This window comes from Somniosus microcephalus, chromosome 2 (assembly GCF_052327205.1).
Source record: "Somniosus microcephalus isolate GS21.2 chromosome 2, FLI_Smic_1.0, whole genome shotgun sequence".
NCBI lineage: Eukaryota > Metazoa > Chordata > Chondrichthyes > Squaliformes > Somniosidae > Somniosus > Somniosus microcephalus.
The window spans coordinates 5,708,687-5,852,865 of record NC_140988.1 but is presented as its reverse complement, the minus strand read 5'-3'; the positions used below and the strand labels follow the sequence as shown (position 1 = coordinate 5,852,865).

The following is a 144,179-nucleotide window of genomic DNA, read 5'->3' as shown; positions in this document are numbered from 1 at the left end:
GGAGTGAGCGCACCGGAGTGCGCGGGGGAGAGGAGTGAGCGCACCGGAGTGCGCGCACCGGAGTGCGCGGGGGAGAGGAGTGAGCGCACCGGAGTGCGCGGGGGAGAGGAGTGAGCGCACCGGAGTGCGCGGGGGGGAGGAGTGAGCGCACCGGAGTGCGCGGGGGGGAGGAGTGAGCGCACCGGAGTGCGCGGGGGGGAGGAGTGAGCGCACCGGAGTGCGCGGGGGGGAGGAGTGCGCGCACTGGAGTGTGCGATGGGGAGGAGTGTGCGCACCAGAGTGTGCGAGGGGGAGGTGTGCAGAGAGCGGAAGAGAAAAAGCGAGAGAAAGAGATAAGATAGCGAGAAAGAAAAAGAAACAAAAGAGGACAGGAGCAGAGACAATCACAAAGAGATATTTGTCGGAGCTATTTCACAGGCGATTAATGAGAATACATTGTGTGTTACATTATATAAAAGACTCCTGTAGTTATAAAATAGCATAAGCTCTGACTCACAATGAAAACATACAAGACATTCATATGGTGTCCTGGGCCAATATTCATCCTTTAGACTGAAACAGATTAACTGGTCATTATCACATTGCTGTTTGTGAGATCTTGCTGTGTGCAAATTGGCTGCCTCGTTTCCTACATTACAACAGTGACTACACTTCAAAAAAAAGTACTTCATTGGCTGTGAAGTGCTTTGGGACGTCCAGAGGTGGCAAAAGGCACCAGATTAAGTGCAAGTTCTTTCATGCATCAACTTGGCTCAGTCGGTAGTACGCTCACCAATGTTCACTCTAAGCTGCGCACGTGTGTGTGTGGCCGCGCAGTACTTGGCAAGGTCCCGCGTAGGCCTCTCACAAGCTCTTCCACTGGAAAAACCGCACGCGCAACAACAACGTGTATTTATATAGCGCCTTTAACGTAGTAAACATCCCAAGGCGCTGCACAGGAGTATTTTAAAGACAAAAAATTTGACACCGATCCACATAAGGATAAATTAGGGCAGGTGACCAAAAGCTTGGTCAAAGAGGTCGGTTTTAAAGGAGTTTCTTAAAGGAGGAAAGAGAGGTAGTGAGGCGGAGGGGTTTAGGGAGGGAATTCCAGAGCTCAGGGCCCAGGCAGCTGAAGGCACGGCCGCCAAATTTAAAGAAACGCAGAGAAACTTAAAGGGACCGCGCACTGAAATAAACAAGCCGCGCGGAACAAAGCGCAGCTTAGGAGGGAACAGTGACTCTCACCTCCAAGTTAGAAGGTTCTGGGTTGACAAGTCACTCCAGGAAGCGAGCCCGCTGTCGGAGGTGCCGTCTTTCAGGACGAGGAGTTAAGCCGAGGCCCCCCCCCAGGTCTGGCCCTCTCTCGGATGGTCTCGTGAGCAGAGGTGGCTCCCAGTCAACGTCTCCTCCCTCAACTGCCAAACAAAACAAGATCAACTGCTCGATTTGCTCACTCGCTGTCTGTGGGATCTTGCTGTGCGCAAATGAGCTTCCGCATTCCCTTCCATAACAGTAACTACTCAAAGTTAGACGTATTTACTTTTTGGTCAGACAAAAATTGTTCGGACAGTATACAAAAAACCTTCAAAAATCCGCTCATTAGCGGTTGACCAATCCTACCGCTCATTAGCGTTGAGTGACGTGATGGTTGACCAATCCTACAGTTCAGTGACCTGATGGTTGACCAATCGGTGCATCACGGGCGGGACCTAATCCTGCAGCCTCCCGAAACTTCGCCGCCATTTTTCCCCCTGCTTTTCCTCAACAGCGAGCGGGGCAGCTGCGTCGGCCCGCCGGAGCGGGAGGTGAGTTGGGGTCACTCCGGCCGGGCCTCACAACCGCTCGGCCCGAGACACAGAGCGGGGGAGCGGCAGCGGCCGGCCGTCCGTCCGTCAACCACGCGGCCCTCTAAAACTGCCCTGGCAACGCCGGGCCCCCCCTGCTAGTTAATCTATAATTGCACGTTATAAAATATTTCAGTAGTGCCTTTAACGTAGCGAGACGTCAAAAATCAGTTCACAGATTTACTTCCTGTAACACAGATTTGTTTCCTGCAACAACTGAAACCCATCATACCCTGTTGATTAAGTAGAACAGAACTGAATGCTGTCATTGTATAAAATCAGTGGCCAACATACCAGCGCCAGTTACTGACACGACATCCCTTTGTGTTATAAGGGATACAAATAATCCAACACACCCTGAGTAATATCGCAGGAAATCTGCCGGTATATGAACATACGGAAATGGCGGGCAGGAGAAGTGAGCTGGTCCAAGAAGCCTGCCCCAAAGCCCACAGCTCGTGATAGCTAGAGCATCACGACCAGACAATTCCTCTCTTCCCTGCCTGCCCCCGCCTATCACATCCCCCCGCCCCCCCCCGCTCCTACCCACTCCCCAACCCCCGCCATCCCATGGCAACACCACCACCTCCAAGTTCCACCTCCAAGTCATACACCATCCTGACTCTTTCATTATTTGAAGGGTCCGCTCCTCGATTTTTGGCTGCACTTCAGTCCCACGCTCCTGATCTTTGGTCAGCCGGTGCGGGGGAGAGCGGGCAGATCGGGGGACCTCCTCGTAGGACTGCTCCTGGGACTGGCCAAAAAAGCCATTAACTGGTCCAGGCAGCGGGCGGTCGAGGTGGTCATCCGGCCAGATTTCCTGCCTCTCTTCTGCGGCCATGTTCGCGCCCGGGTGGCCCTGGAGATGGAGCACGCGGTGTCCGCCGGCACGCTTGAGGCCTTCCGCGACCAGTGGGTGCCGCGGGGACTGGAGTGCATCATCAAGCCGGCCAATCAAATTTGAATTTAATTTGTTACGGTTCTTTTAAAGTTTTATTAATTTACAGACAATTTGTTTAAATCACCCCACTAAGAAGAGTACACCATCCTGACTTGGAAATATATCGGCTGTCCCTTCATCGTCGCTGGGTCAAAATCCTGGAACTCCCTCCCTAACAGCACTGTGGGAGCACCTTCACCACACGGACTGCAGCGGTTCAAGAAGGTGGCTCACCACCACCTTCTCAAGGGCAACTAGGGATGGGCAATAAATGCCAGCCTTGCCAACGATGCCCACATCCCAAGAATGATTTTAAAAAAGGACTTGGGGACAGATCTCAGATTATAATGAGCGTGGACCTTCTGTCAAGCTAACTGAGTACATCAGCTCTATCACAGCAACTCTACTGGAAGAGCGAAGCCCAAAGTTCAAGCTAATTCAGGGAACCTGAGATTTTCTATAGATTTTATTCAAAATGTATTTGTTTTCCTGCGTGGTGATGAAGAGGGCAGATCCAGTATTATACAGTGACAGTACAAGTCGTCAGCCGTGGTTCAGCTGCCTCGGAGTCAGAAGGTCGTGGGTTCAAGTCCCACTCGAGACTTGAGCACAAAATTCTAGGCCGACGCTCCAGCACAGTACCGAGGGAGCGCTGCACTGTCGGAGGTGCCTTCTGTCGGATGAGACCCCGTCTGCCCAGTCAGGTGGGTGTAAAAGGTCCCATGGCCATTACTGGAAGAGGAGCAGGGGAGTTCTCGCCGGTGTCCTGGGGCCAATATTGATCCCTCAACCAAACACTAAAACAGGTTATCTGGTTGCAGGCCGCAGCTAGAGTACTGCGTGCAGGTCTGGTCACCCCATTACAGGAAGGATGTGATTGCACTAGAGAGGGTGCAGAGGAGATTTACAAGGATGTTGCCAGGACTGGGGAATTTTAGCTATGAGGAAAGATTGGAGAGGCTGGGGTTGTTTTCTTTGGAACAGAGGAGGCCGAGGGGAGATTTAATTGAGATGCATAAAATTATGAGGGGCCTAGATAGAGTGGATAGGAAGGACCTATTTCCCTTAGCAGAGCAGTCAATAACCAGGGGGCAGAGATTTAAAGTAATTGGTGGAAGGATTAGAGGGGAGTTGAGGAGAACATTTTTCACCCAGAGGGTGGTGGGGGGTCTGGAACTCACTGCCTGAAAGGGTGGGAGAGGCAGAAACCCTCATCACATTTAAAAAGTATTGGATATGCCCTTGAAGTGCCGTAACCTACAGGGCTAGTGGTTAGCACTGTTGCCTCACAGCGCCAGGGACCCGGGTTCGAATCCGGCCTCGGGCGACTGTCTGTGTGAAGTTTGCACATTCTCCCTGTGTCTGCGTGGGTTTCCTCCGGGTGCTCCGGTTTCCTTCCACAGTCCAAAGATGTGCGGGTTAGGTTGATTTGGCTATGATAAATTGACCCTTAGTGTTAGGGGGATTAAATACGTGGGGTTACGGGGATAGGGTGGGATATGTGTCGGTGCAGGCTCGATGGGCCGAAATGGCCTCTATCTGCACTGTGGGGATTCTGTGAAGTGGGATTAGGCTGGAGAGCTTTGTTGGCCGGCACGGACACAATGGGCCGAATGTCCTCGCTCTGTGACTACATTTCAAAAAAGTACTTTATGGCTGTGAAGCGCTTGGGGACGTCCTGGTGGTTGTGAAAGGCACTATAGAAATGCAAGTCTTTCTTTTGTATGAATCGCCACCTTCGCCTGTTTGAGGGGGCAGGGCAGATACAGCGAAGTCCTACCGACCAGGATAAGGAGTTGCAGCACTCGCCTTCCCTTGCACAAAAACACCAGTTGAAGCTCAACCCAAACCCAACAGACATTAGGACCCAGAGAGACCCTCAGGTGGTGTCAAGGAGAGGGGGATGCACAGCAGTTTTAATTGCAAATCGATTGCAACCTCTTAATTAAACTACCTCTACCCCTTACACACACACTTGTGGTTAAAACTCCAGCCACAGGTTTCTAACAGTCTGCAAAGCGCGCGCACACACACATACACACTTGCAAGAACCCGCTGCAGCGCCAGTGAGTGTGTGTGTGTGTTTTATTTGCACACACACAACTCTTCCCTTCCCTTCCCCAAGAAAATGCAAAAGAAGAAAAAAAAACCAAGTTGCAGGCGAACCGCCTCCTTGCACTTACTTCTCCCGGGCCTGGCGCCGGGCAGCTGCGTCGGGGAGGAAGCGGGAGGAGGAGACGAGGATCCCGGGTGCGGCGGGCAGCCCGCATTCTTGACGAAGTAAATGACCGGGTCCCGCTCGGTTGGGGCCGGGGCCCGGGTGCACGCCTCCCCGTTGACGGTGGTGGCGGCGGCTGTTGTTTGCAAAACTTGCTGCAAACCCGCAGGTGCTGCAAACTGTTCCGCCATGATCGGTGCAACCAGCCAGCCAGCGACAGCAAGACCTGCTCCTGGAGCGCGTGACTGGTGCGGCCCGGGGCCGGACCCGGGAAATGGAACGTTGCCCGGGGGATATAGAACGCTGGCCCGGGGAATGGAACGTTGCCCGGAGCTCGCTCTCTCTCACTCACTCACTCCCCGCCGCTGCAACAAGCTGCTTGTAGCAATCTCCCTTTAAGTGGCACACTTCATCTCATCTCATCATCATATATATAAAAAGAGCGTTTTCCTGTTGGTTGGTGTTGTGATTTTTGTTTTGCATATTTGATGAGTTGCTGTTGTAGTCGTATATTGTCCAATGACGTCAGTTTATTAACGTTAACTCCCACTTCCTGATGTGTTTATATATTTTATATATAAATAAAAAAGTGTGGCATTGACATCTGTGGTGAATATGTAGGGTGCACCTGAGATCAGACGTATATGGAAATACTGTGATATTGAAGCGTTATTTATGAGAATTGCATTTTACATGTACTCTTATTTTTCATGGAGATGTTTTTTTGGTCTTGCAGCATTATCTGTGAGAATAATTGCGATTCTCACAATTGCATCTTATTTTTCATTCATGGAGATATTTTGGTATCGAAGCATTATTTGTGACAGTTGCATTTAATGCAGGGTGGGGGGGAGAGATAAGGTGAGTAAAATAAGGTTCTCTCAACAGTTTGCAAGGCTAACGGATGGGCACGTGTTTATTTTTTCTCATCAATAACATTAAGTGTTTGAGGAAGGTTGGGATTGGGACATCTAGACCTGCCAAATGTCCCATGTTTAAATTTGAGCATGCAACTTAAATTTGGTCCATTGGGGGGGGAAAAACATAAACACAGATCCATATTGCTTTAATTGGATTGCAATCTTGTATCACTCCTACTGATCATAAATCGTGCTCCTACCAATTCCCCCAACTTTGACAGCTCAGTGCATCGTTCTCTGTATCCTCCCGCGGGGGGAGGCGGCTAACACCTGCTGGATTGGTCAAAAAAGGTACATTAACTTAGCAGGAGCACATACTCACCTTGCTGTATTTCCTACCCCCACCCCACTCTTATCCCACACGTTTAATAAATTGACCTGCAAAACGGAATGGCAGCATAGTTTGAGGAGTAAGTGGAATGAAGGGCTTTTTATTTACCATATTCCGAATGCTTTAACTGTTTCATTGCCTCAGCCTTGGTGATGTCAGCTGTGGCTCAGTGGGTAGCACTCTCTCTCTCTCTCTCTCTCCTCTGAGTCAGAAGGTTGTGGGTTCAAGTCCCACTCCAGAGACCTGAGCACACAAATCCAGGCTGACACTCCAGTGCAATACTGAGGGTGCGCCGCACTGTCGGAGGTGCTGTCTTTCGGATGAGACGATAAACCGGGGCCCCGTCTGAACCAACATCACTGAAAACAGATGATCTGGTCATTATCACATTGCTGTTTGTGGGAGCTTGCTGTGTGCCACATTTCCTACATTACAGCAGCGACTACACTTCAAAAATACTTCATTGGCTGTAAAGCGCTTGACATCTGGTGTTCGTGAAAGGCGCTATAGAAATGCACGCCTTTCTTTGTTTAACTGTTTCATTGCCTGAGCCTTAGTGTCCTGCGCCGTTATATGAAATGTGCTCTTGCCAGTATCTGCTCGGTAAGGTTATGACAGACCAAAAGATAGACTTAACAGTAAGAAATGGGAAATACTGATTTATTTTATGTAAATGCATTTAATTTCTGGCTTTTGCTGGCTGGAAAGACTAAGAAGCTGGGAATGTTCTCCTTGGAGCAGAGAAGGTTAAGGGGAGATTTGATAGAGGTGTTCAAAATCATGAAGGATTGAGATAGAAGGAAAGACATAACATAAGACGTAGGAGCAGGAGTCGGTCATTTGGCCCCTCGATCTCCACTTCCCTGCCCGCTCCCCCATAACCGTGACTCCCTAATCGTTCAAAAATCTTGGAGAGGAAAGGGAGGTTGGAGATGGGGCGGCAGTTTGCAAGGGCGGAGGGGTCAAGGGTTGGTTTTTTGAGGAGAGGAGCGATGACGGCAGATTTGAGGGAGAGGGGGACAGTGCCTGAGGAGAGAGAACCATTAACAATATCAGTTAACATGAGAGCCACAAAAGGAAGTTGGGTGGTCAGCAGTTTGGTGGGAATAGGGTCGAGGGAGCAGGAAGTGGATCGCATGGACAAGATGAGTGGGAGAGGTCGAGAGTGGAGATCGGATAGAAACTGGAGAAAGATCTGAGTTCAGGGCTACGGCAGGGGTACAGATTCAATAATAGCCTTCAAAAGGAAATTGGATAAATACTTGAAAGAAAAATAATTGCAGGGATATGGGGAGGGAGTGGGACTAACTGGATTACTCTTCGAAAGAGCCGGCGCAGACTGGATGGGCCGAATGGCCTCCTTCTGGGCTGTGCTGTTCTAGGGTTCTATCTCTGCGCTTCTCCAATCTCATTCCAACCAATTTCATCGCTCCACCATTGGCGGCCGTGCCTTCAGCTGCCTGGGTCCCTAATCTCTGGAAATCCCTCCCTAAACCTCTCCGCCCCTCTTTCCTCCATTAAGAAGCTCCTTAAAACCTGCTTCTTTGACCAAGATTCCTGTCCTGATATCTCCTTGTGAGGCTCGGCGTCAAATTTTGTCGGATTAACACTCCTGTGATGTGCCTGGGGACGTTTTATGACGTTAAAGGTGCGGTATAAATGCAAGTTATTGTTGTTTGTCAGTCCCGCTAAACCCCAGGACCTCCTCCCTTGGTGCGAACGAGATCCACACTCCAACCCGCACTGCTGACCAATCCTAGAGTTTCCCCAGCCACATTACTGCCAAAGTTCCCAACCCTCTCTGTGTTGCAAGATTATAGTCAATTTACTTATTAATTTGTCGATTAACACTTATTTTCTTTATACATCTATATATGCAGGCAGTCACTAATGTGTTTATTAACACTTATTATACTCACACACAGATGCATATAATTGGAATTGGGTTACAAGGCAAGGTAACCAGCTTAGCGAAAAGATTGATGGGAAAAAAGCACTGATCAGCTTGACATTTTTATTATAGTAGACTATAGCTGAACAAAACACCGGGAAAAGTCACAGACCTTGAAAAGACAGGAGTTTAATAACTTGGGAAAAACAAGATGCAGCTGGGGCTGGAATCTATGCAACCACAGGAACCAGACTGACTGGACGGATGAGAAGGGGCCCGCGTGCCACAATAACATCTCTTGAAATAGGTGCATTCCACGGAAGGGGAGGGACGGCGTGAGATCTGAGGAGAAGAGAGAGACCCTATCAGGGGTAGTCGAGTGATAGATCCGTAGATTTGAATTGAAAGATATGGTATGAGAAAGGGACACCAGTTAAGTGTAGAAGTTAACAGAGGAGGATTCAAGTAATTCTCGGGACAGCCAGGAGGCACGGCGAGAGGGGTGCAGATAACGCTGACCGTGACTGTAACTCAAGGCATAAAGGGGGCTGTATGACTCTTAATTGTTCCTTGTAAACTGCTGCTTAGGATACAGTCATTGTGTTGGTTCTTGCTGGTGCTGAATAACATTTTAATCATTGCCACCAATATCCAAACATAGGGAATCAAAGATCTCACCAAGAGATTCTTGCAATGTTTCCCAACCTGAAGTCCCTCCTCCTAGTTCTTCCAGACCGAACGATCTGCTCCTCGCTCCTGCCAAACGCCAATCACCTGCTCACAAGGACCCTTGCACAGCCCTATCAAACTCCAGAAACCTCCCCCCAACCCCTCCAGTCCCGCTAAACCCCAGACCACTCCACCCACCCCACCCCCGCCGAGTGGTGGTGAACTTCGGAACCACCCACACTGTTCGGCAACATTCCCCAGTGCTTCCAAAACACTTTGATCCCATTCTCCAGTACTTCCAAACTGCAGGACTCCCCATTCCCGGAGCTACAAAACTTCTGAGGCCAATCGCCCCCCCACACCCCCCGCAATGCTCCCAGACATTAAACCACACTAGAGTAGGAAACACTTCTTCACGGAAAGGATGGTAGAAGTGTGAAACTCTCTCCCACATAAAAGCAGTCGATGCTCACTCAATTAGTAATTTTAAATCTGAGATCGATAAGATTTTTTTGCTGGCCAAGGGTATTAAGGGATATGTAGCCAAGGCTGGTGGATGGAGTTAGGATACAGATCAGCCGTGATCTCATTGAATGGCGGATCCGTACTTACAGACCTCACACACCAGCCTCCTCTGTCCCACCGGTTGAATAATGCCCCATCCACACAAGACCCAGCCTCACTGAGTAAGAAAATAAGACTTGCATTTCTCCAGCGCCTTTCACAACCTCAGGACGTCCCAAAGCGCTTTACAGTCACTGAAGTACTTTTTGAAGTGTAGTCACTGTTGTAATGTAGGAAACGCGGCAGCCAATTTGTGCACAGCAAGCTCCCTCAAACAGCAATGTGATAATGACCGGATAATTTTTTTTTAGCTGTTGGTTGAGATTTAAATTTTTGCCAGAACACTGGGGAGAACTCCCCTGCTCTTCTTCGAAATAGTGGCCGTGGGATCTTTTACGTCCATCTGAGAGAGCAGACGGGGCCTCGGTTTAACGTCACATCTGAAAGACGGCCCCTCCGACAGTGCGGCACTCCCTCAGTACTGCACTGGGAGTGTCAGCCTGGATTTTTGTGCTCAAGTCTCTGGAGTGGGGACGATGAACCCACAACCTTCTGACTCAGAGGCGAGAGTGCTGCCCACTGAGCCACTGGGTGACACCCGAGCCTCAGATGCCCCCATCCCCATGAGTGCACCTCGATCACAACCGTCCCTAACGCCCTCCTAGCCTGTGGGGTTTCTGCCCCTATCTGCCTCCTGCACACAAACCCCCCCAGGCTCAACACCAACCAGTTTCTCCTTGCCCACCTGCTCTCCGTCCCAGCCATTTACGTTCTCGCTTGCATGCGTTCCACCACCGCCCAGGCAGTCTCTCCCTGTCCGGTCCCAGTACCTACCTCCAACCTGGTGCATGCTGTCTTGTGATCTCGCTGTATGCTCTGGGCTTTGAGGGAGATAAGGGTTAAAACTGAGGAGGTAAGTAAAGGAACGTAACTGAGAGACGAGCCATCAATAATTGACGCAAAGTCTCCTTGAGTGAACAGCAAAGTGCCAACAGAAGAAAAAAGTGTCGAGATGGCTGAATGTGCACACTCTTTTATATTGCTGTGTCCTTTCTGTGACCTCTGGGATACCGTGACCTAGCAGTCCCACTTAAAGGGGACTTTCAAAGCCTTTCACACGAAAGTGACAGGAAACTAGGCAGGACAGTCACGCCCCTAAATTAATATAAAAAATTAGCACCCGCCTCAGTATTGCCGCTGGTCCCAACCTTCGGAAAACACACGTCCCTGGCGGGACGAAGCTCCCACCTGTTTTCCGATGCCAGGAAACATTTGTGTTAACGTCAAGGAAAGTTCCGGTTTTGCACCCAAGTTTTGCATGCTCCCTGTTGATGCATTACAACAACATCTTGCATTTATATACAGCGCCTTTAACGTAGTAAAACGTCCCCAGGAGCATAAATCAGCCACAATTTAACACCGAGCCACATAAGGTGATATTAGGGCAGGCGACCAAAAGCTTGGTCAAAGAGGTCGGTTTTAAGAAGCATCTTAAAGAAGGAGAGAGAGGCGGAGAGGTTTAGGGAGGGAATCCCAGAGCTCGGGGCCCAGGCGGCTGAAGGCACGGCCGCCAATGGTGGAGCGATTCAAATCGGGGATGCTCAAGAGGGCAGAATTGGAGGAGCACAGAGATCTCGGAGGGTTGTAGGGCTGGAGGAGGTTACAGTGCCAGGGAAAGGGGCGAGGGCCATGGAGGGATTTGCAAACAAGGATGAGAATTTTGAGAACACCAATTGTCGCACAGCGGGGTGGCTTGTGGGCTTATTAAAGGGGGGATTCAAACCAGGGACGGCGGTAGGAGAGTAGGAAGGCAAAAGAGCAGCAATGGATAGGGGCTGGAGGGGGGAAAAGTTTGTAAAGTACCCAAATGGGGTGAAATAAAAGGTGGAGTGACTGGGTGACGGGAAGGGAAGGTGAAAAGGATCTGAGAGGAGGCAAGAGAGGAAATAAAGGTGCGATAGATTAAAGGTGATTGGCAAAAGAACCAGCGGTGACATGAGGAAAACTTTTTTACACAGCGAGTGTTTAGGATTTGGAATGCGCTGCCTGATAGGGCAGTGGATACAGATTCAACAGTAACCTTCAAAAGGGAGTTGGATAAATACTTGAAAGAGAAATAATTGCAGGGATCTGGGGAAAGAGCGGGGGAGTGGGATTAACGGGATTGCTCTTCGAAAGAGCCGGCGCAGACTCGATGGGCCGAATGGCCTCCTGCTGTGCTGTGCTGTTCTACGATTCTATAAGTTAGGGCTTGGGAGCATGAGAATGCACACGGTATTCGAGTTACATAAGCACGGCAGAGATTAGCAGAGACAGATCCTGATCATAATAAGGAGGATCTTCTTCCAGGTGCATTGTATTAATTGACCCAGAAATTGTCACACTCGGAACACTCGGTACCTTAATGTTGGAATAAAATGTTACAGTGTCTAATTAACCATCTGCCTGCCCACAGGTGCTGAGACTTCACTGGATCAACATTTCACCAAACACTGAGACACTCCACCAAACACGGCTCACACATTCAACTAAAACTCTTCAATAAAAACAGAAAATGCTGGAAACACTCAGCAGGTCAGGCAGCATCTGTGGAGAGAGAAGCTAGAGTTAACGTTTCAGGTCGATGACCTTTCGTCAGAACTGGAAGAAGTTGGAGATGTGACAGGTTTTAAGCAAATGCAGAGGAAGGAAAAGGGGGGGGGGAAGGAAAGAACAAAAAGTGGAGTGTATGTGCTTTAAGGCAGAACTAATTTTTACAGCTCCTGTATACTGTAGTACCGGCAGTAACCACACCGGTATATAAGCTGTGCGCATGCCTCTGTACCCCAGTCTAGAGATTGCCCTCCTCCAGTAAAGACCTGTTATTTGTTTGTGTACAGCATCCGTGTAATTATTTATCCACTGAACCACGGATCTAACAGTGGCGACGAGTGTTGATGCGAATCTACCTGCAACATTAAACAAAAAAACAAAAAAATAGTCGAGTCCAGGAACACGGGCGTCGACCGCGAGCAACCGCCCAGCAGTCAGGCAGAGATCCAACTTCACTGGGGAGGCTGTGGAGAGCCGGGCTTGGTTCCCCAGCCACAACGAGCAGTAAGAGACCGACGACAGGTCCAGAGCAGACCCTTCCCGAGCAGCGGCGGCTGGAGCCGACCGACGGCAGAGAGAGAGAGCCGGGCAGCATCGACGGGGTAAGAAAAAGGGTGAAGAGAGCAGGGCGCAGCCGGGGGTTGATCACCAAGCGGCGTCGAGGAAAAATACTGCAAACCGGAGAGAGAGAGGGTAAGAAACAGCCGGGTTCTAGACTGAGCGGCGTCGACAAATATCAAGAGAAGAACGCGCAGAGCACAGCCAGGGATCACGGGCTGATCAGGGTCCGCGGGGCGAAGCAAGGGGAGACGCCATTGAGCCGCGGAGAAGCATGGAGAGCGCGGGAGGCGCCATTGAGCCGCGGAGAAGAAGGAAGAGCGCGGGAGACGCCATTTTGCGAAGCCGCAGCGGAGAAGACAGGCGAGCGCGGGAAGGAAGGAAAGCGCGGGAGACGCCATTTTGTGCCAGCGGAGAAGAAGGGGAAGCGCGGGAGGCGCCATTGGTGATAGTTAACGCACAACCAAGGATTCCGAAGAGTGGCAGTATCTCTACGTTCGACAATGAAGTCGAAGATTGGGCGACATATGTGGAACATATTGAGGTGTACTGCAGGGCGAATGAAGTGCCAGATGCTAATAAAGCACTGGTTCTGTTAAATTCCATGGGTGCAAAAACTTATGGGTTGCTGCAAAATCTAATAACCCCAGAGATGCCGGTAAACAAGAATTTTGAAAGCATAGTAGAAATCCTACAGGACCACTTAAACCCCACACCGCTGCTGATAGCAGAACGATTTAAAATTTATGAGAAGGAATGGGGTAAGGCATTACACATCCGCCCCGTATCATCCAGCCACAAATGGATTGGCTGAGAGGTTCGTACAAACCTTTAAAAAGGCGATAAAGGCCATGTGCGATGATGAAATTCCACTACAGCATAAGTTGGACAATTTCCTGTTAGTCTACAGAAATGCGACACATGCAGTTACCAACCAGACCCCGGCCATGATGTTCTTTAACCGAAGGTTGAGATCTCGTCTGGATTTGCTCAGACCAAATGTGCGAAGAAATGTTGAGGATAAGCAATTCCAGCACATCAATGAGAAGCCGACAAGGAGCTTCAATGTAGGACAACCAGTCTTGGCCCGCGACTATCGAACAGAGAAGTGGCAACCCGGAACAATATGTACAAGGCAGGGGCCATTAATGTACACAGTGGATGCCGGGGAGAACATTGTGAGATGCCACGTCGATCAGATCTTAGCATCACAGGAATGCGTCAACCCCATGTCTCGAGTACCTGGGGATCACAGAATCACAGAAACCCCACAATGCAGATAGAGGCCATTTCGGCCCATCGAGCCTGCACCGACACATATCCCACCCGATCCCCGTAACCCCTACACCAACACATATCCCACCCTATCCCCGTAACCCCACGTATTTAATCCCCCTAACACTAAGGGTCAATTTATCACAGCCAATCAACCTAACCCGCACATCTTTGGACTGTGGGAGGAAACCGGAGCACCCGGAGGAAACCCACGCAAACACAGGGAGAATGTGCAAACTCCACACAGACAGTCGCCCGAGGCTGGATTCGAACCCGGGTCCCTGGCGCTGTGAGGCAACAGTGCTAACCACTATGCCACCGTGCTATGAACCCAACGTACCGGTAGTATCTACTTCAGACCCAGTAGCAGTGGAACCCGATGAACTACCCGATGAAAGGGGGTCAGAATCGCCTCTGCACCAAGAACAAGAACCTCCGGAAAGGCGCTATCCCAAAAGGGTCAGGAAGCCGCCCCAAAGACTGAATCTATAAATGGACTTTTGTTATTGAATGTACATGTAAAAATGTAAATGTTATTTGAATATTAAGGGGGTATTATTAATCTAAAAAGGGAGGAATTGTAGTTTATGTGCTTTAAGTCAGAACTACTTTTTACAGCTCCTGTATACTGTAGTACCGGCAGTAACCACACCGGTATATAAGCTGTGCGCATGCCTCTGTACTCCAGTCTAGAGATTGCCCTCCTCCAGTAAAGACCTGTTATTTGTTTATGTACAGCATCTGTGTAATTATTTATCCACTGAACCACAGATCTAACAAAAGGGACGGTCTGTGATCGGGTAGAGGACAGGAGAGATTAAATGACGAGGGATGATGGTACAAAGCAAAAGGAGATGGTAATGGGGGACAGGTAAAGAAACAAAAGATGGGTCTAGAGGAGGTGTAAATGGGAATAGCAGTGTGGTAAACCACTGTCATACCTGTCTGTGTCTGTATGTGTATTCCACTAGGTACAGGTCTGGACATGCCTCGGCTGACTCCTCCCACTATTCCAGGTATATAAGTGACTACCTCCCAGTCCCTTAGTATTCTGGACGGGTCGACCACTCGAGACTAGACCTTCATTCTTTAGTTAATAAAAGCCTGATTGTTACTCGCTCAACCTCAGTCTTTTGAGTAATTGATGGCGCATCAAGCAGAATCATTACCAACAGCTGCTGTACAAGAAGGATAGGGGCAGAGGTTATGGTCTGAAATTGTTGAACTCGATGTTGAGTCCAGAAGGCTCTAAAGTGCCTAATCGAAAGATGAGGTGCTGTTCCTCGAGCTTACGCTGAGCTTCATTGGAACAGTGCAAGAGGCCGAGGTCAAAGTGGGAGTGGAGCGGAGAATTAAAATGAGTTCTGACAAAAGGCCATTGACCTGAAACGTTAACTCTGTTTCTCCCTCCACAGATGCTGCCTGACCAACCGAGTGTTTCCAGCATTTTCTGTTTTTATTTCAGAACTGTAGTGTATGTACCTTTAAGAGAGAACTACTTTTACAGCTCCTGTATGCTGTAGTACCGGCAGTGACCACACCTGTATATAAGCCTTGAGCATGCCTCTGTACTGTTAGTCTTTAGACTACCCTCCTCCAGTAAACACCTGTTGATTGTTAACTTACAGCCTCCGTCTAGTTATTGGAAAACATTATACTTTAAGAATCACGGATTCAACAGTGGCGATGAGGTCGATTCGAATCTACCTGCAACTCTGCATTTCCCTTTCAAGGATTCGCTCCGGGAGGACGGCGGAAGAAAGTTGAGGCCAGAAGCACGGCCGTCGACCACGAGCAACCGCCCAGTCGTCCGGCAGAGAGTGAACATCGCAGGGGAGGCTGTTGAGAGCTGGGCTTAGTTCTCCAGCCACAACGATCCAGCAACAGGCTGGCAACAGGTACAGCGCAGACCCTTCCCGGACAGCGGCGGCTGGAGCCAACCAACAGCACAGAAAAGGCCGAGCAGCGTCGACGGGGTAAGAGAGAGGGTGAAGCGCACAGGGCGCAGCCGGGGGTTGAAAACCGAGCGGCGTCGAGGAAAAACAAAAAAAAAAGAGAGAGAGGGTAAAGCAGCAGCCAGGTTCAGGACCGAGCGGCAGCAACGGGAGAGGCGCACAGGAGAACGCGCAGAGCACAGCCAGGGCTCAAGGGCTGAACAGCATCCGCGGGGGAAAGAAAGGAAGCGCGGGAGACGCCATTGAGCCGCGGAGAAGAAGGGAGTGCGCGGGAGACGCCATTTTAGAAGCCGCAGCGGAGAAGAAGGGCGAGCGCGGGAAGAAAGAAAAGCGCGGGAGACGCCATTTTGTGCCAGCGGAGAAGAAGGGAGAGCGCGGGAGACGCCATTTTAGACAGTTTAGTCACACCCAGGGATGCCGAAGAGTGGCAGTATCACTGCGTTCGACAATGAAGTCGAAGATTGGGCGACATATGTGCAACGTATTGAGGTGTACTGCAGGGCGAATGAAGTGCCAGATGCTAGGAAAGCACTGGTTTTGTTGAATTCCATGGGTGCAAAAACTTATGGCTTACTGCGAAACCTAATAACCCCAGAGAAGCCCGTGGATAAGAATTTCGAAAGCATAGTGGAAATCCTACAGGACCACTTAAACCCCACACCGCTGCTGATAGCAGAAAGATTTAAGTTCCACAAAAGGAATCAGCATAAAGACGAAAGTAATGCTGAGTACTTAACGGAACTGCGCAAGCTATCGAAACACTGCCAGTTTGGATTGGGACTAGCAGATACATTAAGGGACAAGTTTGTGTGTGGGCTTCAAAGTGAAGGAACCCAGAAACGGCTTCTATCAGAAAAGGATCTTACGCTGGACAAGGCTTTCAGCATGGCAGTATCACACGAAGCAGCCGCACGGGGCGCTGCAGAGATACAACGGAGACCGCAAGAATATGGCACCAATGAAATGTCATATGGAGCAGGGAAGTGTTATCGCTGCGGCAGAACAACACACGACCAGAAGGATTGTTGGTTCAAGGACCAAGTGTGCAGACAGTGTGGAAAAGCAGGACACATAGCAAGAGTCTGCAGGTCAGGGAAGAAAACCAGCAGTAAGAAATCTCCACAGGAGAAGTACAAAAAGGTACATAAGGTGATGGACAGTAGTTCAGACGAACAGAAAAGTGATACAGACTCCGGAAGCAAGAAGCTGGGTTGTCTGAAACTACATAAGGTAATCAAAATGGAGGATCACCAGACTATCTGGGTCACACTCAAGATAGACGGGGTCCAAGTGAAAATGGAATTGGACACAGGATCAGCCCTAACAGTCATAAACCAAAGGGACTACAAGCGGCTATTTTCACATATACCCGTGAAAGCTACAGAGATTGTCTTGAAGACATACACGGGGCAAAAAGTCTACCCCAAAGGAAAAATAAGGGTGAAAGTGATATACAAAGGCCAGGAAATACCTAAAATGGACCTATATGTATTGCCAGATGGAGGACCACCACTACTAGGACGTGAATGGATCCGGAAGATACAGTTAGATTGGCATTCCATACAGGCACTGAAGGTTGAGACCAAAAAGGATGACGACGTCAAACCTGGACGACTGTCAAAAATGCTAACTGACGCACAAGAAGTGTTCCAGGAGGGACTCGGAACACTAAAAGGCATAACAGCAACGATTAAAATAGAGGAAAATGCAAGCCCAAAGTTTTTTAAGGCCAGACCGGTGCCTTATGCGATCCAACCAGCCGTCGAAGCAGAGCTGGAAGGGTTGGAACGTTCAGGAGTACTGTCCAAAGTAGACTGGAGCGAGTGGGCTACACCCATCGTTCCTGTAATGAAGAGGTCGTTGAGTAATACACCTGGGGAACTAAAGAAGGTCTGCATCTGTGGGGATTTTAAGGTGACAGTGAACCCAGTCCTTCACACGGTACAATATCCACTTCCACGGATTGAGGATATTTTCGCCTCGCTATCTGGAGGTAAACGCTTTACCAAAGTTGATCTGGCCCAGGTGTACTTGCAAATGGAGGTAGAAGAAGCCTCGAAACAATACCTCACGATCAACACTCATAAAGGTCTCTACCAATACAACCGGCTGGTCTTCGGGGTAGCATCGGCTCCGGCTATTTGGCAAAGGGCAATGGATCAAGTCCTGCAAGGGATACCAGGGACCCAGTGTTATTTGGACGACATCCTGGTCACGGGCGAAAATGACAGTGATCACCTCGCCAACCTGGAGAAGGTGCTCACTAGATTAAAGGAATATGGGCTACGAGCTAATCGCCACAAGTGCGAGTTTTTCCAGAAGCAGATCTCGTATTGTGGCCACGTTATTGATGAAGAGGGGTTACACAAGTCCCCTGAAAAGATTGAGGCAGTAGTCAAGGCTCCAGCACCGGAAAATGTGTCACAACTGGGGTCGTTCCTCGGGCTGGTGAACTACTACCATAAGTTCTTACCAAATTTGTCTACAGTATTACACCCACTGAACACCCTACTGCAAACGGGGGTACCATGGAACTGGAATGACGAATGTAAATGAGCTTTCCAGAAGTGCAAAGAATTGATCACATCAAAAGAGGTGTTGGCCCATTTCAACCCAGCACTACCAATTTGGTTGGCATGTGATGCATCACCCTATGGTACTGGAGCGGTGCTGTCGCACAAATTCCCAGACGGGTTGGAGAGGCCAGTAGCCTTTGCGTCTCGGTCACTAACCTCAGCCGAGCGCAACTACGCCCAGATTGACAGGGAGGCCCTCAGCCTAGTATGGGGAGTAAAAAAATTCAACCACTATCTGCATGGGCAGAAGTTCACCTTGCTGACTGACCACCAACCACTTGTCTCCATCTTTAATCCAAAGAAGGGCGTTCCGGTGATGACTGCACAACGGCTACAAAGATGGTCCCTTTTTCTAGGGACGAACCAATATGGAATAGAGTATAAAGGCAAGAAACAGCATGGAAACGCTGATGGGCTATCACGCCTGCCACTGTCTACTGTGGAGGAAGCACCAGCAGTGGACCCTATCGAAATATTTTATTCGTCGATAATTGAACAATTGCCAGTAACTAACGCGGATATAGAGAAGGAGACCCGCAATGATCCGACACTGTCTCGGGTATATGAATTGACGGTGAGGGGATGGCCAACACATGGCGACTCACTGTTGCCAGCATTCTCATCCAGAAGAGAACAGCTGTCAGTATGCCAGGGGACAGTGATGTGTGGATCCCGAGTGATAATTCCACCCAAGCTAAGGGAGAGAGTGCTCAATGAGCTTCACTAAGGTCATCTGGGAGGGGTGAAAATGAAAAGCCTTGCTAGGGCTTATGTGTGGTGGCCGGGGATCGATCAACAAATCGAGGACCTAACAAAGAGCTGCTCAGGATGCCAGAAGGTCCAAAATGCACCACCACATGCCTCTCTACACCCATGGGAGTGGCCCTCCTCTCCATGGCAACGGGTGCATATTGATTTTGGTGGTCCATTCATGGACTCAATGTTCTTAATAGCAGTGGATGCGCACTCAAAATGGCCTGAGGTGATCAAAATGTCCTCAACCACCACAGAGAAAACAATTGCAGTCCTACGGACCATATTTGCCAGGAACGGCTTGCCAGAGCAGATTTGCTCTGATAATGGACCACAGTTTGTGTCCGAAGAGTTTCGGAAATTTATGAGAAGGAATGGGGTAAGGCATTACACATCCGCTCCGTATCATCCAGCCACAAATGGATTGGCTGAGAGGTTCGTACAAACCTTTAAAAAGGCGATAAAGGCCATGTGCGATGATGAAATTCCACTACAGCATAAGTTGGACAGTTTCCTGTTAGTCTACAGAAATGCGACACATGCAGTTACCAACCAGACCCCGGCCATGATGTTCTTTAAGCGAAGGTTGAGATCTCGTCTGGATTTGCTCAGACCAAATGTGCGAAGAAATGTTGAGGATAAGCAATTCCAGCACATCAATGAGAAGCCGACAAGGAGCCTCAATGTAGGACAACCAGTCTTGGCCCGCGACTACCGAACAGAGAAATGGCAACCCGGAACGATATGCACACGGCAGGGGCCATTAATGTAGAGAGTGGATGTCGGGGAGAACATTGTGAGACGCCACGTCGATCAGATCCTAGCGTCACAGGAATGAGTCAACCCCATGTCTCGCGTACTTGGGAATGAACCCGACATACCGGTAGCATCTACCTCAGAAACAGTAGCAGCGGAAACTGATGAACTAACCGACGAAAGGGGGCCAGAATCGCCTCCGCACCAAGAACAAGAACCTCAGGAAAGGCGCTATCCAGAAAGGATCAGGAAGCCGCCCCAAAGACTGAATCTATAAATGGACTATTTCAGTTTAATGTGCATGTTAAAATGTTAACTGTTATTTGAATGTTATGGGTACTGTTAATCTAAAAGGGGAGGAATTGTAGTGTATGTACCTTTAAGAGAGAACTACTTTTACAGCTCCTGTATACTGTAGTACCGGCAGTGACCACACCTGTATATAAGCCTTGAGCATGCCTCTGTACTGTTAGTCTTTAGACTACCCTCCTCCAGTAAACACCTGTTGATTGTTAACTTACAGCCTCCGTCTAGTTATTGGAAAACATTATACTTTAAGAATCACGGATTCAACAAGAACAACCACCAACCCCCCCCCACCCCACCCCCACCATCCAATTTTCCACCTCTGTCCAGCCCAGATCCCCCAGGTCTGCCTGAAATCATGCAGGCAGGGAGTGATCAAAAGGTTGGCCAGAACGCAGTCAACAGAAGCCATTTTTAATTGTTGCAACACTCGGCATACCTACAAAGTAAATGGAAAGACACACTATAGACTTTCTTATCAATTGAAATTAGATGGACCCTAGACCTGTCACCGACGTGTACTTGTCCCCGAGTCATTGAATCTTGCAGCACAGAGGGAGGCCATTCGGCCCATCGTGCCTGTGCCGGCTCTTTGAAAGAGCTCTCAAATTAGTCCCACTGCCCCCTGCTCGTTACAAAAAAGGATATAGAGGCACTGGCAAAGGTGCAAAAAATATTTACTAGGATGATACCAGAACTGAGAGGTTATAACTATCAGGAAAGGCGGAACAGGCTGGGGCTCTTTTCTCTAGAAAAGGGAAGGCTGAGGGGTGACCTGATCGAGGTCTTTAAAATTATGAAAGGGTTCGATAGGGTAGCTGTAGAGAAGATGTTTCCACTTGTGGGGGAGACCAGAACTAGGGGCCATCAATATAAGATAGTCAGTAATAAATCCAATAGGGAATTCAGGAGAAACTTCTTTACCCAAAGAGTGGTGAGAATGTGGAACTCGCTACCACAGGGAGTGGTTGAGACGAATAGCGTAGATGCATTTAAGGGGAAGCTGGATAAACACACGAGAGAGAAAGGAACAGAAGGATTTGCTGATAGAGTGAGATGGAGAGGGGTGGGAGGAGGCTCATGTGGAGCATAAACACCGGCACGGACCAGTTGGGCCGAATGGCCTGTTTCTGTGCTGTAAATTCTATTTAATACTATGTAATAACTTCCTCGCTAAACTGTTTCGGTGTCAACAAAACTGTGACTTCTATTCCATCGTTAAATGTGCCAAGTGTGAATGTGTAAGAGTCGTGCTCAATCACCCTTAAGTAAAATGATTATGGATGATGGTATTATATGAATCCCTGGCAGTTGTGTGGTCTTGTTCCTACACACAGCCTTGGTTGTCTGTCTTCACCAGCTGTCTGCCGATATTGTTCTGTGCGGGATGCAACATGGCAACAAAATATTTACAGATCTTCCTAGGTTTTTCCCTGCTGTGAAATTCTCAGGAGCGGATTCTCCTGCCTCAAGCTACCTTTGGCTGGTTACCTTTGTGGTTGTGTTTGCCCATCATTCGGACACAACACGCAACACGCCCGCGTCATTAACTATAGTTTTAGTTTGTCGCCTGGCAGAGATCGGATCACGTTAATTGAAAAGAACACACACGCCCTAGAATCATAGAGTCATAGGGGGAGAAATTCGGTATCACCCCGTTTGGGGCGCAATTATCGGCCGGGTGCAAAGTTTAGCGCCTGGCGCTAATTATCGCCTCCGACTGCAAACTTGGCTTCTATCGCCCCTGGAGGTGATTGGAGCGCTAAATCAGGCGCTACACACCTCTCTTAAGGCGCTAACACCGAGGAGCGAGGCGCTACCTCAGAGCACTGGCGAAGCTCATGTGATGTCGGTCAGCAATGGAACACAGACACACTGGCGCCGGACGGTTCTTAAAGGGGAGGGTCGATCTTGCTCTCCATCCACACCCTGCTCATTGCAGCCTTGAATCTCAGCCTGGAGAGACCTGTACATCAAATCTGCTGGAAAGAACAATGGAGAGGCCCAGGGAAAGAGCTCAGAGTGCAGCCCCCACAGTCTCTTCTAAATCAATGCAAGGAAGATCAAATCAAAATGAACCTGCAAAGCGCTGCTCAGTACCCAAAACTCCTTCACACAGCGTTGAATCTCTCCAGAAGTCTCTCTCTCTCTCTCTCTCTCAGAATGCGTGGTGCAAAAATGTCGCCGACAAAAAAATGCAGAAGCGGTCGCCTTTAAATAGCGCTCCCCCAGTCCCTTCCTGACTGCAAAACGCTCCCCTCAACCTGTCGTTGCTAGCGACAGGCGGTAAGGCAGGGGGTGCCACTCAATATCCGGTCCGGGGCGCTACCGGGGCGTTGCGCACTCGACTGACGTCACGATCTGCGGGCGCAGGAGATCGTGGCGGTAGTGTTTAGCGCCGCCGCAAAATGTCTAGTCAATTTCACAGACGGCGCAAACATCGCCGCGCCCAGGCGCTAGTTGCTTTGCGCCCCATTAGCGTCCTCTTAAGGCACTAACGGGAGGCGCAAACCAACCGAATTTTTCCCCCATAGAAACTTACAGCACAGGAGGAGGCCATTCGGCCCGTCGTGCCCGTGCTGGCTCTTTGAAAGATCCATCGTGCTCAGTCCCACCCCCCCGCTTTGTGTCATAACCCTGTCAGTTCCTCGTCCTCCAGAACCCGTCCCACTCCCTTTTAAAATTATTGGTGGAATCAGCTTCCACCAGCGTTCCAGATCCCCACGACTCTCTGAGTGAAAAACATTCTCCTCATCCCTCCTCGAGATCTTTTTCCAATGATTGTGAATCAATGACCTCTGGTTATTGACCCACTTGCCAGAGGGAATAGTTTTTCTCTCAAAACCCCGCATCATCTTGAAGACCTCTATCAGGTCACCTCTTAACCTTCTCTGGTCCAAGGAGAACAGTCCGAACTTTTCCAACTGCTCCTCATAACTGAAGTCCCTCATCCTGGTAAACCTCCTCTCTACCCTTTCTAAGGCCTTCACATCTTTCCTGAAGTGTGGGGCCCAGAATTGTTCACAATACTCCAGCTGAGGCCTAACCAGTGATTTATAAAGTTCGAGCCTGATCTCTTTGCTTTTATATTGTATTCCTCTATTTATAAACCCCAGTAACCCATGGCTCTCAGATGATGATCTGTAGTTTACATCTTATCTGCCAGTGAGTCCAGCAGTCAATTCTCCTATAACACCCCCCCCCGCCCCCCCAAGCTTGTCACGAATTTGCAAGGATAATTGAGTCATGGGCGCTGCCCGGGAATCTGATATGTTTATTTGTGATTATATCTTTCGGACGAGACGTTAAACCGAGGCCCCGTCTGCCCACTCAGGTGGACGTCAAAGATCCCACGGCACTATTTTGAAGAAGAGCAGGGGGAGTTCTTCCCGGTGTCCTAGGCCAATATTTATCCTTCAAACAACATCACTAAAAACAGATTATCTGGTCATCATCACATTGCTGTTTGTGGGAGCTTGCTGTGCGCAAATTGGCTGCTGCGTTTCCTACATTACAACAGTGACCACACTTCAAAAAGTACTTCATTGGCTGTGAAGCGCTTTGGGACATCCTGAGGTGGTGAAAGGTGCTGGAGAAATGTAAGTCCTTCTTTCTTTTTCTGTGTTTGTCAGGCAGTTGAATTAATTGGGATTAGTTGAAAAACGCTCTCTGAATGTACAAGTTCATCGAAAGGACTTTTCGAGGTGGACATTAGAACTAATGTAACTGCACTACTTCTGAAATTTATTGCAGTCTGGAAATGATTGTTTTGTAACAGGTTCAGTGGGTTAAGTAACAGTTTTTAATCAAAAGAAATTTTCTGTGTTGAATTTTGTTATGGTGAAGCTTTTTTTATTTATTTATTCCTGGAATGTGGGTGTCGCTGGCAAAGTCAGCATTTATTGCCCATCCCCAGTTGCCCTTGAGAAGGTGGTGGTGAGCCGCCTTCTTGAACCGCTGCAGTCCGTGTGGTGAAGGTGCTCCCACAGTGCTGTTAGGGAGGGAGTTCCAGGATTTTGACCCAGAAACGATGAAGGATCGGTCGATATATTTCCAAGTCAGGATGGTGTGTGACTTGGAGGGGAACTTGGAGGTGGTGGTGTTCCCATGCGCCTGCTGCCCTTGTCCTTCTAGGTGGAAGAGGTCGCGGGTTTGGGAGGTGCTGCCGAAGAAGCCTTGGCGAGTTGCTGCCGTGCATCTTGTAGATGGTACACACTGCAGCCACGGTACGCCGATGGTGGAGGGAGTGGATGTTTAAGGAGGTGAATGGGGTGCCAATCAAGCAGGCTGCTTTGTCCTGGATGGTGTTGAGCTTCTTGAGTGTTGTTGGAGCTGCACTCATCCAGGCAAGTGGAGAGTATTCCATCACACTCCTGACTTGTGCCTTGTAGATGGTGGAAAGGCTTTGGGGAGTCAGGAGGTGAGACACTCGCTGCAGAATACCCAGCCTCTGACCTGCTCTTGTAGCTACTTTTGATAAACCCCTTTATAGAATTAATCTGATTCCTAGATTACAGCCGTAGTCACGTGGTCTGATAAAGTGATTATTCTTCCATTATCTAGGCCAGGAGAAAAGGACTCGTGACATTTACAGTGAGCAAATCAAGTTAACAAGGTTGTTCTGTTCGACCCTTGGGCAACACTACATTGCCAGACATTGTGTGTGTATAAGGTCACACTTTAGTTCATAATAAGCGAGGGTTTACTAACGGGAGTGGCTCTTAGTGCTGAGCATTAACGAAAGAAAGAAAAACTTGCCTTTATATAGCACCTTTCACGACCTTAGGATGTCCCAAAGCGCTTTACAGTCACTGAAGTACTGTTTAAAGTGTAGTCACTGTTGTAATGTAGAAAACGCGGCAGCTAATTTGCACACAGCAAGCTCCCACAAACAGCAATGTGATAACGTCCAGATAATCTGTTTTTCGTGATGCTGGTTGAGAGATAAATGTTGGCCCCAGGACACTAAGGATAACTCCCCTGCTCTTCTTTGATGTACTGCCATGGGATCTATTACCACCTGAGAGAGCAGACGGGGCCTTGTTTAATGTTTCATCTGAAAGACGGCACCTCTCAGTTCTGTCTCTCCGAAAGTTCGGCGCACACTCAGTACCGCCCCTCCGACAGTGCAGCACTCCCTCAGTACTGCCCCTCCGACAGTGCAGCGCTCCCTCAGTACTGCCCCTCCAACAGTGCAGCACTCCCTCAGTACTGCCCCTCCGACAGTGCAGCACTCCCTCAGTACTAACCCTCTGACAGTGCTGCGCTCCCTCAGTACTGCCCCTCCGACAGTGCGGCGCTCCCTCAGTACTGCCCCTCCGACAGTGCTGCGCACCCTCAGTACTGCCCCTCCGACAGTGCTGCGCTCCCTCAGTACTGCCCCTCCAACAGCGCAGCACTCCCTCAGTACTGCCCCTCCGAAAGTGCGGCGCTCCCTCAGTACTGCCCCTCCGACAGTGCGGCGCTCCCTCAGTACTGCCCCTCCGACAGTGCAGCGCTCCCTCAGTACTGCCCCTCCGACAGTGCAGCGCTCCCTCAGTACTGGCCCTCCGGCAGTGCTGCGCTCCCTCAGTACTGCCCCTCCGACAGTGCGGCGCTCCCTCAGTACTGCCCCTCCGACAGTGCAGCGCTCCCTCAGTACTGCCCCTCCGACAGTGCTGCGCTCCCTCAGTACTGCCCCTCCGACAGTGCAGCGCTCCCTCAGTACTGGCCCTCCGACAGTGCTGCGCTCCCTCAGTACTGGCCCTCCGACAGTGCTGCGCTCCCTCAGTACTGCCCCTCCGACAGTGCTGCGCTCCCTCAGTACTGCCCCTCCGACAGTGCGGCGCTCCCTCAGTACTGCCGCTCCGACAGTGCTGCGCTCCCTCAGTACTGGACCCCCGACAGTGCGGCGCTCCCTCAGTACTGCCCCTCCGACAGTGCGGCGCTCCCTCAGTACTGCCCCTCCGACAGTGCGGCGCTCCCTCAGTACTGACCCGCTGACAGTGAGGCGCTCCCTCAGTACTGCCCGTGCGACAGTGAAGCGCTCCCTCAGTACTGCCCCTCCGACAGTGCGGCGCTCCCTCAGTACTGCCCCTCCGACAGTGCGGCGCTCCTCAGTACTGCCCCTCCGACAGTGCGGCGCTCCCTCAGTACTGCCCCTCCGACAGTGCGGCGCTCCCTCAATACTGCCCCTCCGACAGTGCTGCGCTCCCTCAGTACTGCCCCTCCGACAGTGCGGCGCTCCCTCAGTACTGACCCGCTGACGTGCGGCGCTCTCTCAGTACTGCCCCTCCAACAGTGCTGCGCTCCCTCAGTACTGCCCCTCCGACAGTGCTGTGCTCCCTCAGTAGTGCCCCTCCGACAGTGCAGTCCCTTTGAGCATCTGCACTCCCCAATCTTTCACCATTTAGGAAATACTCTGCCTTTCTGTTTTTTCTATCAAAGTGGATAACTTCACATTTATCCACTATATATTGCATCTGCCATGTTCTCGCCCACTCATTGAGCCTGTCGAGATCCCCTTGAAGCCTCTTCACATCCTCTTCCTGACACTGCCACCTAGCTTTGTATCATCAGCAAATTTGGAAATGTTACATTTAGTCCCCTCATCCAAATCATTGATATAGATTGTGAAAAGCTGGGGCTCAAGCACCGACCCTTGCGGTGCCCCACTAGTCACAGCCTGCCATCCTGAAAAAGACCCGTTTATCCCTACTCTTTGTTTTCTGTCTGTTAACCAATTCTCAATCCATGCTGGTATATTACCCCCAATTCCATTTTAAAATTCTCATCCTTGTTTTCAAATCCCTCCGTGGCCTCACCCCCTCCCTATCTCTGTAACCTCCTCCAGCCCCACAACCCTCCGAGATCTCTGCGCTCTTTCAATTCTGGCCTCTTGAGCATCCCCGATTATAATCGCTCCACCATTGGCGGCCGTGCCTTCAGCTGCCTGGGCCCTGAGCTCTGGAATTCCCTCCCTAAACCTCTCCGCCTCTCCCCCTTTAAGACGCTCCTTAAAACCTCCCTCTTTGACCAAGCTTTTGGTCACCTGTCCTAATTTCTCCTTATGTGGCTCAGTGTTAAATTTTGTTTGATAATCGCTCCTGTGAAGCGCCTTGGGACGTTTTACTCCGTTAAAGGCGCTATATAAATGCAGGTTGTCGTTGTCAAGGGTGAACGAAGGATTGCGTTTTGATGACCACAACAGGAAGTTCCTGGGAGTGAACAATCTTTAGTTTGTCTTGTCCCCTCTGTTGTGATTTACGGTCAAAGTGGATAGAAATCTTCGTGAATAACCTGAAGACCTGATTCTGATGGCAGGGGTGGTCCCATTACAGGAATTAGCGAGCAAGCAAAATAAACAGTTTTTGCAGCTAGACTTGTTTTTCACAAGCTGTTAAGAAGTTGTTCATTAAGCGCTTGCCAATCTGAGGTATTGACATCCAATAAGGGAATCCCATTAATCACAGAAACTGGCTGAAATGGGATCAAAGGAACTGGCTATGTGAATCAGGAGGTGATAAAGGTGATGTTTTCGTCACAAAAGTCAGTTGAGTTGAAGCAGGAAAAGATCATGAAGAGAGACTGAGAGAGAGAAATTACCTACCTCCCTCTTTGGCCAAGCTTTTGGTCACCTCTCCTAATATCTCTTTATGTGGCTCGGTGACAAATGTTGTTTGATAATCGCTCCTGTGAAGCACCTTGGGACATTTTACTACGTTAAAGGCGCCGTATAAATACAAGTTTTTGTGTTGTTGTTACAGAAGCACAGATAACTTTAGGGACTCCATTAGACAGAGACAGATAAAATTAAGTTGCTGAGAATGGAAGCAAGGTTCGTTATACTGAGAGAATAGACATGGGGGTGGGGGGAAGAAAGTCTACAACAACAGACTGAGATTTCTCATGTCAACATTTCAGAAACAAGTCCAAGCATTCTGGGGGAGGGCGGGGGTGGCATACAGCGAGACAACCAATGGCTGTGGGATCTTGCTTTGCATAAATTGGCTGCTGCGTTTGCCTACATAACTACAGTGACTGCACTTCAAAACTGGAACTCATGAGCTGTGCTGAGGATGTGAAAGGTGCTATCAAGTCAAGTCTATATATCTTTACTGACGGTACAAAAATCCAGGGTCCATTCATTATATTGTAAATTGTAATGAATACTTTATTCAGTGGGTAGCACTCTCTCACCTCTGAGTCAGAAGGCTGACACTCCAGTGCAGTACTGAGGGAGTGCAGCACTGTCGGAGGTGCCGTCTTTCAGATGAGACGTTAAACCAAGGCCCTGTCTGCTCTCTCAGGTGGACGTAAAAGATCCCATGGCACTATTTCATAGAATCATAGAAAGTTACCGCACAGAAGGAGGCCATTTCGGCCCATTGTGTCCGCACCGGACAACAAAGAGCTACCCAGCCTAATCCCACTTCCCAGCTCTCGGTCCGTAGCCCTGCAGGTTACAGCATCCCAAGTACACATCCAAGTACTTTTTAAATGTGGTTAGGGTTCCTGCCTCTACCACCCTTTCAGGCAGTGAGTTCCAGACCCCCACAACCCTCTGGGTGAAGAAATTTCCCCTCAAATCCCCTCTAAACCTTCCACCAATTACATTAAATCTGTGCCCCCTGGTTTTTGACCCCTCTGCTAAGGGAAATATCTCCTTTCTATCCACTTTATCCAGGCCCCTCATAATTTTATACACCTCAATAAGGTCTCCCCTCAGCCTCCTTTGTTCCAACGAAAACAGACCCAGCCTATCCAGTCTTTCCTCATAGCCAAGATTCTCTACTTCCAGCAACATCCTTGTAAATCTCCTCTGCACCCTCTCTAGTGCAATCACATCCTTCCTGTAATGTGGTGACCAGAACTGCACGCAGTATTCTAGCTGAGGCCTAACTCGTGTTTTATACAGTTGAAGCATAACCCCCCTGCTCTTATATTCTATGCCTCGGATAATAAAGGCAAGCATTCCGTATGCCTTCTTAACCCCTTATCTACCTAGCCTGCTACCTTCAGGGATCTGTGGACATGCACTCCAAGGTCCCTTTGTTCCTCTACACTACTCAGTGTCCTACCATTTAATGTGTATTCCCTTGCCTTGTTAGCACTCCCCAAATGCATTACCTCACACTTCTCCGGATTGAATTCCATTTGCCACTGTTCTGCCCACCTGACCAATTTATTGATACCTTCCTGCAGTCTACAGCTTCCTTCTTCAGTATCAACCACACAGCCGATTTTAGTATCATCTGCAAACTTCTTAATCATACCCCCTATATTCAAGTCTAGATCATTGATATATACCACGAAAAGCAAGGGACCTAGTACTGAGCCCTGCGGAACCCCACTGGAAACATCCTTCCAGTCACAAAAACATCCATCAACCATTACCCTCTGCTTCCTGTCTCCGAGCCAGTTTTGAAACCAACTTGACACTTTGCCCTGGATCCCATAGGCTTTTAACTTCGTGACCAGTCTGCCATGTGGAACCTTATCAAAAGCCTTACTAAAGTCCATATACACTACATCCAACGCACTACCCTCATCCACCCTCCTTGTTACCGCCTCAAAAAATTCAATCAAGTTTGTCAGACATGACCTTCCCTTAACAAATCCATGCTGGCTATCCTTGGTTAATCTGTGTCTTTCTAAATGAAGATTTATCCTGTCCTTCAGAATTATTTCCAATAATTTTCCCACCACCGAGGTTAGGCTGACTGGCCTGTAATTACTCGGTCTATCCTTTTCTCCCTTTTTAAACAAGGGTACCACATTAGCAGTCCTCCAGTCCTCCGGCACGACACCTGAAGACAGAGAGGATTGAAAAATGATGGTCAGGGCCTCTGCTATTTCCTCTTTTGCTTCGCTTAACAGCCTGGGATGCATTTCATCCGGGCCTGGGGATTTATCCACTTTTAAAGCTGTTAAACCCCTTAATACTTCCTCTCTCACTATGTTTATTTCATCTAATATTTCACACTCCTCCTCCCTGATAGCAATGTCTGCTTCGCCCCTCTCCTTTGTGAAAACAGACGCAAAGTATTCATTAAGAACCCTACCGACGTCTCCCGCCTCCACACACAGATTACCCTCATGATCTCTAATAGGCCCTACCCTTTCTTTAGTTATCCTCTTACTCTTATATTTATAAAACATCTTTGGGTTTTTCTTGATTTTACTTGCCAAGAATTTTTCATGCTCTCTCATTGCTTTCCTAATATCCTTTTTAATTGCACCCCTGCACTTTCTGTACTCCTCTAAAGATTCTGGAGTATTTAGCCCTCGGTATCTGTCATAGAATAGCAGGGAGTTCTCCCCTGTGTCCTGGGGCCAATATTTATCCCTCAATCAACATCACTAAAAAACACAGATTATCTGGTCATTATCACATTGCTGTTTGTGGGAGCTTGCTGTGCGCAAATTGGCTGCCACTTTTCCTACATTACAACAGTGACTACACTTCAAGAAGTAGTTCATTGGCTGTAAACTGCTTTGGGATGTCCAGTGGTCGTGAAAGGCGCTATAGAAATGCAAGTCTTTCTTTGAGTTTTAGTGTTGGCATGCATGCAGCAATACAGTAGCATTAAAGAAAGAAAGACTTGCATTTCTATAGCGCCTTTCACAACCTCATGGATGTCCCAAAGCGCTTTACAGCCAATGAAGTACTTTTGAAGTGTAGTCGCTGTTGTAATGTGGGAAACGCTGCAGCCAATTTGCGCACAGCAAGCTCCCACAAACAGCAATGTGATAATGACCAGATCATCTGTTGTAATGATCAATATTGACCAGGACACCAGGAGAGAACCCCTGCTCTTCTTCGAAAAAATGTCGTGGGATCTTTTACGTCCACCTGAGAGAACATAAGAACATAAGAAATAGGAGCAGGAGTAGGCCATACGGCCCCTCGGGCCTGCTCCGCCATTCAATAGGATCATGGCTGATCTGAATCTAGACTCACGTCCACTTCCCTGCCCTCTCCCCATAACCACTAATTCCCTTATCTGCTAGGAAAATGTCTATCTCCATTTTAAATTTATTTAATGTTGCAGCTTCCACAGCTCTCTGGGGTAGCAAATTCCATAGATTTACTACCCTCTGAGTGAAGAAGTTTCTCCTCATCTCAGTTTTGAAAGGGCAGCCCCTTATTCTAAGATTATGCCCCCTAGTTCTAGTCTCACCCATCAGTGGAAACATCCTCACCGCATCCACCCGATCAAGCCCCCTCACAATCTTATATGTTTCGATAAGATCGCCTCTCATTCTTCTGAATTCCAATGAGTAGAGTCCCAACCTACTCAACCTTTCCTCATACGTCAACCCCCTCATCTCTGGAATCAACCGAGTGAACCTTCTCTGAACCGCCTCGAGAGCAAGTATATCTTTTCTTAAATATGGAAACCAAAACTGCACGCAATATTCCAGGTGTGGCCTCACCAATACCCTGTATAACTGCAGCAAGACTTCCCTGCTTTTATACTCCAACCCCCTTGCAATAAAAGCCAAGATTCCATTGGCCTTCCTGATCACCTGCTGTACCTGCATACTAACTTTTTGTGTTTCATGCACCAGGACCCCCAGATCCCTTTGTACTGTAGCACTTTGCAGTTTCTCGCCATTTAGATAATAACTTGCTCTTTGATTTTTTCTGCCAAAGTGCATAACCTCACACTTTCCAACATTATATTGCATCTGCCAAATCTCTGCCCACTCACTTAGCCTGTCTATGTCCTTTTGCAGGTTTTTTATGTCCTCCTCACTCACTGCTTTCCCTCCCATCTTTGTATCGTCGGCAAACTTGGATATGTTGCACTTGGTCCCTTCCTCCAAATCGTTAATATAGATTGTAAAGAGTTGGGGTCCCAGCACTGACCCCTGCGGAACACCACTAGTTACTGATTGCCAGCCCGAGAACGAACCATTTATCTCAACTCTTTGTTTTCTGTTAGATAGCCAATCTTCCACCCATGCCAGTATATTACCCCCAATCCCGTGATTTTTTATCTTGATCAGTAATCTTTTGTGTGGAACCTTGTCAAATGCCTTTTGGAAGTCCAAATACACTACATCCACTGGTTCCCCTTTATCCACCCTGTATGTTACATCCTCAAAGAATTCGAGCAAATTTGTCAAACATGACTTCCCCTTCGTAAAACCATGCTGACTCTGTCCTATTAAATTATGTTTATCCAAATGCTCTGTTACTGTTTCCTTAATAATGGACTCCAACATTTTGCCAACCACAGATGTTAGGCTAACTGGTCTATAGTTTCCAGCTTTTTGTCTACTTCCCTTCTTAAATAAGGGTGTTACATTAGCAGTTTTCCAATCTGCCGGGACCTTTCCTGAGTCCAGGGAGTTCTGGAAAATGATCACCAATGCATGCACAATCCCTACCGCCACTCCTCTCAAGACCCTAGGATGTAGGCCATCAGGTCCGGGGGATTTATCCGCCTTAAGTCCCATTATTTTACTGAGTACCATCTCCTTAGAGATTTTAATCGTCTTTAGCTCCTCCCCCCCCATTGCCCCCTGTTTGTCCAGTGTTGGGATATTTTTAGTGTCCTCTACTGTAAAGACTGATACAAAATATTTGTTCAGCGTCTTTGCCATCTCCATGTTCCCCACCACTAGTTTCCCGGTCCCATCCTCTAAGGGACCAACGTTCACTTTAGCCACCCTTTTTCTTTTTATATAGCTGTAGAAACTCTTGCTATCTGTTTTTATATTTTGTAGTAACCTGGGAGGTTATGAGTAACCTGATCCACCAGGTGGTGCTGTGGCAATTGCTCTCCTGAGTTAAGTCTGATCTGTACTGGTTGTACTCTTTGTTTTGGCTGCCTCATGGCAGAAGCTTTTATGTGCAAGTGTTGATTAAACCATGTTAAGGAGTTAACCGGTGTCCGTCTCCATCTATGGCCACCTCAAGATACCACATATGGCGACGAGAATAAAGGACGGAAGAGTTTTGGAGTATTCGGAAGAGGTGCTTGGGTTGGTTAGCAAACTAGTCGGAAAAGCACGAGGCTAGGCCGTGGGAGTTGAAATGGAGTTTGATTTTTTGGCTGAAGTGACCGGACTCCAAGGATGGCAGGAATGGTAGGCTCCGTGGCACCTTTTGACAGCAAGTCGCAGTCTTGGGAGGAGTATATTGAAATACTGAGCCATTTCTTTATGGCAAACGAGGTGGACAGTGCTGAAAAGAAAAGGGCCATTTTACTGAGTTGTGTGGGAGCGCAAACCTATACACGGATGAGGAATCTGCTGAGCCCGGAGCGGCCAGGAGAAAAATCTTTTGACGAGTTGGTGAGTCTACTAAAGAATCATTTCAATCCGAAACCTAGTGAAATAGTACAGAGATGGAAATTCAATTCGAAGATTAGGAGGCCGGAAGAAAGCGTTACTGAGTATGTGGAGGAGCTTCGGAAGCTCGCACAGGACTGTAATTTTGGAAATGCGCTCACAGTCATGTTAAGGGACAGACTAGTATGTGGAGTTAACGATGACAGTATACAGCAAAGGTTGCTGTCAGAAGAAGGATTAACGTTTGAGACGGCACTTAAAAAAGCACAAGCCATGGAGACGGCTAACAAGGACATTAAGGACTTAAACAGTATGAGCAAGGAGAAATGGAGTAAACCAGTGGGAGGAGCTGTTTTCAAGATGGAAGCTGGCGCGAAAAGTCCACCAGTCGGGGTTGGGGATTGCTACCGATGTGGCGGGACGAGCCATTATGCAAAGGACTGCAGGTTTGCAAAGACAAAGTGCCACAATTGTGGAAAAATAGGGCACTTAAAGAAAGTCTGTAAAAGGGCAGTGAGTGAGAGAAGCAATGCTAAAGGGGCAAAGCATGCAAAAGGGGGGAGGGAGAAGTACACAAAGCGGGCAAATTACATACAAGAGGAGGAAGAGTCTAGTGAGTCTAGTGAGGAGGTTTTCACTGTATACAGTATAGACACTTCAAGGCCCAACGTACCCCCTCTCACTCAGTATTTGATAGTGAACGGAGGTCAAGTAAAGTTTGAGATTGACACCGGATGTAGTGTAACCATAATGTCGCAGACTGAGTACACCAAGCTATGGGGGGAAGCAACAGTACCAGAGCTAGGTACATGCCCCATTAGTCTCAAAACCTACACAGGACAGAAGGTGGACATTTTGGGGGCGGCCGAAGTACAAGTGGAACACAAAGGAGTCACCAAAGAGCTTACGGTGGTAGTGGTAGCAGGGTCAGGGCCAAACCTGTTAGGGCGAGGGTGGATCAGGGAGTTGAGTGTGTACTGGCAGGCAATGAATAAAATGGAGGACAGTACAGAGGCACTGCAAGAAGTGCTGATGAAGCATGAGTTAGTGTTCAAGGACGAACTGGGCACCTTAAGGGGAGCCACAGCCAAGATTCATGTAGCCAGTGATGCCACGCCTCGTTTCTTTAAACCAAGGTCGGTACCTTTTGCAATGAAAACCAAGGTTGAGGCGGAACTAGATCGCCTGCTAAGGGACAAAGTAATAGAACCAGTGACATTTTCAGACTGGGCGGCACCAATAGTCCCGGTATTGAAGCCCGACGGTAACGTAAGGGTGTGTGGTGACTATAAGTTAACAGTGAACAGAGTATCATCACTGGAACAGTACCCCATTCCAAGAATGGAGGACATGTTAACATTGCTCGCTGGGGGAGAAAGATTCAGCAAACTGGACATGAGTCATGCGTATCAGCAGATATTGCTAGATGAAGAATCAAAAAAGTTTGTCACGGTGAACACGCACAAGGGGCTGTTCACATATGCCAGGTTACCATTTGGTGTCAGTTCTAGCCCAGCAATATTCCAACGGACTATGGAGGGCATTCTGCAGGGCATTCCAAAGGTGGCCGTGTACTTAGATGATATTCTGCTAACAGGAAGTGACGATCAGGATCACTTAAAAACACTGGACAAAGTGCTACAGCGGCTGGAAGAGGCGGGGCTACGCCTGAAACGGAGTAAGTGTAGTTTCATGGAGAAGGAAGTTACATTCCTGCGACATCGGGTGGATGCCACAGGCCTCCATCCATTACCAGGGAAAGTGCGGGCAGTGCAGGATGCACCGGCACCCACCTCAGTGACTGAACTGAAAGCCTATCTAGGGCTCCTGAATTATTATAACCGGTTTCTTCCAAACTTATCGATGCTGCTGGCACCCCTGCACAAACTGCTGAGAAAGGAGGAGCCATGGCGTTGGGGGCCAGAGCAAGCGAAAGCGTTTCAGCAGTCAAAGGAGCTACTTCAGTTCAGCAGGGTGTTAGTGCATTATGACGAGAAGAAGGAGCTGATAATGTCCTGCGACGCATCACCTTATGGAGTGGGGGCAGTGTTGGCCCACCGCACGCCAGATGGAGCGGAAAGGCCCATCGGGTTTGTTTCACGCACGCTCACAGCTGCGGAAAAGAACTATTCACAGCTTGATAAAGAGGGGTTGGCCATTATATTTGGAGTAAAGAAATTCCATAAGTACATATATGGGAGGAAGTTTGTAATCAGTACTGACCACAAGCCTCTTATTAGCTTACTGAATGAGATGAAAGCAGTGCCTCAAATGGCATCACAGAGAATAATGAGATGGGCAGTAATACTAAGAGCCTATGAATACGTGATCACGTACAGAGCCGGCAAGGAAAACGGGAACGCGGATGCTCTCAGCTGCCTGCCCCTCTCAAAATCTCCTCGCAGTACTTCCCCTGAGGAGCACGTCCTGATGCTGGATCAGGAGATCAGTCCCCTGATGACTTCAGCGCAAATCCAGGGCTGGACAGCCAAGGACCCCGTTCTGTCAAGGGTCCATGAGTATGTGTTGAAAGGCTGGCCAGATCACCATGAGGGACCGGAGTTCGCGCCGTACAGACAGAGACAGCACGAGCTCAGTGTCCAAGATAGATGTGTGCTATGGGGAGCACGCATCATAGTCCCAGAGCGGGGACGCTCTACTTTGATGGAACAGTTGCATCAATCGCACCCAGGAATGACTAGAATGAAAGGATTGGCTAGGAGCTACCTGTGGTGGCCTAACTTGGATGCTGAAATTGAGTCAAAGGTAAAGTCATGCACTATATGTCAGGAACAGAGGAAGGCACCTGCCGGGGCACCACTCCATCCCTGGGAGTGGCCCAGCAAACCCTGGAGGAGAATTCACATAGACTATGCGGGACCTTTTATGGGCAAAATGTTTTTGCTGCTGGTTGACGCTCACTCAAAGTGGATCGACGTTTATCCAGTGAGCTCTGCAACGACTGATGCCACACTGAATTGTCTCAGGAACAGCTTCAGCACGCATGGTATTCCAGAAATGATTGTATCCGACAATGCACAGTGTTTTGTTAGTGAAGGGAGCAAAGAATTCATGGTAAGGAATGGAATCACACATGTCACCTCGGCTCCATATCACCCAGCCTCAAATGGGTTAGCCGAGCGAGCCGTGCAGACTTTTAAGGAGCTCATGAGGAAGAGCTCAGGTGACACCCTGGAGACCAAGCTCAATAGAGCCTTGTTTAGTTATCGTATAACACCCCAAGCTACCACGGGGCTTTCTCCGGCTGAGTTGATGATGGGGAGAAAGTTGCGGTGCACGTTAGACCTGATACACCCAGATCTCAAAAGCAAGGTTGAGACAAAACAAACAAACCAAAAAGTGTACCATGACAAACATACTAAAGCTCGCCATTTCGCCATAGGGGACTCTGTGTACACCCGGAACTTCGGTTCTGGACCGAAATGGATACCAGGACTAATCCAGGACATTACAGGACCTGTGTCGTACTCCGTGTTACTAGGGGATGGTCGAGTGGTTTGTCAGCATGTGGATCAGCTTTTCAGCCGGCAGCAGGGGGAACTGCCTCAGATGGAACAAAGGGCAGTAGAGGGGGCTGTTCCAGGACCCAGCACGGCTTATAAGGTGCCAGTGGACACTGGTACTGCCAGGCCACAGCGGGACAGAGTAAAACCAACATCAGAGACTACTCCAATCTCAAGTGCGAATGAATCTGAGAACCCACCACAAGTGGAATTAAGATGTTCACAAAGGATTCGCAAGCAACCAGAAAGACTTATACAAACCTGTTAAATTAGTCAGGGGTTAACCATGGTTAGAGCATACTGGTTAATTAAAACGTAGTACCTAGTAAGGGTTATTGTTTAAGAATTGCATACGGCAATCTTAAGGGGGGAGGAGTGTAGTAACCTGGGAGGTTATGAGTAACCTGATCCACCAGGTGGTGCTGTGGCAATTGCTCTCCTGAGTTAAGTCTGATCTGTACTGGTTGTACTCTTTGTTTTGGCTGCCTCATGGCAGAAGCTTTTATGTGCAAGTGTTGATTAAACCATGTTAAGGAGTTAACTGGTGTCCGTCTCCATCTATGGCCACCTCAAGATACCACATATTTTTTGCTAGTTTACTTTCATAATCTATCTTCCCTTTCTTAATTAATCTTTTAGTTATTCTTTGCTGGCTTTTAAATGCTTCCCAATCTTCTATCCTCCCACTAGATTTGGCTACTTTATATGCCCTTGTTTTCAGTCGAATACTATCCTTTATTACTTTACTAACATATTATGGTCACTCATTGCAAGGGATCCTTTACTAGGACATTTTTTATTAATCCTGTCTCATTACACAGGACCAGATCTACGATTGCCTGCCCCCTGGTTGGTTCAGTTACATACTGCTCAAGGAACCCGTCCCTAATACACTCTATGAACTCTTCCTCAATGCAGTGGGGCCTCGGTTTGACGTCTCATCCGACAGACGGCACCTCCGACAGTGCTGCGCTCCCTCGGTACTGCGCCGGGAGTGCTAAGCCTGAGTCACCTTCTCCAACTGTCCTGTCATCGACCTGAAACGTTGACTCTGTGGATGCTGCCTGACCTGCCGAGTGTTTCCAGCCATTTACTGTTGTTATTTCAGATTTCCAGCATCCGCAGTATTTTGCTACTAAATAAATATCATCCGGTTAATCTGAGGAGTCCGAAAACTCCTATCTTCTGCTCTGCACTATTTGGTCATTGAAAATCTGGCCATCTGGTGCTCCAAATGTGCAACCAAAAAAAAGAGAGCTGGAGACACCTCTGCAGACAACTGTGCTGCGTCCAATCCACATGGTTGCAGGCCTTGTCTCTGCTCCTCCCCGTCCCTCTCTCCTTTTTTCTCTCTAGCATTGCTAGTTTTTTTTTTGTTGCATTGCACACACACACACATCATGGCTTCTCTCTGCATCCTCTTGCACCCTCTCCGAGCATCGGTGCTGAAGCTGGCGTCCCGGGGACGCGGCGTGTCGCTGCTGGGCAGGCGGCTGCACACCAGCGGCTGCAGGTAAATGATCTGAATTTATGAATGAGTTTATGAATGAGTGGCTGTGCCCAGGTGAGCTGTCTCCCGGGCCAACGTTCCAAAGCCCCCGGAGCGCGCGCGCCCACCCTCCCGCCCCGGGATTTATGAATGCGGACAAATCCTGCAGAGAAAAAACACACACACAACTGCGGCAATAGCAGCTAAATCCTTTACTTTTGCAAAAAAATAATAATCCCTGTTTGATTAGTTCAGCGGTTGCATTCCAGGCAACAACAACAACCACCACCGCCAACAAAAAAAAGTGACTCCTTTTTTGTTGTTGCAATTTCTTGTCATGCTGGCTGCAAACATCTCTCTGGATTAGATGAGTTTGCAGGTGATTTGGCGGGGTGTCTCCAATGTCGTGCAAAAAGCCTACTTGGGATGGGAGAGCCCGACATCTGGCGGCGAGTTTGCACACAGTGGACTTTGGAGAGTTCTGGCGTCTCCTGGGAATCTCAGTAACTCTGGGGCAATGGCTTTTTTATTTTAAAAAGTGATGAAACAAGCTCTAATGTTACAAAAACTCTCTCAAAAGTCAGTTTCAGGTTAGTAACCAAGGGGGGCATAGATTAAAATAATTGGTCGGAGGTTTAGAGGGGAGTTGAGGAGAACTGTTTTCACCCAGAGGGTGGTGGGGGTCTGGAACTCACTGCCTGAAAGGGTGGGAGAGGCAGAGACCCTCATCACATTTAAAAAGTACTTGGATACGCGCTTGAAGTGCCGTAACCTGCAGGGCTACGGACCCAGAGCTGGAAAGTAAGAAATAAAATCAGAAAATGCTGGAAAGACTCAGCAGGTCAGGCAGCATCTGTGGAGAGAGAAACAGAGTTAACGTTTCAGGTCGATGACCCTTTGGAAAGTGGGATTAGGCCGGATAGCCCTTTTTCGGCCGGCACAGACAAGATGGGCCGTATGGCCTCCTTCTGTGCCGTAAATGTCTATGATTCTAAGTCAGGGACAGCTTCAACCACAGAATACTAACCCGCAGTCTCAAGAAATGCTTTGGAATTCAAAATTCTGAAGGGTTTTGATCAGATAAATGGGGGGTGGGGGCGATGTGGGGAAGAGAGGGAAACTATTTTGCACTAGTTGGTACCTAGAAGGCATCAATTTAAGATCATTACCAAAAGAGAGAGGCAGGGAGATTTTTTATTTTAAGCAGAGGGTTTTAGGACTTGATATGTCCCAACTATAAATAGGAGAGTCCAGAACAGCTTCTAAAAGGGAAGGGGGTAAATATTTGACAAAGAAGCATTTTAAAAGCTACAAGGCAGGAGTGGGGGAGTGGGACTAATCGGAGAGCTCTTTCAAAGAGGTACGACGGGCCGAATGGCCTCCTTCCCTGCTGTGAGATTCTCTGAGTGAGTGCTTGTTTGTTACGGGGTCACTCATACCAAGATGGGAAATAGACAGGCAGGAATAGACCAGCTGGTCCATCAAGCCCGCCCCACACACCACGATGGCTGGAGCATCGTGATTAGACACTTCCATACCCATCCCCCCACCCCCTTCCCCGCCCTGCACCCCCACCCTCGTAACCGTATAATCTCCTGGGAGAAGCGAAAAAACCCAGGGCCAATTAAGGGCAAAAATACACTGGAGAATTTCTCTCTGACCCCCTCAGGAGATTGAATTGTGGAGCCAAGCCCATAGCCTGTGTTACAGTGTGGGGACACACTGCCATCCTAATGTGCTGCACCACTCGTCTGATAGTGAGCTGGTCTGATAGTGAGCAGGCCTGACAGTGAGCTGGTCTGACAGTGAGCTGGTCTGACAGTGAGCAGGTCTGATGGTGAGCAGGTCTGACGGTGAGCAGGTCTGACGGTGAGCAGGTCTGACGGTGAGCAGGTCTGACGGTGAGCAGGTCTGACGGTGAGCAGGTCTGACGGTGAGCAGGTCTGATGGTGAGCTGGTCTGATAGTGAGCTGGTCTGACAGCAGGTCTGACAGTGAGCAGGTCTGATAGTGAGCAGGTCTGACTGAGCAGGTCTGATGGTGAGCAGGTCTGATGGTGAGCAAGTCTGATAGTGAGCTGGTCTGATAGTGAGCTGGTCTGATAGTGAGCAGGTCTGACAGTGAGCAGGTCTGATAGTGAGCAGGTCTGACAGTGAGCAGGCCTGACAGTGAGCACGTCTGACAGTGAGCAGGTCTGATAGTGAGCTGGTCTGATAGTGAGCAGGTCTGATAGTGAGCAGGTCTGATGGTGAGCTGGTCTGACGGTGAGCAGGTCTGACAGTGAGCAGGTCTGATAGTGAGCAGGTCTGATAGTGAGCAGGTCTGATAGTGAGCGGGTCTGATAGTGAGCGGGTCTGATAGTGAGCGGGTCTGATGGTGAGCAAGTCTGATAGTGAGTAGGTCTGATAGTGAGCAGGTCTGATAGTGAGCAAGTCTGATAGTGAGCAGGTCTGATAGCGAGCTGGTCTGATAGTGAGCAGCTCTGATAGTGAGCAGGTCTGATAGTGAGCAGGTCTGATAGTGAGCAGGTCTGATAGTGAGCAGGTCCGACAGTGAGCAGGTGTGACAGTGAGCAAGTCTGACAGTGAGCTGGTCTGACAGTGAGCAGGTCTGACAGTGAGCAGGTCTGACAGTGAGCAGGTCTGACAGTGAGCTGGTCTGAATCTTCTCACGATGCTTGTGACAGATTTCTTGCTCTCACTGTTCTCAGGCAGGAGGCTGTGGTCATCTCGGGGACAGAACTGGCCAAGCAGATTCACAATGAGGTGCGGAGAGACGTAGAGGAATGGGTGGCCCTCGGCAACATGCGACCTCAACTCAGCGTTGTCCTGGTGGGCAGTGACCCCGGCAGCCGCTCGTACGTCAAGAATAAGGCCAAAGCCGCTGCGTCAGTAGGTGAGGACAGTTACCACACTGTACACCCTGACCCTTGGGGAACCAGTGACCGCACTGTACACCCTGACCCCCCGAGAACCAGTGACCACACTGTACACCCTGACCCCCCGAGAACCAGTGACCACACTGTACACCCTGACCCTCCGAGAACCAGTGACCACACTGTACACCCTGACCCTCTGAGAACCAGTGACCACACTGTACACCCTGACCCTCCGAGAACCAGTGACCACACTGTACACCCTGACCCCCCGAGAACCAGTGACCACACTGTACACCCTGACCCTCCGAGAACCAGTGACCACACTGTACACCCTGACCCCCCGAGAACCAGTGACCACACTGTACACCCTGACCCCCCGAGAACCAGTGACCACACTGTACACCCTGACACCCCGAGAACCAGTGACCACACTGTACACCCTGACCCTTGGGGAACCAGTGACCACACTGTACACCCTGACCCTTGGGGAACCAGTGACCACACTGTACACCCTGACCCTTGGGGAACCAGTGACCACACTGTAAACCCTGACCCTTGGGGAACCAGTGACCACACTGTACACCCTGACCCTTGGGGAACCAGTGACCACACTGTACACCCTGACCCTCGGAGAACCAGTGACCACACTGTACACCCTGACCCCCCGAGAACCAGTGACCACACTGTACACCCTGACCCTCTGAGAACCAGTGACCACACTGTACACCCTGACCCTCCGAGAACCAGTGACCACACTGTACACCCTGACCCCCCGAGAACCAGTGACCACACTGTACACCCTGACCCTCCGAGAACCAGTGACCACACTGTACACCCTGACCCCCCGAGAACCAGTGACCACACTGTACACCCTGACCCCCCGAGAACCAGTGACCACACTGTACACCCTGACACCCCGAGAACCAGTGACCACACTGTACACCCTGACCCTTGGGGAACCAGTGACCACACTGTACACCCTGACCCTTGGGGAACCAGTGACCACACTGTACACCCTGACCCTTGGGGAACCAGTGACCACACTGTACACCCTGACCCTCGGAGAACCAGTGACCACACTGTACACCCTGACCCCCCGAGAACCAGTGACCACACTGTACACCCTGATCCTTGGGGAACCAGTGACCACACTGTACACCCTGAGCCCCCGAGAACCAGTGACCACACTGTACACCCTGACCCCCCGAGAACCAGTGACCACACTGTACACCCTGAGCCCCCGAGAACCAGTTGATGTCTCCCCCACTCAGAATATCTCACATCTGGCGGGTACATTGTGACTTTGTGTAATTGTGTCTCAGTGGGTGCTGTGGGAGCGCTGCACTGTCGGAGGGTCAGTACTGAGGGAGCGCTGCACTGTCGGAGGGGCAGTACTGAGGGAGCGCTGCACTGTCGGAGCGGCAGTACTGAGGGAGCGCCGCACTGTCGGAGGGGCAGTACTGAGGGAGCGCCGCACTGTCGGAGGGGCAGTACTGAGGGAGCGCCGCACTGTCGGAGGGGCAGTACTGAGGGAGCGCCGCACTGTCGGAGGGGCAGTACTGAGGGAGCGCCGCACTGTCAGAGGGTCAGTACTGAGGGAGCGCCAAACTGTCAGAGGGGCAGTACTGAGGGAGCGCTGCACTGTCGGAGGGGCAGTACTGAGGGAGCGCCGCACTGTCTGAGGGGCAGTACTGAGGGAGCGCCGCACTGTCGGAGGTGCCGTCTTTTGGATGAGATGTTAAACCGAGGCCCCGTCTGCTCCCTCAGGTGGACGTAAAAGATCCCATGGCACTATTTCGAAGAAGAGCAGGGGAGTTCTCCCCAGTGTCCTGGGGCCAATATTTATCCCTCAATCAACATCACTAAAACAGATTATCTGGACATTATCACATTGCTGTTTGTGGGAGCTTGCTGTGCACAAATTACATAGGAGTACATAGGATATACGGCACAGAAACAGGACATTCGGCCCAACCAGTCCATGCCGGTGTTTATGCTCCTCCCGTCTATCCTCATCTAAATCTATTCCCTTTTCCCTCATATGCATCTTAAATTGGCTGCCGCGTTTCCTACACTACAACAGTGACTGCACTTCAAAATAGTACTTCATTGGCTGTAAAATGATTTGGACGTCCTGAGGCCGTGAAAGGCGCTATAGAAATGCAAGTTCTTTCTTTTCAAAGTCAGTGGAAATAAAAATGGGGAGGGATGTAAAACGAGTTGCTGATTGGCTATCGCACCGTCACACAAAATCAAAATGACCCTCCTGGAATGAATAGTGTTGACCAATGTTCCCTTTAATTTTTTTAGGGTGCGCGGCCCCTTTAAGGGGCTGTGCAGCCCATTCAAAATATTGCACATGTGCGGTTTTTCCTGTTTAAAAGCCTGTGAGCCGGCTGTGCCGGAGTTGAAGAGCGCAGCTTAAAGGGGACATTGGTTGTTGTGTCCGTGTGTTCATAGAGACACTGAAGGCAGGAGTTGGTTTCACAGGTGTTTACTGAACAAAGTCTGGAGGTGAACTAACTGATATAACACAATATACAGGCTTATATAGCCCGAGTGGCCATTACCGGCATTACAGTACACAGGGGGCTCTTAAAGGCACATACACTACAATTCCTCCCCTTTTAGCCAACCAGTACATAATATTTTAAGTAATCATTAATTACATGTTACAAGAACAATAATCTACACATTGCTGCAGTTAATCAATTATAAGTCAGTCTCTCTGGAGGCTTCCTGACTCGGTCCGGATAACGCCTCGGTGGTGTAGTAGTTTCTGGTGGTGTAGTGGGTTCTTTTGGCAAGGCTGATTCGGCTTGAATGCCAGTGTCGGGTTCATCGGGTTCCAGTATCACCGGATCGGAGGTAGATATGGGTATCTCTACTTCATCGTTAGGCGTATAGAGTTGTGGTGTAGGTTGTCCCTTTTCGGATGACTCTATGATTTGGTCAGCATGGCGCCTTATTATGCTTTCTCCAATGTCCACGGTATACATCAGCGTTCCTAGTCGTGTGCAGATAGTTCCAGGCTGCCATTTCTCGGTACGGTAGTCCCGGGCCAAAACTTGTTGACCTATCTGGAAGGTTCTAGTTGGCCTTTCATTCGTGCCTTGAAATTGCCGATTCTCCACGTCCCTTCTGATGTTTGGCTTGATCAAATCCAGCCGGCATCTTAGGCTTCTATTGAAGAACATCATGGCGGGAGTTTGATTTGTAACCATATGTGTTGCATTCCTGTATGCAAACAAGAAGTTATCCACCTTATGCTGAAGTTTTATGTCTTCATTACCCATGGCCTTTATGGCCTTCTTGAAGGTCTGGACAAACCTTTCAGCCAATCCATTGGTGGCGGGATGGTATGGGGTGGACGTGTAGTGCTTAACCCCATTGTTTTTTAAGAACTTCCTGAATTCTTCGGACACAAATTGCGGTCCATTATCAGAACAGATCTGTTCAGGCAGCCCATTCCTGGCAAATATGGTCCTTAATACTGTGATGGTTTTTTCCGTGGTGGTGGAGGACATCTTTATTACCTCCGGCCACTTGGAGTGTGCATCAACTGCGATTAAGAACATTGGCCCCGATTTTCGGCTTGTGTGGGAAATGGTCGGATTTCCCCGAATGTGGGGTTTCTGACACACATAAAAAAGTGTCAGCCAGCCCCATGCAATTTTCCCTCAATTGGCCAATTAATTCCCAGCATGTGGGAAGCCTTGCTAATTGTCTAAATCGAGTCAGAAATCCCCACAGTATGATGTCATCATTCGTGGTGCTTTCAAGGTCCATGGCAAGCACTGCATCCTCTGAAGGCTTCCAAATGAACCATACAGGATGGCATAAGGAGCCTGCAGCAGCTGTGGCCAGTGCCATACCCCGAGCTGCCTTCAAATTCGACGAGGCTTCACTGCAGGCATTATTGGATGGGGTTAGGGCCCACAGGGAGGTCCTCTTCCCTAGGTCAGGGAGGAAGAGGCCTCCCACTGAGACCAATGCTGCATGGATGCAGGTGTCAGCAGATGCCAACTCGCTGGGAGTCACCAGAGGAACCTTGGCATTACATCTCTAACTCCTTCCTTTACTCCCCCACAGTACCATCCAGAGCCCCCGTCCTCACTGTGGAGGAGGAAGAGGCTGTGCAGCCAGACTCCTCAGAGGAAGCTCCAGCCTCTGAGGGCACAGCGTCAGCAGAAGTAAGCGCACCCAGCACCAGCGCAGACACTCACACCTCGGGGGGACCTTCGGGACACAGTAGTGTTGTCACCTGGTGTTTCACAGCTCACAAGTGAGCCTCAGCAGATTCTGGAGACAGGGACAGCAGTGGAGAGTCCTCGTCGGAGGGCGCAGGGCTCTGCCAGCTCAGCTCAGCTGCGCTGCATCTCGACCCTCTGCCTCTGGGTCCATCCGCAAGAGAAGAGGTGATGGATCTCCATGCACAGATGCAGGAGTCTCTGGCAGGTTTTGTCTCCAGGGTCGCTGCGAGTGTGGAGCGAATGGAGGAGTCCATAGCGACCATGAGCAGAGCCTTTGTGGAGTCATTGGTGCATGAACGCAGCACCATGGAAAGGTTGGCAACCTCCATGGAGGAGATAACTCGCCAGCATACGGAAAACATGGTGAGTGCTCATAAGAGAATGACATCTCTTGAGGAGCGTTGGCCATCTGTTGAACAGAGAAACCAGATCTTCATGGAAGTCCTTCTGAGTAGGACTGCCAGTGCAGAAACAGGTCCCACTGGCCCCCTAAAGCGCAGCAAGGTGCTCTCAAGCCACTTCCAAGCGCTGGCCCCTTCTGGCTTGTGCAGCTTCAGGTGAGTGAGCAGCAGCCTGGTGTTCCTGGTAATCATCCTGCTGTTCCTGGTTCTGCTGCTGCCACCTCTGCTGTTGGAGATCCTCTAATGCCAGGAAGGGAAGGTGCCAAAGGTCTCCCATGCTTCTAGCAGATGCCTCGGTTGAGGAGGTCCTGAGTTAGGGTGGTGAGAGGGGCTTCCCAGGAGCTCACACTGAAGAAGTGTGTGAGGCTCCAACTTTCTACAGCTGCTCCTAAGGCTTCAAATAGTTCCCCCAAGCCTTGATCAACAAGGTCCTGCAGCCTGCAAATGCTGCCTCTTTAATCTCTTCAGCCCTCAGCGACCTGCTGCTGCAAGCAAGCAAGCCAGCTGTTTTCACGCCAGCTCTCATCGGCGGGGTTCTCCGCAGGCGGGTTTCAGGTGGGGAAAGCCCCAAAGTCGCAACGGCATGGGAAAATCCACTTCAACAAGCAGATAATTGCTTGTTAGTGCTCCGACGACCAGTCCCGCCAGCGGCGGGCGGGACTGAAGCGGGGCGCGTGAAAACGGCAGTCCGAAAGTCGGACGGGGCGGGGAATCAGGCGGGGGGTCCCGACCCGCCTTTTCCGCGATTTTCGGACCACGGCCGCATGAAAAGCCGCCCGACAGCTGCCCGAAAATCGGGGCCCTTGAATCCATAAATGGACCAGCAAAGTCGATGTGTACCCTTTGCCATGGAGATGAGGGCCACTCCCATGGATGTAGAGGGGCTTGTGGTGGAGCGTTTTGGACCTTCTGGCATCCTAGGCAGCTCTTGGTCATTTCTTCGATGTCTCCATCGATACCTGGCCACCATACAAACGCCCTGGCTAGGTTCTTCATTTTCACTCCACCCAGATGCCCCTCGTGAAGCTCCTTTAGAACTTTATCCTGGAGTTTGGGTGGAATCACCACTCTGGATCCACACATCAAGGTTCCTCGGCACACTGACAGCTGTTCTCTTCTTTGCGAGAATGCTGGCAACAGTGGTTCGCCATGTGCTGGCCATCCCTTCACTGTTAAATCGTAGACTCGTGAGAGAGTCGGGTCATTTCTTGTTTCCCTTTCAATGGCAGAATTTGTTACTGGTAGACATTCGACTATGGTAGAGTGGAACATCTCCACTGGGTCTACTGTAGGTGCCTCTTCTACCGTTGGCAACGGTAGGCGCGATAAACCGTCAGCATTCCCATGCTGTTTTGATCCTTTGTATTCTATGTTATATTGGTGTGCCCCTAGAAAAAGGGACCACCTCTGTAGCCTTTGCGCTGTCATAATGGGAACGCCCTTTTTAGGGTTGAATATGGAGATGAGGGGTTGATGGTCAGTCAACAAGGTAAATTTTTGTCCGTGTAGGTAATGGTTGAATTTCTTCACTCCCCATACCAGGCTGAGTGCTTCCCTGTCGATTTGGGCATAGTTATGCTCAGCTGAGTTCAATGAGCGTGACGCAAAAGCTATCGGCTGTTCCGAGCCATCAGGGAATCTATGCGATAATACCGCTCCTACGCCGTAAGGGGATGCATCGCATGCCAGTCTGATTGGCAGTGATGGGTTGTAATGAGCCAAAACTTCCTTGGACGTGATTAAGTCTTTGCATTTATGGAAGGCACGTTTACAGTCTTCGCTCCATTTCCAAATTACTCCTGTTTGTAGCAGTTCATTAAGAGGGTGCAGAAGAGTTGATAAGTTCGGTAAAAATTTATGATAGTAATTTGTTAATCCCAGGAACTACCTTAATTGTGAAACATTTTCAGGTGCTGGGGCTTTTATGACCGCTTCAATTTTTTCAGGTGACTTATGCAACCCTTCCTTATTAATTATGTGGCCACAATATGATATTTGATTCTGGAAAAATTCGCACTTGGGGCGATTTGCTCGTAGGCCCCGTTTTCTCAGCCTAGTGAGCACCTGCTCCAAATTGGCAAGGTGCTCGTTGTCGTTTTCTCCTGTTACAAGAATGTCGTCTAGGTAGCATTGAGTCCCCGGAAACCCTTGGGAGGACTTGCTCCATAGCTCTTTGCCAGATAGCTGGAGCGGATGCTACTCCGAAAACCAGTCGATTGTACTGGTACAGGCCTTTGTGTGTATTTATCGTGAGATACTTTTTAGAGGCCTCTTCAACCTCCATCTGTAGATATGCCTGTGCCAAGTCAATTTTGGTGAAACGTTTCCCACCGGATAGTGAGGCGAAAATATCTTCTATCCTCGGAAGAGGATACTGTACCGTGTGAAGGACCGGGTTTACAGTCACCTTGAAGTCTCCACAGATGCGAATTTTTCTCTGTTCTTCAGATTTATCATTATTCAACGTTTTCTTCATGACCGGGACGATGGGTGTTGCCCACTCGCTCCAATCTATCTTGGATAATACGCCTGCCTTTTCCAAATTCTCCAGCTCTGCCTCGACTGCTGGACGAATTGCGTATGGCACCGGCCTTGCCTTAAAAACCTTGGGAATTGCCGCATCTTCCACTTTTATTGAGGCGGTGATGCCTTTCAAGGTTCCTAGTTTCTCTTGAAACACTTCCTTGGCGTTGGCCAAGATGTCTTTTAATCGTTCAGGTATGACGTCATCATCATTTTTTTCTTTACTGGTCACCGTCAGTGCCTGAATGGAGTGCCAGTCTAAACGTATCTTCCTGATCCATTCACGTCCCAACAGCGGTGGACCACCATCTTGTAGAACGTATAAATACAACTTCTGTATTTCCTTGCCATTGTATACAACAGGCACCCTTATTTTTCCTTTGGGGTATACTTTCTGCCCCGTATATGTTTTCAAGATAATGGACGTGTCTTTTAAAGGTATATGCGGAAATAGCCGCTCGTAATCCCGTCGATTTATGACGGTCAGAGCTGATCCTGTATCTAGTTCCATTTTAACTGGGGACCCTGCTATCGTGAGGGTAATCCAAATGGTCTGGTAATCTTCCTTGGCAATTACATTATGTAATTTGAGACAGCTTAGTCTTTTGTTTTCGGAGTCGCTATCGCTCTTCTGGTCTTCGGAGCTACTGTCCGTCATCATTTGTACCTTTCTGTACTTTTCTTTATTGATTTTTTTTTTCCTGTCCGTGGATTTTTTTTGTCCAGATCGGCATACCCGTGCAATGTGTCCAATCTTTCCGCATTGCCTGCATGCTTTGTCCTTGAACCAGCAGTCCCTCTGGTCATGGGTGGATCTGCTGCAGCGATAACATCTCTCGAAACCCTGTGTCATTTCATGGGTGCCGAAGTCCTGTGTCTTTTGCTGTATCTCTGCAGCTCCTCTTGCGGCTGCTTCGTATGATACAGCCATACTGAAAGCCTTGTCCAGTGTCAAATCTTTCTCAGAAAGCAGCCTTTTCTGTGTTCCTTCACTTAGGAGACCGCAGACGAATTTGTCTCGAAGATAATCTGCCAGTCCTGCCCCAAATTGGCAGTGCTTTGATAGCTTTCTTAATTCGCTGAGGTAATCAGCGTTACTTTCATCCTTGTGTTGATTCCTCTTGAAGAATTTGAATCGTTCCGCTATCAGCAGCGGTGTTGGGTTTAAGTGCTCCTGTAGGGTATCAACAATTTCCTTAAAATTCTTGTCCTTTGGTTTGGCTGGAGTGATTAAGTTTCGTAACAGCCCGTATGTCTTTGCGCCCATTAGATTTAGAAGTACTGACGCCTTTTTATCATTTTCTATTCCATTTGCGGTGCAATATACCTCCACTCTTTCCACATATGTGGTCCAATCCTCTATATCGTTATCAAAAGCATCAATATTGCCAGACTTAGGCATCCTGGAAAAAAATGGCGCTTCCCGCGCTTTTCTTCCTTTGCTGCAGAAAAGATATGGCGCTTCCCGCGCTTTCCCGCCGCTGCTGCCGATGACAACGCTGTTTTCCGCGTTTAAAATTTTTTTATTTACAGGTGGAGACTCGTTCCCGCCGGACTCTCTCTGCTAGGTCCGAACGCCGACCTGCTTGCAGCGCCGGCTGTCTCCCGAGTGCTCCCCCTGTCTGTTTCTGATTGCCGCCGCCTTCGCTGCTTGGCCTGGCTGCAGAGCCAGCCGATGGAGCCCCAGCCTGCCACCCAGGAAGGATTATTGCAGTACCTGCCACCAGCTCGGCTAGCTGGTGAAACCACAGCTTTTTTTTTTCTTGCTTTTCTTCGACTTTGGACGTCTGAGGAATCGATGTCCTTGAGGTGCTGCCGAATTGCATGTAAGTCCGTTTCCAATTCGTCGCCACTGTTGTGTCCGTGCGTTAATAGAGACACTGAAGGCAGGAGTTGGTTTCACAGGTGTTTACTGAACAAAGTCTGGAGGTGAACTAACTGATACAACACAATATACAGGCTTATATAGCCCGAGTGGCCATTACCGGCATTACAGTACACAGGGGGCTCTTAAAGGCACATACACTACATTGGTGTTGACACATAATCCTGTCATGATTGGAAACCAATTATATGGGAGACTGAGGTGCAGGAAAAATTCTAAAAATATTTTTTGTAATCCCAGAACTGTATAATTTTTTGCTGCAGCAAATCGCTCACACCTGGGGAGACCAAACGCAGGTCAGGCGACCGCTTTGTGGAACACCTCCGTTCAGTCCGCAAGCGTGACCCCGAGCTTCCGGTCGCCTGTCGCTTTAATTCTCCGCTCCACTCCCACTTTGATCCCTCCGTCCTCGGCCTCTTGCATTGTTCCAATGAAGCTCAGCGGAAGCTCGAGGAACAGCATCTCATCTTTCGATTTGGCACTTTACAGCCTTCTGGACTCAACATTGAGTTCAACAATTTCAGACCAGAACCTCGGCCCCCATTTTTTCCACATGGCAGCTGTTGATGTTTCTGCCATCCCCATTTACACTTCCTGGAGACCCTATCACAGACCGTCCCTTTTGTTCTTTCGTCCCCTCCCCCCTTTCCCTGCCCTGCACTTGCTCAAAATCTGTTACATCTCCAACTTTTTCCAGTTCTGAAGAAGGGTCATCGACCTGAAACATTGGGCTGGATTTTGTCAATGGGGACGTGAAGGAGGCGGGACTCCCACTTTTTAGGTTGTAGTCCCGCCTCCATCAACCCACGCTATTTTCCCTTGATTGACCTTGTTAAGCCCGCCCAGCGGGCTCAGCAGGCCAATTAAGGAACACCCGGTTACAGGTGACGTCAGTGATTGACATTTCATCTGTCAAGAGCTTATGACAGATGAAAAATCAGCGTTTGACAGCTCTGTGAAGCTGTCAATCACTGACAATCTGTCTTCTAACTTGAGTCCTTCTACTCAGACTCACTTAGAGATCTCTCCAGACCAGAAAGCAGAGGCTGCAGCTTTTGACATTTCAGCGGCCATTCTGCTTTCTGTGCCGGTGAACTGAGGAACTCCCGAGAACTGAAGGAAGGAAGCCTGCAGGAGAAAGTAAAGGTAAGTAAAACTTATTAAAACACTTTACACTTAACTCACACACTTACCTCTGCACACATGCACCCATCACTCACCTGCACAACGGACATCTCGACCCCTCCAACCCCTGCAGACCGACGGTCCGCCTCGCTAACTTGGCGTGGTTCAGAGCCGTCGAGAAGCCCACACTCCAGGGCTAAAAATAGGGATAAGGGAAAAATTGGCACTAATCCCCTTCCCGCCTTGGGGAGGCGGCTCCCAGCATGGGTCGGGTACCCGCCTCCTGGGACATTGGCACGGAGGCGGGTTGGGGGGCTGGATGGGTTCCTGCCCCCCGATTCTGCAATTTTCCCACCACTCCCGCCTCCAAACCCGCCTCCACGGGGGCTTGGAAATTCGAGCCCGTTAACTCCGCAGATGCTGCCTGACCTGCTGAGTTTCCAGCATTTTCTGTTTTTATTTCAGATTTCCAGCAGCCGCAGTATTTTCCTTTTTGTAATAGCTCGCACTTTCTGTGCTGTAAACTTCTCTAACCCACTATTTGTATACGCCTATCTGTGTACATGAAACCTGTAAAGTAGGGACACCTAAGCAACTGGTATCATCTGTCCTTTTTCCGCAGCTGTCCTTATTTCCTAAATGGGCAGTGTACGTACTGCAAAGGCTGTCAGTAGAATGGCGAGTTCTTCACCCAGCATCCATAGCGGCAGAGAAACCGCTCTATCCCTGGGACAGAGCTGTGCGAGCATTCAATCCCACAGATATAGAGTAGTTTCTCAGATGCTAAGAATGCTCTGTAAAGAGCTCGCCATTCCACAAAAAACGTTTAAGAACATAAGAATTAGGAGCAGGAGTCGGCCATTCGGCCCCTCGAGCCTGCTCCGCCATTCAATAAGATCATGGCTGATCTTCGACCTCAACTCCACTTTCCCGCCCGATCCCCATATCGCTTGATTCCCCGAGAGTCCAAAAATCTATCGATCTCAGTCTTGAATATACTCAATGACTGAGCCTCCACAGCCCTCTGGGGTAGAGAATTCCAAAGATTCACCACCCTCCGAGTGAAGGAATTTCTCCTCATCTCAGTTTTAAATGGCCGACCCCTTATCCTGAGACTGTGACCCCTAGTTCTAGACTCTCCAGCCAGGGGAAACAGCCTCTCAACATCTACCCTGTCAACCACTCCCTGTGGGAGCGAGTTCCACGTTTCTCCTGAATTCCCCACTGGATTTATTAGTGTTTATCTTATATTGATGGTCTCTGGTTCTGGTCTCCCCCCTACACAAGTGGAAACATCTTCTCTATGTCTAAAATCTGATTAATAACATCACTTTTGTCTTCAGGCATCACCAGTGAGACTATTTTGCGACCAGATAGCATATCTCAGGAAGAACTCATGGAACTAATTGATAAACTGAACAGGGATCCAATGGTCACTGGTTTGCTGGTACAATTACCTCTTCCAGGTAAGATTTCAGAAAAGTGGGAATTGGAAGGTGAATCTTTCCATGGAGTGGTTACACCTACCCTGTTTTGCCCAATGTAATTTCTTACATGTCCTTTTTTAAAATTCATTCATGGGGTGTGGACATCGCTGGCAAGGCCAGCATTTATTGCCCATCCCTAATTGCCCTTGAGAAGGTGGTGGTGAGCCGCCTTCTTGAGCCGCTGCAGTCCGTGTGGTGAAGGTGCTCCCACAGTGCTGTTAGGGAGGGAGTTCCAGGATTTTGACCCAGCGACGATGAAGGATCGGCTGATATATTTCCAAGCCACGATGGTGTGTGACTTGGAGGGGAACTTGGAGGTGGTGGTGTTCCCATGCGCCGGCTGCCCTTGTCCTTCTAGGTGGTAGAGGTCGCGGGTTTGGGAGATGCTGCCGAAGAATATATCCTCGAATCGTGAAATAAAAACAGCACCAAAAAAAATGCTGGACATACTCAGCAGGTCAGGCAGCATCTATGGAGCGAGAAACAGAGTTAACGTTTCAGGTCAATGGCCTTTCATCAGAACCGGAAGATGTTAAGAGATGTAACAGGTTTTAAGAAGGTACAGAGGCAGGGAAAAGTGAGTGAGGGGAAGAACAATAGGGAAGGTGTGTGATGTGGAGGGCAGGAGCGATTAAATGACAATAGGGATAATGGTGCGAGGCAAAAGGGGGTGGTAATGGGACAAGTAAAGAAACATTGAACTCAATGTTGAGTCCGGAAGGTTGTAAAGTGCCTAATCAAAAGATGTGGTGCTGTTCCTCACGCTTCCATTAAGCAGCTTTCGATTTGGCACTTCACATCCTTCTGGCTTCCACACTGAGTTCAACAATTTCAGATCATAACCACCGTCCCCATTTTCTCGGATAGCAGAGTAGAATCCTAGAATAATACAGCACAGAAGGAGGCCATTCGGCCCATCGAGCCTGCGCCGGCTCTTTCGAGGAGGAATCCAGTTAGTCCCACTCCCTCCCCGCTCTTTCCCCATATCCCTGCAATTTTTTCTCCTTCAAGTATTTATCCAATTCCCTTTTGAAGGCTACTATTGAATCTGTATCCACCGCCCTATCAGGCAGCGCATTCCAAATCCTCACCACTCAGTTCAATTCAATTCAATTCAATTCAATTCAATTTTATTTGTCATATATGCAGCAGACGTGTGTACTGCACAATGAAATGTTGATTTTTACGAGTCCTCCCAACATTGGAATAAATATGGCATAACAATGATAAAATACTAATAGAAATACAGTAATAATAAATAAAACAACAGTAATAAATAATAATAAATTATACGTTGATGAGTCTTATGGCCTGGGGGTAGAAGCTGTTTCGAAACCTGCTGGTACGAGACCGTATGCTTCGGTATCTCTTACCGGACGGGAGCAGGGCGAAGAGGTTGTGGCTGGGGTGGCTCGCGTCTTTAATGATTCTCAGGGCCTTCCCCCGGCACCTCTCTGGGTAGATATCCTGCACAGCAGGTAGTTTAATTCCTATAGTATGTTGTGCAGCTTTCACCACCATCTGTAGAGCCTTGCGGTCTGTGGCGGTGCAGTTGCCATACCAGGTAGTGATGCAGCCGGACAGGATACTCTCGATGGTGCACCGGTAGAAGTTGCTAAGAATCTGGGGGGCCATTCCAAATTTCTTCAGTCTCCTGAGGAAGAACAGGCGTTGGCATGCCTTCTTGGTTACAACGTCGATGTGATGGGACCACGTTAAGTCCTCCGTAATGAATACACCCAGGAATTTGAAGCTGCTGACCCTCTCCACCTCAGCCCCTTCGATGTAGATTGGGGTGTGTCCCTCCCCCTGCCGCTTCCTGTAGTCCACGATTATCTCCTTTGTTTTGCTGATGTTGAGGGAGAGGTTGTTGTACTTGCACCATTCTCCTAGGGCTCTTATCTCCTTCCTGTAGCCTGTCTCGTCGCCATCTGTGATCAGGCCTACAACGGTAGTGTCATCAGCAAACTTGATAATAGAGTTGGAGTTGTGCATGGCCACGCAATCGTGAGTAAACAGGGAGTTCAGAAGGGGGCTGAGCACACAACCCTGGGGAGCTCCCGTGTTCAGGATCAGTGTTGAGGAGGTGTTACTGCCTATTTTCACCACCTGGGGTCTGCCCGTCAGGAAGTCCAGGATCCAGTTGCATAGGGAGGTGTTAAGTCCTAGCTCACTGAGCTTGTTGACAAACTTGGAGGGGATAATGGTATTGAATGCTGAACTATAATCAATGAACAACATTCTCACATAGGTGTTCCTCTTATCCAGGTGTGATAAGGCAGTGTGCAGTACAGTGGCGATGGCATCATCCCTAGATCTGTTTGGGCGGTAAGCAAATTGGAGTGGGTCCAGTGTGTCAGTTAGTAAGGAGTTGATGTGGGTTTTGACCAGCCTCTCAAAGCACTTCATGATGACAGAAGTGAGTGGCGGTAGTCGTTTAAACAGGTTACTTTTGTTTTTTTGGGGACTGGAATAACCGACGTCATCTTGAAGCGGGTGGGGACTACAGACTGGTACAGTGAACGGTTGAATATATCCGTAAACACGGCTGCCAGTTAGTCAGCGCATGCTCTAAGGACACGCCCAGGGATTCCATCTGGACCGGGTGCTTTGTGGGTGTTCATTCTCTTAAAGGTCTTGCTCACGTCAGCCACGGAGATTGAGAAGACCCGGTCGTCCTGAGCCGCGGGCGCCCTTGTAACAGGCCAGTTGTTGTTGGCCTCAAACCGGGCGTAAAAAGTGTTAAGCTCATCTGGGAGAGAGGCATTGCTGGGCATGACACAGCTGGGTTTCCCTTTGTAGTCCGTAATAGATTGTAGTCCACTCCACATCCTTTGCGAATTTTTCCTCATGTCGTCTCTGGTTCACCAATCACCTTAAATCCATGCCCTCCCGTTATCGACCCTTCAGCCATTGGAAACAGTTTCTCTTTATTTACTCTCTCTAAACCCTTCATGATTTTAAACACCTCGATCAAATCTCCTCTTAACCTTCTCTGCTCCAAGGAGAACAACCCCAGCTTCTCCAGTCTATCCACGTGACTCTAATCCCTCATCCCTGGAACCATTCTAGTAAATCTCTTCTATACCCTCTCCAAAGCCGAGCCAGTGATTTATAAAGGTTCAGCACAACTTCCTGGCTTTTGTGCTCTCTGCCTCTATTTATAATGCCCAGGATCCCATGTGCTTTATTAACTGCTTTGTTAACCTGTCCTGCCACCTTCAGAGATTTGCACAATCACCCACAGGTCTCTCTGTTCTTGAACCCCCTTAAAATTGAACCAGGGGTGAGGGATTGCAATCCCCCAGTCCTTTGGCACCACCCCTGTATCTAAGGAGGACTGGAAGATTGTGGTCAGCATCTCCGCAATTTCTACCCTTACTTCTCTCAGCAACCCAGGATGCTTCCGATCCGGACTGGGTGACTTATCAATTTTAAGTACTGCCAGCCTTTCTGGTACTGAGGGAGTGCTGCACTGTTGGAGGGGCAGTACTGAGGGAGTGCTGCACTGTCGGAGGGGCAGTACTGAGGGAGTGCTGCACTGTCGGAGGGGCAGCACTGAGGGAGTGCCGCACTGTCGGAGGGGCAGTACTGAGGGAGTGCTGCACTGTCGGAGGGGCAGTACTGAGGGAGTGCTGCACTGTTGGAGGGGCAGCACTGAGGGAGTGCTGCACTGTCGGAGGGGCAGCACTGAGGGAGTGCCGCACTGTCGGAGGGGCAGCACTGAGGGAGTGCCGCACTGTCGGAGGGGGAGCACTGAGGGAGTGCCGCACTAGGAGGGGCAGTACTGAGGGAGTGCTGCACTGTCGGAGGGGCAGTACTGAGGGAGTGCTGCACTGTCGGAGGGGCAGTACTGAGGGAGTGCTGCACTGTCGGAGGGGCAGCACTGAGGGAGTGCCGCACTGTCGGAGGGGCAGCACTGAGGGAGTGCCGCACTAGGAGGGGCAGTACTGAGGGAGTGCCGCACTGTCGGAGGGGCAGTACTGAGGGAGTGCTGCACTGTCGGGGGGCAGTACTGAGGGAGGGCTGCACTGTCGGAGGGGCAGTACTGAGGGAGTGCTGCACTGTCGGGGGGCAGTACTGAGGGAGGGCTGCACTGTCGGAGGGGCAGTACTGAGGGAGTGCTGCACTGTCGGAGGGGCAGTACTGAGGGAGTGCCGCACTGTCGGAGGGGCAGTACTGAGGGAGTGCTGCACTGTCGGAGGGGCAGCACTGAGGGAGTGCCGCACTGTCGGAGGGGCAGTACTGAGGGAGTGCTGCACTGTCGGGGGGCAGTACTGAGGGAGGGCTGCACTGTCGGAGGGGCAGTACTGAGGGAGTGCTGCACTGTCGGGGGGCAGTACTGAGGGAGGGCTGCACTGTCGGAGGGGCAGTACTGAGGGAGTGCTGCACTGTTGGAGGGGCAGCACTGAGGGAGTGCCGCACTAGGAGGGGCAGTACTGAGGGAGTGCTGCACTGTCGGGGGGCAGTACTGAGGGAGCGCCGCACTGTCGGAGGGGCAGTACTGAGGGAGTGCTGCACTGTCGGAGGGGCAGCACTGAGGGAGTGCTGCACTGTCGGAGGGGCAGTACTGAGGGAGTGCCGCACTGTAGGAGGGGCAGTACTGAGGGAGTGCTGCACTGTCGGGGGGGCAGTATTTAGGGAGCTCTGCACTGTCAGAGGGACAGTACTGAGGGAGCGCTGCACTGTCAGAGGGGCAGTACTGAGGGAGTGCCGCACTGTAGGAGGGGCAGTACTGAGGGAGTGCTGCACTGTCGGGGGGCAGTACTGAGGGAGCGCTGCACTGTCGGAGGGGCAGTACTGAGGGAGTGCCGCACTGTTGGAGGGGCAGTACTGAGGGAACGCTGCACTGTTGGAGGGGCAGTACTGAGGGAGCTCTGCCCTGTCGGAGGGGCAGTACTGAGGGAGCGCCGCACTGTCGCAGGGGCAGTACTGAGGGAGCGCCGCACTGTCGGAGGGGCAGTACTGAGGGAGCGCCGCACTGTCGGAGGGGCAGTACTGAGGGAGCGCCGCACTGTCGGAGGGGCAGTACTGAGGGAGTGCCGCACTGTTGGAGGGGCAGTACTGAGGGAGTGCTGCACTGTTGGAGGGGCAGTACTGAGGGAGTGCTGCACTGTTGGAGGGGCAGTACTGAGGGAGTGCTGCACTGTTGGAGGGGCAGCACTGAAGGAGCGCTGCACTATTGGAAGGTGCAGTACTGATTGAGCGCTGCCCTGTCAGAGGGGCAGTATTTAGGGAGCTCTGCACTGTCGGAGGGACAGTACTGAGGGAGCTCTGCACTGTCGGAGGGGCAGTACTGAGGGAGCGCCGCACTGTCGGAGGGGCAGTACTGAGGGAGTGCTGCACTGTCGGAGGGGCAGTACTGAGGGAGCGCCGCACTGTCAGAGGGGCAGTACTGAAGGAGCGCCGCACTGTCATAATGCAGTCAAGCAGAGTCAGCTTGGTTTTAGGAAAGGGAAATCATGTTCAACAAATTTGCTGGAGTTCTTTGAGGATGTAACAAGTAGGGTGGACAAAGGTGAGCCAGTGGATGTGGTGTATTTGGATTTCCAGAAGGCATTCGATAAGGTGCCACTTAAAAGGTTACTGCATAAGATAAGAGCTCACAGAGTTGGGGGTAATATATTAGCATGGATAGAGAATTGGTTAACTAACAGAAAGCAGAGCCGGGGTAAATGGGTCATTTTCCAGTTGGCAAACGGTAACTAGTGGGGTGCCACAGGGACCGGTGCTCGGGCCTCAACTATTTACAATCTATATTAATGACTTGGATGAAGGGACTGAGTGTAATGTAGCCAAGTTTGCGGATGATACAAAGATGGGTGGGAAAGCAAGTTGTGCAGAGGACTCAAAGAACCTGCAAAGGGATATAGACAGGCTAAGTGAGTGGGCAAACATTTGGCAGATGGAGTATAATGTGGGAAAGTGCGAGGTTATCCACTTTAGCAGGAAAAATAAAAAAGCAAATTATTATTTAAATGGAGAGAGATTACAAAATGCTACAGTTCAGAGGGACCTGGGGGTCCTTGTACATGAAACACAAAAAGTTAGCATGCAGGTACAGCAAGTAATCAAAAAGGCAAATGGAATGTTGGCCTTTATTTCAAAGGGGTTGGAGTATAAAAGCAGGGAAGTCCTGCTACAACTGTACAGGGTGTTGGTGAGACCACACCTGGAGTACTGTGTACAGTTTTGGTCTCCTTATTTAAGGAAGGATATACTTGCATTGGAGGCAGCTCAGAGAAGGGTCACGAGGTTAATTCCAGAGATGAGGGGGTTGAATTATGAGGAAAGGTTGAGCAGGCTGGGCCTATACTCATTGGAATTTAGAAGAATGAGAGGTGATCTTATTGAAACATATAAGATACTGAGGGGGCTCGAAAAGGTAGATGCAGAGAGGATGTTTCCCCTCGTGGGGAAATCTAGAACGAGGGGCCACAGTTTCAGAATAAAGGGTCACCGTTTTAGAACTGAGATGAGGAGGAATTTCTTCTCTCAGAGGGTCGTAAATCTGTGGAATTCTCTGCCCCAGAGAGCCGTGGAGGCTGGGTCATTAAATACATTTAAGGTGGAGATAGACAGATTTTTGCAAGATAAGGGAGTGAAGGGTTATGGGGAGCGGGCGGGGAAGTGGCTTTGAGCCCAAGATCAGCCATGATCTTATTGAATGGCGGAGCAGGCTCGAGGGGCCAAGTGGCCTATTCCTGCTCCTATTTCTTATGTTCTTATGTCGGAGGGGCAGTACTGAGGGATCGCTGCATTGTCGGAGGGTTTGTACCGAGGGATTTTTCTAAATCTGCTGTAGTTCTCTAAGAAGAATGAATGAATGGGTAGTAATATTAACATAGCTGCTGCTATAGAGTTCCTGGGTGTGGATCGGGCCTGTTGCATGACCAAGACAAGTGCATTCTTGGTTGTTTGATAAGCGGATCACACTCTGAATGATTCATTTTGCGGGGCGTGGGGGGCGGGCGGTGTTGATAGAGCAACAACACCTCAGCAGCTAAGCAAACAGTCCCTCTTCCCTCTGAACATGTTATAAAGGGAGGGGTCACCAGCCATTCGGACAGAAGATGCAACTAATGGAAAATGTGAGTCTTGTTCACCTATAGATCACAGGACCTGTCCCAGCAACGGTGCCAGATGTGCAGTAAAGCGGAATGTGTCCCAGATCTCTTCCTTGAGAGCGTGAGAGCCCTTGGAATTTTGGGTGGCATTGGTGGGAGGTGAGGGTAGCAGGGAGACTTGACAGCTGTGATACCTTGGCCTGTGATAGGCGGAAAGTGGAGAGAGAGAGAGAGAGAGAGAGAAAGCTCATTTTTTAATGGGAATTGGAAGAAAAAAGTGTGGTAAACCACTGTTATTGTTATTCACTTGTTGTTGTTGTTGTTGCTGCACACTGTTGTACCTATGCATGCCTCAACATGTCTCGGCTGGCTCCACCCACAGGCCCAGGTATAAAGGTGATTGACCTGCAGCCCCCTGCCTTCTTGGAACCCAGTCAACCACGAGAGGCATGCTCTGTTCTTTGCTAATAAAAGCCTTTAGTTACTCTCCTAACTCTCCGTCTTTTATGAGTAATTGATAGCGCATCAATTTTATTAGCAAAAACAAAATGTCGACAAACGCTGAACAGCAGGCTGCTGCACCAAACGCTGAGCAGCAGGAGCTGCTGCGAGCCCTCAGACCAACATGCCTGGACCTAGACCCCCAAGAAGCGGGTTCGGCTACCAAATTCGCGCATTGGCTGCGTTGCTTCGAGGCCTACCTGCAAGCCTCAACTGTGACCCTGGACGAAAACAAGTTGGAAATCCTGGCCTCAAAGGTGAGCCACCAAGTTTATACAATAATCCAGGACGCGACGACCTACGCGGCGGCTATCGATCTGCTAAAAGGGCAATACGCACGCCCGGTAAATACGGTCTATGCCCGGCACCTCTTAAGATCCCGCAGACAGCAGCCCGGGGAATCGGTGGAGGCCTTCCTACGGGCACTACGGATACTCGGCCGAGACTGCGATTGCAAAGAAGTATCAGCCGCAGCACACACGGAGGGACTGATCCGAGATGCTTTCGTTGCGGGTCTAAGGTCCGACTACTGCCGGCAGAGACTGTTGGAAAAGGGAGAAATGGACCTGAGAAAGGCAGTGTCCCTCGCGCTCTCGCTGGACGCGGCCCACAGGAATATGGACGCCTTCTCCCCTAACCTCTCCGCAACGTGGACGCCACAACCTTGGGTCATGGGACCGCCACCTTCAACTGCTGCTGCGATGTCCAAGGCACAGAAATGTTATTTTTGTGGCCAGGCAAAACACCCCAGAGCACGCTGCCCGGCGAGAAACGCTACCTGCTCCGGCTGCGGGAAGAAAGGACACTATGTCAGCGCCTGCAAAGGTAAAACCGCTAACGCCAGCAACGCCGCGTGCGAACCGTGGGGGCAGCCATCTTGTCCGCCATCTTGGGCTCCCCCAGCCGCGTGGGGATCGGGACCATGGGCGCCGCTATTTTGTCCGCCATCTCGGATGTCTCCAACTTCAACCACGGGGGACCCGGACTCAACCACCGCCTCATCTGACGACCACATCGACTCCCGTTTCCCGTTTGCCATCCCTTGCTCAGACATGACCAGTACCACGGTCATTAAATGTCTGAATGACCTCTTCGCCTTGTTCGGTTTCCCTAGCTATATTCATAGCGACAGGGGCTCATCCTTTATGAGCGACGAACTCCGGCAGTACCTGCTCTCGAGAGGTATCGCTACAAGCAGGACCACCAGCTACAACCCCCGGGGGAATGGCCAGGTGGAAAGGGAGAATGCGACGGTCTGGAAGGCAGTCCTTTTAAACTTAAAATCTAAGGGCCTTCCGACCTCTCGCTGGCAGGAAGTCCTCCCTGCGGCGCTCCATTCCATTCGGTCACTGCTCTGTACAGCCACCAATGCTACCCCTCACGAGAGAATGTTCTCCTTCCCCAGGAAGTCCACATCGGGGATCTCGTTACCGACATGGCTGACTTCTCCAGGACCCGTCCTACTGCGGAAGCAAGTGAGGTCCCATAAGACGGACCCCCTGGTCGAGAGGGTGAGCCTCCTCCATGCCAACCCTCAGTATGCTTACGTAGCGTACCCGGACAGGCGGGAGGACACAGTCTCCATACGAGACCTCGCACCTTTGGGTGCTCCCGAAACACTTCCCTCGCCACCCACCACTACCCACGCCTACCCCCAGTACGCTTACGTAGCGTACCCGGACGGGCGGGAGGACACAGCCCCCACACGAGATCTCGCACCTTTGGGTGCCCCTGAAACACTACCATTGCCATCCACCACTACCCACAACCCAACCCCGCTAGACGGCATGCCGCAGCCCCAGGACCCGTCATTGACCACCCAACCACTCAATGAGACGCCAGATTCAACGTTGGATGCTGCACCATCACCGCCGCCACCACGACGATCAGGACGGCATACAAGGCCACCTGATAGACTTACTTACACGAACCTTTAGTACACTTCACCCCGCCGGACTCAATTTTAAACAAGGGGTGAATGTGGTAAACCACTGTTATTGTTATTCACTGTTGTTGTTGTTGTTGTTGCTGCACACTGTTGTACCTATGCATGCCTCAACATGTCTCGGCTGGCTCCACCTACAGGCCCAGGTATAAAGGTGATTGACCTGCAGCCCCCTGCCTTCTTGGAACCCAGTCAACCACGAGAGGCATGCTCTGTTCTTTGCTAATAAAAGCCTTTAGTTACTCTCCTAACTCTCCGTCTTTTATGAGTAATTGATAGCGCATCAAAAAGCTTGTTTTCTTTTTGGAGAATTGTCAAGATACAGGAATGTACTTTTAAAAAAAAACACATCTTTCGCCATGGCTCCACAGATAGGAACGATAATCCCTGCTAAATCATTTACAACAAATGTCCAGCATCTGTCCTCTGGTTTGAGTCTGCAGTAGACTTCCATCTTATTTTAAGTCTTAGCAACTTGAGGTGTATGGATATTAATGGGAACGTGAATTTATGCTTTCTGTATAGCCCCTTCTGCACCGACCCTCGCACCCCGAGATCCCATGGTACAAACCAAGGCAGGTCGTGAAGACTAAAGCTTCAACGTTCCTGCACTAGTGTATCAGCGTAATTTTTCCACAAGCACTGTGCCATCAGAATAATAGCTCAACATAACATTAAAAAAAAAACTCCCATTTATACAGCGCCTTTCATGACCTCAGGACGTCCCAAACCTTTGAAGTGTAGTCACTGTTGTAATGTAGGAAACGCAGCAGCCAATTTGCGCACAGCAAGCTCCCACAAACAGCAATGTGATAATGACCAGATCTTCTGTTTTAGTGATGTTGATTGAGGGATAAATATTGGCCCCAGGACACCGGGGAGAACTCCCCTGTTCTTCTTCTAAATAGTGCTGCGGGACTTTTTACGTCCACCTGAGAGGGCAAACGGGATCTTGGTTTAATGTCTCATCCGAAAGGCGGCACCTCCAACAGTGCAGCACTCCCTCAGTACTGCCCCTCCGACAGTGCAGCGCTCCCTCAGTACTGTCCCTCCGACAGTGCGGCTCTCCCTCAGTACTGCCCCTCTGACAGTGCGGCTCTCCCTCAGTACTGCCCCTCCGACAGTGCAGCGCTCCCTCAGTACTGGCCCTCCGACAGTGTGGCGCTCCCTCAGTACTGCCCCTCCGACAGTGCGGCGCTCCCTCAGTACTACCCCTCCGACAGTGCGGCGCTCCCTCAGTACTACCCCTCCGACAGTGCGGTGCTCCCTCAGTACTGCCCCTCCGACAGTGCGGTGCTCCCTCAGTACTGCCCCTCCGACAGTGCGGCGCTCCCTCAGTACTGCCCCCTGACAGTGCAGCTCTCCCTCAGTACTGCCCCTCCGACAGTGCAGCGCTCCCTCAGTACTGCCCCTCCGACAGTGCGGCGCTCCCTCAGTACTGCCCCTCCGACAGTGCGGCGCTCCCTCAGTACTGCCCCTCCGACAGTGCGGCGCGCCCTCAGTACTACCCCTCCGACAGTGCGGCGCTCCCTCGGTACTGCCCCTCTGACAGTGCGGCTCTCCCTCAGTACTGCCCCTCCGACAGTGCGGCGCTCCCTCAGTACTGCCCCTCCGACAGTGTGGCGCTCCCTCAGTACTGCCCCTCCGACAGTGCGGCACTCCCTCAGTACTACCCCTCCGACAGTGCGGCGCTCCCTCAGTACTACCCCTCCGACAGTGCGGTGCTCCCTCAGTACTGCCCCTCCGACAGTGCGGTGCTCCCTCAGTACTGCCCCCTGACAGTGCAGCTCTCCCTCAGTACTGCCCCTCGACAGTGCAGTGCTCCCTCAGTAATGCCCCTCCGACAGTGCGGTGCTCCCTCAGTACTGCCCCCTGACAGTGCAGCTCTCCCTCAGTACTGCCCCTCCGACAGTGCAGTGCTCCCTCAGTAATGCCCCTCCGACAGTGCGGTGCTCCCTCAGTACTGCCCCTCCGACAGTGCAGCGCTCCCTCAGTAATGCCCCTCCGACAGTGCAGCGCTCCCTCAGTACTGCCCCTCTGACAGTGCGGCGCTCCCTCAGTACTGCCCCTCCGACAGTGCGGCGCTCCCTCAGTACTGCCCCTCCGACAGTGCAGCACTCCCTCAGCACTGCCCCTCCGACAGTGCAGCACTCCCTCAGTACTGCCTCTCCAACAGTGCGGCGCTCCCTCAGTACTGCACTGGAGTGTCAGCCTCGATTTTTGTGCTCCAGTCTCTGGAGTGGGACTTGAACCCACAACCTTCTGACTCCGAGGCAAGAGTGCTCCCACTACTACTACTTCGTAAGGCTGATGTAGAGTAACAGCTATAATTTTACACTGAGGTGGTTAAGCCAGATAATTGGGTCAGGAGTAGTGGAGCCTATCGCTGGGATGCTTCCTTCGTATTTGTGCCTTGTATGTCCCGTGGTCTGTTCTGGATGACCATAGTTGCACACTGGAGAGTTTTTAATTCCCCATTTGTGCATCAAGTATCCGGTTTAGGGTTTGCCCATTAGCTTCGTGCAAGATCGAAGCCAGCGATCTTCCGCGTCGGGTCTTTCATGAGGTGTTGGGCCATGCGACATCTTGTGAACTTCACTCGGCTTTCCGAGCATCGTCAGGGTGGAAGTGGCATTGTCGAAGGCACGCGCGCGGGACCAGGAGGGCGTGCGCGACTTCAAGCGGTGGCGAGGGACGATGTCGAGATCCTGGTGGATGGGGGGGTGGGGGGCGTTGGTTCACCGCGATCCACTGGACTTCCCAGAGGGTTGCGGCACCACGGCGGACGGATGAAGGGGGTCGATGTGCGACAGCACGGACAGCCAGGGTGTTGGCGCTGACTCGAGGGCTCCAGTGATGCCCCGCATTGCAGGGTTCAGCTGACGTCAGCCAGTCGAGTGTGGCTACTTCTGGCCCATACACAATAATCAGCTACAGAGTACACACGGGTGCGCATTCCTCCCACTGAGCCATGGGTGGCACGTATTTCAGAGCTCGCCCTGGGAGAGAGGTCAATGAAGACCATGGGGGAAATCTTCGGTTGGTTAACGCCTCCCGTTCGCTCCTCCGGGGGGTGCTAGGAACTTAGTGCCTGGGCGCGGTGATTTTAGTGCCACTTGCGAAATTGACCAATCATTTTGCAGCGGCGCTAAACACTACTGCCGCAATCTCCTGCGCCCGCAGATCTGACGTTAGTTGAGTGCGCAACGCCTCGGTATCGCCCCAGACCGGATATTAAGTCGCGCCCCCTGTCTTAGCGCCTGCCGCTAGGAACGACAGGTAGTGGGGAGCGTTTTCAAGTCGGGAAGGGGCTGGGGGAGCCCTATTTAAAGGCGGGCGCTTCCTGCCTTTTCTTGTCGGCAAAATTTTTGGTACACGCAGGTTGAGAGGGAGCGAGACGTCTGGAGAGAGTTAACGCTGTCCTAAGGAGTTTGGGCCCTCAGCACCATTTTTGAGGTTCCTAAGCGCCGAGCTCGTTCCCTGGGCCTGTCCATTGGTTCTTCCAACACAATTGCTTTCGAGGTCTCTCCAGGCCGAGATTCAAGGCTGCAATGAGCAGGGTGTGGCTGGCCAGAAAGATGGCCCCTCCCCTTTAAGAACTGGACGGCGCCAGTCTGTCTGGCTTCCATGGTAACGGACATCGCCTGAGCTTCGGTAGCGTTCTGAGGAAGCGCCTCGCTCCCCAACATCAGCGCCTTCAGAGAGGTGTGTAGTGCCTGATTTAGCACTCAAATCACCTCCAGGGGGCGATAGAGGCTAATTTTGCAGTCGGAGGTGATAACTAGCGCTGGGTGCTAAACTTTGCGCTCGGCCGATATTAGAGTCCCAAAATGGGCGATACCCAATTTTCCCCCCCCAAGTGTCTCCGTGCTAAAAATGACTGGTTACAAACAATGTTCCCGCTAATTTATTTTGGGTGCACGGCCCCCTTAAGGGACTGCGCGGCCCATTCAAATTGTCATGCATGCGCGGTTTTTGCCATTAGAACGCTGTTGAGCTGGCTGCGCGGGATCTGCTGATCGCTGCGCGGGACCCGCTGATCGCTGCGCGGGACCCGCTGATCGCTGCGCGGGACCTGCTGATCGCTGTGCGGCCGCGCAGCTTGAAAGGAACATTGGTTACAAAGCCCTGTCTGTTTTGCTTTGCAGATCACATTGATGAGCGCTCAGTCTGTAACGCTGTTGCCCCAGAGAAGGATGTGGACGGGTTTCATGTCATTAATGTCGGAAGACTGTGCTTGGATCAACAGGCAATGCTCCCGGCTACTCCCGCTGGCGTTTGGGAAATTATTAGAAGAACAGGTAATCGAGCGGGAAACGAAAAACACTGCTTTAAATGTTGCTTTTCAAAGTCATGCATCGAAAATGAAGGCAGCTCGAGCGCAGTGACGAAAATAATGCAAGGAAACCCTTCATAATCAGTGAGATGTTATGTGGAGAGACTGGAGGAGCTGGGCTTGTTCTCCTTAGAGCAGAGCAGGTTAAGGGGAGATTTAATAGAGGTGTTCAAAATAATGAAGGGATTTGATAGAGTAAATAAGGAGAAACTGTTTCCAGTGGCAGGAGGGTCGGTAACCAGAGGACACAGATTTAAGGTCATTGGCAAAAGAATCAGAGGGAGATGAGGAGAATTCTTTACGCAGCGAGTTGTTGTGATCTGGAACGCGCTGCCTGAAAGGGCGGTGGAAGCAGATTCAATAATAACTTTCAAAAGGGGATTGGATAAATACTTGAAAAGGAAAAATTTGCAGGGCTACGGGGAAAGAGCTGGGGGGGAGTGGGACATATTACACAGCTCTTTCAAAGAGCCGGCACAGGCACGGTGGGCCGAATGGCCTCCCTCTGTGCTGTATGATTCTATGAAATGTTCGCAAAGCGTGCGTAGTAATGCCAAGTTCCTCCTGGTGGGGCTGTTGAATCTGCTAGAATCCCACGATGGTTTCATGGAAACCTTTATGAAAATAATAGAACCATTGAATAGTGCAGCACAGAAAGAGGCCATTCGGCCCATCGAGTCTGCGCCCTGGAGTTTCCCCCTCGGGAGGTCATTCCTGAAAACTCGCCCAATTCCGTTCCCATTTTTCCGATTGTCAAGTTACGCCCAAGTATCCTCCTGATCCCATTAGAGCACGCCCGGAATAAGATGGACGGAAATCAGCGTAAACAATCTGGGCCCCCAAGGGAAGTTCAGAATCCACGCTGGGATATGAGTCTTTACATTTAATGTTTCAAATCATTCATACACATCAGGGAGGACCGGTTCAAGCACCTGCAATCGGGGAAGCTTTTTAATTTTTACTCTGACTTAAGCCATAAAATGCATTAGAAGAATCATATAGCAGAGAGCAGGGCTCATTAACCTCATTGAAAGATATACGACTTGGAGGGGGATTGACAGGGTAGATGCTGAGAGGTTGTTTCCCCCTGGCTGGGGAGTCTAGAACCAGGGGTCACAGTCTCAGGATAAGGGGTCGGCCATTTAGGACTGCGATGAGGAGGAATTTCTTCACTCAGAGGGTGGTGAACCTTTGGAATTCTCTACCCCAGAGGGCTGTGGAGGCTCAGTCATTGAGTATATTCAAGACAGAGATCGATAGATTTTTGGACTCGAGGGGAATCGAGGGATATGGGGATCGGGCGGGAAAGTGGAGTTGAGGTTGATGATCAGCCATGATCTTATTGAATGGCGGAGCAGGCTCGAGGGGCCGTGTGGCGGAGCAGGCTCGAGGGGCCGTGTGGCGGAGCAGGCTCGAGGGGCCGTGTGGTGGAGCAGGCTCGAGGGGCCGTGTGGTGGAGCAGGCTCGAGGGGCAGTATGGCCGACTCCTGCTCCTGATTCTTGTGTCCTTTTGTTCAGTGAGGATCATTTATTTAATCGCTCAAAAAAAAAATGCAATTAAAAGACCAGAAAAAACGACTTTGTTTCCTGATGCACCTCAAACTGTGGTCGCAATATTGGGAGATGACCCTAGGAGGAACCTCGCGTTTGAGGGTCGGGGCGCGTGGACAGTTTTGTGGGCGGGGACTCGTTCGTACAGGAGGGTTTGAGGGACAGACGTAAAAGATTGAGGAGACTTGGGGCGTGTTGTAGCGATGTGTGTCGCTCACTTACGCCTAAAATTCCTCCCAGCTTTTAAGCCACGCATTTTGTTGGCCGCCCGCCCCCCCCCCCCCCCCGTCACGGGTGTGTCTGGACGCGAGTGCGGGGGAAATTCCGGGCCAACGTGACCTGCCATGGCTGTATAGTAGGAATGAATGGGAAAACTGGGCACTGAACTGATCTGTTTTGGGCTAATTTGTTTAAACACCTGAACTGGAAGCAAATTCCACTCATGTTTCGCTTAAAGAAAATATAGAGCACCATCCCACGTAGACAGAAGGTCACGGCACCACTTTAACATATTGTGCCATAATATGGAAGACGTAGAGAAGATATTTCCACTTGTGGCAGAGTCCAGAACTAGGGGCCATAAATCTCAGATAGTCACTAATAAATCCGATAGGGAAATCAGGAGAAACTTCTTTACCCAGAGAGTGGTGAGAATGTGGAACTCGCTACCACAGGGAGTGGTTGAGACGAATAGTATTGATGCATTTAAGGGGAAGCTGAATGAACACATGAGGGAGAAAGGAATAGAAGGAAATGTTGATAGAGTGCGATGAGGAGGGGTGGGAGGAGGCTGGTGTGGAGCATAAACACCGGCACGGACCAGTTGGGCCGAATGGCCTGTTTCTGTGGTGGACATTCTATGTAAAACATTTCTCCAACGTCATAACAGGAAGATTGACTGTTATTCATGGCTACAGCCACAGTGACCATGGAAGGCCCTGGCTTTGGCCAATGTAGGGTAACCTCTAGGAAAAGTGTTCAAAAACGAGGGGCTGGGGGCAGGTGAAGAGAGGAGAGCCATTGAAGAAAAGAAAGCCAGAAGTGGATTGGAAAGGAAAGAGAGCATTAAGGTGGCCACGCTCTCCACGGGCAGTCCCAGCAGACAGGAGTTTGAGGTCACCCGTGTTTCTTGTATCCTCTTGGACGCCTCTCCAAAATGGCTGAATGTAGGACATTCAAAAAAAAAGACTTGCATTTACATAGGGCATTTCACGACCTCAGGATGTCCCAAAGCACTTTACAGCCAATTAAGTACTTTTTGAAGTGTAGTCACTGTTGTAATGCAGGAAACGCGGCAGCCAGTTTGCACACAGCAAGCTCCCACAAACAGCAACGTGATAATGACCGGATAATCTGTTTGTTCGGCCAGGACACTGGGAAGAACTCCCTGCTCTTCTTCAAAATAGTGCCGTGGGATCTTTTACATCCACCTGAGAGAGAATATGGGGCCTTGGTTTAACGTCTCATCCGAAAGACTGCTCCTCCGACAGTGCGGCACTCCCTCAGTACTGCCCCTTCGACACTGCAGCGCTCCCTCAGTACCGCCCCTCCGACAGTGCAGCGCTCCCTCAGTACTGCCCCTCCGACAGTGCGGCACTCCCTCAGTACTGCCCCTTCGACACTGCAGCGCTCCCTCAGTACCGCCCCTCCGACAGTGCAGCGCTCCCTCAGTACTGCCCCTTCGACAGTGCAGCGCTCCCTCAGTACTGCCCCTCCGACAGTGCTGCGCTCCCTCAGTACTGCCCCTCCGACAGTGCAGCGCTCCCTCAGTACCGCCCCTCCGACAGTGCAGCGCTCCCTCAGTACTGCCCCTTCGACAGTGCAGCGCTCCCTCAGTACTGCCCCTCCGACAGTGCTGCGCTCCCTCAGTACTACCCCTCCGACAGTGCAGCGCTCCCTCAGTACTGCCCCTCCGACAGTGCTGCGCTCCCTCAGTACTGCCCCTCCGACAGTGCAGCGCTCCCTCAGTACTGCCCCTCCGACAGTGCAGCGCTCCCTCAGTACTGCCCCTCCGACAGTGCTGCGCTCCCTCAGTACCGCCCCTCAGACAGTGCAGCGCTCCCTCAGTACTGACCCTCCGACAGTGCAGTGCTCCCTCAGTACTGACCCTCCGACAGTGCAGTACTCCCTCAGTACTGCCCCTCCGACAGTGCAGTACTCCCTCAGTACCGCCCCTCAGACAGTGCAGCGCTCCCTCAGTACTGACCCTCAGACAGTGCAGCGCTCCCTCAGTACTGACCCTCCGACAGTGCAGTACTCCCTCAGTACTGCCCCTCCGACAGTGCAGTACTCCCTCAGTACCGCCCCTCAGACAGTGCAGCGCTCCCTCAGTACTGCCCCTCCGACAGTGCGGCGCTCCCTCAGTACCGCCCCTCAGACAGTGCAGCGCTCCCTCAGTACCGCCCCTCAGACAGTGCAGCGCTCCCTCAGTACTGACCCTCCGACAGTGCAGTACTCCCTCAGTACTGCCCCTCCGACAGTGCAGTACTCCCTCAGTACCGCCCCTCAGACAGTGCAGCGCTCCCTCAGTACTGCCCCTCCGACAGTGCGGCGCTCCCTCAGTACCGCCCCTCAGACAGTGCAGCGCTCCCTCAGTACCGCCCCTCAGACAGTGCAGCGCTCCCTCAGTACTGACCCTCCGACAGTGCAGTGCTCCCTCAGTACTGCACTGGGAGCGTCAGCCTAGATTTTGTGCTTAAGTCTCTGGAGTGGGACTTGAACCCACAACCTTCAGACTCAGAGTTGAGAGGGAGAGAGCGACCCACCGAGCCACGGCTGACACCAAATTGGTCCTGTTGAAAATGTCCCCACTGTATTGTCCAGGACAGGGAGATATACCTGTGTTGATGGTGCTAGATCTTTTCACCTATCTAGTGCCTGTTAGTCCCGTAGCGGTATGGGAGCAGATGTTTTTGTCTATATTGCTTGGGAATAAAGCACTGCCCGAGCACAGCGCAGAGAGAATAATCAAGTAAAGGAAGTTTTATTTTTCTGATTGAGGCAATGCCACTTAACAAGGGGAAAGCTCCAAAAATACAAGACTTTCCGAGAACTTTCATTTAAAGCCCACTGTCCTTTTACCAAAATGCGCGCAGTGTTGTGGTGGTGCCACTGCTGAACTGATCAGAATGTCAGCCTAGTATTCTGCTCATTCCGAGAATGAGACTCTGGTCAGACCCCACCTGGAGTGACTGCGTTCAGTTCTGGGCCCCGCGCCTTCAGGAAGGATCTATTGGCCTCGGAGGGGGGGCAGCGCAGATTCACCAGAGTGATACCGGGAATAAAGGGTTAAATTACGAGGACAGGTTGCACAGACTGGGCTTGTGTTCCCTCGAGTTTAGAAGATTAAGAGGTGATCTAATCGAGGTGTTTAAGATGATTAAAGGAGTTGATCGGATCGATAGAGAAACTATTTCCTCTGGTGGGGGGAGTCCAGAACAAGGGGGCAGAACCTTAAAATTAGAGCCAGGCCGTTCAGGGGTGATGTCAGGAAGCACTTCTTCACACAAAGGGTGGTGGAAGTCTGGAACTCTATCCCCCAAAAAGCTGTTGAGGCTGGGGGTCAGTTGAAAATTTCAAAACTGAGATTGATGGATTTGTGTTAGGCAAGGGTATTAAGGGCCACGGAACCAAGGCGGGTGGATGGAGTTAAGATACAGATCAGCCCTGATCTCATTGAATGGCGGAACAGGCTGGAGGGGCTGAATGGCCTCCTCCTGTTTCTATGAATTTTATGAGTTGTCAGTTCAGTTCAGTTCAGTTCAGCTTTATTTGCCATATGTAACCAGTACAAGTACAAGTACAATGGAATGCTTGTTCCCCGTCGGGACGCATCAGCTATACATACAGCGCCGCGTTCAGAGTCAATACAATGGCTTCCCATGGCAGTGGGAGCACGATGTCCCTCAGCCGCTCCGTCCTCCTCATCACCGCGGCCTCCTCCTCACTGTTGCCGGCTCCACGTGTGGTGGCCTGATTCTCCCGCTCACGATCCGACCTCTGGCCGCCATGCCCGGCTCCCCTCCTCCCAGTCGGACTGTGAGTTACCCGCCATGGAGCTGCCGGCCGACGTGCTGCAGCGTGTCGTCGAGTCTGCTGCTGCTGCTCGTTGCGCTGCGCTCCTCCGCCCGACTCGCCGAACACATCGTCGGGATGTGAATGCTCCAATCGCCGCGGCCTCCTCCTCACCGTTGCCGGCTCCACGGCCCGGGGCCTGTTTCTCCCTCCCACCACATTATCTGTCCAGGTGGCACTTAGCCAAGAGTTTTAAACCAAATTGGAGGTTTGGTTGCTCTCTTTGCCCATCTCCACCTCCCAATCATTTTGATTTAGTGCTAAGTGTTTTCTCCACACCGTGTGTTGTTTTATCACCCTGAGCAGTTATTGTAACGTGACAATATTATCCAACGTTCAGCTTTTATCTCAATTTACCAAGACCGTACAATGTTAGCAAGACCCTAATTGCATGTTCCCTCCCTGTAGGGATCGAGACGTTTGGAAAGAATGTAGTGGTGGTCGGAAGATCTAAAAATGTAGGAATGCCGATTGCAATCCTTCTACACACTGATGGAAGGCACGAAAGACCTGGTGGTAAGTGAAAGAACATAAAAAATAGGACCACGAGTAGACCATTCGGCCCCTCGAGCCTGCTCCACCATTCAATAAGATCATGGCTGATCATCGACCTCAACTCCACTTTCCCACCCGATCCCCATATCCCTTGATTTCCCATCAGAATCTTGGAAGTCTCATTCTTCTAAACTCCAGAGAGTATCGGCCCAATCTACTGAATCTCTCATCATAGGACAACCCTCTCATCCCAGGAATCGAGCTAGTGAACCTTCGTTGCACCGCCTCCAAGGCAAGCAAATCCTTCCCTAGATAAGGAGACCAGAACTGTGCACAGTACTCCAGGTGTGGTCTCACCAAAGCCCTGTACAATTGTAGCAAGACTTCCTTACTCTTATACTCCAACCCTCTAGCAATAAAGGCCAACATACCATTTGCCTTCCTTATTGCTTGCTGTACCTGCATGCTAGCTTTCTGTGTTTCTTGCACGAGGACACCCAAATCTCTCTGAACACCAACATTTGAAAGTTTCTCACCATTTAAAAAATATTCTGTTTTTCTGTTCTTCCTACCAAAGTGAATAACCTCACATTTCCCCACATTATACTCCGTCTGCCACCTTACTGCCCACTCACTTAGTCTATCTATATCCCTTTGTAGACTCTTTGGGGGAGAAATTGGGTGCCTTTGCGCCTCCCGTTAGCACCTCCGGGGGTGGGGTGGGGGGCGGCCAACGGGGCACTACCGGCTTTGCGACCGGGTGCGGCACTGACACCGACTCCCGCGAGATTGAGCTGGAGTTTTGTGGCGGCGCAACAGCATTACACCCTGATCTCCTTCGCCTGGAGATCGCGTCGACTTTCGCCATGCGCCCCGAAAACACCGACAGCTGCAGGAGGCGAGCACCGGGCGGGGGCGATGATTAAAGGCGAGGTGGTCCAGTTTTTTCCGCGGGTTTCTGCCCACGATCGCGGCTGCCTCGGTGGTCCAGGTAGGGACTTTTTCTATTGCAGAGCCCATTAGCGATGACCCTTCTCTTTAAGGGAGGGAAGGAGCCTTTGAATGCGGCGGCGCTGCCCGCCCCGGTGCGCAGCGCTGCTGAAGTCTCCGCCCCGCTCTCCGAGGTTAGCGCCCTAAGAAGGAAGTGGAGCGCTTGATTTAGTCTCCGCTTCCCTCTTGGGGCGCTAAAACAGAATTTTGTGGTCGCCGGCTCTAAGTAGCGCCCAGGCGATGTTAGCGCCCCAAAATGGTCGATACCGAATTTCCCCCCCTTTGTGTTCTCCTCACAGCTTAGTTTTGTATCGTCAGCAAACTTGGATGCATTACACTCGGTCAGTACATCTAGATCATTAATGTAGATTGTGAATAGCTGAAGCCCCAGCACTGATCCCTGTGGCACCCCACTAGTTACAGCCTGCCAACCCGAAAAAGACCCGATTATCCCGACTCTGTTTTCTGTCCGTTAACCAGTCCTCTATCCATGCTAGTATATTACCCCAACCCCATGAACCCTTATCTTGTGTAATAACCTCTTATGTGGCACCTTATCGAATGCCTTTTGGAAATCCAAATATACTACACAAAGAAAGACTTACATTTCTATAGCGCCTCTTTCACGACCTCAGGACATCCTGAAGCACTTTACAGCCAATGAAGTACTTTTTGAAGTGTAGTCACTGTTGTAATGTAGGAAACGTGGCAGCCAATTTTTGCACAGCAAGCTCCCACAAACAGCAATGTGATGATGACCAGATAATCTGTTTTTAGTGATGTTGATTGAGGGATAAATATTGACCCCAGGACACCGGGGAGAACTCCGCCCTGCTCTTCTTCAAAATAGCGGCCATGGGATCTTTTACATCCACCTGAGAGAGCAGACGGGGCCTCGGTTTTAGCATCTCATCCGAAAGACGGCACCTCCGACAGTGCAGCACTCCCTCAGCACTCCACTGGAGTGTCAGCCTAGATTTTGTGCTCACGTCTCTGGGGTGGGACTTGAACCCACAGCCTTCTGACTCAATCGGAACCTAATTCTAATAATTAGTTGATGGGTTGGCGGAGCGGGGGGCAGAATCTCAGACAAATGTTTGGTAACCTGTGCAGTGAAATGCCACTGTTACAAGTTCTCCTTCTATGAGACCCATGAATGCCCAAGGGTCATTTATAGATTATCTGCTTGCTTGCTTGTTGAGCCAGCAGTGCAAGCGGTATTACTGATGTTTTTGTGACTAGAGTCAGCGTTAAATTCCGATGATGGAGAATATTTCAGACCAAAGGGATCAAGGGATATGGGGAGAAGGCAGGGACCGGGTACTGAATTTGGATGATCAGCCATGATCTCATTAAATGGCGGAACAGGCTCCAGGGGCCGAATGACCGACTCCTGCTCCTATCTTCTATGTTTCTATATCTTAAAATTGAACTTTTAACCTCTGTAACCGCCTCCAGCAATACAACCCTCCGAGATCTCCACATTCCTCCAATTCTGGCCTCTTGAGCATCCCCGATTTTAATCGCTCCACCATTGGCGGCCGTGCCTTCAGCTGCCTGGGCCCCAAGCTCTGGAATTCCCTCCCTAAACCTCTCCGCCTCTCTCTCCTCCTTTGAGATGCTCCTTAAAACCTACCTCTCTGACCAAGCTTCTAATATCTCCTTATGTGGCTCGGTGACCAATTGTGTTTGATAATCGCTCCTGTGAAGCACCGTGGGACATTTTACTATGTTAAAGGCGCTGTGTAAATACAAGTAGTTGTATGTCCCAAGTCCTGGTGGTAGTGCTCGCGGGACTGGGTGAGCTGCTCCAGTGCATCCTGTAGTCCGTGCAGCCACAGGACAGCAGTAGTGGAGGGTGTGGGTGTGGAGTCCAGGCCCATTGATCAAGCGGCTTGCTTTATCCTGGATGGTGCTGCCTTACTGGAGTGTGGCAGCTGCACCCACCCAGGCAAGTGGTGAGTTTTCCATCACACGCCCCGAGACTGTTGCTCTCACTCTCTCTCTCTCCTCCTTTAAGTCGCTCCTTAAAACCTCCCTCTTTGACCAAGCTTTTGGTCACCTGTCCTAATATCTCCTTGTGTGGCTCGGTGTCAAATCTTGTCTGATAATCGCTCCTGTGAAGCGCCTTGGGATGACTAACTACGTTAAAGGCAAGTTGTTATTGTTGATAGGGATGTGTTAGCCATTGCGCTAAAGCTAACAGATTGAGGAATTTCAACCCAATGTTTGGGCTGGGTGGGTCATTGAGGAGATGTGGCAGCTGAAGTAGAGTGAATTGTCGGTGTTAGTTAGACGTGAAAGTCCATGGACAAGTGTGCAAATATAATGGCAATGAGAAATTACACCTCATGCTCGCATTCCTCCATGCATCAAGACTCAGGAATGTGACGGAAAGTTATTTTCCTTGTATAGACAAGGTGAAGGAGGAGAGGTGTTGGCTTTAATCGTTGTGCGTATGTTTCCTGAGGGTTAAACCACACGTCCTGCAAACACAGCGAGCGCCAGGAGACAGGCACGGGCACTCGCACCGGTGCACAAGTGGAGTCCCGTCTCAGTTGGCCTTTCATCATCGCTCAGTGCATAAGTGTTGTTGCTGCGTGTTAGTTTTTTAAATTTACAATTAAAATTACAATTTTAAAGGGTGTTTGTGCACAAATCTTTGAAGGTGGCAGGACAAGTTAACAAAGTAGTTAGTAAAGCTTACGGGATCCTGGGCTTTATAAATAGAGGCAGAGAGAATAAAAGGCAGGAAGTTATTCTAAACGTAAGAACATAAGATAAGAATGTAAGAATTAGGAGCAGGAGTCGGCCATTCGGTCCCTCGAGCCTGCTCCGCCATTCAATAAGATCATGGCTGATCATCGACCTCAACTCCACTTTCCCGCCCGATCCCCATATCCCTCGATTCCCCTCGAGTCCAAAAATCTATCGATCTCTGTCTTGAATATACTCAATGACTGAGCCTCCACAGCCCTCTGGGGTAGAGAATTCCAAAGGTTCACCACCCTCTGAGTGAAGAAATTCCTCCTCATTGCAGTCCTAAATGGCCGACCCCTTATCCTGAGACTGTGCCCCCTGGTTCTAGACACTCCAGCCAGGGGGAAACATCCCCGCATCTACCCTGTCAATCCCCCTCAGAATCTTATATGTTTCAATGAGATCACCTCTCATTCTTCTAAACCTACATTAAAACACTAGTTCGGCCCCAGCTGGATGATTGTTCCCAATTCTGGGCACCGCACTTCAGGAAGGACGGGAAGGTTTTAGAGAGGGTGCAGAAGAGATTTACTGGAATGGTTCCAGAGACGAGAAGCTGGGGTTTTTCTCCTTGGAGCAGAGAAGGTTAAGAGGAGATTAGACAGAGGTGTTTAAAATCATGAAGGGTTTAGACAGAGTAAATAAAGAGAAACTGTTTCCAATGGCTGAAGGGTCGATAACCAGAGGGCACGGATTTAAGGTGATTGGCAAAAGAACCAGAGGCGACATGAGGAAAAACTTTTTTATGCAGCGAGTGGTGAGGATTTGCGCTGCGCTGCCTGATAGGGCGGTGGACACAGATTCAATAGCAGCCTTCAAAAGGGAATTGGATAAATACTTGAAGGAGAAAAAATTGCAGGGATATGGGGAAAGAGCGGGAGGAGTGGGACTAACTGGATTGCTCTTCGAAAGAGCCGGTGCAGACTCAATGGGCCGAATGGCCTCCTTCTGTGCTGTACTATTCTGTGATTCTGTCACCTAATCCTGTTTATCCATTAATTAATTTTCATACGTTGTCTCGCTTTTCACTGAGCTTGTTTGCACTTCAAAGGAAATTAACAATTGACAAAGCTTCGACTATTAACTAAGCACCGCTGAATCCTGAAACCAGGGCCAAGTGTGAAGGCAGAGTCCAGTTTCGATGGAACTCAATGATAGTTGCTCCAAGTCTTGAAAGGATGTCCATTTCAGATTTCGAATTAAGCAATGCCCCAGAGAAGGTTAAGAAAAATCGTATTAGTGAACTTCACACTTTGACATCGGTTGGTTGCGAGAGGTTAAAAAAAATGCGCCACTGCTTTGGAGCTTCATTACTTTTTGCAACATCTCAACATACCCACACCAATGGCTGATTCAACAGCAGCAACTTGTATTTATACAACATAGTAAAACGTCCCAAGGCGCTTCACAGGAGCGATTATCAAACAAAATTTGACCCCGAGCCACATAAGGAGATATTAGGACAGGTGACCAAAAGCTTGGTCAAAGAGGTCGGTTTTAAGGAGCATCTTAAAGGAGGAGATGGAGAGGTTTAGGGAGGGAATTCCAGAGCTTAGGGCCCAGGCAGCTGAAGGCACGGCCGCCAATGGGGGAGTGATGAATAACGGGTAACGCGCGAGAGGCCAGAATTGGAGGAGCGCAGAGATCTCGGAGGGTTGTAGGGCCAGATGAGGTTACAGAGATAGGGAGGTGGGATAACTATTAACCCATAGTTAATGGGTTGGCATTAGACCCATTTAACTCCTCCATCTTGTATTCTTTCCCAAGGTATTAGGGCAGTCAGTAATTGCCTTCCTCTGAAATTTCATTGCCTCATTTAGAGACACTCCCTTGTAACTTTCCTTTACCCAGCTCTCTCCGCCATTAACAACAACCTTTATACCCTAGCACCCTTCTTACCCCTCCCTGAGCTACGAATTCCCTTCCTTATGTCCCACATATATGTCCAGAGTGTTAGTGAGCGGGAAACAAAATTTGGGCCTGGATGGAACTTGGTTGTCATGCCTGCACTCTCTTTCCCATTGTGGCTACCTGGTCCAGTATAACTGCTAAAATGATGCTAATGTGTCTAAAAAGATTATTGTAAAAGTCTGTTTTATAGACAGATAGCCCAGGTATTTACCCAGGTGAGTTATTGCCAATTCACAGAAATGGTTGTACAGTATTTACAGTTGTAACTCTGCTGCCCGTGTCCTAACTCGCACCAAGTCCTGTTCACTCATCACCCCTGTGCTCGCTGACCTACATTGGCTCCCGGTTAAGCAAAGCCTCGATTTAAAAATTCTCATCCTGGTTTTCAAATCCCTCCATGGCTCTTGCCCCTTCCTCCCTATCTCTGTAACCTCCTCCAGCCCTACAACCCCCCAAGATCTCTGCGCTCCTCCAATTCTGGCCTCTTGCGCATCCCTGATTTTAATCGCTCCCCCATTGGCGGCCGTGCCTTCAGCTGCCTGGGCCCTGAGCTGTGGAATTCCCTCCCTAAACCTCTCCACCTCTCTCCTCCTTTAAGACGCTCCTTAAAACCTCCCTCTTTGACCCAGCTTTTGCTCACCTGTGAAGCACCTTGGGACATTTTACTACGGTAAAGGCGCTATATAAATACAAGTTGTTGCTGTTGTTCTTTAATGAATTCTTCTTGTGAATTGCAGGTGATGCCACGGTGACCATCACCCACAGGTATACCCCGAAGGAGCAGCTCGTGGCCCACACACAGCGAGCTGATATTGTGATCGTGGGCGCAGGTGAGTTCTGCACTATCACCAAAATCAAGATGATGTGGTCGGTTCTCTATTTTCTCAGCCACATGTTATCTGACCTCTTGGGAGCTTTAAGCTTTGTATTTTTCATGGAATGTACAGCACAGAAACAGGCCATTCGGCCCAACTGGTCCGTGCCGGTGTTTCTGCTCCACACCAGCCTCCTCCCACCCTCTTCATCTCACCCCATCACCATATCCCTCTATTCCTTTCTCCCTCATGTGTTTATCCAGCTTCCCCTTAAATGTATCTATACTATTCGCCTCAACCACTCCCTGTGGCAGCGAGTTCCACATTCTCACCACTCTCTGGGGAAAGAGGTTTTTCCTGAATTCCCCATTGGATTTATTAGTGACTCTCTTATATTGATGGTCCCTAGTTCTGGTCTCCCCCACAAGTGGAAACATCTTCTCTACTTCCACCCTATCGAACCCCTTTTCTACAGAAAAGAGCCCCAGCCTGTTCAGTCTTTCCTGATAGTTATAACCTCTCAGCTCTGGTATCATCCTTGTCAATCTTTTTTGCACCCTCTCCAGTGCCTCTATATCTTTTTTATAATATGGAGACCAGAACTGTTCACAGTACTCCAGGTGTGGTCTAACCAAGGCTCCATACAAGTATAACATAACATGCAGTTGATTATAGCCTGTACCCTGGAAATACTTTCACTTGAAGCCTGTTACAACCTCTTATGCTGCTGCTGCTCCTGTACTCGCTGACCTTCATTGGCTCCCGGTCCGGCACCGCCTCGATATTAAAAGTCTCATCCTTGTCATCAAATCCCTGAATGGCCTCGCCCCCTCCCTATCTCTGTGAACTCATCCGGCCCTACTACCCTCCGAGATCTCTGCGCTCCCCCAATTCTGGCCTCTTGAGCATCCTCTAAACCTCTTCGCTTCTCTCTCCTCCTTTAAGTCGCTCCTCAAAACCAACCTCTTTGACCAAGCTTTTGGGCACCTGTCCTAATGTCCCTTTCATGTGGCTCAGTGTCAAATCTTGTTTGTTAATCGCTCCTGTGAAGCGCCTTGGGACGTTTTGCTACGTTAAAGGCGCTGTATAAATGCAAGTTGTTGTTGCTGGTAGTCTATTTACAACATGTTATAACAGCGTATGTGTGACCTAGTTAATGTAGCGGTAAACCGCAAATTAACTGATTCCTAGCCAAGACTCTTGTCATCGCCTGGAAGGAGTCTTTGGTAGATGCAGGAAACTCTCGTTTAAACGGCAGCTAAATATCCGGAATTCTCTATTAACCGGCAAAATTCACACTCCGAAAACAACACCTCAATAACCGGCAATGTTGCCGAGTCCGAGTCTCCCGCGGTGGCCGAGTTAGTCAGTGGGCGTAGTTCTCCAAACTGCCACTACTCGGCTTCTTGGCGCTGTCGGAAGTCCGAACACCTCAATAACAAGAGTCTGACTCTCCCGCGCTGCCGGTAGTCTCTTCCGATCCGCCATTTTTCTGTTTACTGTGTAAGTTTTGTTTTACTGTTAAGTAATTAAAGAGTTATGGATTACCCTCCACTGGCAGTACTTGCATCTTCCACCATCCATTTAACACAACGTTCTGTAGGTGAGTACCCAATTACCGTATACTGCACATTTCTTGATTATTTTATTTTTGTTTGTTAAAAATAACCTCGGTAGATAACCCTCTCCGTCATCCGGAATTTTTAATCAACCGGCACCATCCCGGTCCCGTCGGTGCCGGATACCGAAGAGTTTCCTGTAGATAGATAGATATTAGGACAGGCGACCAAAAGCTGGGTCAAAGAGGTCGGTTTTAAGGAGCGTCTTAAAGGAGGAGAGGCGGAGAGGTTTAGGGAAGGAATTCCAAAGAAAGTTGAGCGTCGTTATGACTTTTACCACCACCGGCAGCAAAGTGCCGAAATGTTGCTCCTTAGTCACAGGCCTTATTCCAGGAAATGGCACAAAATGGTTTCTTTGGTGCGATGTGCACTGGTCACGCATCAGTCCCGGAAGCGGTCAAGGTAGCACCGGCACCAGCATTAGTGGATCCCCATGGTCCTCCACCAATGGTATCCAAACTCCATGACCCTCCTGTAGCCCCTCCTCCTTCTCCAACAACAACAACTTGCATTTATATAGCACCTTTAATGTAGTAAAACATCCCAAGGCGCTTCACGGGAGCGGTTATAAAACACAATTTGACACCGAGCCACATAAGGAGATATTAGGACTGGTGACCAAAAGCTTGGTCAAGGGGGTAGGTTTTATGGAGCGTCTTAAAAGAGGAGAAGCGGAGAGGATTAGGGAGGGAATTCCACAGTTAGCAGCCTTGGCATTGAGAGGCACAGCCACCAATATTCTTGTGTTTAATATCCCTCCACGGCCTCGCCCCCCTCCATATCTCTGTAACCTCCTCCAGCCCTACAAACCCTCTGGCCTCCTCCAATTTTGACCTCTTGCGTATCCCCGATTTCCATTGCTCTACCATTGGCGGCCGTGCCTTCAGCTGCCTGGGCCCTAAGCTCTGGAATTCCCTCCCTAAACCTCTCCGCCCCTCTCTCCTCCTTTAAGATGCTCCTTAAAACCGACCTCTTTGACCAAGCTTTTGGTCACCTGTCCTAATATCTATCTGTCTATCTGTCTGTCTGTCTAGCTATCTGTCTGTCTATCTGTCTATCTATCTGTCTGTCTGTCTGTCTATCTATCTGTCTGTCTATCTATCTGTCTGTCTATCTATCTATCTAGATGTCTGTCTGTCTATCTGTCTATCTATCTATCTATCTAGATGTCTGTCTGTCTATCTGTCTATCTATCTGTCTGTCTATCTGTCCATCTATCTATCTACTTGGATGTCTATCTATCTGTCTGTCTATCTATCTATCTATTTGGATGTCTATCTATCTGTCTGTCTATCTATCTATCTATCTATCTGTCTGTCTATCTGTCCATCTATCTATCTATCTGTTTATCTATCTGTCTGTCTATCTGTCTATCTATCTGTCTGTCTGTCTGTCTATCTATCTGTCTGTCTATCTGTCTATCTATCTGTCTGTCTGTCTATCTATCTATCTAGATGTCTGTCTGTCTATCTGTCTATCTATCTATCTATCTAGATGTCTGTCTGTCTATCTGTCTATCTATCTGTCTGTCTATCTGTCCATCTATCTATTTGGATGTCTATCTATCTGTCTGTCTATCTATTTGGATGTCTATCTATCTGTCTGTCTATCTGTCTATCTATCTGACTATCTATCTGTCTGTCTATCTATCTATCTATCTATCTGTCTGTCTATCTGTCTATCTGTCCATCTATCTATCTATCTGTTTATCTATCTGTCTGTCTATCTATCTGTCTAGATGTCTGTCTGTCTATCTGTCCATCTATCTGTCCATCTATCTGTCTATCTATTTGGATGTCTGTCTGTCTGTCTATACCCATCCTTGCTGATTATCGGTCGTATAGTGAAGCATTCTAATTGGGAGTGAAATATTATTCGGATATAATTTTAGGTGCTATACATTTGTTGCTGTTTGTATGAGATAATGTGCTACAAAATGGTTGGCCATTAGTATTTCGGTCCCGCTTTGTCCAGGACTAACTAACAAGTTTACAGAGATCTTTTTGCATACATTCCAAGCAGTGTTGGGAATAAACGGAAAGGCTGCTTTAATCGCCGGGGCAGAAATTCCTGTTGATTGAAGCACCCATCCCTGTTCCTTGCAACATCTGTCGAACAGCGTCAGAGCACGTTGGAGATTCAGGAAGAAGTGGGCTTTGATCCATTTGTCACATTCCAGGAAGGGGATGGAGTCATTCCTCGTTCTTGTCAAGACTGGTCTGTCAGAATTATCTTGAGTGCTGCTTTCTCCAGACTCGCGCAGATAAAGTATACTTGATCCAATTAATCCACATCATTATGAAGTCCTTATATCGTCAGCATTGTGCTTAAAGAAAGAAAGACTTGCATTTCTATAGTGCCTGTCACGACCTCAGGACGTCCCAAAGCGCTTCACAGCCAATGAAGTACTTTTTGAAGTGTAGTCACTGTTGTAATGTGGGAAACACGGCAGCCAATTTGCGCACAGCAAGCTCCCACAAACAGCAATATGATAATGACCAGATCATCTGTTTTAGTGATGTTGATTAAGGGATAAATATTGGCCCAGGACACCGGGGAGAACTCCCCTGCTCTTCTTCGAAATAGTGCCGCGGGATGTTTTGCGTCCACCTGAGAGGTGGACATAATCACATCCGAATGACAGCACCTCCGACAGTGCGGCACTCCCTCAGTACTGCACTGGGAGTGTGAGTCTAGATTCGATGCTCAAACCTCTGGAGTGGGACTTGAACTTACAACCTTCTAACTCAGAGGTGAGAGTGCCGCCCACTGAGCCACGGCTGATACTTGCCTCAATACAAAAGCAAATACTGCGGTTGCTGGAAATCTGAAATTTAAACAGAAAATGCTGGAGATACTCAGCAGGTCAGGCAGCATCTGTGGAGAGAGAAACCGAGTTAACGTTTCAGGTCGATGACCTTTCGTCAGAACTGGAAAATGTTAGAGATGTAACAGATTTTAAGCGAGTACAGAGGCGGGGAGAGGGGGGAGGGGAGGAAAGAACAAAAGGGAAGGTCTGTGATTGGGTGGAAGGCAGGAGAGATTAAATGACAAAAGGGATGATGGTGCGAGGCAAAAGGAGATGGAATTGGGACAAGTAAAGAAACAACAGATAGGTCTAGAGGAGGTGTAAATGGGAATATCAGAATCATTACCAACAGCTGCCATCTGAAAAAATGGGAGCAGTGTTTATGATGTAAAATTGTTGAACTCAATGTTGAGTCCAGAAGGCTGTAAAGTGCCTAATCGAAAGATGAGGCGCTGTTCCTCGAGCTTACGCTGAGCTTCATTGGAACAGTGTAAGAGGCCGAGGACCGAGAGGTCAGAGTGGCAGTGGAGAATTACAGTGACAGGCGACAAGTAAATCGCTGTTTCACCTGGAAGGAGTGTTTGGGGCCCTGGACGATGGGAAGGGGGGAGGTAAAAGGACAGGTGTTGCACCTCCTGCGCTTGCACAGGAAGGTGCCATGGGAAGGGGAAGGGGTGTTGTGGGTAATAGAGGAGTGGACCAGGGTGTCGCGGAGGGAGCAGTCCCTTCGGAATGCTGAAAGGGGAGGGGAAGGGAAGATGTGTTTGGTGGTGGGATCACGTTGGAGGTGGCGGAAATGGTGGACGATGGATTCGTTGAATGTGGAGGATGGCGGGGTGAAAGGTGAGGACAAGGGGAACTCTATCGTGATTCTGGGAGGGAGGGGAAGGGGGAGGGAGCAGAAGTGTGAGAAATAGAACGGACACGGTCAAGGGCCGTGTCAACAGCGGTAGAGGGGAATCCTCGGTTGAGGAAAAAGGAAGACATGTCGGAAGCACTAGTATGAAAGGTGGCATCGTCAGAGCAGATGCGGCGGAGACGGAGAAACTGGGAGAATGGAATAAAGTCCTTACAAGAAGCTGGGTGGGAGGAAGTGTAGTCCAGGTAGCTGTGGGAGTCAGTGGGCTTATAGTAGAACATGCCTTGTAGATTCAAAATGGGGGGCGATCCATTCAGGAAAAATGCGCGCTCTGTCCAGAAACACCAGATTACAAGTGCCTACAGCAAAAGATCAAACGAGAAGGAGCTTGAAAACTGGAAATAAAAAGCGCACAGGCATCTGAACTAGTTCAAGTCTTTGCAACAGCTCTGGTCGCAAGCATGAATTTCCAATCCAAAGAATTAAAAAAAAAATGTGTAACAAGCAAGCTCAGATTACATCAAAAAGATGATTTTAATTGGGAGAATTTATCGTGGCCAAGCAATATTTGCATTTTATTTATTGACTATCTAGCATTTTCAGAAGTATGCTCCTGTCATTCCTTACAAAGTTAGGACATGTTCTCTGTAATGCCAACCCCACCGTCTCATAAATCAGGAGACAAACGCTTAAAAATCATGAGATTTGGTAACAAATCATGAGTTGGTATTTTTTTTTGGTTTATAAACCTCATTAGTGGCTTTATTTAATCTCTAACAGTCACAGGGCTTTACAAAAACGATATTACTGCATCTGAAAATGCTTTAGAAAAAACGTTTCAAAAGTCCTGCCCATTATCACCAATGTCCTCTTCAAGCTGCGAGGCCGCTCGGCGCTCTGCCGCTCCCGCGCAGCCGGCTCACCAGCTTTTAAATAGGAAAATCTGCGCATGCGCGGTATTTTGAATGGGCCGCGCACCCAAATAATATTAAAGGGAATGCTGATTATCAACACTCTTCACGTGTTGGGTTAAATTTTCATTAAAAATCGCGTGTCCCGCGTTTAATTCGTGAGAGTTGGCTTTACTGCGGTGGCTCATTTATCCCTTGTATACCATTCCAGAGGAAAGTGAATTTTTCGGAGTGATAGGGTTGGTCTATATCAGGAACTGTGACAGAAACTGAGCTAGCTGTCTTCAGATGGAGTTCAATGTGGGGGAAGTGTGAGGCCATCCACTTTGGACCTAAGAAAGATGGATCAGTGTATTTTCTAAACGGGGAGAAGCTGGGAACTGGGGAGGAGCCGAGAGGGTTCGGGGTCCAAGCACAGAAATCACTAAAAGCTGGTGGACAGGTACAAAAAATAATTGAAAAGGCTAATGGAATGTTGGCCTTTATCTCCAGGGGCTGGAATACAAAGGGCTGGAAGATATGTTACGGTTCATATAAAGCTCTGGTCAGACCCCACCTGGAGCGACTGTGTTCAGTTCTGGGCCCCGCGCCTCAGGAATGATATATTGGCCTCGGAGGGGGAGCAGTGCAGATTCACCAGAATGATACCGGGAATAAACGGTTAAATTCCGAGGACAGGTTGCACAGACTGGGCTTGTATTAACTCGAGTATAGAAGATTAAGGGGTGATTGAATTGAAGTGTTTAAAATGATTAAAGGAGTTGACAGGGTAGAGAGAGAGAAACTATTTCCTCTGGTGGGGGGAGTCCAGAACAAGGGGGCAGAACCTTAAAATTAGAGCCAGGCCGTTCAGGGGTGATGTCAGGAAGCACTTCTTCACACAAAGGGTGGTGGAAATCTGGAACTCTCTCCCCCAAAAAGCTGTTGAGGCTGGGGGTCAATTGAAAATGTCAAAACTGAGATTAATAGATTTTTGTTGGGTAAGGTTATTAAGGGTCACGGAACCAAGGCGGGTAAACGGAGTTAAGATACAGATCGGCCATGATCTCATTGAATGGCGGAACAGGCTCGAGGGGCTGAATGGCCTCCTCCTGTTCCTGTGTTCCTAAAAGTGTGAGGTCCTGTCTGTTTGTTCCTTCCTGGTTTGTAATACAGAAAGAGGATTGAAAATGTGCTGTAAATTACTAAATATAAAAAAATGTTTGCAACTTCTGTCCATTCATCCCTACGCTTTGGAACAATAATTGGACATTCACACAGTTGTTAAAATTACATTTTTCCTATCAGCATCCACTGTGGCTGTGTTAAAAAAAGACAGACTTGCATTTCTCCAGCGCCTCCCAAAGCACTTTACAGCCAATGAAGTACTTTTTGAAGTGGAGTCGCTGTTGTAATGTGGGAAACGCGGCAGCCAATTTGCGCACAGCAAGCTCCCATAAACAGCAAAGTGATAATGACCAGATAATCTGTTTCAGTGATATTGTTTGTGGGTTAAGTATTGGCCCCAGGACACCGGGGAGAACTCCCCTGTAAGGCAACATAATAGCGAATATTTGATAATATCAAACTGTGTCACAATGTCTCACAGTTACCACCGCACTCCGGTTGTTGTGTACGTTTGCAAATGATCCGATACATCTCAATTTATCTTTTTAAATTCAAAGTCAACAGGGAAAGTTCCACTCTCCCCATTCCATGTCTGTAACCAGAGGCAGTAAGTGCCTCGCTTTAAGGTTATAGGACTGAGAATTGGATCTCAAACAAGCGTGCTAAGCTTGAATAAAGGAGACTATGAAGGTATGAGAGCGGAATTGAGTAGAGTGGATTGGGAAAAAAGATTAAAGGGTAAGACGATACATGATCAGTGGTGTACATTTAAGGAGTTATTTTACAACTTCCAAAAAATATATATTCCACTGAGAAGAAAAGGGTGTAAAAGAAAAGACAGCCATCCGTGGCTAAGTAAAGAAATTAAGGACAGCATTCAAATAAAAACAAGGGCATATAAGGTAGCCAAATCTAGTGGGAGGATAGAGGATTGGGAAAACTTTAAAAGACAGCAAAAAATAACAAAAAGATTGATTAAGAAAGGGAAGATAGATTATGAAAGTAAATTAGCAAAAAATATAAAAACAGATAGTAAGAGTTTTTATAGTTATATAAAAAGAAAAAGGGTGGCTAAAGTAAATGTTGGTCCCTTAGAGGATGAAACCGGGAAATTAATGGTGGGAAATATGGAGATGGCAAAAACACTGAATGAATATTTTATATCAGTCTTTACAGTAGAAGACACTAAGAATATCCCAACACTGGACAAACAGGGGGCTAAAGGGGGGGAGGAGCTAAACACGATCAAAATCACTAAGGAAGTGGTACTCGGTAAAATAATGGGACTCATGGCGGATAAATCACCTGGACCTGATGGCTTACATCCTAGGGTCTTGAGGGAAGTGGCGGTAGGGATTGTGGATGCATTGGTAATAATTTTCCAAAACTCCCTGGACTCAGCAAAGGTCCCGGCAGATTGGAAAACTGCTAATGTAACACCCTTATTTAAAAAGGGCAGTAGACAGAAGGCTGGAAACTATAGACTGGTTAGCCTAACATCTGTGGTAGGTAAAATTTTGGAGTCCATTATTAAGGAGACAGTAACAGGACATTTGGATAATCATAATTTAATAGGACAAAGTCAGCATGGTTTTATGAAGGGGAAGTCATGTTTGACAAATTTGCTGGAGTTCTTTGAGGAAGTAACATATAGGGTGGATAAAGGGGAACCAGTGGACGTAGTGTATTTAGACTTCCAAAAGGCATTTGACAAGGTGCCACACAAAAGATTATTGCTTAAGATAAAAAATCACGGGATTGGGGGTAATATTCTGGCATGGATAGAGGATTGGCTATCTAACAGAAGGCAGAGAGTTGGGATAAATGGTTCATTCTCAGACTGGCAATCAGTAACAAGTGGTGTTCCGCAGGGGTCAGTGCTGGATCCCCAACTCTTTACAATCTATATTAACGATTTGGAGGAGGGGACCGAGTGTAACATATCAAAGTTTGCAGATGATACTAAGATGGGAGGGAAAGTAGTGAGTGAGGAGGACATAAAAAACCTGCAAGGGGACATAGACAGGCTAAGTAAGTGGGCAGAGATTTGGCAGATGGAATACAATACTGGAAAGTGTGAGGTTATGCACTTTGGCAGGAAAAATCGTAGAGCAAGTTATTATCTTAATGGCAAGAAACTGGAAAGTACTGAAGTACAAAGGGATCTGGGGGTCCTGGTGCACGAAACTCAAAAGGTTAGTATGCAGGTGCAGCAAGTGATTAAGAAGGCCAATGGAATGTTGGCTTTCATTGCTGGGGGGATAGAATATAAAAATAGGGAGGTATTGCTTCAGTTGTACAAGGTATTGGTGAGACCGCACCTGGAATACTGCGTACAGTTTTGGTGTCCATACTTAAGAAAGGACATACTTGCTCTCGAGTCAGTACAAAGAAGGTTCACTCGGTTAATCCCGGGGATGAGGGGATGGACATATGAGGAGAGGTTGAGTAGATTGGGACTCTACTCATTGGAGTTCAGAAGAATGAGAGGCGATCTTATTGAAACATATAAGATTGTGAAGGGGTTGGATTGGGTGGATGCGGGGAGGATGTTCCCGATGATGGGTGAAACTAGAACTAGGGGGCATAGTCTTAGAATAAGGGGCTGCTCTTTCAAAACTGAGATGAAGAGGAACTACTTCACTCAGAGGGTGGTAGGTCCATGGAATATGCTGCCCCAAAAAGCTGTAGAAGCTACATCATTACATAAATTTAAAACAGAAATAGACAGTTTCCTAGAAGGGAATTAAGGGTTACGGGGAGCAGGCAGGAATTTGGACATGAGTCTAGGTTCGGATCGGTCATGGCCCTGTGGGTAGCGGAGCGGGCCCAAGGGCCGTGTAGCCTGATCCTGCTCCTATTTCGTGTGTCTAATTCTGTTAGATTCAGGAGATAGTCCTGTCATAGTGGATTGGCGGTTAGGATCAGATCAGCCATGATCTTATTGAATGACGGAGCAGGCTCGAGGGGCTGATTGGCCTACTCCTGCTCCTATTTCTTATGTTCTTATGTAGAATTTGCAGTGACAGTTGGGCTATTGCTTTCCTCCAGGGATTCCGAAACTCATCACCGCCGACATGATAAAAGATGGAACGGTTGTAATTGATGTCGGCATTAACCGTGTTCGGGATCCTGTAACTGGGAAGACCAAGTTGGTCGGAGATGCGGATTTTGAAGGTAACTCCATGTGTAAAATGTTGGATATGATCAAACAAGGTCAGTAAGACCTAGATATATCTTGTGGAAAAATATCTTTTGCTGCTGGCTTTGTTTGTGTTGTGTTGTTCACACCTGTGTTGAGACCACACCTGGAGTATTGTGTACAGTTTTGGTCTCCTTACCTAAGGAAGGATATACTTGCCTTAGAGCGAGTGCAACGAAGGTTCACCAGACTGGTTCCTGGGATGGGGGGGATTGTCCTATGAGGAGAGATTGAGTAGACTAGGCCTATATTCCCTAGAGTTTAGAAGAATGAGAGGTGATCTCATTGAAACGTACAAAATTCTTACAGGGCTTGACAGGGTAGATGCAGGGAGGATGTTTCCCCTGGCTGGGGAGTCTAGAACCAGGGGTCACAGCCTCAGAATAAGGGGTCGGCCATTCAGGGCTGAGATGAGGAGGAATTTCTTCACTCAGAGGGTGGTGAATCTTTGGAATTCTCTACCCCAGAGGGCTGTGGAGGCTCAGTCGTTGAGTATATTCAAGGCTGAGATCGATAGATTTTTGAATATTAAGGGAATCGAGGGATATGGGGATAGTGCAGGAAAGTGGAGATGAGATAGAAGATCAGCCATGATCTCATTGAATGGCGGAGCAGGCTCGAGGGGCCGAATGGCTCCTATTTCTTATGTTCCTCAGGATGCCCTAAAGTGCTTCACAGCCAATCAATTAGTTTTTTAAGTCTTTTTCTGTAAGCAGATGCAGTAACATCCCACAAACAGCAAATGAAGGAACAGATAATGGAACTCTAACTGTGCTGTAAATTCTATGTAACAACCTGTTCTTGGTGCTAAAAACAGAAAACGCTGGAGATACTCAGCAGGTCAGGCAGCGTCTGTGAAGAGAGAAACAGAGTTAATGTTTCAGGTCAATGACCTTTCGTCAGAACTGGAAAAAAGCAGGAAATGGAACAGATTTTGAAGCAAGTGTAGGGGCTGGGAAAGGGGGGAGGGGATGAAAGAACAAAAGGGAAGGTCTGTGATAGGATGGAAGGCAGGAGAGGTTAAGAGACATTAAGCACTCGAGGAACAGCACCTCATCTTTCGATTAGGCACTTTACAGCCATCTCGACTCAACATAGAGTTCAACAATTTCAGATCATAACATATATATATTGTTGTGTCTCCTTGTGTTCTTATACTATAAATAATACAGACACTTTTAGCTCATTTTAGTTACTGCTTTTACTAGCTGTTTCTTGCCTTGTTTCTGTGCTGCCGCATGGTGCGGAGTGATACAAGATGTCCGACGCTGCACTGTGCACTGCCCGTGCAGTGTGCCACATAGCAATATAACTACACCATACCAAAGTAGTTCCATACCAAAGTAGTTCCATTTAACAATGTGATACTATAACAATGTAACATCCCTCTTTCTCAAAAAACGAAAACATGAAATTTAACAATTTAAATTAACATATTCTATCTAAACTATTATTATCAACTACAAAGAATCGTGAGTTTTTTTTATTCGCGATATCGCTCAGGTGGTTGGATGTTGTCCCTCCATCTTGTGGATTTGGTGGTGACCATTCCTCTCTGCGGAGTTTTGGTGTGTTCCGCTCTCGTTGTTGTTGCTGTCGCCTTTGGAGTTGGAGTGTGCATGCTCGTGGTTGTTTGATTTGTAGCGCTTGTTTCTGGTGTTGTACTGCTTGTGGTAGCTGGTGTTGTCAATGTTGCTGATGTTGTCTGCTGCTTATCCAGTTCAGGTGAAGGTCTGATGTGGAGTCTGTTCCGTCTGTATTGGTTACCAGGTTCAGTCTCTACGAAGTAAGATCTTGGAGTATCAGCTTTTCCAATGACCTTGGCTGGATTCCAGGTTTTCAACACCGGGTCTTGCACATGCACTGATTGTCCATTCAGCAATTCTGGTAGCGTCTTTGCATGTTTATCATAATGTTTGCTTCCTACGATTTGTGCTTCTGCCAGCTTTTGTCTGAAGTCCTCCTGGTCCTGGGGAGGATGTATTTTTGCTGGTAGTGTAGTCTTAAACTTCCTCCCATTCAGCAATTCCGCAGGTGATTTCATGTCTGCTTTCAGTGGTGTTGATCTGAGTGATAGGAGGGCAAGGTCTTGGTCTTCCCCCACCTCACTACTTTTGATGAGAGCTCTCTTGACAGTCTGGATCTGTCTTTCGATGAACCCGTGTCCCCTTGGGAAACGTGGGGATGAGGTTACTATTTTGAACCCATACTTTTCTGCCAGAGCTCTGAATTCACTCGATGTGAACTGGGTTCCATTGTCACAGATTTCCTTTTCCGGGATTCCTTGTTCAGCAAACAAGCTCTTTGCAATCCTGGTGGTAGTTGTGGCTCTCAAGCCTTTCATCCTTCTCACAAAAGGAAACTTGGAATAGTAATCTGCCACTATGAGATACCATTCTTGATTGCACATGAAGAGATCTGCCCCAACAGTGTGCCATGGTCTTGACGGTATTTCACTAGGTATCATCTCCTCTTTCTGTTGTGCATTTCTGTATTTCTGGCATATACCACATGCAGAGACCATCTGTTCGATATTTTTGTACATGCCTATCCAGTATACAGCTGATCTGGCTCTCAGCTTGCATTTTTCCATTCCCATGTGGCCTTCATGTATGAGATGGAGAAGTTGTGTCTGCATCGTCTTTGGCACGATGATCCTCGATCCAGCAAGGAGAATACCGTCTTCTACTGCAATATCGTCTTTAATCGTCCAGTATTGACGAATTGTTGCCTGTACCTGCTGGATTCTCTCCGGCCACCCCTGTATTACTTGTTGTGTGAGTAGTTGCAACTCCTCATCTTTGTTAGTCTCATCTCTGATTTGACTGAGCTTTGTAGGGGTAACATTCACTAGGTGGTGGATTTTTACTGTTAGGCCCTCCACCTCGTGTTTCTCATATGGTGACAATCGAGACAACGCATCTGCTAGCACCATTTCCTTTCCTGGCTTATATTTAAGCGTGAAGTCATAGCTTTGGATCCTTAGAAGTAGTCTTTGCAGTCTTGCAGGCGCTTTGCACAGATTATTCTTATAGATCTGTTCTAGTGGACGATGGTCACTCTCTATTGTAAATTGCCTGCCTTCCTGCACCAGAGCTGCCCCTAGTCCTCTGGTAGAAGCGTCTACTTGCAGAGTCATAGAGTCATAGAGTTATACAGCACAGATAGAGGCCCTTCGGCCCATCGTGTCCGCGCCGGCCATCACGCCCTGCCTAATCTACTCCCATATTCCAGCATTTTGTCCGTAGCCTTGTATGCTATGGCATTTCAAGTGCTCATCCAAATGCGTCTTGAATGTTGTGAGGGTTTCTGCCTCCACAACCCTTTCGGGCAGTGAGTTCCAGACTCCAACCACCCTCTGGGTGAAGAAGTTCTTTCTCAAATCCCCTCTAAACCTCCCGCCCTTTACCTTGAATCTATGCCCCCTAGTTATTGACCCTTCTACTAAGGGAAAAAGCTCCTTAGTATCCATCCTATCTATGCCCCTCATAATTTTGTACACCTCAATCATGTCCCCCCTCAGCCTCCTCTGCTCCAAGGAAAACAAACCCAATCTGCCCAGTCTCTCTTCATAGCTGAAGCGTTCCAGCCCTGGTAGCATCCTGGTGAATCTCCTCTGCACCCTCTCCAAAGCTATCACATCCTTCCTGTAGTGTGGCGACCAGAACTGCACACAGTATTCCAGCTGTGGCCTAACCAGTGTTTTATACAGCTCCATCATAACCTCCTTGCTCTTATATTCTATGCCTCGGCTAATGAAGGCAAGTATCCCATATGCCTTTTTTACCACCTTATCCACCAGTTCCGCCGCCTTCAGGGATCTGTGTACTTGCACACCCAGATCCCTCTGACCCTCCGTCTTGCCTAGGGTCTTACCATTCATTGTGTATTCCCTTGCCTTGTTAGTCCCCCCAAAGTGCATCACCTCGCACTTTTCCGGGTTAAATTCCATTTGCCACTGTTCCGCCCATCTGACCAACCCATCGATATCGTCCTGCAGACTGAGACTACCCTCCTCGCTATTTACCACCCTACCAATTTTTGTATCATCCGCGAACTTACTGATCATACCTTTTACATTCATATCCAAGTCATTAATATAGACCACAAACAGCAAGGGACCCAGCACCGATCCCTGTGGTACCCCACTGGCCACAGGCTTCCAGTCACAAAAACAACCTTCGACCATCACCCTCTGCCTTCTGCCACTAAGCCAGTTTTGTATCCAACGTGCCAAGGCACCCTGGATTCCATGGGCTCTTACCTTCTTGACCAGTCTCCTGTGCGGGACTTTATCGAAGGCCTTACTGAAATCCATGTATACCACATCCACTGCGTTACCCTCATCCACACACCTAGTCACCCCCTCAAAAAATTCAATCAAATTAGTCAGACATGATCTTCCCTTGACAAAGCCATGTTGACTATCCCTGATTAATCCTTGCCTCTCCAAGTGGAGACTGATTTTGTCCCTCAGAATTTTTTCCAATAATTTTCCCACCACTGATGTTAGGCTCACTGGCCTGTAGTTCCCCGGTTTTTCCCTACTCCCCTTCTTGAATAATGGAACTACATTAGCGGTTCTCCAGTCCTCTGGCACATCCCCTGTGGCCAGAGAGGTTCTGAATATGTGTGTTAGAGCCCCCGCAATCTCTTCCTTTGCCTCACACAGCAGCCTGGGATACATTTCGTCCGGGCCTGGGGATTTATCCATTTTTAGGCCTGCTAAAACTGCCAATACCTCCTCCCTCTCGATGTTAATGTGTTCGAGCATATCACAGTCCCCCCGCCCTATTTCTATGTCTACATCGTCCCTCTCCATAGTGAAAACAGATGCAAAAATTTCATTTAGAACCCCTCCTACATCTTCCGGCTCCACACACAGATTGCCACTTTTGTCCCTAATGGGCCCTATTTTTTCCCTAGTTATCCTCTTACCCTTAATATACTTATAAAACATCTTAAGATTTTCCTTTATTTTGCTCGCCAGTGTTATTTCATGGCCCCTCCTTGATCTCCTAATTTCTTTTTTAAGTATCCCCCTGCACTTTTTGTACTCCTCTAGGGCTTCCTCCGTCTTTAGCCTTTTGTATCTGCCAAAAGCCCTCCTTTTTTTTCTAATCCATTCTCGTATATCCCCTGACATCCATGGTTCCCTGTGGTTTTTGGAACCACCCTTGACCTTTACGGGAACATGTTGCCATTGTATGATCTCAATCTCCCTTCTGAAAGCCTCCCATTGCTCCGATGCGGATTTTCCTACAAGTAGCTGATCCCAGTCCATTTTGGCCAGATCCTGCCTTATCCTATTAAAATCGGCCTTCCCCCAATTTAGAACCTTTATTTCCGGCCCATCCCTGTCCTTTTCCATGACCACCTTAAATCTCACCATATTATGGTCACTGTCACCAAAGTGCTCACCTACTAGCACTTCTTCCACTTGGCCGGCCACATTCCCTAGAATTAGGTCCAGTACCGCCCCCTCTCTTGTAGGACCTTCTACATGCTGGCTCAAAAAGCTCTCCTGGATGCACTTTAAGAATTCTACACCCTCTGTGCCTTTCACACTCTGACTATCCCAGTTAATATTGGGGAAGTTGAAAACCCCCATTATTATTACCCTATTATTTGCACATTTCTCTGAGATTTGCCTACATATCTGTTCCTCTATCTCCCCCTGACTGTTTGGAGGCCTATAGTACACTCCCAGCAACGTGCTTGCCCCCTTCTTGTTTTTAAGTTCCACCCATATGGCCTCATTAGAGGAACCTGCTAATATGTCATCCCTCCTTACTGCAGTAATTGACTCCTTAATTAATATTGCTACACCCCCTCCTCTTATACCCCCCCCTGTCTCGCCTGAAGATTCTGTACCCCGGAATATTGAGCTGCCAGTCTTGCCCCTCCCTCAACCATGTCTCCGTGATAGCAACAATATCATACTCCCATGTGTTTATCAACACCTTCAGTTCATCCACCTTATTTGCAAGACTCCTTGCATTAAAATAGATGCCATCCAGCCTTGCCCTTGTATATTTGCCCTGTCTACCAAGCTGACTTGTTTTTTTCTCTATAATTGGCAGCACATCACCCCCTCTTTCAGCTCCCCTCTGTATCCCATCCCCCTGCCAAGAGTGACTGGTTTTCTTCTGTCATAATATGACAGACTTGTTTCTTTGCACAACAGTTCTTTAAGTTGTTTGAAATTCCTTTTGTGTGATTCAGACCACTGGTATTTGGCGTCTTCTTTCAATAGCTCTCTGAGATTTGTTGTATGTTCCGACATGTGTGGGATGAAAGAACTCATGTATTGGACCAAGCCGAGGTAACTCCTCAGCTCTTTCTTGTCTTTGGGTGGTTTCATTTCAGCAATCGCTGCAATCTTCTCTGGATTTGGCTTGACTCCCTCTGGTGTATAAATCATACCGAAGAATTGGCATTTCTTGGCTTTAACTATGCACTTATCTGCATTTAACTTGATGCCAGACTTCCTGGTACTCTCCATGGCCTCATGTAGGTGCATGTCATGGTCTCTTTCATCTGCTCCATAGATCTGAATATCATCAGCTATTCCTATAGCTCCTTCACAGTCTCTGTATGTCTCGTCTATTTTCTGTTGAAAGATATCTTGACTGACCTTTAGCCCGAATGGTAGCCGCAGGAATTTGTAATGCCCAAATGGTGTGTTGAATGTTGTCAGTGTTGTTGATTCCTCATCCAACTTCACGTTCCAATATCCATTTCTGGCATCTAGTTTTGAGAAAACCTTGGCTCCTGCCAGTGATGGCGTAATCTCCACTAGCGTTGGGGTGGGATAGTGGTCCCTCTTTATAGCCTGGTTTAGATCTTTGGGGTCCAAACATATTCTGAGACGCCCATTTGGCTTTTCTCGTACCACAATTGAGTTTACCCAGTCTGTGGGTTCAGTGACCTTTACGATCACTCCCTTTTCTTCCATCTCTTTTAGCTCTCTTTCAAGCTTTGTCTTCAGCTCGATGGGTACTTTTCGTGGAGCATGGATAACGGGCTTTACCTCTGGATCGATGGTGATGTGATGTTGGAAATCTCCGAAACATCCCACTGTATCATCGAAACATTCCGGATACATGTCTATCAAGTCTTTTTTACTCTTGATTTGTGGGCAGTTCTCCAGTGGGGTGTTGCTGTCTATCTTCAGTGGCGTTTCCGTCAGCTCGTGATGCACTGAGATCAATCTCAACTTCTCGCAGCTGTTTAATCCCAGGATCGTTGGCCCCTCAGTGTCGGTGACATAGAACATGCAGTTGATGTTCTTTCTTTTATGTGTCCCTTTGATAAAGGTTATTCCGAGTTGTTTAATCTCACTCCCCCCGTATGCTGTCAGCGTGACATTACTTGCCTTTAAACAACCATTTTTCGGGTAGCCATCTTCTCTCAGGTTTTCGGGAAAGATCTGCTGGTACAGTCTCAATGGGAGAATGTTGCTCTGAGCCCGTGTCCAGCTTCAACTTTAAGTTGATGGTTTTGGGCCGACCTTTGATCTTTCTTTTGATTTGGATGATGGTGTGCAATTCTCTCCTCGGAGTATTTTCCGCTCTGGACATCTCGTGAAGCTGTATCTTTATGGTTTCGATGTTTAGTGCATTGTCGTGATCATCATCATCATCCTGCTCATCCATGGCATGGATATTGTGTTTCTTTCTCTGGTTCTGCTGTCCGCCTTTGTTTTTGATGTATGTTCCTTCTTTCTTCGTTCTACACCTCTTTTCCCAGTGGTTTAGTTTGCCACATGCATTGCAGCTTGTTCCATATGCTGGACATTTCCTCTTGTCTGTGTAATCGTGCGGTCTTCCACAGTTTCTGCACGTTTCCCCCATTGTCATGTGCATGTCTTTGTGTGTTGTACTTTTCTCTCATTGCATCCACTCTGTTGTCCGTCTCAGAAGCCGTCCGCATGTCAGCCGTTTGAGAAATCAGCGTTTTCATTTGCTGCTTCATGGCTTCATGAGCTCTCGCAGTATCTACAGCCTCTGTTATTCTGAGCTTTTCTTTTCCTATCAGGGCTTTTTGTACCTCTACATGCGCTGACCCCCATATTAGCTGGTCCACAAGCTTTTCTTCCATTTCCTTAAATTTACACTTGCTGGCTTCATTTCTCAGCCTTGTTAGGCTATTGTCAGCAGTTTCACCGGGTTCCTGTCTTAGACTCTGGAATTTGTATCTGTGTATACGGTGATTGGATTTAGGCTCTAGATGGTTGCTGAATTTATCAAAAATTGTCGCAGGGTTTTCATTTTCGTCTTCAGTCAAACTTCAGCTATTATACAAATCTAGACCTTTTTCTCCTGTCCACAACAGAATGTAACTAACCTTTTCCTCGTTGGTAGCGCCCTTCAGGAAGCTTTTGAATGTAAGCTCACATTTCTGTTTGAACTTGCGGAATGCTTCTACTATATCGTCGGCTTCCCAGTTCATGAGGGGTTGCATTTGCACAGTCGTCATTTTAGTTTCTCGTACGATTCACTCTCAAATCACCCCTGACATCGGCACTCACAATCAGCTCATAAAATCACTTTTCGTCTTATTCGTAGTTGGTATAGCACAATTTTTTACTCACTTATACCGCTGCCACCATGTTGTGTCTCCTTGTGTTCTTATACTATAAATAATACAGACACTTTTAGCTCATTTTAGTTACTGCTTTTACTCGCTGTATTTCTGCTTTGTTTCTGTGCTGCCGCATGGTGGGGAGTGATACAAGATGTCCGACGCTGCACTGTGCACTGCCCGTGCAGTGTGCCACATAGCAATATAACTGCACCATACCAAAGTAGTTCCATACCAAAGTAGTTCCATTTAACGATGTGATACTATAACAATGTAACATATATATTTTTTATTTACACTTTTGTTCTGTTCTTCCCTCCCACAGGGCAGCTGTCGATCATTCTGCCAGCGCAATTCACACTTCATCTAGAGCCATCCTTTGTTTGTTAACCTCTCCCATTACCATCCCCTCTCGCCTTGAATATCTTTTTTAAGTGCTGCCATTGGGATCTCTCTCATCTACCTGAAGAGGCAGCCAGGGCCTTGGTTTAACCTCCTATCCAAAAGGTGGCACCTCCGACAGTGTAGCACTCCTTTGGTACTGCACTAAAGTGCCAGCCTAGATTATGTGTTCAAGTTCTGGTGTGGGACTTTAACTCACAACTTTCCGACTCTTAATAGAATTACAGAATCTCACAGCACAGAAGGAGGCCATTCGGCCCGTCGTGCCTCTACCGGCTCTTTGAAAGAGCTCTCCAATTTAGTCCCACACTCCAGCTTTTTCCCCATAACCCAGCGAATGAGTCCTCTTCAAGTACACGTCCAATTGCCTTTTGAAAGTTCCTCTGGAATCTGAATCCACCGCCCTTTCAGATAGAGCGTTCCAGATCATAACCACCCTCTGTGTGAAAACATTTCTCCTCATTTCCCCTCTAGTTCTTTTGCCAACTATTTTTAATCTATGACCTCTGGTTATCGACCCACTTGCCAGAGGAAAGAGTTTCTCCCTACTTACTCTATCAAAACCCCTCATAACTTTGAACACCTCTATTCGGTCTCCCCTTTCAAAATTCTCATCCTTGTTTTCAAATCCCTCCACTACCTCGCCCCTCCCTATCTCTGTAATCTCCTCCAGCCCCACAACCCCCTGAGATCTCTGCGCTCCTCTAATTCTGCCCTCTTAAGCATCCCTGATTATAATCGCTCAACCATCGGTGGCCGTACTTTCTGTTGCCTAGACCCTAAGCTCCGGAATTCCACCCCCCCTAAACCTCTCTACCTCTCTTTCCTCCTTTAAGAAGCTCCTTAAAACCTACCTCTTTGACCAGGCTTTTGGTCACCTGCCCTAATTTCTCCTTATGTGGCTCGGTGTCAAATTTTTTGTCTTTTAATACTCCTGTGAAGCGCCTTGGGACGTTTTACTACATTAAAGGCGCTACATAAATACAAGCTGTTGTTAACCTTCCCTGCTCTCAGGAGAAACAATCCCAACTTCTCCAATATCTCCACATAACTGAAGTCCCTTGTCCCTGGTATCATCCTGGCAAACATCCTCTGTACCCTCTCCAAGACCTTGACATCCTTCCTAAAATGCGGTGCCCAGAATTGTACACAATACTCCAGCTGGGGCCTAACCAATGATTTATAAAGGCACGAGTGCTACTAACTGAGCTAAACTGACACTTAATCCTGTGTTGACAATTCAGCCTATTCTTTTGACACACTACATACAATCTACACTATCTTGCACCCTGTCCAATCTATTTCATCTCATGAGGAGATGTTCTGCATGAATACTCCCTGATAGCCAAAGCTAATTGGGAAAATTCCAGAATATTTTTCCACATACCTCTTTGACCTTCACTAATGACCTTGCATTCTGGCTTCAACAGTCCCCAGGCAATTTAACCGAGGACCTTCCGTATTCTTCTAGCCAAAGTAAGCAAAGGTTATCTAACCTCCTGAGAATAGTAATTCTAACTCCTCCTGAGGTCCCCACCACTACAGAAGCCAGTCTTCAGCCAATTCAATTCACTCCACGTGATATCAAGAAACAGCTGAGCGCACTGGATACAGCAAAGGCTATGGGCCCCGACAACATTCCGGCTATCGTACTGAAGACTTGTGCTCCAGAACTAGCCGCGCCTCTAGCCAAGCTGTTCCAGTACAGCGACAACACTGGCATCTATCCAACAATGTGGAAAACTGCCCAGGTATGTCCTGTGCACAAAAAGCAGGACAAACCAATCCGGCCAATTACCGCCTCATCGGTCTACTCTCAATCATCAGCAAAGTGATGGAAGGTGTTGTCGACAGTGCTATCAAGCAGCACTTACTTACCAATAACCTGCTCACTGATGCTCAGTTTGGGTTCCGGCAGGACCACTCGGTTCCAGACCTCATTACAGCCTTGGTCCAAACATGGAGCTGAATTCCAGAGGTGAGGTGAGGGTGACCGCCCTTGACATCCAGGCAGCATTCCACTGAGTGTGGCATCAAGGAGCCCTAGTGAAATTGAAGTCAATGGGAATCGGGGGGAAAACTCTCCACTGGCTGGAGTCATACCTAGCACAAAGGAAGATGGTTGTGGTGGTTGAAGATCAATCATCACAGCCCCAGGACATTGCTGCAGGAGTTCCTCAGGGCAGTGTCCTAGGCCCAACCATCTTCAGCTGCTTCATCAATGACCTTCCCTCCATCATAAGGTCAGAAGTGGGGATGTTCGCTGATGACTGCAGAGTGTTCAGTGCCATTCGCAACTCCTCAGATAATGAAGCAGTTCCTGCCCGCATGCAGCAAGACCTTGGGCTGATAAGTGGCAGGTAACATTCGCGCCACAGAAGTGCCAGGCAATGACTATCTCCAACAAGTGAGCGTATAACCTCCACCCCTTGACATTCAACAGCATTACCATCATGGAATCTCCCACCATCAATATCCTGGGGGTCACCATTGACCAGAAACCTAACTGGACCAGCCATATAAATACTGTGGCAACAAGAACAGGTCAGTGGTTGGGTATTCTGCGGCAAGTGTCTCACCACCTGACTCCCCAAAGCCTTTCCACCATCTACAAGGCACAAGTAAGGAGTGTGATGGAATACTCTCCACTTGCCTGAATCAGTGCAGCTCCAACAACACTCAAGAAGCTCGACACCATCCAGGACAAAGCAGCCCACTTGATTGGCACCCCATCCACCACCTTAAACATTCACTCCCTCCACCACCGGCGTACCGTGGCTGCAGTGTGTACCATCTACAAGATGCACGGCAGCAACTCGCCAAGGCTTCTTCAACAGCACCTCCCAAACCCGCGACCTCTTCCACCTAGAAGGACGAGGGCAGCAGGCGCATGGGAACACCACCACCTCCAAGTTCCCCTCCAAGTCACACAACATCCTGACTTAGAAATATATCGGCCGTTCCTTTATCATCGCTGGGTCAAAATCCTGGAACTCCCTCCCTAACAGCACTGTGGGAGTACCTTCACCACACGGACTGCAGCGGTTCAACAAGGCAGCTCACCACCACCTTCTCAAGGGACAATTAGTGATGGGCAATAAATGCTGGCCTTGCCAGCGATGTCCACATCCGATGAACGAATATAAAAAGAAACTGATGGGGTGCTGTGTGGAGCTGCTGCAAGACTGCGCTCCTCCGTTGAATTCACTGACACTTCTCGACCAGGAGTTCCAACCTTGAACATGTTCAGGCACTGACAGCCCTGCTGTGTATTGCCAGCATTTTTTATTTTTGTTATAGATTCTGGCATTTATTGCTTATCTCTGGACTTATTAGTGAGGTTCACTGCTGTGATTGGTTTGTAAACAGAAAGACTTGCATTTCTCCAGCGCCTTTCACCACCTCAGGACGTCCCAAAGCGCTTTACAGCCAATGAAGTACTTTTGAAAGTGTAGTCGCTGTTGTAATGTAGGAAATGCGGCAGCCAAATTTACGCACAGCAAGCTCTCACAAACAGCAATGTGATAATGACCAGATAATCTGTTTTAGTGATGTTGATTGAGGGATAAATATTGGCCCCAGGACACCGGGGAGAACTCCCCCTGCTCTTCTTCGAAATAGTGCTGCGGGATCTTTGACGTCGACTTGAGAGCAGACGGGGCCTCGGTTTAATGTCTCATCTGAAAAACGGCTCCTCCGACAGTGCGGCACTCCCTCAGTACATTGCACACTCATAGAATCATACAGCACAGAAGAAGGCCATTCGGCCCATCGTGCCTGTGCCGGCTCTTTGAAAGATTCTCTCCAATTAGTCCCCCTCCCCCCTGCCTTTCCCCACAGCCCTGCAAATTTTTCCCCTTCAAGTATTTATCCAATTCCCCTTTTGAAAGTTACTATTGAATCTGCTTCCACCGCCCTTTCAGGCAGCGCGTTCCAGATCACAACAACTCGCTGCGTAAAGAAAGTTCCTCCTCACCTCCCCTCTGGTTCTTTTGCCAATTACCTTAAATGGATGCGAAATTGGCTAAGTGACAGGAAACAGAGAGTAGTGGTGAACGGTTGTTTTTCGGACTGGAGGAAGGTATACAGTGGTGTTCCCCAGGGGTCGGCTCAAGGACCACTGCTTTTCTTGATATATATTAATGACTTGGACATGGGTGTACAGGGCACAATTTCAACATTTGCAGATGACACCAGACTTGAACAGTTGAGGGGGATAGCGATAGACTTCAAGAGGACAGAGACTGGCTGGTGGAATGGGCGGACACATGGAAGATAAAATATAACGCGGAAAAGTGCGAAGTGATCCATTTCGGTACTTGTAGTAATGGAGGACGTTTGCGATTAACTAAAGGGGCTACAGATTAGGTGCGGCGTATTGAATTTTGCTACGTAAATAAATTGTTAACTTTCTGAAATAACGAGAGTGAGGTAGAGTGGAAGATTACAGGAATTTCTTACATGAAAGGGCTGAGGAAACTTTTAAACAAAACTGCACCAACAGGAGGAACTGATGAGGGGCAGATTATGAATAAAAAAATGTAAATTGTTTTATTCAAGTCCAGGCATATTTATTACACAACTAAGATCTCATATCTGCTTTCCTGCAAAGCAGTAAATGGTTCCTTATTGTAGGGCACGGTAGCAAAGCGGTTATGTCCCTGGCCTAATAATCCCGATACCTGGATTAATGATCTGGAGACAGAAGTTCAAATCCCACCACAGCAACTGGGGAATTTCAATTCAGTTAATTAAATTAAATCTGGAATTAAAAAAAGCTAGTATTACTGGATTGTTGGAAAAACCCATCTGGTTCACTAATGTCATTTGAGGGAAGGGAAATCTGCTGCCCTTACCCGGTCTGGCCTATATGTAACTCCAGACCCACAGCAATGTGGTTGACTCTTAACTTCCCTCTGCAATGGCCAAGCAAGACACACGGTTGTAAAAAAACTGCTGCGCACTGCAGAGGTTCAAGAAGGTGGCTCGCCACCACCTTCTCGAGGGCAACTAGGGATGGGCAATAAATGCCGGCCTTGCCAGCGACGCCCATATCCCATGAACAAATAAATAATTTTTTTTTGACTGAATGTCAAGCCCAAATGGCCACGTTGGGAATATCTGTTTCAGGCACGAGCCCTGGAAGCCTATTTTTGCAGCAATATGGCGGGCGGCGCACCTCCAGCTCGTTAACGCATGCGCGCACTTCCTGCCTGCCATGTTGGAGGGTTAGGAAGCTCTTTAGCGCCTGAAAACGGGCGCGGCGCCATCGGTATACGTTTCATCGGAGAACAGAAGTTACTGATTTTCAACAGGATCAACAATTTGCATTTACACAGCGCCTTTAACACAGTAAAAACGTCCCAAGGCGCTTCATAGGAGTGATTATCAGACAAAATTTCCAGTAACTTCCCGACAAAAGTTATGTTAAAACAATAGAAAAATACTGCAGATGCTGGAAATCTGAAGTAGAAACAGAAAATTCTGGAAGCGCTCAGCAGGTCAGGCAGCGTCTGTGGAGAGAGAAACAGAGCTAACGTTTCAGGTCGATGACCTTTCGTCAGAGCTGGAAAAAGTTAGAGATGTAACAGGTTTTAAACAGGTGTAGGGGCAGGGAAAGGGGGGAGGGGAGGAAAGACCAAAAGGGAAGGTCTGTGATTGGGTGGAAGGCAGGAGAGATTAAATGACAAAAGTGATGATGGTGTGAGGCCAAAGGAGATGGTAATGGGACAAGTTAAGAAACAAAAGATGGCTCTAGAGGAGGAGTAAATGGCAACAGCAGAATATCAGAGGGGGAGGGAAAATCTGGCAGAGAGGAGAAGGATCCCGCGTCCCTGGAATGTGGCGGAGAAAGGTGGGGAGACCCCAGAGGTGTGGACCAACCCCCCCCCGGCCGTGTACCGATGGGGGACCCCAGCCCAGCTCACACCCCCCACCTTCAGCCCACAAACCCCACCCCCAGCTCACACCCCCCACCTCTAGCCCACACCCCACAATTATTAATCCAACGCAAGAAAATAATTATGCATTGGCTGTATTACCATGTGGAGTAATTGAGGCGAATAGCATGGAAGCAGTTAAGAACATAAGAAATCGGAGCAGGAGTCGGCCAATCGGCCCCTCGAGCCTGCTCCGCCATTCAATAAGATCATGGCTGATCATCGACCTCAACTCCACTTTCCCGCCCGATCCCCATATCCCTCAATTCCCCGAGAGTCCAAAAATCTATCGATCTCAGTCTTGAATATACTCAACGACTGAGCCTCCACAGCCCTCTGGGGTAGAGAATTCCAAAGATTCACCACCCTCTGAGTGAAGAAATTTCTCCTCATCTCAGTCTTAAATGGCCGACCCCTTATCCTGAGACTGTGACCCCTGGTTCTAGACTCTCCAGCCAGGGGGAAACAGCCTCTCAGCATCTACCCTGTCAATCCCCCTCAGAATCTTATGTTTCAATGAGATCACCTCTCATTCTTCTAAACTCCAGAGAGTCCAGGCCCAATCTACACAATCTCTCCTCATAGGACAGATTTAAAGTGCCAACCTGCCTCCTGGGAGCGGATTGGTTGCCCCCCTGCCTCCTGTCGGGAATCAGGTTTTTAACACTTTACCCTCCCACCTGACCCCCAACTCACCCTTTTTTGGAGGTTAAAATGCCCCCCATGTGTGGCATTGTGAGTTCCGATATCCCAGCAGCTACCCATCAAATGTGCCAAAGAGGTTGCATTCCCGGACATTGTTTGACAAGCTCCCCATCCCTCCCTCCCGCCCCAATAGAATTTTTATTTTTCATTATTTTTGCACCTCAGTTGTGTGTTTTGTTTTTGTAAAAGAAAACGTTCCATTCCCACGTCTGTTTTAGAGACAGTAATCTGGTTTTCCATCAGTGAAGAGGAGGCAGAGAGAAGGAGCAAACCCGATTGTGACACGTACCTGTTATTAACGCTAAGACATTCTTAAACTTTGCTTGAACTCTGAAAAGTGACCTGTTTTTTGTGAGCTTAATGGAATGTTTCCAAGACCATTTGTTTTAAAAAGCTACTCGTGCCCACCTGAGTGCAATCACAACAGAATAATTAGGAGCAGGAGTCGGCCATTCGGCCCCTCGAGCCTGCTCCGCCATTCAGTAAGATCATGGCTGATCTTCTACCTCAACTCTCGGGTGACTGTCTGTGTGGAGTTTGCACATTCTCCCCGTGTTTGCGTGGGTTTTCTCCGGGTGCTCCGGTTTCCTCCCACAGTCCAAAGATGTGCGGGTTAGGTTGATTGGCTATGATAAATTGACCCTTAGTGTTAGGGGGATTAAATACGTGGGGTTACGGGGATAGGGTGGGATATGTGGTGGTGTAGGGGTTACGGGGATCGGGTGGGATATGTGTCGGTGCAGGCTCGATGGGCCGAAATGGCCTCTATCTGCACTGTGGGGTTTCTGTGATTCTGTGATCCCCATATCCCTTGATTCCCTTAATATCCAAAAACCTATCGATCTCTGTCTTGAATATACTCAACGACTGAGCCTCCACAGCCCTCTGGGGTAAAGATTCGCCCCCCTCTGAGTGAAGAAATCGGTATTATATATTCCTGACTTGCCTGTGCTTTAATTCACGGCTCTTTTTCCTCCCCAGTTTTCTCCCCTTTGTTCTGGTGTTTGGTTCAATGGGCTCCTTCCCAAGGTTACCATTCTTTATGTAACTGAAGCCCATCCTCCCTGGTACAGCCCCCCTTAACCTTCTCTGCTCTAAGGAGAACAGCTTCTCTCGTCTCTCCACACATTTTTTTTATTCGTTCCTGGGATGTGGCCGTCACTGGCAAGGCCGGCATTTATTGCCCATCCCTAATTGCCCTTGAGAAGGTGGTGGTGAGCCGCAGAGGGCAGGTAAGAGTCAACCACATTGCTGTGGGTCTGGAGTCACATATCAGCCAGACCGGGTAAGGACGGTAGATTTCCTTCCCTAACAGACATTAGTGAACCAGATGGGTTTTTACAACAATCCGGTAGTTTCATGGCCACCATTACTGAAACTAGCTTTTTATTCCAGATTTATTTCCTGGTACCGTTCTGGTCAATCTCCTCTTAACCTTCTCTGCTGTAAGAAGAATAATCCCAGCTTCTCCAGCCTCTCCAAACAACTGAAGTCCCACTAACATTTTGAACCGCCTGTGTAGGCATGCAAATTACTTAGCAATATCTTGTGTAATCCGCTGCAAACACGTAATTACAACGATGTAATTTGCCTTTGCAATCATTCCAGAACTGCCAGGAGGTTCCAGTAACTAAGCCACGAGACATTGCTGACATTTGGTCTTTGTAAACCATGGATTAGTTATGGTTAAAAAGAAATATCAAAAGTCATTGAAATGAAAGTCACAGAGAGTCACAGACCATTTAAATGATATCTGAATATCAAACGAGCAGAATCGAGACACCTAGAAAAAGCATGAGAAGAGAGCGTTTGATAAGCAAGTCTATACCTTGGGAGTTCAAGGGGTTTGAACAAACTCCCTCCAGTTATTGGAGATGATTATGATCATTTTTAAAGGAAAAAGAAAGCCTCGCATTTGTATAGCGCCTTTCACGACCATCGGACGTCCCAAAGCGCTTTACAGCCAATGAAGTACTTTTTGAAGTGTGGTCACTGTTGTAATGTAGGAAACACAGCAGCCAATTTGCGCATAGCAAGCTCCCACACACGGCAATGTGATAATGACCAGATAATCTGTTTTTCGGTGATGTTGATTGAGGGATAAACATTGGCCTCAGGACACCGGGGAGAACTCCCCCTGCTCTTCTTCAAAATAATTCCATAGGATCTTTTACTCCATCAGCCCTCTCCACTTGAGAGGGCAGATGGAGCCTTAGTTTAACATCTCATCCAAAAGACGGCACCTCCCACAGTGCAGCACTCTCTCAGTACTGCCCCTCCGACAGTGCAGCGCTCCCTCAGCACTGCTCCTCCGACAGTGCAGCGCTCCCTCAGTACTGCCCCTCCGACAGAGCGGCGCTCCCTCAGTACCGCCCCTCTGAGAGTGCGACGCTCCTTCAGTACTGCCCCTCCGACAGTGCGGCGCTCCCTCAGTACAGAACCTGCGACAGTGCAGCGCTCCCTCAGTACTGCCCCTCCGACAGTGCAGCGCTCCCTCAGTACTGCCCCTCCGACAGTGCGGCGCTCCCTCAGTACTGCCCCTCCGACAGTGCGGCGCTCCCTCAGTACTGCCCCTCCGACAGTGCGGCACTCCCTCAGTACTGCCCCTCCGACAATGCGGCGCTCCCTCAGTACTGCCCCTCCGACAGTGCAGCGCTCCCTCAGTACTGACCCTCCGACAGTGCAGCGCTCCCTCGGTACTGCCCCTCCGACAGTGCGGCGCTCCCTCAGTACTGACCCTCCGACAGTGCAGCGCTCCCTCGGTACTGCCCCTCCGACAGTGCGGCGCTCCCTCGGTACTGCACTGGGAGTGTCAGCCTAGATTTTTGTACTCAAATCACTGGAGTGGGACTGTGAACCCACAACCTTCTGACCCAGAGGCGAGGGTGCCTGCGGTGAGCCATGGCTGACACGGCAATGGATAACCCAGTAGGCTTTTAGTGTAGCCCACTTTCACAATTTCACAAAGCAGAGAAACTAATGTTGCACGTCAACACCTTTAAATGGAAATGCACCATTGCTGAATTTTGTGTTTACTAATTGAAAATACCACAATAAACTTGTCTTTAATATTGAAGTGGCGGTTTCCCCTTAAAGCGCTCTGGCCCCTAGCTCCAGCTCATGTCATAGAATTTCATAGAGTTTAACAGCACAGAAACAGGCCATTTGACCCAACTGATCCATGCCGGTGTTTATGCCCCACACCAGCCTCCTCCCGCCAATGTTCCCTCTAATTTTTTTTGGCCCGCGCGCCCTCTTAAAGGATACGCGGTTTTTCTATTCAAAAGCCGGCTCACCGGCTGTGTGGGACCTGCAGAGAGCTGCACAGCTAATAGGGAACACTGCCGCTCACCCGATCAACGCATCCTTCTATTCCTTTGTCCCTCATGTACTTATCCAGCTTCCCCTTAAATGTATCTGTACTATTCGCCTCAACCACTCCCTGTGGCAGCGAGTTCCACATTTCCCCCACTCTCTGGGTAAAGAAGTTTCTCCTGAATTCCCGATTGGATTTATTAGTGACTCTCTTATATTGATGGCCCCTAGTTCTGGTCTCCCCCACAAGTGGAAACATCGGGCTGGATTTTCATTGAGGAGTCGGGTAGGAGGCGGGACTACAACTTTCGGGGTTGTAGTCCCGCCTCCAACGAGTTCTAGCCAACCCACGCGATTTAGACTTGATTGACCTTGTTGAGCCCGCCCAGTGGGCTCAGCAGGCCAATTAAGGGCCACCCGGCAAAAGGTGATGTCACAGATTGATATTTCATCTGTCAAGACCTTTTGACAGATGAAATATCAGCCTTTCACAGCTGTTTGAAGCTGTCAAACACTGACAATCTGTACTCCAAGTTAATTCCTTCCTCTCAGGATGATTTCGAGATCTCCCCAGAACAGAAAGCAGAGGCTGCAGATTTTGACAGTTCGCGGCCATTCTGCTTTCTGTGCCGGTGAGATGAGGGACTCCCGAGACCTGAGGGAAGGAAGGCTGTAAAGGTTAGTAGAACTTCTTTAAACACTTTACACAGACCAAACACACTTAGCTTTGCACTCATGCACCCATCACTCACCTGAACACCGGACATCTCGACCCCTCCAAGCCCTTCATCCCGACGGCCCGCCTCACTAACTTGGCGTGGTTTGGAGCCGTCGGGAATCCCACATTTCACCAATGAAAATAGGGATTAGGCTAAAAACTGCCTGTTAACTACCTGTTAACAGGTAGTTAATTGGCACTAATCCCCTTCCCGCCTCGGGGAGGCGGGTCTCAGTGTGAGGCGGGTACCCACCTCCTTTGAAACTGGCATGGAGGCGGGTTGGGGGGCGGGATGGGGTCGGGACCCCCGATTTCAGGATTTTAAACCCCCCACACGCCTCCAATCCCGCCTCCACGGCCCAATGAAAATCCAGCCCATCTTCTCTACGTCTACCCTATCGAACCCTTTCATAATCTTAAAGACCTCCATCAGGTCACCCCCCTCAGTTATCCCTTTTCTAAAGAAAAGCTTCCCAACCTGTTCAGCCTTTCCTGATAGTTATAAATCTCTCCGTTCTGGTATCATTCTAGTAAATCTTTTTTGCGCCTTCTCCAGTGGCTCTCTATCCTTTTTGTAACATGGAGACCAGAACTGTGCACAGTGCTGTTGTCTCACCGAGGTTCGATACAAGTTTAACGTAACCTCTCTGTTTTTCAGTTCAGTTCCTTTATAAATGAATTTCAGTGCCTGGTTTGCACTTTTTTTTATGGCTTTGGTGACCTGCGTCGCTACTTTTAATGATTTTTGCATCTGTTTTCTTATTTTCCAAGGAGTTTGGGGCCTCCTTATTATTCCTATCAGAATACACCACCTCACACTTATCTATATTTATAAAGCGCTGGTTAGGCCACAACTGGAGTATTGCGTCCAGTTCTGGTCACCACACTTTAGGAAGGATGTGAAGGCCCTTGAGAGGGTGCAGAGGAGATTTACCAGAATGGTTCCGGGGATGGGGGATCTTAGCTACAAGGACAAGTTGGAGAAGCTGGATTTGTTTTCATTAGAGCAAAGGAGGTTGAGGGGTGATTTGATAGAGGTGTACAAGATTATGACGGGTTTGGATAGGCTAGACAGGGAAAGGCTGTTCCCACTAGTTGATGGTACAAGGACTAGGGGACACAGATTTCAGGTTTTGGGCAAGAGATACAGGGGGGACGTGAGGAAAAACCTTTTTACGCAGCGAGTGGTGGGGACCTGGAACTCGCTGCCGACGGAAGTGGTGGAAGCGGAGACACTCGATGTTTTCAAGGGGAGACTGGATAGGCACTTGAGGGAAATAAACTTGCAGGGCTACGGGGATAGAGCAGGGGAATGGGACTGACTGGATTGCTCTACAGAGAGCCGGCACCGACTCGATGGCCTCTTTCTGTGCCGTTATGACTCTATATTGAAATTAATTTGCCATTTACAAGCTGTTGGACATCCTGGAGAGATGTATGTTGGACATCTTGGGGGAGTTAAGTGTTAACAGTCGAACTTCTTGTTCTGGCCATAGTTTTTTTTGTAGGTGAGTCAGTTTCATTAATAGCACTTGCTCACTCACCTGCGGCTTGTGCTGAAAGTTGGAGGTATGTTATTGTTGGAGGTTTAAGGTCACGATGTTGCGTCAATGCCACAGGATCCACGACACTCCTAACAAAGGAACACCTTTATACGGTTAAGGCTTGATGCACTCAGAGATCCAACGTGCCAAAGTATACAGTTTTCGAAAGAACTACTTCTAAGGTAGAGGAAGAATTTAAAACAGACTGATTTGGGGGGGAAATGCCTGTTAATATCTCAGTCAGGACAATTAGAATACCTTCAAAGACATGTTGTAGGGTACGGTCATTGAGTCATAACGGCACAGAAGGAGGACATTCGGCCCATCGAGTCCGTGCCGGCTCTCTGTAGAGCAATCCAGTCAGTCCCATTCCCCCGCTCTATCCCCGTAGCCCTGTAAGTTTATTTCCCTCAAGTGCCTATCCAGTCTCCCCTTGAAAACATTAAGGGGGAGAAATTCGGTATCGCCCCATTTGGGGCGCACTTATCGGCCGGGCGCAAAGATTAGCGCCTGGCGCTAATTATCGCCTCTGACAGCAAACTTGGCTTTTATCGCCCCTGGAGGTGATTGGAGCGCTAAATCAGGCGCTTCACACCTGTCTTAAGGCGCTAAGGCCGAGGAGCGAGGCGCTACCTCAGAGCGCTGGTGCAGCGCAGGTGCTGTCAGTTAGCGATTGAACACAGACACACTGGCGCCGGTCAGTTCTTAAAGGGAAGTGTCGATCTTGCTCTGCAGCCACACCCTGCTCAGTGGAGCCTTGAATCTTGGCCTGGGCAGACCTGTGGCTAAATCTAGCAGCCAGACACTATGGAAAGGGCCAGGGAGCGAGCACAGCGCTTCTGCGAGCGGGGTTTGGAGGCTCTGGTTCGCGGGGTGGAGCGCAGAAGATCCATTCTGTACCCAGAGAGTGGCAGGAGGCCTTTGCCACGCGAGTACAGAAGAGTGTGGAGGGAGGTGGCTCAGAGAGTCTCCTCAAGCAGCATGGTGCCTAGGACCCATGTGCAATGTAGGAAAAAGTTCAATGACCTCACTCGGGTCATCAGGGTGAGTGCCTTTTTTTCAAAACCTCTTCATCCCTCCGTCTCCGCCTCACTTTATGGCCAGAGGGTCTTAAAAGCCCCAATGCCCAGCACTCATCCAACACCTATGGCCCTTTCATGAAACACACATGCACATTCCACACTTTGCATACAGTAAGGGCTATTCAACCATGGGAGGCATTTCAGGCAAGATCATGGCTGCATACAGTAAGGGCTATTCAACCATGGGAGGCATTTCAGGCAAGATCATGGCTGTATATTTACTCAGATGCTGTCCTTTTTCTTGCAGGCCAAGCTGTCTCATAATAGGAGACAGCAGCAACGGACCGGTGGAGGGTGGCCTCACCTTCAACCTCTCAGCGATCTTGAGCAGCGCGTCCACAGGATTGTGGCAAGGTGGGTGATTGGTCCCGTCGCCACTGGAGACGCCGACCCCGTTCTGGACAGCAATGGTAAGGTCATCACCTTTTTGTCCTCTCACCTTCCACTTGTTCCTCACAACAGCAGCCTTTGACACTTTCAATCCAAATCACTAAATTGCTGCACTCATGCCTCCCTTGCTGCCACCCTGTCCTCACGCTAAAGCCACTCTTGTACCTCCCTGCTTTCAGATGGTGATTCACCAGGTGAGGAGACGGGCCCTCAAGCTGCCAGTGGGAGTGAAGCTGAAGGCGAGGAGGAAGAGGAAGCCGGACCATCAGCGCCACCCTCTACCGAGGCAGCCCATGCCCATACTGGGGACACGCCTTCCCTGGAGGGGAGCAGGGGGGAATGGTCTGATGAGGGTGAAGCTCCAGGACCCAGCGGGCTGCAGCAATGCGAGGGGGTTAGGGAAGCTCAGGGGCCTTCTCCCCGGAGGGAGAGTATGGCCTCGAGTCCTGCTGCACTGGACGCAGAGGAGGAGCGGGTCCTCGCTGAAATGAGCGCCCAGGCGGAGCAAAGGCACACTGAGCTCATGGCTGCAGTGGCAAGGATGCCCGAATCCATTGAATCACTGGCAAGGAGTGTGGAGCACTTCGCTGTAGCACAGGCGGCTGCCACGCAAATGCTAAGTGCGGCAATGCAGTCAGTAGCTGGTCTCATGCAGACGCAGATTGAGGCCACGCGAGCACTGACTGCTGCCACCCTCGCTGGATTGGGCAGATATCCCCGGGGCTCTCACCGCGCTGCAGCAGGCCAGCAATCTGTGCTCCGTCAGATTGCTCTGGATGCTGAAGTGCTGCCCCGTGGGAGTGCCAGTGTGTTGGTCGAGCAGGGAGTTGCTGTCCCCTCTCAAGATGACAGCATTCCTGTTGCTACCACTGGCACTTCTCCACTGCAGTTGCCACCACCTGTAGGACAGACTGCTGCCGCCCATGCAGAGTTGGAGCAGTCAGCAGCCGGGCCCTCCAGGCCCAGGCTGTCCCTCTAGGGCATCTGCAGTCTCAGTTTCTGACACTCAGCAGCCGTCCCCCAGCCTTGCTGCAGCCTCTGGGGTCCCATTACGGAGGAGCTGCAGGGTGGGAAGGGGGCAATTTCGCAAGGGAAGCAGATCACCCTCGAAGGGCAAAAAGTAGGAGGTGTGGCCAAATGTTTTTCATTGTTTTATTGAAGGCCGAGGTTCGTGGTCAAATTTTTGTTACTGTTTTGGACATTGTCTCCAGTTTGTGAGAGCCAGTTATGTGAATGACTGTTTTTTTTGGTGTTTCTTTCTATTACTTTGTCATGCGGAAATGAGACACAGTTTGGGAAATAAAGAAGTATCTGTATTCAAAATGTACATGTTTGGTCTTTGCACTCATTGTTGCCTTGACCGGCTTAGGGGTTGCGGGATGGTTTCATTCAGGTTGTTTGAATGGCAGAAGCCATTTCCTCAGAGAGGGCCTAGAAGCGACTTGCTATGAACCTTTGACGGACAGCCCTTCCACTTTGTGCCTCCCTCCTGCCTTGGTGCTGCTGATGATCATCCTCCTCATCTTCCTCCTCCTCCTCCGCTGGTGCTCCAATATCTGGTGGTATTGGCTGGGTCCTGAGGATTGCCAGCTTATGTAGCATGCAGCACACAACAACAAAGTGGGAGACTCGCTCAGGCGAGTACCGCAGGGCTCCTCCAGAATGGTCCAGACAGCGGAACCGTTGCTTGAGCACGCCGATTGTGTGCTCAACGATGTTCCTGGTAGCTTGATGGCTCTCGTTGTATCATAGCTCAGCAGGGGTGCTGGGCGAACGGAACGGTGTCATCAGCCAGGTGCACAGAGGATATCCCTTGTCCCCGAGAAGCCAACCTCCTGGGTGACGCAGTGCCTGGAAAAGGTCTGCCACAGAAGTCTGGCGCAGGATGAAGGCATCGTGGCTGCTGCCTGGAAAGTGGGCATTGACAGCGAGTTTCAGCTGTCTGTGGTCACAGACCAACTGGACGTTTAAGGAATGGAAGCCCTTTCGGTTGCAGAAATCCTCGGCATTCTCTTGCAGCGCCCGCAAAGCCACATGCGTGCAGTCAATGGCGCCCTGCACCATGGGGAAGCCCGCTATCATTGCAAAGCCTGTTGCGCGTTCTTGCTGCATGTCCGGGGTCATGGGGAAAGAGATGTACTCTCGTTTCCTTTTAAAGAGGGCATTTGTTACCTGATGGATGCAGCAATGCACCGCGAACTGGGAGGTATTGGCGATGTCCCCAGTAGCTGATTGAAATGAGCCGGTGGCATAAAAGTTGAGAGCCACTGTTATCTTCACTGCCACTGACAGAGATGTCCTGCTCCTCAGTTGAGGCTGCAGATCTGGCTGAAGCAGGTGGCAGAGCTCAGTGACCACCTCCTTGTTGAATCGCAGCCTTCGCAAATACTGCTCCTCAGACATATTAATGTAGGAGAACTGTTGGCGAAAAACCCTGGGAGGGTAAGGTCTCCTGTACCGAGGCCTGTTAACCCTCCTCCGTCTGGCCATGATTGCCACTCTCTCTCTGCGTCTCTGTGCCCTCCGAATGTGATGGAGAAGGACGACGTTCCCATTCATTGCAGCCCCCATAGTATCTGGGCAATCAAAGTTATGAAGGTCAAAAAGCAAAGTACCTGCAAAGTTATGGTCAGAAGCCAAAACTACCTCAGACAGCGTTGACTCAATGCAGAAGTCCCTCCTTCTCTCTTTGTCTCTCTGCAAATCTCTCGCTCTCTCTCTCTCAGAACGAGTGGTGCAAAAATGGCTACCACACAAAAGCCAGGAAGAGGCCCCCTTTAAATAGCACCCCCCCAGCCCCACAGCGACTGGGAAGCGTTCCAGTCAACCTGTCGTTGGTTGCGCTAGACGGAAAGGAGGGGGGCGCTATTATGTCCGTGTATAATTGAGACACGGACTGCAGGAGTTGATTATAACAGGTCTTTACTGAATGGAGACAACCTGGAAACTGAAACTACAGAAGCCTGCTAGGGCCTTTTATACAGGGGTGGTCACTGCCGGTACTGCAGTCTCAGACCAGTTATTCCCTTAAAGGTACATACACAACAATTCCTCCCCTTTTAGATAAACAGTACATAACATTCATTTAACAACTAAATAATAACTAATTACAATTACAATTACGGTTGCTAGATACATTGGTTGAAGTTAAGCAATTATAAGTTCAGTCTTTGAGGAGGCTTCCTGATTCTGTCTGGATAACGCCTCTTTGGGGTATCAGGTTCTTCTGGCAAAGTTGAGTCGGGATCAATGTCGTTGTTTGGTTCGTCTGCTTCCAATATCACCGATTCTGCGGTAGATGCAATTGGTACTTCGGTTTCATCGCCAGGTGTATCAGACCGTGGTGTGGAGTTGACGTTTTCCAGTGACTCTAGAATCTGGTCAGCATGGCGTCTTACAATGCTCTCTCCAACGTCCACGGTATACATTAGAGGTCCTTGCCGTGTACAGATCGTTCCTGGCTGCCATTTCTCTGTGCGGTAGTCCCGGGCCAAAACTGGTTGACCTATCTTAAAACTCCTGGTCGGCCTTTCATTCATATTCTGAAACTGCCTGTTCTCCACATCTCTTCTGATGTTTGGCTTAACCAAATCCAAGCGGCATCGTAGTCTTCGATTGAAGAACATCATGGCTGGAGTTTGGTTGGTAACCGCATGTGTCGCATTCCGGTAGGCAAACAAGAAGTTATCCACCTTGTGTTGTAGGGGTATATCTTCATTACACATTGCCTTGATAGCCTTCTTGAATGTTTGAACAAACCTCTCGGCCAATCCATTAGTGGCTGGATGATATGGGGCGGATGTGTAATGCTTAACACCATTGTTCTTTAAGAACCTCCGGAACTCTTCAGACACAAACTGTGGTCCATTGTCAGAGCAAATCTGTTCAGGCAGCCCATTCCTGGCGAATATGGTTCGTAAGACTGTGATAGTTTTTTCTGTGGTGGTTGAGGACATTTTTATTACCTCTAGCTGTAGTGTCCGTGTGTAGATAAAGACACTGAAGACAGGAGTTGGTTCATAGGTATTTACTAAGCAAGTCTGGGGGGGGTTCTAAAGGATATACACAATACACAGGCTTATATAGCCCAAGTGGCGATTACCGGCATTACGCACACCTGGGGCTCTTAAAGGCACATACACCACAATTGCTCTTAAAGGCACATACACCACAATTCCTCCCCTTCTAGCTAACTAGTACATCATATTTTAAGTAATTATTAATTACATGTTATATGCAAAATAATATACATTGCTGTATTAATTAATTATAAGTTAGTCTCTCAGGAGGCTTCCTGACTCGGTCCGGATAACGCCTCGGGGGTGTAGTAGTTTCTGGTGGTGTAGTAGGTTCTTCTGGCAAGGCTGATTCGGCTTGAAGGCCAGTGTCGGGTTCATCGGGTTCCAGTATCACCGGATCGGAGGTAGATATGGGTATCTCTACTTCATCGTTAGATGTATAGCGTGGTGGTGTAGGTTGTCCTTTTTCGGATGACTTGATGATTTGGTCAGCATGGCGCCTTATTATGCTTTCTCCGATGTCCACGGTATACATCAGTGGTCCTAGTCGTGTGCAGATAGTTCCAGGCTGCCATTTCTCGGTACGGTAGTCCCGGGCCAAAACCGGTTGGCCTATCTGGAAGGCCCTAGTTGGCCTTTCATTCATGCCCTGAAACTGCCGGTTCTCCACGTCCCTTCGGATGTTGGGCTTGACCAAATCCAGTCGGCATCTTAGGTTTCTATTGTAGAACATCATGGCGGGAGTTTGGTTTGTAACCATATGTGTTGCATTCCTATATGCAAATAAGAAGTTATCCACCTTGTGCTGAAGTTTTATGTCTTCATTACCCATGGCCTTTATGGCCTTCTTAAAGGTCTGGACAAACCTTTCAGCCAATCCATTGGTGGCGGGATGGTATGGGGCGGACGTGTAGTGCTTTACCCCATTGTTCTTTAAGAACTTTCTGAATTCTTCGGACACAAATTGCGGTCCATTATCAGAACATATCTGTTCCGGCAGCCCATTCCTGGCAAATATGGTCCTTAATACTGTGATGGTTTTTTCCGTGGTGGTGGAGGACATCTTTATTACCTCCGGCCACTTGGAGTGTGCATCAACTGCGATTAAGAACATTGAGTCCATAAATGGACCAGCAAAGTCGATGTGCACCCTTTGCTAGGGAGATGAGGGCCACTCCCATGGATGTAGAGGGGCCTGTGGCGGAGCATTTTGGACCTTCTGGCATCCTAGGCAGCTCTTGGTCATGTCTTCGATGTCTCCATCGATACCTGGCCACCATACAAACGCCCTAGCTAGGTTCTTCATTTTCACTCCACCCAGATGCCCTTCGTGAAGCTCCTTTAGCACTTTATCCTGGAGTTTGGGTGGAATCACCACTCTGGATCCACACATCAGGGTTCCTCGGCACACTGACAGCTGTTCTCTTCTTTGCGAGAATGCTGGCAACAGTGGTTCGCCATGTGCTGGCCATCCCTTCATTGTTAAATCGTAGACCCGTGAGAGAGTAGGGTCATTTCTTGTCTCCCTTTCAATGGCAGAATTTGTCACCGGTAGACATTCCACTATGGTAGAGTGGAATATCTCTACTGGGTCTACTGTAGGTGCCTCTTCTATCGTTGGCAACGGCAGGCGCGATAAACCGTCAGCATTCCCATGCTGTTTTGACCCTTTGTATTCAATGTTGTATTGGTGTGCCCCTAGAAAAAGGGACCACCTCTGTAGTCTTTGTGCCGTCATAATGGGGACACCTTTCTTAGGGTTGAATATGGAGATGAGGGGTTGATGGTCAGTCAGCAAGGTAAATTTTTGTCCGTGTAGGTAATGGTTGAATTTCTTCACTCCCCATACCAGGCTGAGTGCTTCCCTGTCTATCTGGGAATAGTTACGCTCAGCTGAGTTCAATGAGCGTGACGCAAAAGCTATCGGCCGTTCCGAGCCATCAGGGAATCTATGGGACAATACCGCTCCTATACCGTAAGGGGATGCATCGCACGCCAGTCTGATTGGTAGTGATGGGTTGTAATGAGCCAAAACTTTCTCGGATGTGATTAAGTCTTTACATTTATGGAAGGCACGTTTACAGTCTTCGTTCCATTTCCAAATCACTCCTGTGCGTAGAAGATCATTAAGAGGGTGTAGAATAGTTGATAAATTCGGTAAAAATTTATGATAGTAATTTATTAATCCCAGGAATGACCTCAATTGTGAAACATTTTCAGCTGCTGGGGCTTTTATAACTGCTTCAATTTTTTCAGGTGACTTATGCAACCCTTCCTTATTAATTATGTGGCCACAATATGATATCTGATTTTGGAAAAATTCGCACTTGAGGCGATTTGCTCGTAGGCCCCGTTCTTTCAGCCTAGTGAGCACCTGCTCCAAATTGGCAAGGTGCTCGTTGTCGTTTTCTCCTGTTATAAGGATGTCGTCTAGGTAGCACTGAGTCCCCGGAATCCCTTGCAGGACTTGCTCCATAGCTCTTTGCCAGATAGCTGGAGCTGATGCTACTCCAAAAACCAGTCGATTGTACTGGTACAGGCCTTTGTGTGTGTTTATTGTGAGATACTTTTTAGAGGTCTCCTCAACCTCCATCTGTAGATATGCCTGTGCCAAATCAATTTTTGTGAAACGTTTTCCTCCGGATAGTGAGGCGAAAATATCTTCTATCCTCGGAAGAGGATACTGTACCGTGTGAAGGACCGGGTTTACAGTCACCTTAAAGTCCCCACAGATGCGAATTTTTCTCTGTTCCTCAGAGTTATTTTTCAATGCTTTTTTCATGACTGGAACGATGGGTGTTGCCCATTCGCTCCAATCTATTTTGGATAATACGCCTGCCTTTTCCAAATTCTCCAGCTTTGCCTCAACTGCCGGACGTATTGCGTATGGCACCGGTCTTGCCTTAAAAAATTTTGGAATTGCTGCATCTTCCACTTTTATTGAGGCGGTGATGCCTTTCAAGGTTCCTAGGGCTAGATTTTCAGTATAGGCAGTTTTGGGGCGCTAACCTTAGCGCCCGCCCGAAGTTAGCGCCCGCCCCAAAGTAGCGCCCCGTTGCCGGGAATTCAGTGGCTTCGCCCTAAGAGGTTGGTGGAGCGCTAAAAGAGGCGTTCCACTACTCTCTTTAGGCGCTAAGCCGGCGGTCCAGAGGGATAGCGCCCAGGCGGGGCGCAGCACGGGTGCGGTCATTTTTGCACTGACAGCAGACCCCGTGGTGCCGACCAGCTCTTAAAGGGGGAAGGGACGAATTGGTCTGCTGCCACGCCCTGCACACTGCAGCCTTGCAAAGAGGCCTCAACACTACTGCTCAGCCCCAGGGAGTCATGGCAACGCCAGAGAAGGCCCGTCAGCGTGCCCTGCGCTTCTCAGAGGGTGATCTGGACATCATGGTCACAGCTCTGGAGGTGAGGCGCAAGATCTTGTTTACAGACAGTGGGAGGAATCCAACCCACCACGACTACACCAAAGCCTGGAAGCAGATCGCCCAGAGGGTGACGTTCACCGGCGAGGCCCCCAGGACCCACACACAATGCCGTAAGAAATACAACGATCTGACCAGGATTGTGAGGGTGAGTAGCCTTTCCAGTCTCCTCCTCATTCTTGCATGTACACCTGACATGATGGGCAAAGGGACCTGAAAGTCCTTTTGGCCAGCCCTCAGCCAGCAGCATTGGGACAGTCATGAGCATCAAATGGCCATTCGGCACTCTACACTTTGGCCAAGCTATTCCACCATGGGAGGCAGTGCACACTACATCAGGGCTTCACTGCGCACTTACAGCCCGTCCTTTCTCTTGCAGGCTAAAGTAGCGTTTAATCGCCAGGCCCGTGCCAGGGGTGGCCGCGCCAAGCTGCAGAAGCTCACTCAGCTGGAGGAGCGCGTGTGTGTGCTCATGGGAGCACGTGTGATTGTCCCCACAGCGTGCGGTGTATCCGACCCTCCACTGCCCGGCAATGGTAAGGACCTCGCCTTTTGGCCCTCTCGCGTCGCACTGGCCCATCCGAGCTACCTCCTTTGCCACTGTCCCAACAATGCGCTGAATCCCACCAGTCCTAACTCCCTCGCTGACGCCGTCTCCTCACTCTGAAGCTACTCTTGTGCATTCCTGCTTTCAGCTGGTGACGACCAGGACCCTGAGGCTGCCAGTGACAGCACCTCCAACCAGGAGGAGGAGGAGGAGCAAGCCGGACCTTCGGGGGAACAGTCACGTCCCGCAGGAGAGGAGGAAATGCTCGACACCTCCTCACTGGACGAGTGCCTGGAGGAACTGTCGCAGGGCAATGCAGCTTCTGGGACCAGTGGCGTCCAGCCACCCAGCAGCCGTGCGCGTGGCCCGCGGCCTTCCCCCCAAAGGGGGGAAGGATCAGAGGGGAGTGCTGCTGCTCGGCACACTCGCCGTCACCAACGCGGCAAGGGTCCCCTAGTTCGGCCCCCTCCTCCCCAGCGGGAGAGTCGCGACTCCAGTCCGGACACCTTCACTTCGGAGGAGGTGCGGAAGCTCGATCAGATGGCCGACGACTCGGACCGGCGCCACACGGAGCTCATGAGCGTGGTGGGGCGCATGCCTGAGGCCATCGAGTCGCTGGCGACCAGTGTGCGCGAGTTCGGGGCAGCAACTGCCGCGACTGGCCGCATGCTAACTGATGCCGTCAAGACCCTGGCGGATGTGATGCGCGCGCACACCAGGACCACAGGGCCACTCACTGCTGCCACACGCGCTGTCTCAGGCAGGCATCGCCAGGGCAGGCGCCGCGCTGGACCATCCCAGCAAGCCGGCCGTCGGCTGATTGCTGCGGATCCTGCAGTGCGGGCCCGGCCGAGTGCCACCGCGCCACAGCACCAGCCAGCGCATCCCAGACGCCTGCTGGCCCACATTGCGCCATCCGTCGCCGCCATTCCCCCTCTGGGCCGTCAAGGGCAAGCGGCTGCAGCTGATGGTGGCCAGGCTCAGGTGCGCCACTCAGGAGACGGCCCCTCGAGGCCCAAACGCCGTGTAGGCCGCCCCCCAGCGGCATCTGGCGGAAGGGCATCTGAGCCTCAGGCGCCTTCCCCCAGCCTCGCAGCAGCCACTGGGCAGAGCTTGCGAAGGAGCAGCAGGCAGGGCAGGGGAGGCAAAATGCTGGCCAAGGTCTCGCCCTCGCGGGCCACTCAGTAGAGGGTGTGGCCAGCTTTCCTTTAATATGGCGGTGGCCATCTTTATTTTGCCCATGGTTGTGCTTTTGGAGGGCTTTTTTTTTGCGTTAGGCCGACGTTGAGGCCCGGTTTCAATAAAGGTGGAGTGGCTCCTCCCCAGTTTGTGGGAGTGAGTCGTTTGTTGGGCTTTTTGTGGGGCCCGTTTATTGTTTTTGGGGATTCATGTGGGAAGGGCTTTTCATTTTTGTTTAATAAAAAATTATCTTTATTCATGCAGTCTCCATGGTTGTTCTTCTTAGTGTTTGTTGGCTTCGCCGGCTGAGGGCTTGCGGAGCGGCTGCATTCATCTTCCCTCATGGCCCCTGGCCATTCCCTGACAGGGGGCTTAGAAGTACCGTGTAATAAGGTGGCGTCGTGCGGCCCTTGGCCCTGGTCGCTCCCTCCTGGGAACGTACTCCTGCTCCTCCTCCTCCTCCTCCTCCTCATGCTCCTCCTGCTCCTCCTCCTGAGGTGCTGGTCCAACGTCAGGTGGCAGTGCCTGAGTCCTGCGGATAGCCAGGTTGTGTAGCATGCAGCAAACCACCACAAATTGGGAGACCCGGTCCGGCGAATACTGGAGAGCTCCTCCGGAGCGATCAAGGCAGCGGAACCGCTGCTTGAGGACCCCAATAGTTAGCTCGATGATGTTGCGGGTGGTTTGATGGCTCTCGTTGTAGGCCTCTTCAGCAGCGGTCCTGGGCGCGCGGAGCGGGGTCATGAGCCAGGTGCACAAAGGATAGCCTTTGTCCCCGAGTAGCCATCCTCTTGGGGGAGGCTGTGCCTGGAACATGTCATGCACAGTACTCTGCCGCAGGATAAAGGCATCGTGGCTGCTGCCTGGGAAGCTGGCATTGACTGCCATGATGCGCTGCTTGTGGTCACAGACCAGCTGCACATTCAGAGAATGGTAGCCCTTCCTGTTGCGATACTGCTCGCCATGCTCCAGAGGGGCCCGCAAAGCCACATGCGTACAGTCAATGGTGCCCTGCACCAAGGGGAATTCCCCGAGTCTGGAAAATCCCAATGCGCGCTGATGCTGGCTCTCCAGGGCCATGGGGAAGGAGATGAATTGGCTTCTCCTTCTGAACAGTGCTTCGGTCACCTGGCGGATGCAGCGATGCGCGCCGTACTGGGAGATGTTTGCTATGTCCCCAGCAGCGTATTGGAAGGAGCCGGTGGCATAGAAGTTCAATGCCACTGTCACCTTGACTTCCACCGACAGAGACGTCCTGCACCTGAGCTTTGGCCGCAGATCTCGGCGAAGCAGGTGGCAGATCTCTGCAATCACCCCCTTCCGGAATCGGAGCCTTTTAACACATCGCGCGGCACTCATGTTTAGGTAGGAGCGCTGCTGGCGGTATAGCCTGACTGGGTAAGGCCTACGTGGCCGACGCCTGTAGCCCCCTCTGCCTCTAGCCAGGGCTGCCCCTCTCACAATGCGTCTGCGAGCCCTACGGACATGGAGCTGCAGCTCCGCGTTGGCACCCCATGCAACCCCCATCAAATCCTGGCAAACACTCTAATTTCCAAATGGCCACTTGCAGCGCTGTTGCCTGAGTCCAAAAATACCTGGCTCTTGCTGCTTGAAACCAGTTAGCTATCCTCCTTGTTGTGTCTCCAGAAATGCGTTGCACAAGACTGTTTTCTGAAATAATGGATGGCCTTTATACTGGAGAGGACGGTCCCTTTAATTAGCGCCCCCCGGGGCCCGCGCTGGTTGTGTTGCGTTCCTTTTTCCAAACGCTCCGGCCGCCCGCCGCACAATGGGGCGGTCCGACTGAAGTTTGCAATCGGGGCGGCCAAAGGGCGTTGCACGAGGATGTGACGTCATTTTCTGCGCGCGCATCCGGGCGGGCGCTAAACTTTGCGCCGGCGCTAACGGGCAACTTAATTTGGGGCGGGGCGCAAACTGCGCTGCGCCCGGGCGCTACACGCATAGCGCCCGGAAATCACTTCTCTTAAGGCGCTAACTGCTGGCGCAAGCAACTGAAAATCTAGCCCCTAGTTTCTCTTGAAACACTTCTTTGGCGTTGGCCAAGATGTCTTTTAATCGTTCAGGTATGATGTCATCATTGTTTTTTTCCTTACTGGTCACCGTCAGTGCCTGAATGGAGTGCCAGTCTAAACGTATCTTCCTTATCCATTCACGTCCCAACAACGGTGGACCACCATCTTGTAGAATGTATAAATACAACTTTTGTATTTCTTTGCCGTTGTATACCACAGGCACCTTTATTTTTCCTTTGGGGTATACTTTCTGCCCCGTATATGTTTTTAAGATAATGGATGTGTCTTTTAGAGGTATATGTGAAAATAGCCTCTCGTAATCTCGTCGATTTATTACGGTTAGAGCTGATCCTGTATCTAGCTCCATTTTAACTGGGGACCCTGCTATTATGAGGGTAACCCAAATGGTCTGGTAATCTTCATTGGCAATTACATTATGTAATTTGAGAGAGCTTAGTCTCTTGTTCCCGGAGTCGCTATCGCTCTTCTGGTCTTTGGAGCTACTGTCCGTCATCATTTGTACCTTTCTGTGTTTTTCCTTATTGATTCTCTTCCCGTTAGTGGATTTTTTATTTTCAGATCGGCATACACGTGGAATGTGTCCCATCTTCCCGCATCGCCTGCATGCTTTTTCTTTGAACCAGCAATCCCTCTGGTCATGGTTGGATCTGCCGCAGCGATAACATCTCTTGAAACCCCGTGTCATTTCATGGGTGCCGAAGTCCTGTGGCCTTTGCTGTATCTTTGCCGCTCCTATTGCACTGAAAGCCTTGTCCAGTGTTAAATCTTTTCCAGAAGATACCTTTTTTTGTGTTTCTACACTTAGGGGATCACAGATGAATTTGTCTTGCAGAGAATCTGCCAGTCCTGCCTCGAATTGGCAGTGTAGGGTATCAACAATCTCCTCAAAATTCTTGTCCATCGGTTCAGCTGGAGTGATTAAGTTGCGTAACAGCTTGTATGTTTCTGCGCCCATTAGATCCAGAAGCACTGAAGCTTTTTTTTCATCTTCTATTCCATTTGCGGTGCAAAACACCTCCACTCTTTCTACATATGTGGTCCAATCCTCTATCTTGTTATCAAAAACATCAATATTGCCAAATTAGGCTCTGTTTCGTTATCAAAAGCATCAATATTGCCAGACTTAGGCATTTCAAAAAAAAAAATGGCGCTTCCCGTGCTTTTTTTTTCTCTGTAGCAACGATATGGCGCTTCCTGCGCTTTCCCGCCGCTGCTACCGATAACAACGCTGTTTTACTGTGGTTTCCGTTTATTCACTGTTGGAGACTCGTTCCCGACGGAGGTCTAAACGCTGACCTGCTTGCCGCGCCGGCCGTCTCCCGTCCTCGTCGCCGCTGTAGTGTCCGTGTGTAGATAAAGACACTGAAGACAGGAGTTGGTTCATAGGTATTTACTAAGCAAGTCTGGGGGGGGGGTTCTAAAGGATATACACAATACACAGGCTTATATAGCCCAAGTGGCAATTACCGGCATTACGCACACCTGGGGCTCTTAAAGGCACATACACCACAATTGCTCTTAAAGGCACATACACCACACTAGCCACTTTGAATGTGCATCCACCGCAATTAAAAACATCGAGTCCATAAAGGGACCAGCAAAATCAATGTGCACCCTTTGCCATGGAGATGAGGGCCACTCTCATGGATGTAGAGGGGCTTGTGGTGGGGTGTTTTGGACCTTCTGGCATCCTGTACAGCTCTTGGTCATCTCTTCGATTTCTCTATCGATTCCCGGCCACCACACAAACGCTCTGGCTAGGTTCTTCATTTTTACCCCTCCCAGATGACCCTCATGAAGCTCATTGAGCACTCTATCCTTCAATTTGGGTGGAATTACTACTCTGGATCCACACATCAAGGTTCGTCTGCACACTGACAGCTGTTCTCTTCTCGGCGAGAATGCTGGCAGCAGTGGTTCGCCATGTGCTGGCCATCCCTTCACCGTTAAATCATAGACCCAGGAGAGTGTCAGGTCATTTCGTGTTTCCTTTTCTATGTTTGCATTCGTCACAGGGAGACATTCGACTATGGTCGAGTGGAATATCTCCACTGGATCCACTGCAAGTTCTTCTTCCACCGTCGGCAACGGTAGGCGCGACAATCCATCAGCATTCCCATGCTGTTTAGTTCCTTTGTACTCGATGTCATATTGGTGTGCCCCTAGGAAAAGGGACCACCTCTGTAGCCGTTGTGCTGTCATTATCGGTACGCCCTTCTGAGGGTTGAAAATGGAGACAAGAGGTTGATGATCAGTTAGTAGAGTAAATTTCTGACCGTGCAGGTAGTGATTGAACTTCTTCACCCCCCACACCAGGCTGAGGGCCTCTCTGTCAATCTGGGCGTAGTTACGCTCGGCTGAAGTTAACGAGCGTGACGCAAAAGCTATCGGCCTCTCTGAACCATCAAGGAATTTGTGTGACAGTACCGCCCCAATGCCGTAGGGAGACGCATCACACGCCAGTCTTATCGGTAGTGATGGGTTGTAGTGAGCCAATACTTCTCTTGAAGTGATTAGGTCCTTACTCTTCTGAAAGGCCCGCTTACATTCATCGCTCCATTTCCATGCTACTCCCGTTCATAGTAGGGCGTTCAGTGGGTGCAGAATTGTGGACAAATTCAGCAAAAACTTATGGTAGTAATTCACCAATCCGAGGAATGACCTCAGTTGCGACACATTTTCAGGCACTGGAGCCTTAACTACCCCTTCAATTTTGTCAGGGGACTTATGCAACCCCTCTTCATCAATCACGTGGCCACAATACGATATCTGTTTCTTAAAAAACTCGCACTTGGGGCGATTGGCTCGTAGCCCATGTTCACGTAGTCTAGTGAGCACCTGCTCTAGGTTGGCAAGGTGTTCACTGTCATCTTCACCTGTCACTAGGATGTCGTCCAAGTAACACTGAGTCCCCGGAATCCCTTGCAGGACTTGTTCCATCGCTCTTTGCCATATCGCCGGAGCTGATGCTACTCCGAATACCAGTCGATTATACTGGTAAAGACCTTTGTGAGTGTTTATCGTGAGATACTTCCTAGAGGATTCTTCAACCTCCATCTGCAAATATGCTTGTGCTAGGTCAATTTTTGTAAAACGCTTCCCTCCAGATAGTGAGGCGAAGATATCTTCTATCCTTGGAAGAGGATATTGTACTGTGTGAAGGACTGGGTTCACCGTCACCTTGAAGTCCCCACAGATGCGAACCTTCCTTGGCTCCTCAGACTTATTGTTTAACGTTTTCTTCATGACAGGAACGATGGGTGTCGCCCACTCGCTCCAGTCTACCTTAGATAACACGCCTGCATTCTCCAGATTCTCCAGCTCTGCCTCGACGGCTGGGCGAATTGCATATGGTACCGGTCTTGCTTTGAAAAACTTGGGAATTGCATTCTCCTCTATTTTTATCGAGGCGGTTACGCCTTTAAGAGTGCCCAGTCCTTGTTGAAATACCTCTTTGGCGTCAGCTAAGATTGTTGACAATCGTCCAGGAGTGACGTCGTCATCCTTTTTACCAGCCACCATCAGTGCCTGAATGGAGTGCCAGTCTAAACTTATCTTTCTGATCCATTCACGTCCCAATAACAGTGGTCCACCATCTTGCAGTATGTAGAGATACAATTTCCGTATTTTCTTGCCGTTGTATTCGACAGGCACCCTTATTTTTCCTCTGGGGTATACTTTTTGCCCCGTATACGTCCTCAAGACAATGGATGTCTCTCTCAAGGGTATGTGTGAGAATAGCCGCTCGTAGTCTCGTCGATTCATGACGGTTAGAATCACAGAGAATCACAGAAACCCCACAGTGCAGATAGAGGCCATTTCGGCCCATCGAGCCTGCACCGACACATATCCCACCCGATCCCCGTAACCTCTACAGCAACACATATCCCACCCTATCCCCGTAACCCCACGTATTTAATCCCCCTAACACTAAGGGTCAATTTATCATAGCCAATCAACCTAACCCGCACATCTTTGGACTGTGGGAGGAAACCGGAGCACCCGGAGGAAACCCACGCAAACACGGGGAGAATGTACAAACTCCACACAGACAGTCACCCGAGGCTGGATTCGAACCCGGGTCCCTGGCGCTGTGAGGCAACAGTGCTAACCACTATGCCACCGTGCTGCCCCTGTATCCAATTCCATTTTGACTTGGGACCCTGCTATCGTGAGGGTGACCCAAATGGTTCGGTGATCCTCTTTTGCGATTACGTTGTGAAGTTTGAGACAGCTTAGTCTCTTGTTCCCGGATTCACTATCGCTCATCTGGTCTTCGGAACTACTGTCCGTCATCTTTTGTACTTTCCTGTACGGTTCCTTAGTAGCCTTTTTGTTGTTGTTGGTCTTCTTCCCAGACCTGCAAACTCGTGCGATGTGTCCCATCTTTCCGCATTGCCTGCATATTTTGTCCTTGGACCAGCAGTCCTTCTGGTCATGGGTTGTTCTGCCGCAGCGATAACATTTTGCAAATCCCCGTGTCATTTCGTGGGTGCCGTATTCCTGTGGCTTTTGTTGTATTTCCGCAGCTCCCCTTGCTGCTGCTTCGTACGATACTGCCACGCTGAAAGCCTTATCTAGCATCAGCTCTTTCTCTGAGAGTAACCTCTTCTGGGTTCCTTCACTCAGGAGTCCACAGACAAATTTGTCCCATAGGGTATCTGCCAGTCCTGCTCCGAACTGGCAGTGTTTTGATAGCTTGCGTAGTTCCGTAAGGTAATCAGCATTGCTCTCTTTATGCTGATTTCTCTTGTGGAATTTAAATCTTTCTGCTATCAGCAGCGGTGCAGGGTTTAGGTGTTCCTGTAGGATAGCAACAATTTCGTTAAAACTCTTCGCTTTCGGTTTGGCTGGAGTAATCAGGTCCCGCAGTAGGCCGTACGTTCTTGCGCTCATTAAATTTAGCAATACCGATGCCTTTTTCTCATCGGCTATTTCGTTTGCCTCGCAATATACCTCGACTCTTTCCACATACGTGGTCCAGTCCTCTATTGTATTATCGAAGGCAGTGATACAGCCAGTCTTCGGCATCTTGAAAATCTAAAATGGCGCCTCCCGCGCTTTGCCTTCTTCCCCGATGGATTAAGATGGCGCCTCCCGCGCTTCTGTCTTCTCCGCTGTTGCTAGCGCTGTTGCTGGCGTTTTATGCCTTGATGGCGATGCCCTATGGTCTTCGCGCACTTCCCCCCGCGCTGCTGCCAACGCCGCTCTCCGCGGTTTCCATGGCAAACTGCAGCTCCTCGCGGCTTTCTGCGCGTTTAATTTTTTTTTTTTAATTTCCCCGTCGTCGGAACAACCCTGTGGCTCTTGCCTCCCTCTTCTCGGGTCTGTACGCTGCCCGGCTTCGTAGTACCGGCCGCGCCCTGTGTGCTCCACCCTCTCTCTCTCCTCTTCCCGACAACGCTGCTCGGCCCCGTTGCAAGCCGCCCGCTCGAGTTCGCGACCGCCGCAGCCCAGGAAGGATCAGTGTACTACCTGCCACCAGCCCGATTAGCTGAAGCACCGTCGACAGGAATTTTTCCCCCTGAGTGTCTCCGCTTCCATCACTTCCGTCAGCAGCGAATTCCAGGTCCTGACCACTCGCTGCGTAAAAAAGATTTTCCTCATATCCCCCCTGTATCTCTTGCCCAAAACCTTAAATCTGTGTCCCCGAGTCCTTGTACCATCAACTAGTGGGAACAGCCTTTCCCCATCTAGCCTATCCAAACCAGTCATAATCTTGTACACCTCTATCAAATCACCCCTTAACCTCCTTTGCTGTAATGAAAACAAATCCAGCTTCTCCAACCTGTCCTTGTAGCTAAGATCCCCCATCCCCAGTCAGAGGGTTGTGGGTTCAAGTCCCACTCCAGAGACTTGAGTGCAAAAATCTAGGCTGACACTTCAGTGCAGTACTGAGGGAGTGCCTGACTGTCGGAGGGTCAGTACTGAGGGAGTGCCTGACTGTCGGAGGGTCAGTACTGAGGGAGCGCCACACTGTCAGGGGGCAGTACTGAGGGAGCGCCGCACTGTCGGAGGGGCAGTACTGAGGGAGCACGCCCTGTCGGAGGGGCAGTACTGAGGGAGCCCTGCACTGTCGGAGGGGAAGTACTGAGGGAGCACTGCACTGTCAGAGGGTCAGTACTGAGGGAGCCCTGCACTGTCGGAGGGGCAGTACTGAGGGAGCACGCACTGTCGGAGGGGCAGTACTGAGGGAGCGCCGCACTGTCGGAGGGGCAGTACTGAGGGAGCCCCGCACTGTCGGAGGGGCAGTACTGAGGGAGCGCCGCACTGTCGGAGGGGCAGTACTGAGGGAGTGCTGCACTGTCGGAGGGGCAGTACTGAGGGAGTGCTGCACTGTCGGAGGGGCAGTACTGAGGGAGTGCTGCACTGTCGGAGGGGCAGTACTGAGGGAGCGCTGCACTGTCGGAGGGGCAGTACTGAGGGAGCACCGCACTGTCGGAGGGGCAGTACTGAGGGAGCGCTGCACTGTCGGAGGGGCAGTACTGAGGGAGCGCTGCACTGTCGGAGGGGCAGTGCTGAGGGAGCGCTGCACTGTCGGAGGGGCAGTACTGAGGGAGCGCCACACTGTCGGAGGGGCAGTACTGAGGGAGCACGCACTGTCGGAGGGGCAGTACTGAGGGAGCGCCACACTGTCGGAGGGGCAGTACTGAGGGAGCGCCGCACTGTCGGAGGGGCAGTACTGAGGGAGCGCCGCACTGTCGGAGGGTCAGTACTGAGGGAGCCCCGCACTGTCGGAGGGGCAGTACTGAGGGAGCGCCGCACTGTCGGAGGGGCAGTACTGAGGGAGCCCCGCACTGTCGGAGGGGCAGTACTGAGGGAGCGCCGCACTGTCGGAGGGGCAGTACTGAGGGAGTGCCGCACTGTCGGAGGGGCAGTACTGAGGGAGCGCCGCACTGTCGGAGGGGCAGTACTGAGGGAGTGCTGCACTGTCGGAGGGGCAGTACTGAGGGAGCGCTGCACTGTCGGAGGGGCAGTACTGAGGGAGCACCGCACTGTTGGAGGGGCAGTACTGAGGGAGCCCTGCACTGTCGGATGTGCCGTCTTTCGGATGAGACATTAAACAGAGGCCCCGTCTGCTCTCTCAGGTGGATGTAAAAGATCCTATGACACTATTTCGAAGAGGAGCAGGGGAGTTCTCCCTGGTGTCCTGGGGCCAATATTTATCCCTCAATCAACATCACCAAAAACAGATTATCTGGTCATCATCACATTACTGTTTGTGGGAGCTTGCTGTGCGCAAATTGGCTGCCGCGTTTCCTACATTACAACAGCGACTACGCTCCAAAAAGTACTTCATTGGCTGTAAAGTGCTTTGGGAGTCCGTGCAAGGCGCTACAGAAATGCAAGTCTTTTTTTGGAATTCTCTGACCCAGAGGGCTGTGGATGCTGAGTCGTTGAGTATATTCAAGACTGAGGTTGATAAATTTTTGGACTTGAGGGGAATCAAGGGACATGGCGATCGGGCGGGAAAGTGGAGTTGAGGTCGATGATCAGCCATGATCTTATTGAATGGTGGAGCAGGCTCGAGGGGCCGTATGGCGGAGCAGGCTCGAAGGGCCGTGTGGCAGAGCAGGCTCGAAGGGCCGTGTGGCAGAGCAGGTTCAAGGGGCCGAGTGGCCGACTCCTGCTCCTATATCTTATGTTCCCACAGACAGCAATGTGAAAACAACCAGATAATCTGTTGCAGATGAGCCTGGGTTACAGGTTTGGAAGCCTCCTCTTCCCTCCCCATTCCAATGAATGGAATGCTCTCGCAATGTTCTGTAAATTATTAAAGGCTCGTATTTTTACTGGAGGCTTGTTGTAAATTCCGATCATAAAATCTTACCTTGTGGTTAAGATGTGTGCGCTTGCGTTGTACCGACATTCCTTTCGTTCGTGTACATCAACCAGAACCAAAAATATGTACAGTAAGGTATCGTATAGCTGCTAATGGGCTTTTCAGAGCTATAATTAGAAAGTTTCACTTTCATGTGTATTTTTATATTATAGAATCAGAAAAGGAGGCCATTCGGCCCATCGTGCCTGTGCCGGCTCTTTGAACGAGCTCTCCAATTAGTCCCACTCCCCCCTGCTCTTTCCCCACAGCCCTGCAAATATTCCTCCTTTTCAAGTATTTATCCAATTCCCTTTTACTATTGAACCTGCTCCCACCGCCCTTTCAGGCAGCGCGTTCCAGATCACAACAACTCGCTGCATAAAAAGTAAACTCCTCATCTCCGCCCCCACCCCCCCATCCCGGTCCTTTTGCCAATTACCTTCAATCTGTGTTCTCTGGTTACCGACCCTCCTACCAGTGGAAACAGTTTCTCTTTATTTAATCCATCAACACCCTTCAAGATTTTTGAACATCTCCATTAAACCTCCCCTTAACTTTCTCTGCTCTAAGGAGAACAATCCCCAGCTTCTCCAGTCTCTCCACATGACGTTTGTACAGCTATTGTGAGGTGATAGTATGAGTGAGGTGTTTCCAGTAACACAGGATGGTCTCGATATCTTGAGAGTAAACACAACTGAATCTTAATCCATTCAAGATGTCACATAAACCTCTCAATTCGCCTCAACCACTCCCTGTGGTAGTGAATTCCACATTCTCACCACTCTCTGGGTAAAGAAGTTTCTCTTGAATTCCCGATTGGATTTATTAGTGACTATCGTATATTTATGGCCCCTAGTTCTGGTCTCCTCCACAAGTGGAAACGTCTTCTCTACATCTACTAACTATCAAACCCCCTTCATCATTTTAAAGGCCTCTATCAGGTCAGCCCTCAGCCTTCTCATTTCTATTGCGTAGACTAGGACTACATTCCCGAGCGTTTAGAAGAATGAGAGGTAATCTCATTTTTTTTATTCGTTCATGAGATGTGGGCGTCACTGGCAAGGCCAGCATTTATTGCCCATCCCTAGTTGCCCTCGAGAAGGTGGTGGTGAGCCACCTTCTTGAACCGCTGCAGTCCGTGTGGTGAGGGTACTCCCACAGTGCTGTTAGGGAGGGAGTTCCAGGATTTTGTCCCAGCGACGATGAAGGATCGGTGATATACTTCCAAGTCAGGATGGTGTGTGACTTGGAGGGGAACCTGGAGGTGGTGGTGTTCCCATGCGCCTGCTGCCCATGTCCTTCTAGGTGGAAGAGGTCGCGGGTTTGGGAGGTGCTGCCAAAGATGCCTTGGCGAGTTGCTGCAGTGCATCTTGTAGATGGTACACACTGCAGCCACGGTACGCCGGTGGTGGAGGGAGTGAGTGTTTAAGGTGGTGGATAGGGTGCCAATCAAGCGGGCTGCTTTGTCCTGGATGGTGTCGAGCTTCTTGAGTGTTGTTGGAGCTGCACTCATCCAGGCAAGTGGAGAGTATTCCATCAAACTCCTGACTTGTGCCTTGTAGATGGTGGAAAGGCTTTGGGGAGTCAGGAGGTGAGACACCGGCTGCAGAATACCTAGCCTCTGACCTGCTCTTGTTACCACAGTATTTATGTGGCTGGTCCAGTTAATTTTCTGGTTAATGGTGACCCTCAGGATGTTGATGGCGGGGGATTCGGCGATGGTAATGCCATTGAATGTCAAGGGGTGGTGGTCAGACGCTCGCTTGTTGGAGATAGTCATTGCCTTGCACTTCTGTGGCGCAAATGTTACCTGCCACTTATCAGCCCAAGCCTGAATGTCGTCCAGGACTTGCTGCATGCAGGCATGGACTGCTTCATTATCTGAGGAATTGCGAATGACACTGAACACCGTGCAGTCATCAGTCAACAGCCCCACTTCTGACCTTATGATGGAGGTAAGGTCATTGATGAAGCAGCTGAAGATGGTTGGGAATATAAGATTCTGAAGGGGCTTGACAGGGTAGATGCTGGGTGGTTGTTTCCCCTGGCTGGGGAGTCTATAACTAGGGTGTCACAGTCTTGGAATAAGGGGACCAAGATGAGGAGGAATTTCTTCACTCAGAGGGTTGTGAATCTTTGGAATTCTCTGCCCCAGAGGGCTGTGGAGGCTCAGTCGTTGAGTATATTTGAGGCTGAGATCGATACATCTTTGGACACTAAGGGAATCGAGGGTTATGGGGATCGGGCGGGAAAGTGGAGTTGAGGTAGAAGATCAGCCATGATCTTATTGAATGGCGGAGCAGGCTCAAGGGGCCGAATGGCCGACTCCTGCTCCTAATTCTTATGTTCTTATGAAAAGAGCCCCAGCCCTTTCATTTAATTTATTAAACAGCATGTGTTAAAGTGGTGTGTGTATGCTTTGTCCGCACAGAGGTCAAGAAGAAGGCGAGCTACATCACTCCTGTCCCTGGAGGAGTGGGACCTGTGACTGTCGCAATGCTCATGAAAAACACCCTAATCGCGGCCAAGAAGTCTGTTACCTACTGAAGATTGCGCCACTTGATGGAAGCTGAAGGATTCCCTCTCCTTCTATGAGAGTTATAACAGTTTAAGTTACTATATAAAGAATATTTTTGTTAACTTATATTTATTTATATTTGCTGTAAAGTGTTACATGTGTGCAATGTTTACAGAATCACGGAATCACACAGTGCAGATAGAGGCCATTTCGGCCCATCGAGCCTGCACCGACACATATCCCACCCGATCCCCGTAACCCCTACACCAACACATATCCCACCCTATCCCCGTAACCCCACGTATTTAATCCCCCTAACACTAAGGGTCAATTTATCATAGCCAATCAACCTAACCCGCACATCTTTGGACTGTGGGAGGAAACCGGAGCACCCGGAGAAAACCCACGCAATCACGGGGAGAATGTGCAAACTCCACACAGACAGTCGCCCCAGGCCGGATTCGAACCCGGGTCTCTGGCGCTGTGAGGCAACAGTGCTAACCACTATGCCACCGTGCTGCCCTTACTTTATGTTGTGGTTTGGAATGGCGAATAATGTGTCCACACATATCCAGGGTTTGACTTTCGAGGCTGTTACACCTCCCTGCATGACCTCGGCCGGTCCTGCATACCATTGGTAGGCCAAAGAAGTAGTGGTTGTCCATTGGGACTGTTTTCATCTCGTGTTATTCACTGGAGGCGTATAGAGTAAATATTGAGGGCAGATAAGTATTACAGGAAACTTTCGTTTAACCGGAGGTTAAATGTCCGGAAAGCTCTATCTACCGGCAAAATTCAGGAGCTGTTTCCTATAAGTTTTTTTACTTCTCGTTGCTTTTTTCCCCCAGTCAGGCTCTGCAAGGTCTAGCTGAAGCTGTTGCTTAGCTACAGAGACGCTTTTAAGCTGCGGCCGACTGTTTTGAAGCTGTTGCTAAGCAACAGGGTTTGTTGATTCACATGGAGCTCAAAAGCTCCGTATGTTTTAACATTAGCGCTGGTTTCTACGGCAGTTTTGATGGTACGGCACCAGCTCGGTCCCGTCAGTGCCGGATACCAGAAAGTTTCCTGTATGTCAAGGTTGCTAAGTGCCAATAACAACAACAACTTGCATTTATATACCGTGCTCTTTAATGTAGTAAGACTTTCCTGAAGCGCTTCACAGGATCAAACAAAATTCGACACCGAGCCACGAAAGGAGCTATCAGGACAGGAGATCAAAAACTTGGTCAAAGAGGTCGGTTTTAAGCAGCGTCTTAAAGGAGGAGAGAGAGGGGCGGCGAGGATTAGGCAGGGAATCCCAGAACTTGGGGGCCCAGCCAGCTGAAAACGTGGCTGCCAATGTTGGAGCGATTAAAATCAGGGATGCTCAGGAGGCTGGAGCTGCAGGAGTGCAGAGATAAGAAAACAGAAATTACCTTTGGGGTGCTCCATGCGCACAAACACATGCCGTTTTCCTTACACCTTATGCATATTTTTGGGATCGCTAGAGGTTTATGTGACGTCTTGAATGCATTAAGATTCAGTTGTGTTTTACTCTCAAGATATCGAGACCCTCCTGTGTTACTGGAAACACCTCACTCTTACTGTCACCTCACAATAGCTGTACAAACGTCATGTGGAGAGACTGGAGAAGCTGGGGTTGTTCTCCTTAGAAGGTTAAGGGAAGATTTAATAGGGGAATTCAAAATCATGAGGGGTTTTGATAGAGTAAATAAGGAGAAACTTTCCAGTGGCAGGAGGGTCGGTAACCAGAGGAGACAGGTTGAGGGGAATTGGCAAAAGAACCAGAGGGGGAGAGGAGGAGAATTGTTTTACGCAGCGAGTTGTTGTGATCTGGAATGCGCTGCCTGAAAGGGCGGTGGAAGCAGTTTCAATAATAACTTTCAAAAGGGAATTGAATAAATACTTGAAGGGGAGAAAATTACAGGGCTGTGGGGAAAGAGCAGGGGGGAGTGGGGCTAATTGGAGAGCTCGTTCAAAGAGCTGGCACAGGCACGATGGGCCGAATGGCCTCCTGTGCTGTAATACATTTATATTTAGCAACAAGTTTCTCACGAACGCAAAAAAGGCTTTATATTTATTTCTGTTTTATATTTTGGGGAACTTCCTCCTTTTCAGCACTGGGAGATTCTTACTGGGGATTATCCCAACACTCTCCTGGATAACCTTTCACCTTCCACCCGCCGTAAACTTGAGCCCATCTAAAACTCTGCTGCCCCATACCCTAACTTGCACCGACTCCTGTTCTCCCATTATCCCCTGTGCTCGCTGACCTACATTGGCTCCAGGTCTGGCAACGCCTCGAATTTAGAATTCTCATTCTGGTGTTCAAATCCCTCCATGGCCTCGCTCCCCCGCCCTCTCTCTCTGTAACCTCCTCTAGCCCCTACAACCCTCCCTATCTCTGTAACCTTCTACAACCCTCCCTATCTCTGTGACCTCCTACAGCCCTCTGCGATCTCTGTGCTCCTCCGATTCTGGCCTCTTGCGCATTCCCAAATTTCAGCGCTATATGTACATGTATTCTCGACAAGCTTATGTCGGGTTTTGATGCCCGGTGCTCAAACTGATTTACACGTACAGGGAAAATAGCGACACCAAAGAGGTGGATAAAGAACTGACTAGAGTGGCTGCATCAATGCAGGTGTTTTTTTGTATTATTCCTCATGCATTGTTATAGCATCGATCTTCAACCGAGAACTGAAGCATTTAAAAAGTAATCAAAATAATATGCATGCAACGTTAAAACAGAAGCACAATGTCTATATGAATATAATGTCACAGATCCGAGCTTAACAAACTCATGTCCTGTATAACTTGCTATTGCAAAGGGTATTTAGGTCTACATTTGCAGTGTTGCAAACGTTTAAATGTAGCATAAATTCACCTCTTTGTTGGCTGTGGTCTGTGCTGAGTCTTTACATTGTCTGACACAACATTTGTAGTAAGAAGTAATTGCATTACACTTCGTATTTATTAAACAAACTGAGTATTGACACCACTTGTGTCAGCCAATGAGTTGGAGGTGGGGCGGGACTTATGGCAAGACTCACAGCAAACAGTCTATTTTACAGCAAACAGAGTCTATTTACTTAGCCAAACAACAAACAGTCTATTTAAACAGAGCTTCTATGAACTACAGCAAACAGTCTACAGAGTCTATTTAAACAGTCTACGAACTACAGCAAACAGTCTACAGAGTCTATTTAAAGGAGTGTCTACGAACTATAGCAAACAGAACTAATAACTGAAACTACAGCAACGTCTCCCGATAAAAGCAGGATTATTTCTCCAGCAAAATGCATTGAGTGGAGGATAGTTACACAATAGAAATGATGTGCGGAAAATCAATGCCAGTCACTGGCAGCAGTGTAGTCTCCAGACGTGATTGACAGGGGAATTACCCAATCATCTCCATTCTGGCCAGGAATAGTGGTGTCAAAATATGCAGCCTTTATTAAAATGTGGCTGTTGAAACAAGCTTTTCTTAAATAAGATTACTGTCTTGTTTAAATTATGTCATTATAAATGATAAATCAGAGGATAGTGAGATTGACAAAATCCTAATCCATACCTATTATGTCTTTCGGATGAGACGTTAAACCGAGGCCCCGTCTGCTCTCTCAGGTGGATGCAAAAGAACCCGCGGCACTATTTCGAAGAAGAGCAGGTGAGTTATTCCTGGTGTCCTGGGGCCAATATTTATCCCTCAATCAACATCACTAAAAAATTGATTATCTGGTCAGTACATTGCTGTTTGTGAGAGCTTGCTGTCTGCAAATTGACAGCTGCGTTACAAACATTACAACATTGACTACATTTCAAAAGTACTTTTGTGCATTCACATAGCTATCTTGGTCCTAGCCCCATAACCTCCCCTGTGCACAGTGTCTCAGTAAAGAACTCCAGCCCTCTACACCCACACAGTTCTGACTCTGAAGAATGCATTCCGCTTTTTGGGAAGCTGGCATTCCAGCATAATGCCCCAATGTAATTTATCTAGATTTTCAAAAGGCCTTCGATAAGGTACCCCATAATAGACTAATGAATAAGTTCAGAGAATGCGGAGTCAGGGGACAAGTAGCAGAATGGATCGCTAGCTGGCTTCAGGACAGAAAGCAGAGAGTAGGAGTAAAGGGTAGCTATTCACAGTGGCCGAAGGTGGGTAGTGGTGTTCCACAAGGGTCAGTGCTGGGACCACTGCTGTTCACAATTTACATTAACGATTTAGACTTAGGAATCAAAAACAATTTCTAAATTTGCGGATGACACCAAATTTGGGAGGATAGTCAATACTGAGGAGGATTGCCACAAATTACAGGAGGACATTAATACACTTGCAGAAGGGGAATATAATTGGCAAATGAAGTTCAACACAGACATTTTGGCAGGAAGAATATGGAAGTCCTTATCACTTGGAGAGTGTGAGTCTAGGTGGGGTAGAGGAACAAAGGGATCTCGGAGTACAAATACACAAATCACTAAAAGTTGCACCACAGATCAGCAAGGCCATAAAAAAAAGCAAACCAAGCACTAGGGTTTATTTCTAGAGGGATAGAATTGAAAAGTAGGGAAGTTATGCTAAACCTGTATCGAACCTTGGTTAGACCACACTTAGGCCTAGAAATTCAGTATAGCCACGTTTGGGGCGCTACAGTCGGGCGGCCGCTAAAGTTTGCGCCCAGCGCAAGTTCGCGCCACCTTCGCCGATATTCAGTCGCATCGCCCCAAGAGGTTGCTGCTGCGCTAAAACAGGCGATGCACGATTATCATTTGGCGCTAAGCCGGCGGCCCGGGGCGATACCCCCGAGGGCGGGCGCAGCGCAGGTGCGGCGAGTTGCTGATTGACGGCAGACACTCTGGCGCCGGTGAGCTCTTAAAGGGGGAGGGTGGATTTGTTTGCCTGCCACGCCCTGCACACTGCAGCCCTGAAGCAAGGCCTGACCACTGCTGCTTCATCTGTACAACGCCCAGGACTATGGAGAAGGCCAACGTTTGCACCCATTGCAGCCCCCATTATATGTTTCCAATCAATGCTATGGCTCTGAAGTTAAAGACAAGTGCAAAGCTGTGGCCTGAAGCCACAAGTACCTGTGCGAGTGTTGAGCCAAACCAGAAAGCTCTCTACCTTTGTCTCTCTGCAAAGATCCGTCTCTCACAAAGAAGGAGTGTTGCAAAATGGCTGCCTTTTCTACTGCAGGAGGAGTGCCCTTTAATTTGCGCCCCCCGCGCCCCGCATCGACTGAGAACCGTTCCCCTCTACCAGTCGCTAGGGGCGCCAGGCGCACAATAGGGCGGCGCCACTGAATTTCCGGTTTGGGGTGAACAAAGGGCATTGCACGATGAAATGACGTCAGGATCTGCGCGCGCAGCTGAGCGCGCGCAAAGGCTTTGCGCCGCCGCTAAATCTTTACTGAAGTTGGGGAGAGGCACAGATCGCACTGCGCCCGGCCGCTAGCCGCCTAGCGCCCAACATCTCCTCCTCCTAAGGCGCTAGCGGCTGGCGCAAACAACTGAATTTCTAGGCCTTAGAGTACTGTGTACAATTCTAGTCGCCATATTATAAAAAGGATATAGAGGCACTGGAGAGGGTGCAGAAAAGATTTACAAGGATGATACCAGAAATGCGAGGGTATACATATCAGGAAAGGATGAACAGGCTGGGTCTCTTTTCTCTTTAAAAAAGAAGGCTGAGGGTCGACCTAATAGAGGTCTTTAAAATTATGAAAGGTTTTGATAGAGTGGATACAGAGAGAGTGTTTCCACTTGTGGGGAACAGCAAAACTAGAGGCCATCAATATAAGATAGTCACCAAGAAATCCAATCGGGAATTCAGGAGAAACTTCTTTACCCAGAGAGTGGTGAGAATGTGGAACTCGCTACCACAGGGAGTGGTTGAGGCGAACAGTATAGATGCATTTAAGGGGAGGCTGGACAAGCATATGGGAATAACAACAGAAAATGCTGGAAAAACTCAGCAGGCCAGGCAACATCCGTGGAGAGAGAATATGAGGGAGATGGGAATAGAAGATTATGCTGATAGATTTAGATGAGGAAAGATGAGAGGAGGCTCGAGTGGAGCATAAACGCCGGCATAGACTGGTTGGGCCGAATGGCCTGTTTCTGTGCTGTATATCCGGTGTAATCCAATATTACCTGTTATATAGAGAGACTCCTGGGCCTTTGAAGTGCAGTTACAAAAGGTGATTGATTGCTCTTGTGGAGAGCCTAAGGCAATTATGTCACAGTCACGCAACAATTAACGTCCAATTGGGATAATTGTGAAATCACGCCTCTCTCTCGTCAACCTCACCGAGACCAGTAACAAGCTCTCCTACATCTCTGCCCTACTACAATTTTAACATTAAACATATTACATACAAAGAATTACAAAGAATATCAGCATAACCCTCTATTCCTTTCTCCCTCATACGCTTGTTCATCCTCCCCTTAAATGCATCTATACTGTTCGCCTCAACCACTCCCTGTGGTAGCGAGTTCCACATTCTCACCAACCTCTGGGTAAAGAAGTTTCTCCTGAATTCCCTATTGGATTTCTTGGTGACTATCTTATATTGAGGCCTCTAGTTATGCTCTTCCCCACAAGTGGAAACACTCTCTCTGTATCCACTCTATCAAAACCTCTATTAGGTCACCCCTCAGCCTTTTTTTTCCGAGAGAAAAGAGACCCAGCCTGTTCATCCTTTCCCGATAGGTATACCCTCGCATTTCTGGTATCAACCTTGTAAATCTTCTCTGCACCCTCTCCAGTGCCTCTATATCCTTTTTATAATATGGCGACCAGAACTGTGCGCAGTACTCCAAGTGTGGTCTAACCAAGGTTCGATACAGGTTTAGCATAACTTCCCTACTTTTCAATTCTATCCCTCTAGAAATAAACCCTAGTTCCTGGTTTGCTTTTTTATGGCCTTGCTAACCTGCGTCGCTACTTTTAGTGAGTTGTGTATTTGTACTCCCAGATCCCTTTGCTCCTCTACCTCATTTAGATTCTTATTTTTTATTTTCTAAGCAATATTTGACCCCCTTATTGTTCTGACCAAAGTGTAATACCTCACACTTACCTATGTTGAAATTAATTTGCCAATTACACGCCCATTCTGCAAGTTTATTAATGTCCTCCTGTAACTTGTTGCAGTCCTCCTCAATATTGACTATCCCCCCCCCCAATTTGGTGTCATCCACAAATTCAGAAATTGTGTTTTAGATTCTAAAGTCTAAATCGTTAATATAAATTGTGATCAGCAGTGGTCCCAGCACTGATCTTGTGGAACACCACTACCCACCTTCTGCCACGTTGAATAGCTACCCTTTACCCCTACTCTCTGCTTTCTGTCTTGAAGCCAGCCAGCAATCCATTCTGCTACTTGTCCCTGACTCTGCAGTCTCTACCTTGTTCATCAGTCTATTATGGGGTACCTTATCGAAGGCCTTTTGTAAATCTAAATATATTACATCTACTGCCTTACCATTGTCTACGCTCTCTGTTACCTCTTCAAAGAATTCATTGAGATTGGTCAAGCAAGACTGCCTTTTGAAATCCATGCTTCTTCTTATCGTGTCCACGGACAGTCTATACATAGCCCAGCCAGAACTGGACACATTTTTGCGCCTTGTTGTTGGATTCGGCAAGATCTGCAACAGTGCAGGGTTCCTCTAACGATGGACATTGCAGGAGATGTTGCATAGTCTGTGCCTCAGTTCCACATTCACAAGTTGTCGGGCTGGTTGAATATCCCCATTTGCTTAGTGACACCTTTGAGCAACCTACACCGGTCCTAAGTCTGTTAAGGCACTTCCAGGTTGCCCAGTTGCAATTAGCTCCTGGGGGAAGGCTTTCATCAAGTAAAATTTCCATCGCTGGGGGTTGTTCAAGACTGGCGAACCGGTCTTTCCACAAGGCGATACGGGCTTCAGATGAGGTTGATTGTAATGGAACAACACTGTTCATGAAGCTCTTTCTTGACTTTAGGCGGCTGGGTGTAGGTGTATGACAATGCAGAGGGTGTCTCTCATCTGATGTTTGACGGAGTCGCTCTTTCTTGCTGGCTACCGTTCTTCTTATATCAGGGGGAGCGATACCCGCCAGGATATATAGGCTGTTGGTGTTTGTTGGTTTTAAGCAACCTGTGATAAATCGGCAGCTTGCATTCAGAACGGCATCCATCTTCTTGGCATGAGTAGACCTTTCCCATGCAGGGCAGGCGTATTCGGCAGTGGTATAGCAAAGAGCAAGTGCACTGGTTCGCAATGTTTTCGGGCTTGTTCCCCATCTTGTGTTAGTGAGCTTATTCAGGATGTTGTTTCGTACGCTCACTTTTGCCTTTGTCTTCTCGATGTGGTTCTTGAAGGTGAGGCATCGGTCAAGGGTGACTCCTAAGTAGATAGGGTGCTCGCAATGCATCAGTGTTGCTCCACACCAGGTTACTTTCAGCTGGCGTTTGGCTTCACGGTTTCTGAGGTGGAATGCACAAACTTGCGTCTTTGATGGGTTTGCGCGAAGGTGGTTTTCTTCATAGTAGGATTTTAGTCCCTCCAAGGCCTCAGAAAGCGTTTTCTCCACGGTGTTAAAATCAGTGCTTTGGGCAGTGACACATAAGTCATCAGCATATATAAAACAGCGTGTGACACCGTCTATAGGTTGGTCATTCGTTATTCATTATTATATTTTTGAGTTTCTAGATGCTCTTCTATTTTCTCCTTTAGTAGGGATTCTATTATTATTCCTACCACCGATGTTAAGCTGACTACAATTCTCATGTGTAATATTCACAGGGTAATATTCGGTATGAAAATCATAATGTGGGACAAGTAACTTGCTCTCCAAATTAGCAATAATGTTGTTTTCATTCCACTATAACAGCTGGAGTTAACAACGTGAAGCAAAATTCAGCGTTGGGCAGATGCATGGCAGATGCAACATAATGTGGATAAATGCGAGGTTATCCACTTTGGTGGCAAAAACAAGAATACAGATTATTATCTGAATGGCAATAGATTGGGAGAAGGGGAAGTGCAACGAGACCTGGGTGTCCTTGTGCACCAGTCGCTGAAGGTAAGCATGCAGGTGCAGCAGGCAGTTAAGAAGTTAAATGGTATGTTGGCCTTCATAGCAAGAGGATTCGAGTACAGGAGCAAGGATGTCTTGCTGCAGTTGTACAGGGCCTTGGTGAGACCACACCTTGAGTATTGTGTGCAGTTTTGGTCGCCTTATCTGAGGAAGGATGTTCTTGCCATGGAGGGAGTGCAACGAAGATTCACCAGACTGATACCTGGGATGGCAGGAATGATGTATGAGGAGAGATTGGGTCGATTGGGCTTATATTCGCTGGAGTTTAGAAGAATGAGAGAGGATCTCATTGAAACTTATAAAATTCTAACAGGACTAGACAGACTAGATGCAAGAAGGATGTTCCTGATGGCGGGGAGTCCAGAACCAGGGGTCACAGTCTAAAGATAAGGGGTAAGCCATTTAGGACAGAGATGAGGAGGAATTTCTTCACCCAGAGAGTGGTGAACCTGTGGAATTCTGTACCACAGAAGGCAGTGGAGGCCAATTCATTAAATATATTCAAGAAGGAGTTGGATATGTTTCTTAAGGCTAAAGGGATCAAGTGATATGGGGAGAAAGCAGGGACAGGGTACTGAATTTGGATGATCAGCCATGATCTCATTAAATGGCGGAGCAGGCTCGAGGGGCCGTGGTATGACAATGTGCACCCAACCTCCATTATGACAGTGTGAAGTTAATCTTTCAGATTAACAGACTCATTTGCTTGGTTTCCTTCTGTCACCGGGAGGTCGATTTAATGACAAGTTCAGTGTCCTTTGAGACGACATTAGTTGTGATCTAAGATCATGTAACAGGGTGGGCCACGAGAACGCTGTCATCATCAACCTACCACCAACCCGTCTCAAATCTGGACGACCATTTTGGACCATCGCCGAAGCCCTTCAGCGATCTCCCCCCTCAGCCTTGATGACCGATG

General features: G+C 49.3%; 2 protein-coding genes across 6 annotated transcripts in view; one reads left to right on the top strand and one right to left on the bottom strand.

Moving 5' to 3' along the window:
* rufy3 (RUN and FYVE domain containing 3) overlaps positions 1–5,485 on the bottom strand; it is a 137,616-nt gene extending 132,131 nt beyond the window's left edge. Inside the window, exon 1 of one of the 5 annotated variants that reach the window (XM_086006065.1) lies at positions 4,950–5,485. In XM_086006065.1, the coding sequence (XP_085862191.1) occupies positions 4,950–5,175 (226 nt within the window). In that variant the 5' untranslated portion in view covers positions 5,176–5,485. The remainder of the gene's footprint in view (positions 1–4,949) is intronic. The other 4 variants (XM_086006066.1, XM_086006064.1, XM_086006044.1 and 1 more) reach the window with 4 other exon arrangements.
* Positions 5,486–38,338: 32,853 nt separating this feature from the next.
* On the top strand, positions 38,339–134,201 carry LOC147122511 (bifunctional methylenetetrahydrofolate dehydrogenase/cyclohydrolase, mitochondrial-like). The gene is made up of 8 exons (XM_086005133.1): positions 38,339–38,451; positions 41,113–41,321; positions 52,835–52,957; positions 66,640–66,792; positions 72,861–72,968; positions 79,346–79,438; positions 89,780–89,905; positions 134,086–134,201. Exons 1-8 carry the CDS (start codon positions 38,339–38,341, stop codon positions 134,199–134,201), a joined length of 1,041 nt encoding a protein of 346 aa, XP_085861259.1.
* The last annotated feature ends 9,978 nt before the right edge of the window (positions 134,202–144,179 follow it).

Bases quoted from the DNA above. Each gene is read 5' to 3' on its own strand.
- LOC147122511 (XM_086005133.1), top strand. From the start codon at position 38,339: ATGGCTTCTCTCTGCATCCTCTTGCACCCTCTCCGAGCATCGGTGCTG. The intron at 41,322-52,834 runs GTGAGGACAGTT...TTTTGTCTTCAG, and splicing joins CAAAGCCGCTGCGTCAGTAG to GCATCACCAGTGAGACTATT. The intron at 79,439-89,779 runs GTGAGTTCTGCA...GCTTTCCTCCAG, and splicing joins TATTGTGATCGTGGGCGCAG to GGATTCCGAAACTCATCACC.